The following is a 140275-nucleotide window of genomic DNA, read 5'->3' on the forward strand; positions in this document are numbered from 1 at the left end:
TTTTTGGGTTCAGGATTATGCAGACTTTAAGATAAAAATCTGGGTTCACCTCACCTTAAACTAGACAGTTTGAGGTTGTTTTTAGGTTTATTTTTTTGGATGATACTAATAAAATACTGTGCATTAATGATTTTTAAAGCTCTTAAAGTTTGACCTTATTTTTTTTTTCAGATTGGCTTTAGTCCTCTGTTACATGATACCAGAGGTTTAGAACATAAACTAAAATAAACTACAGTCCACATCATTGAAACAGAGGCTGAGACTGTGTTTTGTTGGAAAAAAGCATACAGAACACTGTACAAATACAAACATTTGAAACACAATCAAATATTTTTGTCCAAATATTTCATGATTTGTGAGATTTTCATACATTCTCATGAGTGTCTGAAAATATCTCCCATTACAGTAAACGGCTCATGAGGTAAATAGGTTTGGCATTTCTTTGGAATCATCGAACTATATATTAATTTTAAATAAATATCAGTACACTAAATACATTTCACATTGTGTAGGGCCTTTCTGTGGTTTAAAGATGAACTTTTAAACGTAAGAATGCTGCTGTTTATTTAACACACCGATGGTTGTGTATATGAGGTAGATTTGTGTCTTTATTATTCAATCAAAAAAAAAAAATCACTTCAATCAAAAAAAAGTTTGCTTCAATCAAAAAAAAATTATTTCAACCAAAAAAAAAAAAATTCTTCAAATTAAAAAAAAAAAAAAAAAAAAATATTTGAGAACCAAATGACTGCATTTGAACACTTTTTTTCTTTGATTGAAAAGTTGTTTCTCTGTTGGCCTGCATAAACACAAGTGACCACTAGAGGGCAGCTGCTTCTCATCGCTCCACCAGTTTGATGCCTCTGGTTCAGTTTAAAAATAAATACACTAATTTAAAAACACGTTATAAAGTCACAATTTATTTTTTTACAAGTACATTTCGATTTGTATTTATTCATTATTAATCGAATCACTTCTGAATGAATAATGAACCAAAAAAATAATGATCTAAATAGAGACATGGTGAATACACTGTGCATTTCAGAAAGATGTCAAAGATTTTGAGTTATTATTATTATTATACATCAATTTTATGGGTACTCAAAGTCGCTTTACAATGAAAGGAGCAGTTTTGTGGTTTTGTGCCTTGCTCAAGGGCACCTGGGCAGTGCTCAAGAAGTGCCCTGGCACCTCTCCAGCTACCAGAACAACTTCTGTTTTTTTTGGTCCACGCCGGGACTTGAACCGGCGACCCTTCGGTTCCCATCAAAAGATGGATTTACAAATGCTATTATAAAATATTGCAGTGAATTACCTCCAAAATAAAGATGAACATTACGTTTTTCATGTTGAAAATGGGATTGAATTTGAAATTTGAAATGTTTTGTGAAAAAGACAGCTCTCAATCTGTTAGATTAGCATAGCCAGTCACAAATCGCTCGCTAAAGTTGTATATATATATATTAGTTGTAAACAAAGCTGACCAAATATGTCAGCTAATCAGTTGTTCCCAAAACACAAGAGGAAATATTTAAAAAGTCGAGGCACCCATGTTTGTGACTTACCAGTGATTATTATACATGCTTACATTATATATGTTTTGTTTTTTTTAAAAAATTTTATCACTAGTGCCGTACAGCAAACAAAGAAAATCAACAAACGTAACCTATATCATCAAAAACATATAAACGATGGGATGTCTTTGTAGATTTCCTGTTTTGATCAGCGAGTGATTCATGTTGATGATGTCTCGGTCATGCTGGGACATCACAATCACAATGTCTGTGTTGGCTTTATTGCCCTCTGTGGGTGGAAAATTCATTTTACTACAGCCTCATTGCCGCCCACAGTCAAATCATCACTTTCCAGCCCTGCATTTCTCCCTGCTATGCAAACATGGAGAAACCAATTGATTATGGACGCAGAAAATCACAAGGACTTTTCCAATGTCACTAAACCACATGAAGCGTTTGTTCAAAAGCCAGATTGTTTCCCTGATAGTGAAGAGCCTTCAATAAATCAATGTAAAAATGTAACCGTGGAGTCTTGATTATCATTATTTGTTGAATGGAATATTTGTATTCAGCGTTACGGTAAAATCTCAAATGATAAGATGAGAGATGATTGTGTTGTGTAATTAAACCTGAATTAACTTTTATCTTTCTTGTGTTACCAATGAGATGGGATGAGTGATGAGAAAGTATATTGATAAGTTGAGACGCTTAAGTTGCAACATGAAATACATAAAGGCAGTCGTTCCTGGACAGGGATAAGTAGGTATGTGATTTTATTTCTTTGTTTGTGAAACATGTACTGGTGCTGCAGTTAAGTTAAAAAAAATAGGAATTTTGTTTGCTATTACAAATATGGAATTATCCATGAAATTCCCACTAGAATCCTACTTTCTTTATTTGTTTCCTTCAGTCTCTTCTTTTTCTTGCAGCTCCTTCTCTCTATACTCTCGTTTTTTCTCTTTGGTCGCTTCCTTCTCTTCTTTCTGCTGTTCTTTCTTCATCCTGCAACCTTTCTTTTGTCCGTCTTTAGGAAGAGCTTCTGGGGTTGGTAGTTCTTTTGGATTTCCATCCCTTGGACAAGTTAAAAAATAGCAATTTTGTTTGCTATTAGAAATATGGAATTCTCCATGGAATTCCCACTAGAATCCTACTTTCTTTCTTTGTTTCCTTCAGTCTCTTCTTTCTCTTGCTGTTCCTTCTCTCTTTGCACTTGTTTCTTTCTCTCTGATGCTTCTTCCTCTGCTTTCTTCATCACGGCCTTCCCTTTGTTTATCTTTAGAATGAGCTTCTAGGGTTGGTAGTTCTTTTGTTCTTTCCAACTCTTGGACTTGGTCATTGTTTTGAAGTTGACTTTTACAGAACTGACTTAAAGTCAAACCGCAGACTTTGTGACCTAAAGAGTTGATGCATAAGAGTCATTTTAAATGATTCTTCAGGCCAATAAACAGCGCTTGACAGTATCAATTCTCCGAGTGGGGCTGCCCTCTTAAAATACCGCCCATGTAAGTTTGGGGACGACAGACCGTCGTTGGCCAGGTCATGTGACCTGGATAATGCCTGGTGAACGCTTCACTTTATGGCAGTCACAAGACCACATGCTCTGACATACTCATGGAGCTAAGGCTTTTGCTACTGTTTTTCACTAAGTGGTGCTTTTTGGTCACTCCATCACTTTATCGCTCCACTGACGCGATGACCAGAGAACAGTGTGTCTGTGTTTGGGTGTGTGTGTGTGTGTGTGTGTGTAGAAGTGGTGACAGAGGAGAGAGGTCTGATAACTTCTTTTCCTTCTTCTCCGGCCGTATGTTTACAGCACTTATCATAGACAGCGCCGCTTTTATGGTTTAAATGATCAACTTATGGAGTTACTAAAGGATGAGAATATAGTGTTTGCTCCGATAAATTGAGGAAGTGTAGTACAGCCCTCTGCTGCAGCCGTCTGCACTGTAGCGGGAGGGAGCAGGAAGGGGCTGCTGCCTCGGCCCTACAGACAGTGAAGGACAGAAGAGTTGTCACTTTAAGTAGCTTAAGAAGTTCAAATTTTTCGATTTTGAGTGACGAGGTCGCGCTTGACCTAGTCGCTCAAATCACGCAAGTCACGTCGCTTGAGGGGGGATGACTTGAGGTCAAGTCATCTACATTGATTTGAATGTAATCTAATTGCTTCAGTCACTTCAGTGTGAACGCACCTTCAGGCATTTCACGCAAGCGACAAATTCCTACTTACATAACACTAACTTTACTTTTCTTTAATAGTGAGTCGATGATCTCTCTTCAACCAACAGGTCAACTACTGTCTGTATACACAATCAAAAGACAAGGGAGGCTGGCCCTGATTTTTGCGATAGTGCTACAGACATGAAAGTTACAGGTCTAGCGCCCCCTAGTGGCCAAAAGTTACACTGTGTTGCTTTAAGTTTCAAGGCTAAAGTCTTTGACATGTTCTCAGTGCTTTTGTGGGTCAGGGCGACTCTTCCTCCTTTAAATTGCAGAATTTCCTCTGAAAGTACGCAGACGCATCCTTTACTGGTGTTCCTCCTGTAGGGCATTCATTGAAGTCTGCATCGCTCCCACACTTGTGAGCTAAAGTTGCTCATTATTGTACTTGTTCTGAGTGTTTCTCTCACCGTCACCTGCTCCTGCTGTTTGAGAGTAATGTGTTTCTCCCATTCAGCATTTTTTCAGCTAAATGACATCAAGACTTTACTTTAGTCTACTAAATCTGTTATAGATTTTGTCGACTAAAATATAAAGCATTAGAGTTTATGTATTTAATGCTTCAATTACCATTTATCAGCCTGATATGAGATATTATTAAGGCTTGTTCCACTTTCCTTATAACAAAGTAGTTTTGATTGGATGCCTTCCAAATAAAAAAAAACCTTAGTTCTGATTGGATTTCATCACATGTGGACATTATTAATTCGTTTTTATTAGTCGACAAAAAATGGAGTTTTTGTTCACATGTATTTTTTTTAAATTAGTCATAGTCTAGTTATTGTCACTTTAAAAAAAAAAATTAAAAAAAAACCCCACAGCCGTTTGTAAACCATGATGAAAATTTTTAGCCAAGAAAATTAACACTATCTTTCCCTAGGGAACGTATATCCTGGAATTGAATTGTGGTTTTATCTTTTTATTTTCCTTGTCCGAAATAGAAAATAAAGAAAGAATTAATTAAATTCAAAATTAACATTAAATAGAGTTTGGGGTTGGGGTCGGTGGCGGAGTGCGCTGGGTTCTCAACTCCTTGGGGCTTTCTCGGGGGTGTATGTGGGGGGGTGGTGGCTGCCTCTCGGCTTGGGTTCTCGGGGCGTCTGGGGAGATGCTCGGTTGTGTGGGGTGGCCTGGGGCTCCTTGGCCCCCACTCTTTCTGCTGGCCTGGTTGCATCTTAGCGCTTGGGTTTGCAGAAGCGGTTCTTGCACAAACATTGGTCATGGATGCACTGGCACGCCTTGGGTTGTGGGATAAACTCGTACTGGGCTTAACCTTAGACACGTTGATCCCAAATACCAGTTTTAGGTATAACCACTCACTCCTTCCCTCTGTTCACGGCCACCGTCATTATACTTAAGCTCCACACTTGTCACCAGACTGGCTGAACTGATTACACAACACAATAAGCACAATATGCACAATTATAAAATCACATCTCACTCTCACTATAAAGCAGTTAACTCTTCCCCACCCTTTCCATTTCCTACCCTGACTCCGTCTTCCCTGTTCCCTTCCCACCCACCTAGATGTAACACTGCCCATTTTCCTACCCTGACTCCCTGATCCCTGTTCCCTTCCCCCTCACCCAGGTCTAACACTGCCCTCTTTTTACATCCTCCCCATAATAAAGCGTTTCTTACCCTTCCTTAGGGAGGGCTGGTGATGGTCACAATTATGCAATAAAATATAGTCATAACAAAGCATGCATTGCTGTCTTTAGTGTTGACCTTTGACAGCATGTGCTGACAAAGTGGAAAAATTAAGAAAAAATAAATAAAAAATAACAATAATGAAAATAAACAATTATTATTATAAATAAATAAATAAATAATGAATATAAAATTATAAACAATTATTAATATAAATAAATAAATAATGAATATAAAAATATAAAAAATTAAAAATAAAATAAAATAAGTAAAAATACATTAAAATAAAATAATAAAATAAATATTAATAATCATAAAAATAAATAAACAAATAATAATGAATATGAAAATATATATATATAAATACATTGAAATAAAAAATAATAATAAAAAATTAAATTCAGTTTGTATTAAAATTTAAAACAAATAAATAAATAAATAATTAATTTTATATTTATCATCATCCCCGTTGAAAAAAAGTTAGTTTGTACACTTTGTTGTGCTCAAATGTCTATGTTTAATTACAGTAGGGTGGAGAGAGAGAGAGAGAGAGAGAGAGAGAGAGAGAGAGAGAGAGAGAGAGAGAGAGAGAGAGAGAGAGAGAGTTTCCTCGCTTCCGGTTTCATCCACTCTGACAAACAGCGCTTTACTACGAGCTCAGAGGAGCAGAACTGCTCATGACAACGCCAAGCTTTCCCAGCAGTCTTTACCCTCACTGGAGCCTCGGAGGAGCTCACTGCAAACTCTCTGAAGTCTTCCTCCCACAAACAGCCTCATGTCCCGGGCTCCAGCTCTTTTTACTTCACGTGAAACGGAGGAGTTTCGGTGAAAAGACGTTGAGAAGAATATCCAGAGGAAACCCAGACTGAATTGGAGAAGAAGTAGTTTCGCTGCACAAAGGGCTGCTGTCCTCCATCCTCACCGGTATCTGCCACCGACAGCAGGGACGGGCTGAGGTGAAACATCTGCTCATATTAACACTACATTTTAACACTAGTGGATCAGCTGGCATAGGTAAAAGTTCTATGGATCAGACAGGCTTAATGAAATAACTATGGTTCTGTGGTGAGCTGAGTCATGATTTACAACTGTGTAACTAACCCTGCAGCTTTCTGCTCATTTCTGTTATTCCATAAAAAGATGATCAATACATGTTTTGTGTTGCTACAAACATTCTGTTCAACAGCTGTTATAAACAGCTGTGCCTAAACTGTAACTACATGATCATTTATTTTATCTTCCTATACTGATCAAATATAATATGCAATATTTGTTGCATATTCTACATTTCAGGTATATACACTTAAAAAAAAAAAAAAAAAATACAAAAAAATGTATGAAAAACCACATCTGAAGAAAAGTCAATCTTACATAACTATATTTGTAAGTGAATCCATAATAAACACATCATCATTAGTTGATCAATTTGTGTACAGGTTAATTAAAGTGTTATAGCAACCTCATGATCTGATTCGCAGTGTAATAAAACCATCTCATAATCAGTTTTGTTTGCCAAGTACAGTTAAAAAAATTTTTACAAGGAATTTAGCTTGGTGGATGGTGCAAAGAACAAAAAATTAAAAACAAAAACAGAAACACTATAATAATAATAGTAAATATGACGGATAAAGGATGGATATATACATATATACAATATCTCAAGGTGTGTTCTAGTATTTAGCTTAAGATTTAAGGACATCTGAGCATTGTGATGGTAGTGAATAATGTGGATTTAAGCTCATGTTGGTAATAAAATTATGTTTTTTTTTTTTTAAAGCATTTACAAATATGTTTTTATTAGCATTACCTCATCCGGTGCATTAAATGTGAAGATCTAAAATGTAATATCACTTTTATTGGTTGTGCGTTAACCACTCTAAACACACAGAAACAAAAAGAAAATCAAATATTGCCAATGTGACGAGGCGCTCGTTCAGCATACAGGTGTATGTCAGCCTCACTATGAGAATCAGCCATCCATCCATCCGCCCGTCCTTTTAACACCTGCCTGTTCCATCCCAGTTCCAAGCATCACCAACAACAGCCTCTCTGCCTTTCTATGGACTGTGTTTGATTTTGTTGTTTACTTGTGTGGGCAGGTGGACAGTTTGACTGTTGGCGGCTCGAGTCCCACGCAGAATCCACTCTCTGAAGATGTTTGCGTGCAGAACCATTGCAGTAGTAGTGATACACCAGTTTGAAAATGTGATCATAGCAGAGATGGTTTACGTCGCTACATGTGCATTTAGCATTTATTTGCAACGAATACTCATTAGAAACAGGTTCGGCTATTGATTTAGCATTTTAATGTTCTCAGTGAACATGTTTTAGGAGGAGACGGGTTACATAAAATTAGGATTTTTTTCCTGAAACCTAACCAATATAACACAAATATTGTGTCTAAAGGGAAGTAATTTATTTTTGATGCTTCATAACAACGTAGAGTTTTGTATTGCAAAGAAAATAATGCTAGGTTTGCATGCAGTGTGAAAGTGTTGACCGAGGCTACACCACAAAAAGTAAACACAACTTTTGCATGAAAGATTAAGAGTGGGCAGCAGAGCTAAAGCAGCCTGTATATTTATTTATCTCCTTCTTTTTTTTTTTTTTTTGACCCAGCACTCCTAAAGCTTTCCAAACCCTTGCGTCATTAATGGAAAACCTCTGCTAATAGTGTCTGATGATTATGCAATGCGGAAAAAAAAAAAGATCGTTCTGGTTAAAGTAACAAAGTGTTCAGTTTGCTTTTTTTTTTTTTGCTCAGTTTTACGTCATTCACTAAAAAGGAAATCCCATGTTTGCCTCGTGGTTCACAGCCTTGTGTCCTCCTAACTTATCTAGAATCAAACAAGGTATTTTCTGGCAGTGGAGCACACGTTGAGAATACTATTTCACCACTGAAGTTAAACTACAGGATAGAAATAGTTGACTTAGGACGGTCGAGGGAGTATTCTTCTTCATCTTTAGGGTAATTGCTTAGAAATGCCATAACGTGATGTAAAACTTCAGTTGCGTGTTTAGTCAAGTCGGATTTTTCCAACATTTCATAACAGAAATATTTAGCTTCCTTGGAACGCTTTTATCATCTCTCACATGCCTTGTTGGCAATAATCAAATAACCTCTTATTATACAGTAGGTAATGTGAAGTGCAAATAATCTGCTGGGTTACACGCTGTAAACCCCAACATTCAAATTAATTAAATAGAATAAGTAGTTTATACTCGGGAATAAGCGGGTATGAAGATGGATGGATGGAAGTAGTTTATACTCAAAGTTATAGAAAAAGTTCTACTAACTTAATAATATCAAGTTGGTGTAACATGTTCTCCCTTTTTTGATTAACTTTAAATAATACATTTCGAGTAACTGGAACTACATTTGTACACTTTAATATGATTAAGTAATTACATGTTAAAAAAATAAACTTCATTCATATAACACTTTAATGTAACTGTTATACAAATGTACAAGTAGCCATTCAACCTTTTAAGTTCTGGAAAATTCTGACTTTTAAGTTAATCAACTCAATTTTTTTGAGTTCTGGTAACGTATTTGGGTTTACAGTGTTATAGGATGTTGTAAAAGTGATCGCAACATTCTAAACCTTTATCGTCTTCATTTTATCTAAAGTATATGGTTTTAAACACAAATCCGAATACGCCCTCAATTTAGAACAAATTGAAATTGGGAAAATACTGAGCATCCACATTGACATTAAAAATAGACGGATGGATTAGAAGCTTTTTGATTATTTTGAAGCCTGGAATGGACAGGAAGATACAATCTTAGCTAATGTTAAGCCATTCCATTCATTTATAATGACGGGAAAAATTCAAAAGGCTCTTAAATCCACTCATTGGGCTTTTTTTTGGGGAGTGGTCGGATCAGTTTCTGTGCGTTGCGTTCTGCCTTGACTTGACGTCCCAGTTCAGTCAATTTGCATCATCTTCATTCACACAGAATAAGGAGCAGAACATTCACATTTTGCTTCATTTTCTTAATACTCATATTTTAAATCTTGTTGCTTGTTTCCTTTCCTTCGTCCCACAATTCTCTCCGCCACCCTTTTTCCTCCCCCTTATCTTTTCTTTTCCCCTTCATCTCTCTCTCCTTTACTTTTCCACGGTACTCCCTCGTTTTCCCTCTGGAAGAATGTTACCTTTCTGTTATGATTTGATATTTTTAGAGCTGAGGTAGTTTCAAACAAACAGCGAGGGGCTAGTGAAGGGTCAGGCAGATTAAGAGATTGTGAGCATTTGATGTGGCTGAACTTTAACCATCACAACAAACAAAATGGACTTTAAACTTTTAATAAGATTTCATCACCCAGATGAAGGATTTTGTTTTTGTAAAAGGCACATATGGGGACACAAATGTATTTATTAATAGAAACTAACAAGGATTTTAAGACTTAATCGACTGCCATGCTTTTTCATAATTATTTTAATTTACACTTAAACAAAAATGTCTTTCCAGAAATTCTGTATCATTATTTTTTGTTGTTGTAAGTAATCTTTTCATTTTAGTTGACAGTCACAATGTTAAACATGATTTTTATTCCATATTTTAGTGGCAAATTCAAATTGGGAAGGATTACGAAGCTGCAACTTTGGACAAAGAAATCTGTGTAGGCCGTTCTCCAGACTTCACTGGAGCATCAAGGGAGATTGTCAGATGTGTACCCAGCACCCAAAAGCTTTTTTCCAGCCACAGGGATGGCAGCATCTGCCCTGAACGCTCTCCGAGTTATGAACAGGTTTGTTTTTAGTTTTTCTTTACATCTGCTCTCCCTCCTTTTGTTTTAAGACTGTTTTCCAGCAAACTATTAGATAAGGAAATGCATACCTCAAACATGTTTGGTTACTAGAGCTTAATGCATCCCAGCAGCTGTTAGACCCGACTGACTAGATTGTAGTTTTTGTGTATGTAACTACTGGAAAGAATTTTTTAATCATGTTTATTACACCTACAGTGGTGAATTAGCTCCTGTTATTATTCTTTTGAAATGAAGGACATCATTGCTATGATGCAACGTGCAGGTCTGTGCACAAAAAGAAAAAAAATCAATTCGGTGATATATCTTGATATTTCACTGCGTGATGATCATATTGAGCCAAAAAAAAATGTCCAAATAGTTTTTGTTTTTTAACGAAATAACAAAAACATGCATAGCTAACGCTAGGCGTAGGTGTCGGTGAACCATGTAAGACCTGGTTAAACGACCTCACTCCTCAATGCATTTTAGCTTGGAAGATGAGTCCACTTTTTTTCATAAAACATACTGGGCACTTTTATAGATGTATGTGGTTACTTTATTTTTTAAAATAATTTAAGAACTTTTGTTGAAGCAAAAGACACTTTTTTTGAAGAATGTAATTTCACAGTTTAATAAACAAACCACATGTTTTTGATGTTGGTACTTCAATTACAGTTAGTTACCATTTTGTATTTTGTACAGGTGAAATTTTTCATTTTTGATATCGCTATATATATATATATATCGTATTGTAGGGTTGGGGTCAATTCTAATAATGATAATAATAATAACTGCATAATTGTTGATTACAATTATGTCGTAATTATAATCGTACTTTTAAAAATCTTTTGCCGTTGTAATCATAATGTAATTGTAATTAAGTTCAGATAATTAACTTTGTAATTGTAATTGTAATAAAAACTGTCAATTACAATTTAAATAAACACAAAACAGGTCTATGGCTTACACATATATAGTGAACAATTATTAAAATACGATTCATATCCATTTTTCCCTCTATCGAGAAGAGTTAGGGGTTAGGGTTGGAATATAATATATATATATATTTTAATATGGACGATACAATTTTACAGAGTAGCAATAGTATGAATGTAACTGATGTTTTGTATAAAGAGTTTATAGCTATGTATGGCTAAATTCTAACTTTTGTCCCTAGTTGGAATTTGACATAAAGATATGATAATAAATGCACTAAAATATAAATGTAAAGATGCTAAAACAACAACATACACAGATGTAAAACCGAATACAGTCAATACAACGCTACATGAAGAAAAATTTGTAAAATTGTAATTGAACTTTAGTAATTGAGAACGTAATTGTAATAAATTTTCAGGGGAAAAATAATAATTATAATTCATTTGTAATTGAAAAAAATGTTGCTTATCGTAATCATGACTGATTTGTGATTGAACATGGTTAATTGAAGACGTAATTGTAATTGACCCCAACCATGTTGTATTGCTTAGTATTGGGATATATATCGTATCGTCATGGCAATGCACACCCCTACACAAAACTTATTTAGATTTTATTGAAAATCCATGATCAGATCCACTTTTCATTTCTTCAGCCATTGGGGAAATAACAATTTCTACTTAAGCCTTGAAATGCATTGATAGAATATCAATCAGCTCTTTTCTTTTCCACCACAGTAACCAGTTTCAAACCCAGCCAGGCCCCTCAAGTACTGCATCTCGATCCAGAGCCAGCCCAGTCGCCCGGCCTGTGCTGCCAGTTCCTGAACGGAGCACCTACTGTCAGCTACTGGGAGGGGGGCCACTGGCCGGAGGTCTTCACAGCCCAACGAGTCCCAAGGTAGCTCAGTCAGAACTGTCTTTAACCCTTTTCATTTACATACAAACTCATAAAAGTGCAATAAAAATGTACTTACATGATTTTTTTTTTTTGTACTTCCATCGCATCAGATCATTTAAACTACATCAGACCGACCATGGATATCACATTTATTATCATTTTCAAAACCTTTTTATGTTTTTATGGACTTTTTATTATGAGAACCTCTAATTTTTCAGCAGCAATAACACTACCGGTAAATATATAATGCAATATTTCAAAAAATGAGGGCCAAAGTGAAACATTTTTGATGAAAATATTACAGCCTTGACCGTGTCATTAGTCGATAGCAGAATTTAATTTAATGCATTATTATTTTTGGCACAAGGATAGTTTTAAAGAAAAAAATACACTTGTACACCTTGTATTTTTTTTTTTAAATAAAATAATAAATCCAGGCCTTCACTGAAATTTCCCTAAAACTTTATACAATGGTCTGTGGTTGGTAGTGAGTCATTACTCCTAAAACATACTGTGTTTTCTCTTTATTTTGAAGGTAGAGGCTTTGATCTATTAGGATTATGATATGTCATGATTACGGTATATAAAAAATGTGTGGTTACAATGGGAGTCAATGTGGCAAATTTGGTCATGAGGTTACTACGTGTCAGTAAGATGCATATCTCCATTTCTATACACTTCCAATACACAGGACTTTGAAATTAAGCAAATAAAAAAAAACAATAGTGGCAAAATTTCATACAACTAGACCGGAATATTGAGAGCTGAACAAATAAAAACACCCAAAATGTCACTTTTGGTCACAAAGATGCTCCAAGGGTTAAATATAGGTTTTTCACTTCTTCTTCTTCTTCTTCTTCTTCTTTAGAAGTTCATCATCAAAATATAACTGACTACATGTTCAGGAGAAGATGCTCCCAATATTCTTCTAATCCCACTTTGTTTTATCGTCTTCTAGACAAGCCCAAGATCTCCGGGTGAAACCTTTGTTTTCCCTCCTTTGTCTCCGCTTTCCCCAATCTCCACCACGTCTCGCCCTTGGCCTCCGTCTCCACGAAGCCCAGAGCTCCTCGGAGTCAATGTCGGTCAGCGCATCCGACGCCTGAGCTCTCCCGGCAGTGAGGACGGGGAGGAAGGTGGCAGGCGGGAGGAAAGGGGAGGAGAAGCAGGAGGAGGAGAGAGGCGAGAGGAGAAAAAACGCCAGGCACAGCTGCTGCAGATTCACAGGGAGCTGCAAAACGTGGAGGTGATGACTCTTCAGTGGCTTATTTTCAGCTTGAAAAAACTTTTGGAGGGGTTGAGCTTTTTAACTGTTTTATTTCATTTTGGAATAAAGTCCATCTTTTCTCTGGTTTTTCTTTTTAGGTCAGGGGGAAAGTGGGCATTTTCGAAGCTCACATATCAGGGATTCGTGCCCAGGTGCTAAACAGTGAACTCCAGCGCAGCCCACGCTCTCCTCGACGAACAACTTGTCAAACGTCTTCTCATCTCAACCAAGGAGGAAACACAGTTCTTGAATGCTCAATGACCCACCCACTGCAGCCCAAAGTTCCCGCTGTTGTCCAAAACGGGAGAGGAAAAGAGGAGGAAACGGTGGACATTAATAGAAAGAGCGAGGCTGAGAGGGACAGCAGTGACACTGAGAGCCACACACTGATCAAACAGAATGACTGCCACTCACTATCAGCAACGCAAACTCAGTGTTTAGAAGGACGGCCTGTCCAGGACTCACCTGGAACAACGGAAAAGGATGCTACGATGGATGGAGGAGAGGAAACCGAAGGAGAAGCAAAGAGAGCAAAAAGGGGAGAAAAAGAGGAAGTGGAAAGCAACCCAACAGTTAAATGTGAATGGACTGCCGTTCCTCCTGCTATTCCTGCCGTCATCGTCACAGAACACGGCGTCACGGAGTCTCCAATCGGTTCACACTTCTGCAATCAACCTCTCAGGAAGCTTTCCTCTTCCTCTACCTCCTCGGCTGGCTTCTCTTCCTCCTGGGAAGAGTCTGAGGAGGATATCTCCAGCGACACAGAGAAAGAAGAACAGCTCCTGAGCCCTGTGGCCCTAAGCTCCCAACAAAGAGCAGTAAGTGCCTCATTAGCATATTTATCACTCACACACAACTAAATCAGTGATTTATTTTACTTTTATGTTCGATCTAATCCAGTGCTTGTGCATGAAAACCTTTACTGATATTTCATAACTTTTGCCATCAGCGTTGCTATTTTGAAATGAACTTTTCTCAAATCCCGCTGGCTCATTAATTTCATATGTTAAGGTTTTCGTTTATTCAGACTTTTTCAGGTTTTTCAGGAAATTTTGTCTCCTGACGTGTTTCGACTGTCAACTGCCAGTCTTCCTCAGAGGTGATATGACTGTTGAAACATGTCAGGAGATCAAATTTCCTGAAAAACCTTGCCTGAATAAACAAAACCTTAACATATATTTAAAAAAAGAAGACAAAATGAACTTACCGGGCTCATTAATTTCAGTTTATTTTTGTTTGCCGTCAAAATCTGTTTCTTAGAAAGTAAGTGCATTGATTATATACTGTATCTAATGTGTTTTTGTTTTGGTTTTTTGACTTTCCTTTCATCGAAATTCAAACTTCAATTGTATTAAGACATATTTTACTAAAAGAAAGTAAAGAGGAAGGTAATAGAAATTAATTTAAACCAAAAAAGCATTAAAAATGATTTTTGTCTATCAGCGCATGCGCAACGTAAAAGATCTTGGATGAAACGATTAAATTAAAGTTTTATGAAAAAAAATAAATTAACGAAAGTTAGCATCATACAGAAACTTGTGCATTTACCAGTGACTGTGAGAAGAGTTAATAATAAAATCAGCAAAGATATTGTACACTAGATTATAGCTTTACATCTAGACATTTATATTTAAATTACATATTTCTCAACAGAAAGATTATTAAGAAGCTGTAATAATTTCAGAATCTGGTGCGTTTATTACATGTTTATAACAATGGCAATTAGACAATAAGGGAAAGATAGATTGTTCCTCCTCCCTTTGTGAGTGTTGGTATTTATTTTTTTATGTTTTCTAATCTTAGTATAGTGAGATGGAAACATTCCTGAGGAAAACTCTGGATGAACCTGAATATCAGCTTCTGGAGTTTAAGCAGAATATATAAAGTCTATATAAAGTCATAAAAAGCATAGTAGAAGCTGTGATGTGTAAACAACAGTCTAAACCGATGAGGGAAACAGGAGTCGTAAAATTGAAGAAATGCATCGAGCACTTGTGTCGCCTCAGGCTAAGTGGGTTGATTTAAGTTACCTCTCATTAGATAGCTTAGCGTGCCAATGAATGTGTCTGCACATGTTTCTGAGTGCTTCAGTGTGAAAATGGTCTCATTCCCAAAAGCCTGAATACACCCACAGTTAGCTCCTGACTTTGAACTATATGTGTGGGTCTGTGTGTGTGTATGTGTGTGCGCGCGCGTGTGTGTGTGTCTGTGCTCAAAAGAGGTGTGAAAAGCAAAGTGAGAGAAAAAAAATGCACACAGTAAGAGAAAAAAATAGGAATGGAGAGAATTTACCGTGTGTGTGTGTGTGTGTGTCTGTACAACTGAAATAACGTGACTGTATCTTCTCTGTGCAAACACTTTCAATGAAATTATTAGTTATTTGCTTTTAAATATACTTTTTTAGCTGATCAAACACCCCTCCTTATATCAATATCCCAGCTCTTTTAAGTGTCCCGCATCTCAAATGATTTGTTAAAAATATTTGGTTAAGAATTTAAATAATGCTTTTTGCATATTTCCGCTCGTTCTTTTTCATTTAAAATAGGCAGCCACTAATGCTTAGCATTTTAAGGTGTTGTGGCATTAATTTCTTCCTATAGCTGGCTCTTTTCAACTATTTTGTATATATATATATATATATATATATATATATATATATATATATATATATATATATATATATTTAATTAACTTCTGCCATCCTGCTTTGCTGCTGTAACACTGTAAATTTCCCCATTGCGAGATGAAAAAAGGATTATCTTATCTTGTAATAATATGAATAATACAAATGTGTGTAATTTCGTGTAGTTTGCTATAGGTGTTTGAAATGTACTTATAAAAGCAGTAGAAACAGCAAAGACATACATGCAGAGACACATAAAGCATGCTTGCCTTGTGTGGGAGGTATGTAGGAGAGTGGCGAGAGATGGAGAAGTGGATGGATACAGAGAGAAAACAGAGCTTGTGAGAGCAACTGGCTGTGACAGACAAGAAAGGACACAACTAGGAGAGATGGAATGTGTGCCAAACAATGACAGCACAAAACTGACTGTGAAACTGAGCAAAGCGCATTAAATGATCGCATGAATATGTGAAAAACAGATGCACGCATACAAGCGCAGGTGTAGGTTTTATCTTAAGTGTCGATTTTGCTTAAAATTCTAACCCCATGCATTTCATTTTTTTTTTTTTTTTGGTTGCCTATTGGTGCTGATATCACCAATAATAATAATTAAAAAAAACCTGTGAAACCTTTTGAATAATTCAAGAAACATTCATTTCTTAGACAAATATCCAACTACAGCATGATACAACTTGTTCTTCTGGAAAAACAGCGACACAATTCCTTTTCTCTAAGCCGCCTATAAAGGTAAAAGCAGGTAAAACTGCGCTTTGTGTACGGGTCAAATTGATACAGTAGCACACCCATTTGCTAACTTGATGACGAGTGTTTCCAGACTAAACTGAGAATTTCCTGTCGTTAAACTGCCTAACCTAGTTTTAAGTGTATGAACTAAATGCTTAACCCACGGTACTTGTTGCCTACAAGACAGGAAACCACCCCATTTTCCAACATCATCCAGGACTCTAACCTAATCCAATAGTAGCCTCCCACATTACATTGAGTAAACATTTTAATTTGCTCTTCCTTAAATTGTGTAATACATATTTTTACTTCACAAAAAACTACGCACATCCAACCCATCGTCTCTCTTTTTAGGAGATTTAGTAACAATAGCCTGGGGATAAAAACAACAGCATCGTAACTGATTTCACGGGTTTATCAGATGACAGAGAGATGATTAATTTGTTTCACATTTTGGGTTTGCATAAATTTCATTCTGAAAGAATTAAAACATCTGGGCCCCGGTTTCTGTCATCTAAAGTACAGCTATGCGCTACACTTTTCTTTCTCAAATTAGCGTTTTGCTCCCTGGACTGTTGCGGGCAATTCCTACAAATCAGGTGTTGCAGCGCGTTGTAAGAAATTACAACAGTGACAATTATTTATAGCAAGAATTTATATAGATTTTCTAGAGCAACATAAACTATAGAAAAGTTAAGTTATTTATTTTATTGTTGAATTTGCAAAAGTGAAAAGTGTTGCACTTTGGAGACGGTCCCTGCCCACTCTGCTCTTGCTTCACAGCTCATTGATATCATTGTCAAAATGATGAAAACAGCTCTGAACGATGTTGTGTTACACCAAGAGATTGTGCTTGTGCCACCATTTGATCAAGATATATCAATGCAAGGAAGTGGAATCTGTGAACATCTTTATAACTTAGTGTAACTCTGGTGCACAACGTGGTACCAAATGGTCCACGGTACTGGTCCGGGGCACGGTGGTTGTCCTTGCGAGATGCTGAATGAGCTCTTACTGAGGACAGCTGCAGGCACCCTTTCCGCCTCTCCCTTCGGGCAGGTTTACCTTACTGAGCCACACCCGTGAATAATGACAGCTTGCAGCTGATGTATGATCGTGCTCCGCCTTTCTTTCAGGGAAGACACACCTTCTGTTCACACCTCAAATAATTGACAATTATAATAGACTCGGCATTTAGGTGCGCTGTGTGTGCTGCCCTGCTCTAAATAGGGGCTCAGGTTACACTTGCTATCTCCTGCAAGTCAGCCTTTATTTAAAATGATTGTTTTCTATTAAAATCTGTAAATATGTAAGTTAACACTACACTTATACTGCTGTAATTGTACAACGTAGCTGCAGTTTTACTAATGTGTGCATATCTGTGCGCATACAACACTTCTGTTGATGGAAAGTTGCACTGCGTGTAACCCTGTAGTTTCAGAAAGTGTAACACGGACATCTCGACTCACATCCTTTTGAAAGTGCATGCACGCACTGACCCGAAATTTAATTGTTCGCATTTCATCCCACTGTAATCCACCAGTGGGTCTGAGCTCAGCTCTAATACTACAAATAACCCACGCTCATTTCTACGTTCACGAATGCGCCTCAAGTGAATTGACATAAAATAAAAGTAGACATGTTGAAGCGTGCACGTGACCACAGATACACACACACACACACACACACACACACACACACACACACACACACACACACACACGCACACACACACACAAACCCAAACTCTGTTTGCACTGCAGTGGAAAATGTTCACTACCGCGGCAGCAAGTATCCTAGCAACTCTGTGACGTCAAAACGAGTTTCCCTCTCACAGCTGTGTGTGTGTGTGTGTGTGTGCGTGCGTGTGTGTCTTAATGGGTGTGTGTTAAACTTCTGTGTGCATGCAGTGCACTCGCTTAGTTGACAGTGAGATGGGGAAACACCAGTAGTCAGTTCTTAAATTGGTGTTTTTGTGTGAGACAGCATACGTGTGCGAGTGTGTGTGTGCGTGTGTGGAAGTAGAAGACATGCCTGCTTGCTGTTAAAACTGCCATTTATTCTGAAAGAGCATTGTGTCAGTGTGTGATCCACTCATTGGGGAAACCCTGCTGTAGACACTATTTAGTAAACACAGAAGAAACCTATTAAAAATACACTTGACCAAATGTTTTATGGGATTGTAAACAGGATTTTTTTTTAAAAAACACTGAAGTTTGTCAGTTTGTTTACTTTAGCTTTAGTTTTAAGAGACAAGCTTAGATCAAAAGTCAGACAAACACCTTTTTGTTCTGTTGTAGCATAAATGTGGAAAGCAGTTCTACTACTGAACTGTACGACTATATCACTATTATTTTTCAACTTTTCTTCCTCTTAGCTACTTAGCCCTTCTCTTCTCGTGTCTTTCTTTCTATGGGCCAATCTCTGCCTTGGTTGCTAAGAGTTCTATCAGACAACCTCCCAGCTTGCTGTAGCCTAAATTACACTCCCTGCACTTTAATTGAGTCTGAGTGCTAGATTGTTGTCGGCCTGTGTGCGATTATGTGTTTTCTCACTCAGTCTAAACGTTGGCCGTCTCAGACGGTAGAAGGAGAGGCTTTTTGTAACAGTGATGGCACTGTGTGGTGAGCATTAAGCTCATTGTTTCCTCTGTGCTGTCGCTTTCAAAAACACTAACATGCGTCAGTTCCCCCTCACATTTACATGACCTCTTGCACAGTTTTAGGGACAGTAATTGTCCAAACCCTTTTCCTTAGTACTCCTTTTCTTTGTTTTCTCTGTGCTTTGCCTGTTGTTTACACAGGGCAAGGTCTTTTTTTTTTTTTCAGCCCATCTGCATTGTTTGTAGTCAGCGGCGGATGTGGAAAATACTGTAGCTGAGACAAGCAGCACCCCCCCCCTTCCACTTCTTGTCTGTAAGAAGTTCCTTTGCTTAGCATTTCCTCTCTCTCTCTCTCTCTCTCTCTCTCTCTCTCTCAGTGGAAACTTTGCTGTTGATCCTGCTCTCCTCTTGTCATCCAGCTCGTCTGGTGATAGAGATAGCAGATGAAATAATAATATGAGACACAGTAAAAAAAGAGAGAAACATAGTTAATAGAAGCATATATACCGTCTGTAGTTTAAACCATGTTTATATTTGATACAGAAAAGGGGACTAATTATTATAGTTAGTTGGTATAGTTTCAAAAACATTCCCATTTGGAGGAATTTGGAGGAAGAAGAGAGACAAAGTTTGCTTAGTGCAAAACAATTTACAATAGGATAAAGGAGAAGCTAAGACACCATTAGCACAAAATGATAAGCAGTGTTTCACAAATGGGGGTATGTGTACCCCTCTCGGTACGCAATGGCACTACAGGAGGTACTTTAGATAAATAAAAGCATTAAAAATATAGTGTTTTAATAATGTGCATTTTTGGTTTAAAATGATCATCGATCCATCTATCTATCTATCTATCTATCTATCTATCTATCTATCTATCTATCTATCCATCCATCCATCCATCCATCCATCTACAGTATCTATGCAAGAAAGGTCTGCATGTGTGTGTTTGTAGAGCGAATTTCTCCTCGACAACTACAATGGCAACAAAAACAATAATAATTAAAAAAAATGCACAAAAAGACAACTGAAAGATAGAAAAATACACATAATGACTCCAAATAACATACATTACAGAAAAATACACCAAACGAAAAAAAATATAAAAATGAGTAAAAAAAAAACAAACACCGTTGTTATGCGCATGTCACGTAGAATTAAACCAGGGAAATTGCACACGCTATTTTACTTTGCACCCGCAAATATACCCCTTTATAACACTACAGAGTACAGAGTATGTACACCTCTTTGTACATCCAACCTTCAAACACATACTCATTTAGCCATAATTGACAACTCTACTTCCGACGGGCACTGTACTAGTAATAATAAACATGACGAAAATGATCTTGATTAGAACACACTGGTCAATTTTGGTCCCACACCAGGAGGGAGATGACATGAAATGATTAAAAACTACAAATAAATCTATTAAGGAGGCACTAAATACTGTTTCATTTCACTTATTTGCAAAGTTAGCTTCTTGAAAATGTCTGTTATCACTCATTCATTCCATCATTATGCTCTATAGTTGTTTTTTTTATCGTACTCAAAGGGACTTGGATTCTGAAATAAGACAACGGGGTACTTGAGCCAAACAAGTTTGAGAACCAGTGATGTAAATGAATGACTTAAGTAAAAGAGCAAAGATAGGAGTCAATACAAGGAGACTTTATTATTCTATAAGTGCTTACAGGAGTTTGAATATGTTATTACTGCAAGTATTACATTGGATTTCCATCGTCCATGTGTCTGCATGGGATAGGCTTCCCTTGTTCCCCTGAATGAGAGAACCTTTTTACACTAATGGCCAACAAAATTTTGATATGAGAAAGAAAAGGAAGTGTGGAATAAAGCTTTTTTTTATTTCCACAATACCCGTGTACCCAATAATACCTTTGCATCTTCAAAATCCAGCACTCATGTACATTAATTTTCTCTGACTAAAACCTTTCGAAACGTAATCGTATGCACTTACTTTAGTCTGTGTGGTTCAAAAGTTCTGACCTGTGATGGTATTTGCATGTCCAGATTGTGTTTTCCCCTCTGTTTTGCCAATCAAATGACCCACGATTGTCAGTCTATGTACAGCGAAAGGCAGAGAAAGAGGAGAATCCAACTCAGAGTTTGGGTGCATCGCAGGACAGCTGGACAGATTACCGTAGTTTAGCCTGGTCCAATTCATCGCTCATTATGTGGTCTGCATGGCTTTGTTCGGTTTGGAGTGTTGTTGTGTCAGTTGGAGCTATCTTTGTCATTACCATCATCCATCTCAGCAGCAGTCAACCTCAGGTACTGTCCCCTGTGCAAACGGTTACACTTTATATCAATTAATGCCATCAATTTGGATTCCCTGCTCTTCTAATGCATTATTAATCCTCTTCATGGAGATATTTGACAGGGGATCTGCTTGAATTTCAATGATGTTGCACAAAAGCGATAGATATTTAGCTTGATCTCTTTTAACAGCTCTTAAATATAATTTTTTTTGCTATTACTCACACTTTCTCCATGTTTTTCTATTTTCCCACTTTCTTGCCCTTCTCAGCTCACACCACAGCTGTCAGTGGGCAGTGTGGTATAATGAGTGTGTACCCTGGCTGCTCACCAAGCTGTAGCCTAATTCTCTTGCTCTCTTGCTAAACGCTAAAGTACAGTAAAATAGGAATTATCTCTCAGCTCAACATCTCGGTGGTCTTTCTCATAATATACGGAATATTGTATAATGTCACTGTGTCTCCCCGAAGTCAATGATATGATAATCATATCCATCATCTGACAGTTGATCGTAGCTGTTTACTCATAATCATTTGTAATATCATAGCTGATTGCTTCTGTTGGCTGGTTTTTCAATTCCTCATGCCTCGAAATATAGCATGAATACTGTTTAAAAAAAGCCTTTTATTTCCTTTAAAAGTGCAAACATATCATATTGCTCTTATTTTAGCCTTTTAAATACTACGGAAGATATGAAGAGGTAAGAGTTGTACCTGTAGAGCACCAGTCCACTCTGTGCCCGCTAAACAATAATAATCCGTAATGTAATGTATTTTATTTTATTTTATTTTATTTTATTTTATTTTATTTTATTTTATTTTATTTTATTTCAATTCAATTCAATTCAATTCAATTCAGTTTAATTTAATTTAATTTAATTTAATTTATTTGAATTTAATTTAATTTTGATTTATTCATCAAATCAAAATAAACAAAACAAAACTTTTGTTTTAAAAACTAAAACCCTCCAAACGCAGAGCGTCTACCTGCTGATCATGAGGCTCACTTCAGCTGACCAAACTTTTTGTTAGTTTCCACCATGTGATCGACACATTTGTTACTAGTGGTCGGTTTGGTGGAGGGGGGTTATTTTTTTTTCCATCAAGCTTCCACTGAAGCAAAGAAAATCCCCTCATGTGACTCTTCACTGCTTCGCACAGGGAAAGGTGTATCTTCAAATGCGCGCGTGCATGTGTGTGTGTGTGCATGTGTGTGCATGTGTGCGTGCATGTGTGTGTGCGTGCATGTGTGCATGTGTGTGTGTGTGTGTGTGTGTGTGTGTGTGCGTGCGTGCATGTGAGTGTGTTTGCATGTAACCATAGATAGTCATGCAATCTTCTGATGAATTTTCATCAGGTCCAGATTATGTGACATGGGCTATACGTCTCCTTCTATGGTGCTCTTTGTTCTTATCTTCCACGTTCTCTCTTTTCATCTCCTTCTTCTTCTTCTACACTTATTTGTTGACATAATATTATGTCTCCAAGTGTCCACGGAACAAAGGAAATCTTTAGTGTATGAGACATTTTAACCCTTAGTGCACCTATTCACGGACAGCTGTGGCCTCCTAATAAGATGTGGATTTTCCATTTTGTATCCACTGGCAACGGGTGAAACCAGGTTTTGTTTAAACCCATGGAACAAGAAGTGGAAGTTTTCCATCTGATGTAATGCAGCAGGAATAAAAAGCATTGGAGGCTTTAACATGTTACCACGGTGACGTCTTGCAACAGTGAGATGCATGCGGTGATAGCTTTTTTACGCTTCAAATATCCTATGTTAGGTTATTTTGAGGCTTAATGCAAATTGCTAAACTTTAGGTTTGTTTGTCTTGGCTATGCCGTAAACTCAAATATGTGTCTTTGACAAATGTCTATCGCAAACAAAGAAGCCACTGAAGTGAAATGATGGAGAGAGAAGAAGAAAACATGTTTTCACTGACGCAAACAGTGAGCAGGGAGAGCTTTTAGATAAGTGACGTGGTTCTCCTGCCTGCCTGTGTGTGTGTGTGTGTGTGTGTGTGTTAAAGACCTTGGCCAGGGAAACCCTTACCCTTCCCTCCCCCAGCTAAGGGCTCCAGAGTTCACTTACATGTTATAAAACAACCCAAAAAAGAAAGTGTGAGTGCTTTGGGAGCTCCTGTTGGCCTCAGGGAGACCCCACCATGTATTTGTGTGTGTAAATGTGTGTATGTTAATGTTCCGTGTGTGTGTTTGCGTGCATGCGTGTGAAAGAGCTGAACGTTACATCTATAAAACCCAATTTATCCCCAAACCCAGGGAACTGGCGGCTCAGGGGCCACAACAAGTAAATGTACAAAATGACAGAAAAATACAAAACAAGAACAAGAATACTTAAAAAAAACAAAGAATTACAAAATTTCAGGAAAATACAGTTATTGTTTATTGTTCTTATTTGTTTTATTGTTTTTTAATTGGTTTGAACTCTACTTATTATTTTAATCTGTTTTAGTTCTATTTATTATTTTAAACCATTTTATTCTTATTTGTTGTTTTTAATGTGTTTTTATGTCTATTTATTGTTTTAGTGGTGGAGCTCATTTGTATTGTTTTGGCTTTATTGTTTTTATGATCTCATGTGCAGCACTTTGGGAACACTATGTTGTTTAAATGTGCTATATAAATAAAGTGGATTAGATTGGAAAACGACTACAAAAATGAACAATACACTAAATGACTCAGAAAAATATACAAAATTACAGAAAATGACAACAAAAGTATCCAAAAAGACGAGAAAAACACAAAAAAATGACTCAGCAAACCCGCATTACTAACAAACAAGCCAAATTGCAGCACAAATACACAATATGACTCCAAAAAACATGTATTTTTCACGAAAAATACACAAAAGGACAACAGAAATGCACAAAATGCCTTACAACGAGCAAATACAACAAACATACATAGAATGACAGAAAAAATTAGTATAAAAACGCTTTGTTTTTTCCTGTATTAATGCTCAGGTGGCTCATTATTCTAAATGCTGACATGAATGTTGATCATGTGACCTTCCTTTCAAACAAGCACATTTTTGTGGCCCCACTGTGATAATAGCTGCCTACCTCTGCACTAACCCAATGGCTCTCAAACTTTATTAGCTCAAGTTCCTCCTTTGTCCGACTACAACATTTTCCTTATAGAAAACTACTTAAAAACAACTATAGAACATAATAATGGAATGAACGAGTGATAACACACGTTTTAAAGAATCTCATTTTGTAAATAAGTGGAAAAAAACATTATTGTGATGTGGTTCCCAACCTTTTTGGATCGTGACCCCATTTTGATATCAAGAATTTCTGGCGACCCCAAAAATATTTTTTTCTAGAATTAGTTTTTGACCATGTTTGAGCTCAGATACATTTTTTTTAACTGTATTTCAGTTGAACTAGCTTTATATTTCCCAACGCAAAAGTATAGAAAAACTGTTGTCTAAGATTGTGTTGTTTGCATTTAAAAAAATAAATAAATAAAATTTCAAAAATCTATTTTAATTTTTCAGAAATTTCAGGCGACCCCACATGGGGTCCTGACCCTAAGGTTGAAAAACACTGATTTAGTGGCTCCTAATTTTTTATGATTTGGACTGACACTTTATTTGTTAATTTTACACTCTCTCTTTCTCTCTCATGTACCCCCTGCAGTACCATTGCGTACCCCTAGGGGTACATGTAGCCCTATTTGAGAAACACTGCCCTAACCTATTGTGTAATGGTTTCAATTTGAATTCTAGCAGCATGACTTAAAAAGCCTATTTAGAATATATAACGTATAACCACTGCCTGTGTTTTGTAGCACAAGTCTTGGAAGAAGATTAAAAACATGGTCCACTCGTGGTCGCCGTTTGTCATGTCCTTTAAGAAAAAATATCCATGGATCCAACTGGCTGGACACGCAGGTAGGAGACATACAGTCATGGATTGGTCTCATGATGCTTCCTGTGACTGCATCACAGTAAACTGTATCAAAGTAAAAGTGTGTCTTATGCTGTCTTTTGTTAAGGGGATGTATTTGTCATCCCATTTAAACATCTTTCTTTACAACAGCTATGTAATTAAAATGAGACTTTATTTCGTTTTAACAGGAAGTTTCAAGGCAGGTGCTAATGGACGCATATTAAAAGTAAGACCCTCTTCACCATTTTTCTCTATTTTTATTCTAAGTGAAAAGTAAAACATTTTCTACGGTTTCGTCGTCTCAGAAACACTGTGACTGTGAGCAACGCTGTTTGTCCCTCCTGATGAAAGACATCCTTCGTCCGTATGTCCCCGGTTACCATGGAGACATCGAAAAGGACGGCCAGAGGTACAACCAGATGGAGGATCTGCTGGCTGAGTTTGACTTCCCATGCGTGATGGACTGTAAGATGGGTGTAAGGTGAGAAAACATCACATTTGTTTGATTTGTTCTGTTACTGCTAAAAAGAAAGAAAAAAAGGAAAGAAAATAAATGATATAATAGAAACAAACATGACGCTAAATGCTCAATTCTCCTTAAACATTGTCAAGTGTATTTGAATAGATGTAAGTTTTAAATAGTGAAAACATGCAAATTCCACACAGAAATGTCCTTAACTCCACTCTGGGAATCAAACTCAGAGCCAAGACAAATAAACATAAAACATAAAATCTTCCATTTTGAATAAAAGGAAGAAAATGAAGAATAATAATAACAAAATCTGCCCCATTTCAACAAAATATTGATTAAAAATTCAAACATTCAAAGTACGAAATCAAAGTACAGCAAACAAGCTGCACGCCCAAATATAGGCTTACATCCTGCTACTATGATTAATTAAAATAAATTCATGAAATAAAATTAATAACTAATAATAATAATAATATATTTTTGCCACATTGGAGAAATCCAATCAGTACTCATGTGATCATGTGATGTTGCCAATTGATCACATCAAATCTGTCTGTGTGAATTTACAAACATTATTACCATCCAATATCAGGTTGATAAATGGTAATTGAATCATTAAAAATGTTCTAAATGTCATTTTAGTTGATTAAAACTAAATTATAACTGAAATAGTCGTGAGGAGTACCGGTCCATTTTTAGTAAAACTAAGAAGTTAGGTCAAAAGACTATAACTAAAGCTAAATCAAATGTTTATTAAATCAAATTAACACTGATTTTTACAAACATTGTGTTTTCTAAAACTGGATTGTATTTTAAATAGTCCTGATGACTACATTTTGACTAAAACTAAGTTGAATTTTAGTCAAATGACCAGAGGTGTAAAGAGTACTGATATATCCTACTCAAGTACAAGTAAGTCATACATAAAATAATCAAGTACAAGTAAAAAGTAGCTCAATTAAACATTACTCAAACTAAAAGTTAATAGTTACTTTCACCCCCCACGTTTATTTTTGGTAATAAATCTTACTACAGTTCCCTTCCATACAGTAAACATCTCATCTATGAACTTAAAAAGGAAGAGACAAAATCTTCCACAGTTGGAATGTCATCTAATTTATTTTTCCCAAAGGCATCTGTATAAAATTTTAATTTTGTCAAAATGTGCAATTCTTTTTAAAATAAAATAACACCAATTAATTCAAAAGTACAGCTACATTTATGAACTCTAAAACTGAGAAAATAACCAGCATTCAATGCTGTTTTGGTTTAATCTGATTGGTCGGCTATGATGCGATGCATTTAAATGTTGTCTGGTCATTTCATTTTTTGTAGTTTCACAATATCCTTTGATCATTTTAAAACAAAAAATAATCATTTACTCAGTAACGGTTGCGTGTAGAAATGTAACAAACTACTTTACTTCTTTTAAAATGTACAAGTAAAATGACTGATTAAGAAAGTACCCATAAAAGCAACTAAATTACAGTAACGTGACTACTTGTAATCCATTACTTTCACCTCTGCAAATTACTAATAACTAAAACTAAATCAAAATTTTCTGTCAAAATGATGAAGCTACGAACACCAAACTTTTGACGTTATTGTTTCGTTGTCTGACCCTTTTCTTCTTTTCCTCACTTTCCAGGACATACCTCGAGGAGGAGCTGACCAAGGCTCGTAAGAAGCCCACTCCCCGACCTGATATGTACCAGAAAATGATCGAGGTGGAACCAGACGCGCCAACGCCCGAGGAAAACGAGCAGAAGGCGGTGACCAAGCCTCGGTACATGCAGTGGAGAGAGACCATAAGCTCAACAGCCACCTTGGGTTTTAGGATAGAAGGAGTCAAGGTAAGACTCACACACACACACACCCACGGAGTGTGCTTGTGTGTGTTTCCTTCCCTCCTTTCTTTACCCATTTTGTTTGTCTCTGTGTTACGTGGTGTGTGTGTGTGTGTGTGTGTGCCTCCTTCAGGGGTTATGATTTAACTTCCTGTTTGGTGAGAAACTTCTTCTCAAGTATACGACACGTGCACGAGAACCTTTGTCATACATGAGTCCTGTCTGTAGCAGCTGTATTATCCATGGCATCTGGCACTGACGCACACACAACGCACACACACGCACACACAAATCTCCTTGTCACTTTGAGGGTCGTAGCTTTATAAGGATATTTTGCAGCCTCCTTCTGGTCTGTTGCCATGACACCAAGGGTTATCCCCAGCACAACAGTGTGCGAATGTGTGCGTGTGTGTCTGTTTTGCACATGTGAATACTGTGTGCAGCATGTCTATGTACGTGTGCGTGTGTGTGTGCATGTAGTAATCAGGTAAAGTGTATATTTGTGTGTCAAGTGTGAGACCAACAGAAAAAAAATCCTCTCCCGTATTTTGAACGAAAAAGGGAGAAATAGTCTTGCCTGTAAATAGCTCCTTGTTGCTGGGCATCCCACAGAGTAAGAACAGCTCCTTTTATTCCACTGTGAACAACCAGCTGACTGAACGCTTTTCTTTCGCTCTTCTATCACAACATTAATCAAATCCTCTTGAAAGGCAGTCAAATCTGCTTTTCAAATCTGAAAAATTGACATTTTTAGTCAATTTTCTTCAGGATGTTTTGTTAAAAGCAATCGTCTTATTTGGATTTGCGGTGAGAAAAGTTAAATCTGAACTAATGCTCTGCTGCTTTTGGGCAGGAGTTCAACTTCTGACAAAAGACATGAACAGACGTCTTGGTAATCTACATCAGGAGTGTCAAACTCACTTTACTTCAGGGGCCAAATACAGAGCAGTTTGATCTCAAGTGGGAAAACAAGTCATTTCACTATTACTGTGCCCTAGTTTGCACTTCTACGTATATATAAATATAAAATATGTAAGAAACCGACAATATCCAAGCAATAAGTGACATATGTCAACAAGGTTTCACTTTATATTTCCTTGATTTTGAGACAGATTTTTATTTATTTATGGAAAATGTTACATAATAATTTAATTTAAAAAATTTGTACGAATTCCGAATTTTTCCTCAACATTTTAACTTATTTAACAAATGACTGCAATCATGCTTTATAAGCACTGGGAAAACTATGAGCCCCTGCAAATATTGTTGAGTTTCCATGTTTTCTCTGTCGTTTTTATTTTCTCCTGCGGGCCGAATTGGATGCACCAAAAGACTGGATTTAGCCCCCGGGCCTCGAGTTTGACAGATGTGATCGAGATTATTAACTGTGTTGTTTCTACTTGTTCTTCTTTGAAATATAACACAGAGTAACTCTTCTCCAATTGGAATCGCCTAAAGAAACATGTTGATTCAAACATATATTGCATCCTGCGTGGGATCTACTGTATTTGATCATTATTGCTTGTATTTGGCCTGTGATCCTCATCATATACTTCTACAAAGTTTGTTTCTTTAAGTATAGGGCTGTATGACAAACATTTATGTGAAAATAGTCCAGCTGTCATGAAAACATGTTAAATGCAGAGGTGTAGAGTACTGATATATCCTACTCAAGTAGAAGTACTGTTACTTGATTGAAATTGTACAAGTACAAGTAAGTCATACATAACATACTCAAGTACAAATCAAAAGTAGCTCAATTAAATAGTACTCAAACTAAAAGTTACTAGTTACTTTCACCGCTTACGTTTATTTTTGGTAAAAAATCTTGCCACGGTTCCCTTGCACACAGTAAACATCTCATGTATAAACTTAAAAAGGAAGAGACCAAATCTACCACAATTAATTGGAACTTAATTTATTTTCCACAAAGTCATCTGTATAAAGTAAAAGGTTTGCTAAATGTATAATTTTGTTTAAAAATAAAATAACACCAATGAATTAAAACAGAAATAAGTAACTTTTACACTTTAATGAATCCTTCTCGTAGTCCCTGTGAGGGTAATACAAGTGTTTATGGGGTGATTGGGGGGTCTTTCATCTCCCCCTGCTGTCTTTGGCCAGAAAACCGCACTTACAACTTTCCCTGTCTCTAACCCGGTGGCAAGACGTACTGCTTTAAGGTAGCCTAATACAAACTAATGCTAGATTATGACCAGCCCCGTGGCTGCACACGGTTGTCTACAAATTCACTTTTGTCAAACTTATATCATGGCGGAGCCAGCAAAAAAAGGCAGAGAAGACCTTTGTCTGAGTAACGGAGCAACTCCATGCAGTGACAGCTCTCAGCAGCACGCGACGACGACAGTGTGTGTGATTGCGCAACAGGCATGCATACACACTTGCAACCCAGTGCTCCATTGGGCAACACACACACAAATATCCATCTATCTACCTATCTATCTATCTATCTATCTATCTATCTATCTATCTATCTATCTATCTATCTATCTATCTATCTATCTATCTATCTATCTATCTATCTATCCATCCATCCATCCATCCATCCATCCATCCATCCATCCATCTATCCATCCATCCAACCATCCATTTTCAGAGCCGCTTTGTCAGCACACAAACACATCACACACATTTCCACACTCCCTTCTGTATTACTCCCACATCATTCATTTATTTTGTCTCTCTTCCTCATACTGTTCACATGTTCACATGGCATTATATGTGTGAAAGCATCTTTAGTGTCACTGTTTTATTAGGATTTTTCAGTGATTGGTTGCTACCGTCTTGGGAGAGCAAAGGTGCGCATGTAGCTGTGGGGTGGGGCAGGCGGCGTGGGGTGTGGAGTGTTTACGACAGTGACATAACCAATAAGGGACCTTTAGGGGGAGCGACAAGCGCAAGTTACTTACTTCAAGAAAATAAATTCTTAGCTTCTAAGTATAGCTACATTTATGAACTCTAAAACTGAGAAAATAACCAGCATTCAATGCTGTTTTGGTGCCGTGCATTATGTTTAATCTGATTGGTCGGCTATGATGTGATGCATTTGATTGTTGTCTGGTAATTTCATGTTTTTGTAGTTTCACAATGTCCGTTGATCATTTTAAAACAAAAAATAATCATTTACTCAGTAACGGTTGGGTGTGGAAATGTAACGAAATGTACTTAAGCACAAGTAAAATGACTGATTTAGAAATATACTCAAAAAAAGTACAAGTACTGATAAAAGCAACTCAATTACAGTAACGTGAGTACTCGTAATCTGTTACTTTCACCTCTAGTTAAATGTGAGACGAGGACTCTTTCGGTCACTGATGGAATGACAAAGACCCTTCCTATGACTCCAAACCCGATGCTTTATAAATATCTTTCCTTCCTTTCTGTCTTTCCTGGATTCATTGTTGGTTTTTCCTTTCCTGCCAATGTCCTCCTTCCTCCTTCTCTTCTCTGTCTGCTTTATGATGACTTTATGAGGGCTTGCAGTTTATGAGGAAGGAAAGAAATACACACCAACAGAAAATGTAATTCCAGTCCTCCTACTACTTTAACTAGTTCACTGAGAAACTGCAAAGTATACAAACAGCCAACATCTCGTTTCATTATGTAAAACACAATAATGTCTACCCTCTTCTTTATTCCTTGATAGAAGGAGGATGGGACGGTGAACAGAGATTTTAAAAAGACAAAGACGAGAGAACAACTCACTGCTGCTTTTGAAGACTTTGTAAAAGGAAACAAGGACGTGCTGGTGAGTTTTTATTTATACTTTCTCTCTGTGTTTACCTCAACCTTTGAATAAATAACATCCTAGAAACAAAGTCCTTTTGTATAAACTGGTGGCAAACACTTTATAGCACAAAGCACCTAGGTTACATTGCTTTGCAGGCGTTTCGTGGAGATGTTTCCTAAATCTCACTGTATCTAGTTTTGTGACCTCACAGCTAACAGAACCCACTTCTGTAAATAATGGAGCAAGCAGTTACTTCAGAGAAGTGTATTTTTCTTCATGTATGTGTGCTTGTGTTTGTGTGTGTCTCCCAGAGATGTTATCTGGAAAGGCTGAAAGAAATCAAAGACACCCTGGAAATCTCTACATTTTTCAAGACTCACGAGGTGATGACACTTGACCCTGATACATGAAAAGATACGGTTCAGATTGGATTCAGTACTACATATTAAAAGTAGTATTGATAGGGATATGGCCATGCATTTTGTAATATGTTTCACAAACCATACATATTACGATGTAATAAGGCATGTCAGGAATTACTCTACATACTTCTTAAAAAGTAAATTAGTGTTTCCCAAGCCAATGTCTGTTTTTATTCCCATTAATCCAACTTGTTTTAAAGAACATTTTAAAAACCATCTCACACAAAGACTATGGCTGTTTTAAAAATCCATACTATACACTACATATTCAATGAGTATATACTGTCTACTATATAGTATAAGTATGATTATTATGGTGACTGTTCCCACTGAAATATACTTCCAAGTTTCCCAAGATACATTTTGAACCTCCAGTGACAAAAACCTGAGGCACACTTAAGGCTCAAATATACTCGGGATGACCCGGCGCACAACGGACTAAGCACATACTGCCCGCACTCCTCAGAGCTGACATACTTGGACGCATTGCTTCATGTCCCATGATTCTTAGCACTTCTAAGTAGTCTTTGTACTCCTGGCACATGTGTTAAAGGTGTCTCTGCTGCCGTAGCTCGTCTGCCAGTCTCTCCTCTAAGCTTGTGTTCATCTCTCCTGCTCTGTTTCACCAGGAGGGTGAAATATAGGACAGTGTTACATTTAATGCAGGACGATACAATGCTGAGCAGTGTTTATTGTGAAACCATGTACGCGGAGGAGTCAGTTTGTAAAATCTGAGTTTTGCATTTAATTGACCTGGAGGACTCCTCCGGACTCCGTTGTGCGTGTGTCTCCCCGAGTATGTTTGAGCCTTGAGGCTAAATATCTCTGTTGAATTTCCACCTTTGAAAGTTGGGTGGGATCTGATGCGTGATTACGCATTGTTTTGTTTTCGGGATGCATGTTTATTTAATTTTTATTAATTTTAAGGTTTCTTCTTGCGTCTAGTGCCTACTTTTCTTCTTAGCGCCCGCCACGTTGAAAACAAAGTGAGCGAATGTTGCGCAATACACAACACAATCATATCCGGGAGATGTCCGTAAAATTTCAGCAAAATCTCAGGCTTCGGTTATCCCGTGCGAATGCGCCACATAAAAAGCAGACGTTGGGGGGTGATTTATTTATTACATGTGGTCCGCAGATAATACTTATCCCGTGCGAATGGGGCTTTAGTATGAGTAGTAGCCTACATTAGTGTGCACCAAGACTGAACATAATCAACTTCCTGTTGCTAAACTCTTAAAGTGAAGGAATACTGTTACTGCTTCCTGTTTGCTGATTCCTTCCATTGTCTCCCTGTGTGTCCAAGCAGGTGATTGGCAGCTCCCTGTTATTTGTTCACGACAGTAAGGGAAGAGCCAAGGTCTGGATGATCGATTTTGGTAAAACCACAGCCCTTCCCGATGGAGAAGAACTGGACCACCGAGCATTGTGGGTAGAGGGAAACAGAGAGGACGGCTACCTTTATGGACTTGATAGTTTAGTGGACATCATTACCTGCATGCTGAACGCTGAGACTTGAAGTCTGAGTGAACATTGGGATTGACAGCCTAATTCATTCTTGATTCTTCTTGGAAATTCTTTGATCTTCAGGAAGGACACTTGTGGTGGAAAACCACAATATACAAAAGCCCCGCACAACTCTATCCATTCACATCCTGTTTATAGATCAGTTTTTTTTTTAGCCATTCACAAGCATCTTCTCAACACTTTAAGAGTGCGAGTGGAAAAAGTGGAACTCAAACTGTTAACAACAACAACTCAGTTCCCCATAAATGAGCCTCATAAACCAGCAGGTTCAAAAGGGTTAATGTTATTATGAGTCACATCTGTGTTTTTACTGCCAACATGTCCGCAGTGACTTTAGAATGTCTAAAAATACAATTTTAGAAATGTTTATTTTAAAGGCTAAATTAAACATTCTTTAACACTTAAAGTATGTGAGGAATGTTAGACATAAGGGCTTTTTAAAGCAAAAAATACATACATTCATTTAGAAACTGGGCTCCAGTTCTGGTCAGCCACAGATGGCAGTTTGTTTCACAGTCTTGCAATTCGAGATATTCTGGTATTTTTGTCTGATTGTTTCATCACATATATATCAATGACTACATTTATCAAATCATTGGAGGTACAACAAATCCAAAACACATCTACATTATTCACTTCATTAGTATCCCTGCCAATAAATCCTACGACAGATGACGTCATTGTTAGCTTATTTATCAGTATAACTGTTTAAAATTCACTGCCAACACAGTTTATTTTATTTTATTTTTTTGTCTTATTCAAGTTCCTGCTGTTGTAGCTGCAATTTGAAGTTTCCAAGTATTCTACTGTCCAAATGTGTCAAGCTGTTATAATATAATTGAATATAATTTGAAGCAAGATCCCTTTCACACAATATTATGAAATAAGATTATACATCACTGTACACTTTTAAATCAATACAGTGTACAGTGATGTGATCATCCATTCTGTCACTGTGTGTAAGGCTTAGCAGATGATTTGTGGTTAGATGCAAACCAGTGTTTTGGCCTTGTCTCCCATTCTTTCGTTCTTTGTTTTTCTTCTTTTGTTTTTTTCCATTTTTTTTTATTTTTTCACAATTTTTTCTTTTCACCCATCTTTTTCTTTTTCTTCCATTTTCCCCCCACATTTTGTTCTCTTTTCACCCTTTTTTTTTTTTTTCTATTTTTTGCTTTTTCTCATGCCTTTTTTTTTTTTTTTGTTTTAACTACGTCTCCATTTTAACACTGCTGCTAAATTCCCCTTTATCAACACATTAGATTCATACACCAGTGGCCGTCGCATGTCTTGGCTCGTCAAATTGCAGTTACATACATCGCCATTGAGAGATTTAAAATGGAAACGATGTAGCAAAGACAACTGTGCGTAGATTATTGGTTGGGTTTGCTTCACTACAGTCTGGCAATGGCTTTAAGTTGATCCATCTAATACATCTCCATGCCTGCTGTCACACAGTGCATTTATCCACCTGTACCATTTTTTTTTTTTTTTTGCAGCCATCATAATTTTTGTAATATTTCTGTAACCAAACACTCAAACTTTTTACTCTCTCTTTCTTCTGGAATTAGTCCCGAATGTACAGCAATATCTGCTTGGTTTGTTGTCGTTTACTGTATTAGCTGTGTTTTAAAGCTATTTCAGTCAAATCCTATTTAACACTTACATCCATGAACAATTCTATTTACTACCTAGTGCCTTTATCTTACAAACTGAAAAAAAAAACAACCATGTTCTTAATCTGTAATGTTCTCCATGGATTTCTTTACTGTTTCTTTTATTGGTGCATGTTTATTAGCATCCTAACTAGTTTGCTTTTAGTTTTATTTAAAGCAAGGTATTCTATTGTTTTAGTTCACTGGATACTGTGACATTTAAAGTTTTTAGACTGTTAAGTTGCTAGGGTTATTTAAGCATGTGTTCATTCTAGAGTGGATTCTCATACTGTAGAATAGGATTATGACATTTTGGTTTTGGACAGTTCATAATCAAATATTCAGGGAAGATATGGACAATATTTGGAAAAGGAAAAGTTCAGTTCACTGGGGAAAAACTCTTAAAAAAAAGTCTTAATGCAACATGTTTCTGATGAATAGTATGAGTTAAAAAGACTGCATGTGTTTATTTAGCCGAGTATTTAAGATGTAATGATAAATAACAGGTGGGCAAAGACACTGATCAGCTTTTTCAACAGTGCCTTCTTAAATAACTAACGTGTAAAAAATGTATCAGGTGTCTGTGGCCCTAAATGCACACTGATGCTATTGAAAGCAGTTAGTGTTGAAGTCTTGCCAGCTTGTGTATTTATTTGGATTGTTCTGTTTAAAATGTATATTTCTGAAGCAATTGTGTCTCTGCCTGATTTATCATCTATCTATTGAGTGACTTTTGGAGTTTTCATACATTTATTATCTAAAGAGGCAAAGATAGGGAGATGAAAATGCCTGTTTTTTTTTACTCACAAGGACACACACTTTTGTCCTTACTTGATAAATCCCACACATGCCCCAAATTTGCACCCCACACCTTTGCTATCTTTGCATGCTTAAGCAATGATCTTTTTCCATTCAAATTACAGCTGTCCACAAAAGCAGAAGCTACATCCGGAAATACAGAATTAGGATGACTATGGCTTGAGAACAAAAAGAAGAGAAACTATTGAACTATTTTTTTTTTTATATTAGGGTCAATGACAATGACATTTCATAAAATAGGCATATTTGGAACAAGTTTGCACAAATTTGAAATTATATACAAAACTACAAAACACAGGAAATAATGCCAAATAGCAACCTAATTATTTTCTACTTAACCTAAATATTAGCACGGTAGTCATAGTAAGGAGTGCTGTTTATTAATGGTGTAGTTCTATATTTTTGTTGAAATGAATTCTGAGAAAATAAGATGAATATATTACTATATTTAAAAAAAAAAAAGTTTATGACCTGCTTGGATATTAAAGGCAGCTCACTGGCGCACCCTGCTGTTGATCTTGTGGCAGTACAGTTTGTTTCCTCCAGTCCTCACACGTCATAAACCCAAGAAAAAGTATTGATTAAAAGATGATTATCGTGTAAATTCATAACTAGCACTATTTGAAGTGCTAAGCTGCACTAGGGCTGTTTATTATATAATAAAATGGCTCCTAATGTTGACAGAGGACCTTGTTCACGTAAAAAAAAAAAAATAATAAGTATTCCATGTAACACAGCTTCAGTGCAGTGCAGTATTGATCACACATAGTTGATGTGATTTCACATAATTGATTTCACACTGAGTGCGTCACGTTTTGGTGGAATATGTTGTTTCCCAAGTGAGTGCTGCGATTTTAAAAACCACAGGTAACCACGTAGACATCAACGGTAATGAAAATATTGCATGTATTTTATTTTTTATTTTTTTAAAGGTTTAATTTAAAAAGCTTCGCAATATCGTTTACTTTTTTTGGACAAAATTTCAATCAGGCACTCTCACAGAGTACTAAAGCCAGCCATGGGTCGAGCTTTGTTTTTCTTTTGCGATCAACCAATCAGAAGGTGCGTCCGAGGCCAACTCCTGTCAACAGACGCTATGCACCAATAGAAAAGAAGCAGGGGCGGGACTATTAAAAATTATCCAGCGTTGTACATAAACAAAGTTCAACAAACAGTCATATGAACGTTTAACTCGCTTAATACAGGACAGGGATTTAAAACAGTGTAATACAGTTTTGGATTAGCATACTTTGGCTAATTATAGCTAATAATAATAAACCTAGGAGGAGGGACTGGGAGCTTGGTGGTCGTTCGTTGGTAGCACGTGAGTGGGTTGAGCCAACGCGATAGCAGCGAGGTTGGTAAATACGTGTTGACCTCGTGTTGGAGAGACAGACAGACTGACAGACAGGCTGGATTAAATACTACAGACAGCAGAAGGAGAGGAGAGCTATTAGCGAGAGATCTGCGTCTCCTGCTGCTCGTTAAACTTCGACTAAAGGACTTCCACTCAAACTATTGATTTTGTTACACGAACTAAAGCGTGACTGCAGAGACGGAGTCTGACCAGTGCTGGAGAAAGGTAGTCTGCACCACAGCTGCTGGTGAGTACTTGATCTTTGGTCCTACTGGTGATTTTGTATTAGCTGTAAAACGGGCGCATGTGCCTGCAGCTCGCCCTTTGCACAACCTCGGTTTCACCTCAGGCTAGTCCAGACATTGGCAACTGGAGGCCCGGGGCCCACATGTCGCCCTCGGTCTAATTTTGTGCGGCTCCCAAAACAAATCTCCAAAAAATTGTATTTCAATAAGTTGGAAGGAATATAATTAACTAAATAACTCTCAAAACGCACAAATCGACAGCAACATGCACAAAGTACACAACATTTTCTAAAAATGCAAAAAACTACTCATAAAACACAAAATAAAAAAAAGATAAGAAACAACAACCACTTAAAATGACTACAAAAACACACGCACAAAACAACACATTACAGAATAGCTCCAAAGACACACAAACTGTCAACAAAATTACAGGAAAATACAGAAAGTGACCCACAAAAGGCACAAATGGACCACAAAAATGCATAAAATGACAGAAAAATTCACATAATTATAACAAAAACACACATAATGGCACCAAAAACACACAAATGTACTTAAAACTGACAAAACAAGAACACCACACAGACGCAACCTGGGGATGCGTTTACAGGATGAGACTCAGGAGCAGTGGAAGCTGTCATCATATTTTGTGTAGAAGATGTGAATGAGAAGGGGGAGGAGCCCAACCATGTCCCACCATCACCACCAGGGCTGAGATGCACATTTCAGCAGACTCCAGCACCGTAGCAAAGGTAACCAGGACCCAAAGCGCCCCCGGCTCCCTTCGCCCATTTCACCCCCTGTTGTCACCAGACCGTACTCAGTGGCTACCATGGCGACCATGGCTGAGCCAACATGGGATTGGCCACCATTTAGGGAGACTGAAACAGCCACTACTGTTCAAATTCACTCCATCCAACCCAAACAGTTTCACCAAAACTCCAGAGGACCCCACTGCCCCTCCCTCTGGGTGAACTCATCAACACAAAATCAAAATCATCTCGTTGAGATATGTTTTGTTGTTGGTTGATAAAATCTGAATGAAGGATATTTTATTTTTATTTATTTTTTCAGTTCCCCTAACCCTTTTATTATCTGTTTAGTACTAAATAGGAAAATTTATTTTAAGATACAAATTGATGTTTTAAAATGCTTTTCTAGTATTTTATTTCAGCCACATGTAAGATACTTGGATAGCTTATACTATCTTAGGCTACTAGTTTAACACAAATACATATCTTGATTTGATGCACCAATACTGTTGCTCATTTTGTTCCACCTCTATATTTAGTACTGTATTCCTGTAGGCTGTGTGCGTCTGATAACACACACACAGACACACACACACACACACACACACACACACACAAACACCTAGTGTATCATGCTTGCTTAGATACATAAAACATTCCTAACATTTAGTTCATGATCTGAGGCCAAGAACGACATCTCTGGAACGTTGGGAAGAAATGAGTTGTGCTGAACATCGGTCAGACACTGTCAAACACAGCCTGGTTATTTTCATCATAACAGGCCAACAGCTGAGGCTTACAATGTGTATTTGCAATCACCACACAATACCACAAGGAGACATACTTCGAGTGTTGTTCCAGAAAAAATAACCTTTGTCGTCTAAAATTGGCCAAATGCAACCACCTTGCAGATGCTTTTAAACGTATGGATTAGGGATGTAACGATTAATCGTAAGGCAGTTAAAAATCGATTCATAGGTATCACGGTTCATATCGATACTCTGAAAATTGAATCGCAGTACTTTTGTTAATCTATTTATCCTGCTCTTGTCCAGAAGCGTAGGCGGCGGGTGAAATCTCCTACTCTTAAACATGTTCATAAATGATTCCTTACCCCTTTAGCACCGAAAGAATATCTGTAAAAGTCAGGTTTTTCTATTAGCACTGTCTGCTAGCATAGCATCTCTTCTACACTGCAAGAATATCTGCATGCCAACCGACCACTGGGTTACCAGTGCTCTCTGCTGGTCCAAACAAATATCTGATGTAAATATTTTTTTTAAAGTCCAATTGTTAAGGCACTAAATACATTTTCAGTTGCACTTTTAAAAAGAAAAAGAACTATTATGCAGTTTTGCATTGTTTACTGTAGAACTAGAATTTAAATTAATAGGCTTTTTCTTCATTTGTATTATTCCTTTATTTATTTAATTCAATATTTATTTTAAGTTAAATTGCATTGTTTTGAATAGTTTATCAAGGGATTCTTTTGATAATGAAAAATAAAAGGAAGATAGTAACAGTATTTTCTAGTTTTTTCCCGAAAAAATAAAGGAATATTTTTCAGTCATCAATTGTCTACAGTCCCATTTTGTAAAATAAATCGTGAGAGAATCGTATTGTAAACCCAGTATCGTGAATCGAATCATATCGGGAGTTGAGTGAATCATTACATCCCTAGTATTAATGCATTTAAAAGCATTATTTTATGATATACAGCCACGTGTAGAATACGGCGGATGTTATGCTTGGGTTCTTGTTGTTTACCTTGCTAGCGGCTTAGCTCTGCACACGACTACAGCAGCAGGCCTCAGGTGTCAAAATTGTTTACATACTTTTGTCTTAATTCCAAGCTAAGCAGAGAACCTGTCAACGTTGCCTCGCAAGCTGTTTTCAACTTGCGAGGCAACGTTGTCATAGAATGAATGCAAAGTATGAAAAGCTGTTTGATGTTGAGATTATTTCCATTTCGTTATCTTCATCCATAATGAGTTTACTTCTATAACTCCATATTGTATATCTTAGCACTTCCTCTTTTTGTCCTGAAAAGCACAGAGAAGCCCTGAAAGAGGAAGATTATTTACTCAAAACACTCACGCTGACAAACGCTAATATTGCTTAAACACTTTCACAACAGTCTTTTTTTTTTTTTTTTTTTTTTTTTTTAATTCCAGCTGAGTTGTTGAAGCATGTTGACACACCCACACACACACACAAACGGCAGCACTTGTAACAAACACAATAGAGGCACACATAGAGAGGTGTGTTCCAACGCACATGGAATTATGTGCTGTGCTCTGTTGTTCACATAAAACTTGTTTTCAAATGTACACACACACACAGATGTTGTCAATGATCACACACCAGCTGGATTCTAAGAAAGAAGACGTTACATTTGCAAACGGTCTCTTTTTAGGAAGCAGCAGTGGAGAGGAGTGAAGGGTAAAGTGTGTTTGAACCAATTGTGTTCCCCCTCCCGTTCTCGCCCACGCTCAGAAATAGCTGGAACGCGTAGCCTGGCGGTTTCCTTTTTCAGATCCAGTTTACGTGCGTGTTCACAGGTTCCAATGCACAGCACTGGCCTTGCGTTTCTCGTGCCAACGCGCTACGTGTGTGTGCCCAAACACAGGTGGCAGGTCACAAGTATTTATAGACAAAGTGTTAAAGTCATTCCCAAGATGTGACTTCGGTGACGACACGGTTTATTTCTTTCCATTTGCCCTCATGTCCGTCACTCCATCTTAGTGTCTGAGTCATTTTAATTTTTCCAGGCAACTCCACACTTCCCAGCAATATCACAGACTTATTAATATACACTAGGGTCTATTAGATAGTGTCAACATCAATCTCTTTAACATTCTCCTATTTTACATTTCTCCTTGTTGCTGTCGTTTTCTCTTTCTGTTCCTAGTCCATGATGGCAGGTGATATGATGCTACTGATGCGAGGACTCGCCAAGTTGAGTCAGGCAGTCGCTGAGACTCAGACTAACGCCCTGAGCAGTGGGACAGGTCAGTTGACGTTTTACTCATGTGTTTTTCTCCTATTAACAAAGTTGATAAACTATTGCATTTAAAAGGAATCATTAAGCGTTAGAGGACGGAGTTACTAGTAAGAAAAGAAAAAAAAAGATGTATGATGCCACTGTTGGAAAAAAGTCAGAAATGGGTGGATTGTGGATTACTGTGGTTTTCACATGTTGGAACAAGATTTCTATTTGCGAACATGTTAAAACGGTGAGAATAAAGAACAACAACCATAAGTTACTTTTACAAATCAGAATCTTTGCCATCTCAAAATAATAAACAGTTTTATATATTTATGCCAAAATTCTGAGTGAGTACTAATCTTTTGTAAATGGTAAATGCATTCTGTGATTTTAAAGAAAACTATTGATACATTAACTATATTTCATCATGCTTACTTTCAATCTCCTAACTTTGCATTTCACTGCATACCGTTATTTAAAAAAAAAAATCTTTATTTAAAAATTGTTTGGTCGATTTGTAATCAATCTGGGAATAATTGGTGAAAATATGCAATATTAATTCATTTTAGCAAAACTACATAATCTATAACTTGAATGTTAGAAGAAAAACAGGGTTTACAGGAAAATGCTTCAATATGCAAAAGTTGTTAAGCTGCAAGATGCACAAATAAGTGTTAGTTTTGAAAACTATTTCATATATATATTCTTGTGAAATCTGCTGTTAGAACAGAAACAAAAGAGATTGAAGTAGAAAAAATGCTTACAGAAACACTACAATCTTGATCTCCCAGGTGAGCACTCACTTCCTTTAAAAACACAGGGCGTGTTATGTAACAACATCTCAACATGTTTGCTTTTAGTGAGGCTTGTGTGGTTGAATGGCTGCTTTACTTCTACGTTCTTCTTTCTTTAACAGGATTTGATTTGATCAGTCTTATAGGTTTGCTCTTTAATGAGGTTCACTTGTACGACAAAAAAACTCAACAAGTGAAGTCGGCATACAGCCAAAGTCTATTCGATACAATATTAGTTCAAGTGAAATAATGCGTTAAAATCAAGTGAGTGGAGAAAAGGAACTCTCAAGAATAATGTATCATCTTCTAAATGCACTGTGGGAAAATGCATCTTATTTTAGGCTGCTGCTGTTATAAATATATATGCCATAAAATCTAATGTTCATAACATTCATGGGGGTGGTTATGGTAAAGTGTTGACGGCTCAGTTCCTGCCTGTCGTTGTGTTGAAGTGTTCTTGGCAAAGATGCTTAACCCTAATTTAATCTCAATAAAGGGCTTTAGTGCTTTACGTCACGTCTCTCATTGCATCCACATGGAGGTGTGTGTATATACATACACATATATATATATATATATATCTATATATATATATATGTAGCATGGTAAAGCTCCTCGTAGACTGTGAGGTTGGTAAATAAAAAAGCAATAAAAGGAAGAGGGATATTTAAGTTTGACTTTGACTCATTTTTTATGTTTATGTATCGATTTGAAATAAATACATTCATTAATTGAAGTACTTTGTTAAAAGAAATTAAAACCTAATGTTTTTCCTCCTTGTTGACAATAAAAACCCGAGTTGGGGTCAATTATAAATGTAATTGGTAGTTAATTATAATTACGAGGTAATTGTAACTGTAATCATAATTGAAAATATCACTTGCTGATGTAATCATAATTGAATTGTAATTGAGATTCAGATAATTGACATTGTAATTGATATGTCAATTCTATGGTAAATGGACTTGATTTTATATAGCGCTTTATCACCACACTGAAGCAGTCTCAAAGCGCTTTACATATCAGCTCATTCACCCAATCACTCTCACATTCTCACACCAGTGGGACAGGACTGCCATGCAAGGCACTAGTCGACCACTGTAATTAAAAATGGATAATTTAAGACGTTAATTCAATTCAACTTTATGTATATTGTGCAAACTACAACGTCATCTCAAAGTGCTTAACAAAATATAGAGTCCATTTTAAGAAAGAAAAAACCCAACAAGATCCAAATGAACAAAAATTTAGTGACAGTTATTGTAATTGAAAAATGTAATTGACCACAACCCTGATTTAAAAACTGTCAATTGGTCTTTTTTGTGATCAGTTCCATCAGTAAAAACCTAAAACTTCTTTCTCCAAACTCAGGAATCCCAGTGGTTGGCGCTGCCGTCCAAAGTGTTCAATCCGCTGCGGAACAAGGTTTTTCTCTAGCTATGATGAAAATGCAGGTCAGTGTGAAGAGATGACACTGTTGTGTATTTTTCCACTGTAGTTTAAAGGTGTGTGTGTGTGTACAGGAGCTGTCTGGTCAGCAGCAGACCTCTTCATCAGAGGCGGACTTTGACTTTCCTCAGGATGACGCTGCATTTACAGCTTCAGAGTTCAGAGAGGAAGGAACCGACTTCCCCGACAATCATTTTGAAGGTAGTGAGGCGGCGGCTGCTGCTGGAGCCAAGCACGCCAGTGGGAAACACACTTTGTTTGAGGGCTACAAAGATCCCAGCAGACAGTTTGGTGGACAAACGAGATCTTACCACAGAGACGCCAGGTAGGAACAAGCTTTGGATGACTTAATAATGTTTTTTTCTACTGTTTTTACAAGTTTAATGGTGATTTTATTCTTTCTGTGTGGCAGGCATTTCATTGGAAACCATCGAATCTACAACCATCACCTAAACAGGCATTTGTGGAGGCAGCTTTATAATGAGCATCCGGCCAGTCAGCTCAGGAGCTACCATCAGGACCCCTCCACAGTGCAAGGACTCACAGCTGAAGACATCGACAAGGCTAGACAGGGAAAGAGGGCAGAAAACAAACCCCACAAACAGATGGTAATTGCTGTTATTTCTAGATGCGTTCAACACTATGTTTTTGTTGGAGAAATTAATCAAAAATGTCCTTTCACATCATTTTTTTTTTTTTAGCTCAGTGAGAGAGCCAGAGAGAGGAAAGTGCCTGTGACCAGACTGGGCAGACTGGCCAATTTTGGAGGTAAACCATCCAAACTCAATGAAACTGTGTGTGATGTATGGCAGTGTTTCTCAATCTTTATTGTCCCGTGGATCCCTTAGCCTTTATTTCTTATCACAAATACCCCCATAGCTCAAGTTATAGATTATTTGTGTCTGCAGGCTCGTCTAAACTCTTTCCTGTGTCTCGTCCAACATTAACCTTGAATTCAGGCCTTTTTTATTCATTTTTTTCTGATGTTTTGCTTATTTCAGAATTTGATCTTCACCTTTTGGTGTATTTTAAAGAGTTGTGCCAAAAAGTATTATTGATAGATGAGAAAAAAGTCTGTGTGCATGTAAAAAATAAATAAACTGACAAATGTTTCTGTGTACCTCCTGAGAGGTGTTCAAGTACCCCTAGGGATACACGTACCCCTGTTTGGGAACCACTGATGTATGGTAACTCTTCAATGAACTGTAAATATTTTCTTTATTGTGCTCCTTACAATCCTGGTTGTGTGATATCATCTGAGGTATAATTTCAAGTGTGTGTTGTAAATAAATTAGATACTCGTACTTTGGTTTGACCCTTTCTTGAATAGAGTTTCCCAATAGTCTTTGGAAGGCTGTGTTTGAATCTGTGTCGATGAATCAATGAAACATCTCATTGACCTTCTCTATTGTCACAAGCTAAATCCTTATTCACATCCAGTAACCTGAGTGCTCAGTCTGTCCTCGTAACATGACACAAAACTGTGCATATGAAATTCTTCTCGGCCGAGCCCATTTATCTTCTATCTGACAACATCCTCCCAATTTGGCTTTAAAGCTAAGGTCAACAGGTTGAGCACAGTTGCTATAGTTACGTTAGTGTTCAACCTTGCCCTTGATGACGGACCAGACTGAAGGTGTATGCAGGTGACTTGGATTTAAATGTTAAATTTGGTTTGATCTCCTTTACCTACGGTAAATTGGTGGTCGTGTGTTTGTCTGAATAAAACATCTGTAAACTGAGAAAGTACGACTTTGACAGGCGGCACATTGGTTGTTTTATTCACATTGGTGTTATTCAAGTCTAATGAACTCTGATGTGATCTGATGTGGTTTGGTTCTGCATGAATGTGAGCTTTTATCTCCCTGTTAATAATTCGCTGTTAATGTAAATTTGTTAAAGCCACGTCCATCCCCATTACCCAACAATCATAATCCAATTATTGTAGAACTATAATAGAACTGCTCTATTTTAGTGCCATTCCTTTATTGATCATGTGCTGTATGAGTCCGTAGGATTGGACAGGAATGAGGTGTTCCAGGTTTGCAGGTAGATGTGAAATAGAAATACAATGCCATGTTTGTTTAGTGTGCTGCTGCCTATCTTAACCCGCAAACACTTGCAAAAGAGATTATTATTATTATCCTGAATGTGGTTCACCTGGTATGGTGCGGCTAGATTATGATACAATACCAATATTGCAGCCTTTGCTATTGGCCAATATCAATCCAATACGTTATCAGCACAGAGGCTACATACTTTTATTACTCATTTTTATTAGTGTGAAATATTGGGGGGTAAAAATGCTTGCTCAAGAGAACAATAGTCAACAACAGTAGGTGTGAGGGGAAAACTGATTCATTTATTATCAACCAATGGGTTACATAATTTATAACTTTAAATATAAGAATATTCTGCAATTGAATGACATCAATAAAATTAGAGGAATAGCATCAATAAATCCAATAAAAGTGCTAAATAGCAAGTAGTCTAACCTAAATATAAGAATATTCTACAAATGAATAGAATAAATTAAAAAAATGAATTAGAAGACCCTAAATAATACCTAAAAACTAATACAACCAATTATACTTTTAAAGTGCAAAATTAACAATTCATGTTCACTGTCAGTTTTTAGTTGTCAGTTGCTGGATAGAAGATAAAGTCCTGCTTGTATCGAAGTCTTTAGATGCAGGCTAATATAATCTGATCTAGTTTTTTAATTATCTTTTTTTTTTTTTTTGCTGATATAGGACCGATTTTCAATATCAATATTGGATATCAATATGGAACTTATCTCCTGCTAAAATAAAGGTTATAGTAAATTCAGTAACTGTTTTATCTTTGTTCACCTCTTAGATTAGAGGTAAATTATCTTTAATCAAAACTTTAAGCAACTCCAGTTGCCCTAACTAAGCAATACCCTCACCAGACTAAGAACCTTTGATGACACAAAGAACCTCAAAGTCAAATCTTGTAATGTTGTGGTCCTCTGACCTGACAAATTGACACTAGTTTATACTGCTTCATGTTCCTTAAAAACTTGCAATAGACTATGTAAATAAACTCTGTTGGTGACCGAGATGGATAAAAATGCTTGAAGCTGAATTTCAATCACAGAAATGTGCCCTGGTATAAACCATTACTAGTGATGATCTGTCTGTAAGCTTCATACGTCACTATTTAAGCGGCTATTGTGATTGTGAGTCAGACAAACACTGTTTCAGGGTGTATAAACGCGGCAGCAGCAGCGGAGTCAATCAGCTAAGTCAGCTGCTTCACACACTCACCGCTGCTGCTACGTCGCTTTATTGTCATCCTCTCCACTACTTATTACAGGAATAGTCCATTCAAAGTGATAGTCCACTGTTATGTCCGACTGCTGCTTTGCATTGGGTCACAAATGCATCAGAGCAATGCAAAGGACATACGAGGCGATATAACAGATACTACAAATGGAACTGCACCGGGTCCTACTCCGTGGCAGGCCATTGGTCCTCTGGGAGGGGTTAAATGCAGAGAACACATTTTGTGTTTGTAGCTTTACATATATGACAATAAAGTATAATATATATTCTATATTAAACCACAGTGTTTGTTTTAGCTGTGAGGGACAGTTTGAGAGGGAGGAGTTCACATTCTTGTAGGGTAGGAGGAGCCAGCATTGTCAGGAGGAGGAGTTTCCACTAGGTGACATCAAGTAGCGAGAAAAAACCAACTCGCTCGTTTGGAGCTGACTTTTTAAAAAATGTGGAATAACGAGGGGAGGGAGGAAAGAGAACTTTTCAACTTTGGCCCTCTGAATAAGGCTAAAGGGATGTATGTCACTGTAGCAAAACCATTATAGAGGGATTTTTTTCCTAATACTGCCCCTTTAAAGCTAGTGCAGGTGGAGCTGGGATGATTCAGCATGTTGACAGTGGTAACATTTAGAAGGTGTTCAAAAGAGGAGGGGAGGGGGCTGGACAGCAGCATGGCCTCCGTCTGTCCTTCACTATTCGTAAACGCGTGCCCGCTAAGCTTTGCAGAACTTGAGCAGTTCACTTTGTAAACAAGCTCTGAAGTTATTCCAAAGTCATAAATCTCTTGACCTGTTGCCTGAGTACTGTAATTCTAGCAGTTGTGATCAGGTTGTCTTCTTGCTGTTGCCATGTGTGCTTCTGCTTTTAAAGGATTTGCAAGGTATAAAGATACAAAACCTGGTGGGATAGTCGCCCTGAATCGGCTCATCCTATTGTGTTGCATTCACATGTAAGTTTAGAAACAAGTTGCTCTTTTGGAGGGCTAATAATGGACAGGATTCTGACCATCCATCAGTCAGAGGTGCTGAGAGAATGGTGATGTTTCACCCTGACATTGTACAATAATAATTCAAAGGCACAGGAGTCTCACTAAAGTCTCTTTTAGTTTGTTTTGTGTGTCTGAGGTGCTGACTAAGATCCTGAAGCACACCGCGTCCCAAATTTTCTCATGCTCCACTGTTTATGAGATGTGCCGCTTCGCCCAGAACACTGACGAGCTGATTATGTAATACTCTGTTATGTAAGGTGGAAGCTCGGGCTTCAAGCAGGAACTTGGTCATAAATGAAAACAAACATGTGCAGTCAAGGATTTTTGCTTCATATGCCAACATTGAACTGGTTTGAATGTTTAAAAGTGCAACCATTCACTTTTATGTCACACGCTGACATTGACTTCTTCTGCATGGTGATAGTGAATGGTCCCTGTCACCTAAAAATCTATAAATATACTCAAAGGCTCCAAGGACTGAGAAATATCCAACTTCCACTGTTGTTTTACTCAGTGTTCATCACCAAAATGACCGAAAATTCAATTGTTAACATTTCTTACTTAACGTTTAGATCACGTGTCAAACTCAAATCCGGCCCTTTAGAGCATCTAATTTGGCCCGCAGGAGAAAGTAAAAATGACAGTGAAAACATGAATCATTGTGTAAATTAAATTTTGCAGGAATTCATAGTGTATCACACAATTGCAGTAATTTTTAATGTTAAAACATCTAAATTTGTACAAAATCCATAAATTTTCCTCAAATTATCACATATTTCCCCTAATTAAATCTAGGCATTTCAAAGTGAAGATATCTATCACTTATTGCTTGGATATGGTCTGTTTCTTACATATTTTGTATTTTATGTATACGTAGAAGTACAAATTAGGGCGCAATAATGTTGAAATTAATCTGTGGCCCACTTGAGATCAAACTGCTCTGTATTTGGCCCCCAAACTAAAATGAGTTTGACACCCCTGGTTTAGGTGCTATAGGTGATTATGATTGACAAATAGGAAAACTGTCTGATTAATTTGTCTCTCTGCTCCAGGTTTGGCTGTGGGTTTGGGGTTTGGAGCTCTGGCAGAAGTTGCCAAGAAGACGATCGGGATCAATGGTGCAGCAGGTAATGCAAAAAAACACTCTTATTTATCCTAAAAATGAATGCATTACCATTTTTAACTATAACAGCCATCATTTGTTATCAGTCCACTTCTTATTGGGGTGACCATGCTCATTATTTAGCAGCCCAAACCACAGCATGTCACCACATTTTACGGTTTATTGACGCACCAAACAACAACAAACGTGCATCCCTGATCCACTTATGAACCCAATAATCCCAGGCACACACTAAGCCAAGGTGTAAACGTGTTAATCTCTCACTTTGTTTATGCTTCCGTTTGTGTGCATTTGTTTATAATCTGAGCATCATTACACTTAGATGGATGTCTGCATGTGTTTAGTTTTTTGTTTGTTTTTTCTGCATATCTGCATTAATGGGTTTCTTGCTTCCTTAGGAGAAAGTAAGAAATCCGTGCTGGACTCCAGCCCCTTTCTATCAGAGGCCAATGCTGAACGCATTGTGAGAACTTTATGCAAAGTCAGAGGAGCTGCACTGAAACTGGGCCAAATGCTCAGTATTCAAGGTGGGACCACCACTCATTAATTCATGCTGTACTTTTATAAATCAGTCACATTGAGGATAACATACCTGTGATATCGGCCTTTATTGTTCATTATGTCTCTGAGCTTGGTGGATGTTTATTTTTACAAACTTACAGGGCACACGTATCACTTTAAAAGCCAGAGCTCAGAATTAATGACACCAGATCAGGTGTCAGCAGTAAATACATCATCACGCTTTAGTTTATCATAGTTGTCTCACTGCCCGACCTTGCAGGATGACCTTATCGTTTGGCTTTATGTGCTTCGGTACTGTTTTTTTGTTTTTTTTTTTTTAACTTAAAGTCAAAAACACAGTCGTACGAAGGGAAGATGTGTGGCTAACCTCAGTTTGCTAATCAGGATTGACCTTGTGGGCCTGGATGTAGGTCACTGGGGGAGCGAGCTCAGCTTTACTTGATCTGCAGTGACGACAGGTTTTCCTCAACAGAGGTTACTGTAGTTTGTCTGTAGCTACAAACACTCCCCTCACTGCTTAATCAACAGGGAGGAAACTAAATATACTAGTAAACAAGCCTAATGATAAAAGTGCCTAGTGTCAATATCAAAACGTTATTTTAAGAATGATTTATTCTAAAACTGATTTCAATAAATCCACATAAAAAGGCCTCCAAGAGAAATTTGTTTTTTTTAACCAGTTGTTGAGCCTCAAGTCTTTGTAATTTTAATCTGATTCTGACTAAATAAGCTCATTAATCATGCTTGAAGGGATTAATAATAAAACATTTTTTTTATTGATTTGTCCCTAGCGTTGTTTCCCAGTGTAAACAACTAAATGAGTTGCACTGATTGCTCTAGTAAGACTTTCACTCAAAGCACTAAGGCAAACATTTTCTTTGGGATCACAAACAAATCTCATGTGTGTGTTGTATAGATTATTGTCAAACTAAGGTGTGTGTGTGTGTGTGTGCGTCTCTTCTATTTTTTTTATTTCATGTGTTGTAATGTTTTCAGACGATGCATTCATTAATCCTCAACTTGCGAAGATCTTTGACCGTGTGAGACAAAGTGCTGACTTCATGCCAATCAAACAAATGACGGTAGCTGTCTTCTTTAAAAAAACATCGTACACACTGTGCTTGGTACAAGCTGTAAACATGTTATTAATGCGTGTGCGCACAGAAAGCACTCAACAGTGACCTTGGCCCTAACTGGAAGGACAAGCTGGAGTCGTTTGAAGAGCGGCCGTTTGCAGCGGCGTCTATCGGCCAAGTTCATCTGGCCAGGATGAAGGATGGCAGGGAGGTGGCCATGAAAATACAGGTGGGACTGGGGAGGGAAATGTGCATGTGTACATGCTATACATGCTTGTTGTTGGTGTAAACTCTGCAACTAGTGTGTGCTTCTGTCCCAAAGTCACATGCAGACACACCGTTTGCTTTGTATTGAAATACATATTTGTGATTTTTTTGGGTTTTTTTCGTTATATAAAGCCATTTTAATGCTTCTCGTTGAATGATATAGAATCTCAGCTCATAATATTGATGTTAAACAGTAAAATGTATCAGATTTCAAATATTCTTTCGTTTTCTCTTCAGTACCCAGGTGTAGCTCAGAGTATCAACAGTGATGTCAACAACCTGATGACGGTGCTGAATATGAGTAATGCCCTGCCTGAAGGTATGCTCATAGTTACATTTTTTTAAAAAAAACATGCGTGATTGCTTTTATTATGTAGTTTCCCACCCCAACTTTTGATTTTCCTGTGTCTCCAGGTCTGTTTCCGGAGCATTTGATTGACGTGATGAGACGAGAGCTAGCTTTGGAGTGTGACTACATCAGAGAAGCCCAGTGCGCAAATAAGTTCAGGTATTATAAAGTTATCTGCATGTTTTCTTTTAATCAGTCATATAAATGGATTTAAAACATTTCAATTTCATTGAAAGTAAAGAAAGGCAAGGTAAATGTATTTTTATAGCGCATTTCATACACATGACAATTCAATGTGCTTTACATGATTTAAAAAGTGCAACGGAACATTAAAATCAGCAGTAAAAACATGATTAAAATTCTAAGAAAGTATCACGTATTTTGCACTAATAATGATGTGAATATAATACAGTAGAGCTTTGCATGAGACCCTAAAGTGGGTCGCAAACATATGTTCAGAGATTCCAGGGAATTTGCCTCAGCAATGAAAAGAGAAAGATCCTCTGTTTTTTGCTTAAAAATGTATTTTAAAAAAAGAAAAGAAATTTGTCACAAAGCACAATATTTTACAATATTTTCCTCCTGATAATCAGAAGAAAAGTTCATTTTTCCATACTTTTATCTAAGACGTTTTCATTTAGATAAACATTAGCTACAGATAAAAGTTAGTAGTTTTAAAAAAAAAAAAAAAAAACTAAACTCCTATTGTGTTATTTCCTTTTAATGATGTAATTAAAAACAACCAAAGCATGTCAGTGTTTGTATCCAGTGGCTTGTTTGTTTCCTCATGTCAGAGGTTGAACATCTAGACCTTTGAGCAGCAAATCTCAGTCTGGCAGCCTCTCATATAACACATGGAGCGACAGGGTGTTGAATGCTCTCATGTTACAAACACGGTTCACAGATATAGCTTAGCTGGCTTTTTCTAGCTACTGTTGCACCTTTCAGGTTCAAGGACAGGACAACAGCAAACTGGACCTGATAAATAACTATTGAGTAACCAACTGATTTGGTTTTTTGTTTGGATTCGTGTGCAAATCAGGGAGTTGTTGAAGGACCATCCATTCTTCTACGTCCCAGAGGTGATCCAGGAGCTGAGCAGCAGCCATGTGCTCACCACTGAACTGGTACCAGGGTTTCCACTGGACCAGGCCGTCAACCTCTCACAGGAGCTCAAGAACGAGGTAAACGCAGAGAAAAGCACACTTGGAGAAAGACGCCGAGTGCTTGATTCTCACTAAACACAAGTGAATATTGCTTCATGTTAATTTAACCCACAGCCACAGAAAACAGTATTTAATTATTTCTGTTTCAGATTTGTCACAACATCTTGATGTTGTGCCTCCGGGAGCTGTTTGAGTTCAGATACATGCAGACGGATCCAAACTGGTCCAACTTCTTCTACGATCCTCAGACACACAGAGTGAATCTCACACACACACACACAGGCTTTGTTTGAAATTGCATACTAACGTTCTACACACTACAAACTCAATGAGTACATACTATATACTATTTGTATGATTGGGATGATGGCTGTTCCCTCTGAAGTATACTTCCAAGTTTCCCAAAATGCATTTGGAACCAACGACAAACACCAGAAGCACACTAAACATCTCTATTGATTCTCCACCTTTGAAAGTTCTAAAAGCATTTTAAGTGAGAAAGTTGACCAAGTAGAATATCAACATTTGCTCATTTGATCCATTAAACTCACGGGAACACATTTAATGGCGACATTTCAGAGATTTTCAGAGACCTGCCATTGTGCTACTGACAAAACTTCTGGGTAACTTCAAAACAAGAGCCCTATTTACAAAAGGGTAAAAAACTTTTTTCAAAACTTATTTTGAAAAAGGGATGTAATATGCTTGAAGCAGGATGATTTTTCCATTCCGCTTGCAATGCATCAGTTGAGTATGACTAGTATGCCCATTGTGCATACTTAATAAAATATATAGTATATCGGAACATTTTTTGAGTACGTACGTCTTTCAATACTATCTAATTGGAACGCACTACTCATTTTGATGTGAGACTTAGTATGAGTAGTATGCGATTTCGAACACAGCCACAGCCTTAGACTGTGATTGTGAATCTAACAGCACATAATGTGATCATTTCATTGGTCCGTCTATAGGTGGCGCTGCTGGACTTTGGAGCCACTCGTGGATTTGACCAAAGTTTTACAGATGTGTACATAGAGGTGAGAAATTCCTGCTTTACTATTTTCTAATAAATTAAAGGCTTCTGTGATTGTAACATGAACGATGTGTATGTTTGCAGGTAATCCGTTCAGCTGCTGATGGCGACAGAGAGGGAGTGATGAAGAAATCCATACAGATGAAATTCCTGACTGGATACGAGTCCAAGGTAATTCTACCTCTGTGTCTGTGTCTTAGCTCTGCAAAGTAAATCATAGCATCAGGATATTATCAGGAAATCTGATGTGCGTTTGTGGATTGGCCGAAGTGTGCATTTATTATTTGAGACAAACGCAACGCAGTTTTGCTAAGATTCACACACACAAAGGTCCTGATCCACACGTGTGTGTGTATTGAAGTCTACAAAAACAGATGCTACAAGAATGTCTTAGTGGGTTTAGGACACATTTGTAAAAACAGTGGAGGATCCCTTTAAGGAAGCGAGCTTGTAATTGGAGGGTCGCTGGATCGAATCTCTCCTGGGCCAACACTGTGGGATGTTGAGCAAGTCCCTTAACTCTAACTGCTCCCCGGGCGCTACACCGTGGCTGCCCACTGCTCCTCAGAGATGGGTTAAATGCAGAGATTGAATTGACTTGTTTCCTGCTGATCATACTATCGCTCTTGGTTTAATTTGTATGGATTTTTATTAATAATTCAATTCAATAACTTCACTCCAATGTACTGTAGACAAATGAAACAATCCAACCATGAAAGGGGTTCTGTTAATCATGCTACAACACTTTTTTTTTTTTTGCAAAAAAATCCTTTTTTCATAATTTAATTTGCTACAGAAGGGATTAAAACGCATTTTGTGTTGCTTTCTTTCTTTTTTGTGCCAGGCAATGATTAACGCACACGTGGACGCAGTGATGATCCTCGGCGAGGCGTTTGCTTCCTCCGATGGTTTCGACTTCGGTTCCCAGTCGACCACGGAGCGGATCCACAACCTCATCCCAGTGATGCTCAAACATCGACTGACTCCGCCCCCAGAGGAAACATACTCTTTGCACCGCAAAATGGGCGGCTCCTTCCTCATCTGCTCTCGGCTGAATGCAAATTTAGTTTGTAACAATATGTTCAAAACGGCGTATGAGAAATATTGGGAGGGTCGCACCCCACCTTCCGACTTAGCCTGAGCTAATCAGAGCGCGTCCACGGACTGGTCCTGGGGCCAATCGCGAAGTGGCTGAAGTTGAGGCCATGTTTTTCTGCCCTACAGTGGTCATCATGCACCGGTGTGTCTTTGCCAGTTTGGGCAACCAAAAACAGCGAATTGTTGATATTACCTGTCACAGTGGGTTCATTCCTCTGTGAGAAAGAGGAATTTAAGGCCAAATTTATCATTTTACAGCTTTAAAATCATAAAGAGATGGTGATTTATCTCCCCTCATCCTTTCAAAGTTTTTTAGGCTTATATTTGCTGTGAATTATTTGGGGAGAAATTTACTGTCCATCATAATTGTCTAATTTTACAGCACATCATTGATTTTAGTGAATAACACGGTTAAGAAAAAGAGCTGAATTTGTGGGTGTAAAATGTATCAAAAAAGTTAACCAAACTAAGCAGTTTGGAGACTGGTAGGCTGTTGACCATTTATGATTTTGAGAAAAAAAATAATAATGGAATTCTTTTGTCAGAAAATTGTCAAAACTAACCTTTGTGTGCAAGTCAAACTGTCATTTCAATACTTCTAAATTCAGCCCTCCTGCCTCGGTACTGGAGGGCTGCTGTCTTGCATGTTTTCCACGACTCATCAATGCTGTCGATAGCTTTTTTTTTTTTTTTTTTAAAGGAAATTAGTTTGATTAACATTAAGTCAAACTAGCTTCCATGAGCTGTGTGAGTATCTGGTAATTATTGCCTTTTTCAGCCTCTGCTGCTGCTGTTTGTAGTTTTTTGTTGTCACGTGGAGCTCTTCGCACTTCTAATCAGGGTTTGTCTGCTTCACTGTCATTCAGTCGACTCAAACATGAACAGATAGGCACTTATTTAAGCATCGCTGCAATGTTCAGCTGCTGGTGGGAGATTGTGAAAACAGGACAAAAATGAAACTACGTGTGAGTTATTTGGAGACGATCAGGTCCAACGTTATCAGACTAACGCGGTGGAAGGAGAAGAGATCATCCTGGAAACGCACCGAGCTTCCAGCAGACTAATAATAATCTCTCCTCCAAACATTATCAGGATTAAAGTCGTCCGTCACCTATAGCTAGTTTGAGTGGGAAAAGCTCTCAGAGCTGCGCTGTGTGAAAAGCTTTGATATCTGGTGTGGGGGGAAGAAAGGTGTCTGTGGTTTTAAGCAGCCGTGCAGCTTTTAGCAAGAAAAGCTGACTTTATATTTCATATCAGAAAGAAATGGTTTAAATTTTATAACGAAAGTCATTCTTAACTGAAAGTTGTAATAAACTGTTGAATGAAAAGAGTGAATTGATCTGTTTCAGCAAAAGCAACTCCTCAGTATTCAGTGTCACATCGACACACATGCATTCTCTGTAAATTCCTTTTTTTGATTTTTTTTTTGGCTTTTTAGTAATTTACTAAAACTAAACATTCTGGCAGGGTTGAGTTTTAGTCTGTCCACCAAGTCGCGCTACAGTGTTCTACAGTTTTTTCACTGCCACGTAAATTAGAGATCAGTTAGTGCAGTGTTTTTCAACCTTGGGGTCGCCTGAAAGTTCTAGGAATTGGTGTGTATGTATATATATATATATATATATATACTGATTAAAAGGTATTTTTTAAATTAACATCACACAAATATTAAACTGTATTATATACTTACTCAAATATAAATGTAGTTCAAATATAATGGTGAATAGCAAATACCTTGTCACTTTGTGCACTAATTCTGGCTACAATGTATTTGTAATACACTTTAATAAACATGATCAAAAACTAATTCTTGAGAAAAAGAAAAAAGGAGGTCACGACCCGAAAATAGGATGAGTTAGAATTCAAAAGAATAAACACACAGGACGGAACGAAGAGTGTGTGCGTGTGTGTTGTACGCACAACAGGATCTGCTAAAAAGCCACAAACACTGCACGACAGGCTTTATTACACTAAGCATTTAGTTCATATGACTTATGCATAAATAACTGATTTATAATCTGCTATGTAGTCTATGAGGCTGGGTTGTTGTTCAGAGTTAAACTGCAGAGAATAAAGACTCCATTAAGGATGTGTTTACATGTCTGAGAAGATGATGAGATCCTTATTTGGTGAAAGAGGGCAGTGGAGGTCAACTCTAAGGCAAACACACTGGAATTCTGCTCCATTTTTAGATCTACACAAAAACTGCCCTAAAACCTGGATTAGTGTATAGTGTATCCACTACTACACACACTAATAGCATTCAAAGAATATAACTTATATTCATATAGTTGTTTTTGGATGGTTTAAAAAGTCTAGTTAGGCTCTGATGTTGGCAAAAGTTTCAACACTTGACTCAGTTCCGTATATTTACATGTAGTATAGAAATAGTATAGAATAGAAAAATAGCGTTAACATTTTTACTCTAAAGCTTAGGATTTAGGCTGCATTAGTTAGAGTGGAGGTGGTGCCTTTATTCCATCTACGCATCCTGACCTTTTGGCCTTTCCAGGGATTAGATCTGAAACCCTCCTGACCATAAGTTTTAGCTTTAAACCATCGAGGGTAAATCGTCACCTTTGATGGCTTTCAAAATAAGCCTTTGTAAGACTATAACACAAAAAAGATGAATGTCTTTAGTGTTGGATCCAGTGTTGGATATTTTTGGGGTAATGAAGTGAAACAACGCCTTTCACCTCTACATGTACAAAATGGTATGAAATACAATTTATTTTATTGTTTTTAAAGTTCTGACAACAAGAAAATGGTAACTGTAATCCAAGTACCAATATTAAAAACAAGAGTTTTCTTAAACTTCCTAAAATTATTTAAAAAAAAAAAAAAAAGAAAACTACATGCATCTATAAGAGTGGCCATTATGTTTTATGAAAATAAAGAGTAATCAACTTCCAAGCTAAAATGCATTGAGGTAGTTTGACAAGGTCTGATGTGGTTCACTAACACCTAGGGACCGGATGTTTAAGTTCTATGCATTGTATGTATTTGGAAATTTTTTAGATTGATACGATAATCGCGCGTTGAAATATCGCCGAATAGATTTTTTCTTACACCCTTAATAGGAACGCAGACACACTCCAGGACATCCCTCATCCCTAGTGAGATGAGTAAATTGGCAGAGCCACTGGATGTCACCATGAACTGAACGTTGAAAAACAACCTTCAGGAGTCTAAAAGCGACACCTTTGTCTTAATAAATTAGACCAATACAAACACAGTCGTCTCTGAATCTCTGAATATTGGGACATTATTCCCAGTAGTTTGGGTCTGATTCCAAACACAAGTTTGGCATATCCTTTCTTTTTTTTTACTTCATCTGCACATGCTGTCAAAGGTCAACACTACATGTAGTGCAAAAAGACATATGCATGTTTTATTATTGCAATGAAATAAAAATAAAGAAATACCCTCCCCTAAGTAAGGGTAAGAAAAACTTTATTAAAGGGAGAATATAAAAAGAGAGGACAGTGTTACACCTAGGTGGGGGGGGTAAGGGAACTGGGAAGAGGGAGTCAGGGTAGGACAATAGAAGGGGTGGGTAAGAGTCGACTGTTGTACTATTGAAGAAATGTCAAACCCCATTGCCATATTTAGCCCAAACTACAAGGAAACATTAACAAATGGTTCAATCAATGCTATTACAGTTGCTACAGATCCACCAACAATTTATGGGTACTAATTACAAACACTAAAAGCTACTTAAAGCCAACTTTATTTTTGCTATTTGAGAAGTTTTGGTAAAGGAGAGGAACCAACCATTAGATTAAAGTGTAAACATTTGTAGTATAATATAATTTTAGCTACAGTCATCCTTAGCTTTGTTCCAAGTGGGATAAAACTCCAAAGTGCAAAGTTACAGAATGACTTTAGATGCAGAAAAAAAGGAAATATCAAATGTAGCACAATATAAGAAACGTATAACGGCAGCTGCTTGTAAAACGGTCGGGTTTTACAGTTTTTAATATTTTGGTTCCTTTGGATCGTTTAATCAGTAACATCTTATGAGTTTTTAATACAAACGCACTACCCAATAATGATTTCACATGATTTATGAACAAATCAACTTTTATTTACAACATCTTCAGTTACTTCAATGAATTCAATTGAAACACACACATTAAAAAAAAGCTTTTCAAAATAAGAGTCAACTTAGTATCCAAGTGTGTGTATGTACTGTATGTGTCTGAACCGTCATCTGACACACAAAAAAATACTCATGCAGAAAATTAGAAGAGCACTGAATACTTTCCAACACTTCTGCTCCCTGACGCCTCCATGAAGGATTCTGATTGGCTGTAACACGAACATTATCACTTCCACCCAACTTTAGGGCGAGACACTGAGAATAGAAGATTAGTCACGAGTATGGCAAGATATTACACTGTCACTAATACAAACATCATCATCATCATCATCATCAAACACCATACAACTTTTTGCGACAGTCATTGGTTTTTGTCCATTCAAATATAGGAACTTTTAATAAAGGGCGTTAGACTAAAATAACAATAGATTTAAAGTACAGTATGTCAGCTTGTTCCTTTGATATATATTGTGAAACTCGGCTCTTCCTATCATTGTGAAGCAGAATTCACCAAGCGTTGGATTGTTCACCCACTAATAGGGAACGTGAGCTGGGATTAGACCGTCGTGAGACAGGTTAGTTTTACCCTACTGATAATGTGTTGTTGCAATAGAAAACACATTTGATTAGACCTTGCTGTGCAGCGACCATTCAACAATTGTTAAGTGTTTTTCTGCTTAAGGCTCATTGACTTGCGTCAACATTGACTGTTTACGATGGAAAAAATTATTTGAAGTGATTCATTCACAGCAATAATTGAAAACATGGTCACAGGACGGAGTTAGTAAACCTTGTGACTGATTTACACATTAATAAAAGTGTTTTTAACAAAGCTGTGTGAGATCACAATTGTTTTAGAGCGCAGAGGGTGATTCATTTTCTGATGTAACTACAGAAAAACAAGAGTACACTACTAAGAGTTCAACACTAACCATTAATGTTCTTCATTCTTGCATATTGGAGTGTTGTAACCAACCAATAATGTTTGTCTGAGTTCATTTAAAAGGAAGACAGGGCAAATTTATGTTTAATCCTCATGTTGTAGAAAAATTAAAGGTATATAATTAAACAAAGAGTTAGCGACAAAGTCAGTTAGCGACTTGACTTTTTTTTTTTTTACTTCAGACCTGAAATGGAATGTCTACCAAAAATAACTCTAAGGTTATAGTTAGCCTCTGAGGCAACATTTAGGCCATGTGATGAAAAAACAACCCTGGAGAAAACCAGTGACATCTCACCCTGAACCTAATGGAGTGGCAGCTGTGCTCCATTAAACCAACACCATTTACAAAAAAAAAATGTGAGAAATTAACTTTTCAGACTCATGCAAATCGATTTCCTCCCACTTTACTTCATTTTTTCATGACAAGAATTGACACTTTTAACGAATGTAATCACTCAACAAAATACAAACACTGGTTTTTCTCACCAATATCCAATCACGGTCTCTTTTCCCATCATGCAGCTCTGCACAGGTACAAGTGCGCACTGATCAGATCATCATCATCAGACCATCACAAATTACTGTAACCATTTGTGATCAGTGTGCTGTAGGCTGCAGGTGCTACAGAGGTGGACGTGGTTTTTCAGGCTCGAGGGCGGAACTGGAGGTCAAACTAGTCACGTGATGTCAGCATACATCAGAGATGCTGCTTTCAGACGTCCTGAGGGACTCCCTGATCTCTGCAGCCTAAAAAAGGGCATCAATGTTATTTATATATTATGCTGGAAGAAAAATAAGCCAGCTATGATGATAGGTTTTCAGTAGCAGTCTGCAATTAGAAAGCATTGATTTGAGACCTTTGACAGTAGTAACTATTCCCATCTGTGTAATGCAAACACTTTAGTATGTGTTGTTGAAGACAGGATGATTGTTTCATTGATTAAAATGAGTCACTGAAGGAAGCCATGTGATAGAGAGGGAATGAGCAACATTTATCACAACAGGGAGCACAAAAATGTGATGTGAATCTGATTCAAAAAACATGTTATTGGCATTTATGTCAGTAAGTATTCAGAATATTGGCCAATCTGAGCATCAATACAGGAGAGAACAAAGGGTTTTGTGTGTTTTTAATGTCTTTTTGTATTTTTTTGAGTCATTGTGTGCAATTTTGTTGTTCGTACATTATTTTTCATTTCGTGTTTTTGTTGTTTTTGTGTGTTTATTTAATAATTTTGTGTACGTTTTTCTTTTGTACATTTTATTATTTTGTGTGTTTCTGTTCTTATTTGGCTGCTTTTGGTTATTTTGTATATTTTTGTCATCTTGTGTATAGTTTGAGTACTTTTGTTGTCCTTTTTTAAGATGTTTCTGTCATTTTGCATGTTTTCATTAGAGTCATTTTGTTCATTTACTTTGGGAGCTGCACAAAGTTAGTTTGAGGGCCACATGTGGCCCCCGGCCCACCTGTTGTCCATGCCTGTGATATAGCCGAAAAATAATTACTGGACAATATTTAAGAAATAAGAAATCTGAATGGGATTCTGATATTAAAAGATCATCTCCTGAGTTTAAGTATTATTAGTACCGGTACATTATTACATCATGTTTCACAATCTTAGACTGGGAATGTGCTGGTAATGGTAAGGAAGGAAAAAACCAGCACCTACCATCAGAAACTTGTGTGAAGATGAAGACCAGCGAGGGAGAAAAGAGAAAGTAAAAGCATTAATGATCAATTGTTGCTCCTGGTGAAGCAGCTGCATTGATTTATCACAAAGTTGATGTTTAACTGATGTTCCTCATCATAGCTGAAGGCCAACATGCACTGACCTCACATTTCAAACGGCATGATTACAGTCAAATAAGTCTGGCCTGCACGATCGATTGAACATGAGAGGAAAATGGAAACCAGGGGAGACGACACCATTAGAAATAAAAGACGGGGCAAAGACCGAGGGACATGGTGAACCAGTAAAGAGTGGGAGGAATAATGTGATACAGAGGGAAGTGGAAGGAAGGGTATGGTGGGATCAAACAGGAACCATCATTAGATCCAGAAAGGGGCAGATGGAGGACGATCAGTAGGAGGGAGATAATGTCACAATCATTAGATGGAAGGAAAATGAGAAAAGGAAAAGAGTCGTGTTTGTGCGAAGGCAGCCCTGGAAAAGAAAAGGAAACATTGATCAAAAGCAAAAACATTTATTGCATGAATGAAAGAACAAGCAGCTGAATGTTGCTAAAAGCGCTTCTTATTCATTATAAAGCCTAGTCAACATGCTCCCCTTGTAGCTTTGTAGAATAGTTGAAAAAGACACGTATACACCCAGAGGTCTGGAGGAAGAAGAAGAAAACACAGCAGGGAGCAGCGAACAAAAACACACCAGAGAGGCTGTTTTTACTCCCACACACACACAGATTAGCTCACAGCAATCCACGCACAGCCATGCACACACACTCACACACTGTTTGAAAGGTAATTCATATACATGCGGAGCAGAGGAGGCCTGCATCCATCCATATACGCATCCATTCAGCCATGCATAATGCAATTTATCAGATCTTCCATTAAAAATTTAAACAAAACAGAAAACAAAAACAGTAATTCAACAATGCTGCAATATTTGAAGGGGTTTACAAGAATTTCCTGCAATTTCTTGAGGCTGAGGTTAGCTGTTGTATCGTCACTACCTTCATACAAACACAATACGTTTTCTATGCAAAGATACCTTTTCCATCCTAAAAATGTAGGGCTACCTTTTGCTACAATGTTGATTGATTATTATTGATTGATTAACTCATTTTCAGAATTTCTACCCCCCTCAGTGCCAGCCGTTTTAGAGCATTTTGACTCTCTCAATGACTTTGAAGCAATTTTTTTTTTTTTTTTGATTTATTGAAAATTATAACATCTAAATATTGGCACTGAGTGTTAATATGGGAAATCCCATGCACTTCGGTCTCAAAAAATTCTGAAATTATTAATTGTTTCTTAATAATTCAATTGGCACACTTTACATTTTTAGTTCCAATATCTCAAAAACTACCCAACATAGGAAACTGAAATTTGGTATAGTAATACAGCTCCACCTACTTTCTCAGAATATACAAAAAGATCTGTTATACATCCTATCTGATGGACATGCCAGCCCCTCAAAATTGGTTTCTTGCGGTTTCAGGCTTTAACATATTTGGGTCTTGATCAATAAACAACTCAGCTCCCTGTAGTTTGATCAGCTTTGAGCTATGTATATAGACTGTTCAAATCATTAATGATTAGTCACATATATGCATTGGTTCTTTGGTGACACTCTCTTGAAATCCAAAAAAAATACTTTTTTTTTTTACTATTTTCATTGGCCCATAACTGCATGTGGGAATGAAAAAAAAATCTGATATCTGCTTTCATTTATAGTATAAAGATTTTTCTTTCTTGGGATATAAAATATTTTTTCTTTATGCAACTTATCCATTTTTATTTTGGACTCCAATTTTGGGGTATTTCACCACTTACCGATATTGAAAATCCTTTACATGAGACCATTGTAGCTGGCCTCTGTGTCTCACTCATTTATTGTTAGTTTTTCACATGGAATGACCCCTGTCTCTGTGAGTAGCCTGTACCCTAAAGCATCCATTGATTTCCAATCATGTTTACTCTTAAATTATACAACTACTAAATGGACCATTCAAATGCAAATTGAAAGAAAGGAAAAAAAAGATGCAAAAAGAGAAATCGATGCTAAGTACTGACTTGCGAGGATGACCATGTCCATTCCCCAGAAGATGCTCATGATCCACCCCACCATGATGACGGCGGTCAGGATCTGAATGAGAGCCGCTGCCACGTTGAGCCAGAACACACAGCACACACCTCGCTCTGAGATCAGATCACAGTGAGCTCCACACAGAACAGAGAAGGCTGAGATGAAGGTACCTGTGGGACAAACAAAAACATACTTATACTCTCATTAAGGTTATTTATTTTTGGTATTTATTTATTTCAAATGAACAAATAAAAAATGGAAAATGAAAAAACAAATCTCAACAAACTTAGTTTAATTGTTTCATCAAGATCGTTCCACAAAACCACAAAAATGGAAATGTACATACTTTTTAAATTAGCATTAGGGTTAGCATCACACATCATTAGCGTAAACCAAAGAAAAAGTCTAAAAAAAAAAAATGAGGAAGCAGCGCATAGTTCCTATATATTTACAGTAAATGCTGATGCATGGTGGCTGACAACAGCAGTTTGAGTCGTGATAGCTTTTACTTATTGACTTCATTATTTATTTCAATAAATAAAACAAATAAAAGCAGATGTTCTAGGAAATCGATGTAAGTAATGAACTCATATTTGTATCTGTATCTGATTTCACAGTCAGCATCGGCATCATTGGGTTGATAATATCCAACTTTAACCAAAAATGGTCCAACGATTAAAAGTCACATATTTATGACATTTTAAATAACATTTCCATACAAATACGTTGACAAGATTTATGGTAAACCTATCAGACCTATGAATCCATGACAAAAGTATGTTATTAATCAAAAGCAAATTACAACGTTGCTTTTAATATGAATTATGAAAACCTTAAAATGAAGCTGCATGTGACATGTGAAAATGTTCTGCATGTCTCACAGCATCCTTTTGTTAATAATGCTGTACTAGACACTCATACAGTGAGTGATATTGACCTGTTGCTGCAGTTCTGAGGACGCTCCTTCTGCCTGAAGAATGTCCAACATCCCTCCTGACAATTAATCTGAAGTACGGCCTGTTTTACCGTAAATGCTCATGTGAGCAGGTCTAACTGCAGCCATATTGCAGCTAGGTTATATGCAATATAATACTGGTACCCTTTTATGATGGCAGGTCCTCAAAGTTCTGAATTTATCATTTGTATGGGTTTTACCATTGCACCCCTAATGGGACCTAATTAGACTAAAGTCTACTTTCAGGATTTCTAGAGATTGTTGTAAAATGGTTCTGGATTTTGTGCAGAAATTGAATAATTGATGTTGAATACATGCATGTTTCTTTTTCACTGAGTTGCTGGATGGATCCTTGTTGGTGTAAATTAGGGCTGCACGATTATGGCCAAAAATAATAATTATGATGATTTTGATCAATATCTTAATCACGATTATTCGTCCTGTTAGGGAAAACATCTGTATTTTTTTACAGATTGAACTACTTTTTAACAAACAATATGTAAACAAAGAAACATTTTAAACAAGTAAAGCAAAGGATTTGTAAATATTTGTAAAATGTCATTTCAGGGTCTTACAGTGTGGTCTTCATCATTGTCTTGTACGTATGTTGCAAAGTCAAATACAATATATAAAAAAAAAACAAAAACAAAAAAAAGATATGCAGCAGGGCCTGTATGTTAAATGTAAAAACCACTAACAATCAGGTTCATTTACTGTAATTGTGCGGCCTTAGTGTAAATAACCTTTAATATAAATAAATAGTTATAATAATTAGTTTACAAGTTCTCCCAGAACATGTGCAATTCTTTTCACCGTTTCCAGTCCAAAACACATGATAGAATAATGGGGGCTTGTCCAGTAGGGATGAACAGATGTAGCACATTGATAGTTATGAAGATACAGATGCTTTGGCTACAGGCTTGATGTAACCTTTGAAGGTAAAGCTGCAGCGTGAACTTAATGTGACACTAGTCTAGATGCCTGGTAGGCGTTGGGGGCCATGGCCCTTCTTCTTCTGCTCCATTTCTTCTCACATTAACAGAAGTTGAACAAGAGGGTGAACCGAACAGGTGGAGAAAGGGGAGGAGATTAGAGGGAGAGGTGACGGTGCTGCCATCTACATCATGTGTCTTAGAGAAAGCTAAAGCGGACTCGGTTACATTATGAGCTCCGATCAAGTCTTATCCCCACTTATCCTTCATTGTTTTTCTCTTCGTTATGAATGCCAAGTTTCTAATCTCACTGTCTGATTAATGACCTCATGTTCTGCTCAGAACAGCTTTAAAAAAAAAAAAAGTTAGCCCAATGTTCTACAGGCCACATATAGGCAAAACTAGCAGATTCCATTGAAAATCTAAATATTTGCTTTTACATGGCCTGCTTCGGCTTTATCTAAAAAAGGGATTAAAAACATTCCAGCACCAGGAAAGTGGTCAGTTTAGACTAGAAGAAACATAAGCAAACAGAAAGCAAAGATTTATCTTCTGTTTATTTATACATTTTTTTCCAATGCAATGTAATTCAATGTCCTCTTTCCACACACTTTTCACTACACTTTTAAGGTATAATAAAGCCAAAAACAGAGGTGTAAAGAGTACTAATATATCCTACTCGAGTAGAAGTACTGTTACTTGATTGAAATTGTACTCAAGTACATAAAGTATTTAAGTACAAGTAAAAAGTAGCTCAATTAAATATTACTCAAAGTAAAAGTTACTAGTTACTTTCACCCCCATTTTTATTTTTGGTAAGAAATCTTGCCACGATTCCCTTGTATACAGTAAATATCTCATGTATATAAAAAGAGACAAAATCTTGCACAATTGAACCTTAATGTATTTTCAACAAAGATATCTGTATAAAATAAATTTTTAAAATAAAATAACACCAATTAATTCAATGCAAAACTAAAAAAAAAAATTATCAGGCTCTAAGTATATCGAAATTTATTAACTCTAAAAATGAGAAAATAACCTCCATTCAATGTTGTTTTGGCACCGTGCATTACGTTTAATCTGATTGGTTGGCTATGATGTGATACATTTGATTGTCGTTTGGTCATTTCATTTTTTGTAGTTTCACAATATCCGATGATCATTTAAAAAAAAAAATAATAATAATTTAGTCAGTAGCGGTTGAGTGTAGAAATGTAATGAATTACTTTACTTCTTTTAAAATGTACTTACGTACAAGTAAAATGAATGATTAAGAAATATACTCAAAAAAGTACAAGTGCCCATAAAAGTAACTCAATTACAGTAACGTGAGTACTTGTAATCTATTACTTTCACCTCTGGTTAAAAGTAACCAGAGAAAATAGAGGCTACATAAAAACTTCTAATTATCTATCGTTGAATAAATGAGTGAAAAAAAATAAAAATACTTATTCTACAGTGTGAGCGACAGCAGGATAAAATGTGACCATACTGGGAGACAACATGATCAAATCAGTCTGAGGAGTTTTCAGGTTGCTGGGTCTGCGCCCACCAGCAGATGCTCTGGCTGCTGGTGGAGTTCCCTCCTCCACATCTGAGCCATGACGGACAGTAAACTCATCACAGGATGTTACTCATGCTTCTCATCTCAGGCTCCAGCATGTTCATTAGTTCATATAGCCTCGTCAGTCACATGTTTCACTGAAGTTTGTGTTTACAGTGACGAATAATGTGAAGTTTGAGGCTGTTAACAGCATTAATGGTCCTAGTCATTGATTATCTACACAATAATGTGCTCAGGAGAATTTCCTCTAATGCAGTTTCTCAACCTTTTCAGCCTGTAGCCCCCAAAATAAAGGTGCCCCCCACTGTACCTGAAGGTGGTTGAACACAGACATGAACATTGAAGAACAGTCATGTGGTGACAGAGCCATCTATAAGGGGGAATAAAGAGGAGAGATTTTTGGGGCCCATCCATTAAGTCAGCAAAATTATTTTATATTGTTCTGTGATAACCAATTATTTATTTCTCTGAATAATTTCCACTGTTGTTCAGGAAGTTTATTATTATTTGCGCCATAGAATATAGTAATCTTAAAGATGTAAATACTTGTTTTAATCAGAAATAAAAGAGGTTAAAAGTGACCAAAAAGGTGGTGAAATGGGATTTTAAAAACCACAGAAATTAGTTAAAAGTTGCAATTTAGAGTGGTCAAAGGGTTCAAAGTGCCAATAAACATTTTTAGGAGTCAATATTGAAACAATTAGTTTAAACGGGCAAATAATGGGCTTGACAAATCATGAATGTGGTGAAATTGGTAAAAATAAGAATGATACAGTATATGGTGAAAAGAGGTTAAAAGTGGCAATAATGGGTCAACATGTGAGTGCAGAAAAGGGGTGTATATATATATTTTTTTTTTCTTTTCTGATATTTAATCAATATTTTTCTTATTGTATGTCAGGGCAAAATTGTTAGTTATGTTTATTAACATATTTACTCATAGACTATTCTTTTTAAGGCTTTAAGTTGAGACTTTTCATTTCTGCTGTCTCATGTTTTCTGCTCTCTTCTCGAGGTCAGCTTCCCCAAACACATCTTGTCCCTCAGACACAGAGGCATGACACACTCACATGCCTACACACACTCACATAGTCACACATACACACCCAATACACATCCATTCATACACACAAACACCATACACGCACACACACCCAATACACATCCATTCATACACACAAACACCATACACGCACACACCTCCAACACTCACGACAATCAGGAGATACCAGAGAACTGGTTGTTTTGACCTAAAGAAGAAACTGTCTCTTTTCACCCTCTTCTTTCACCTCCACCCTGTCCTCTTTATCTCCTGGCGGGAGGAGGGAGGGGGACTGAGGGGGAATATACGTGATGAGTTAGAACTGTGCCACTCTGTCATCGGACGTCCGCCCGGGGCGGTCACTAATTTGGTCCATCTTTGTACTCCTTTTTATTTAGTTTTATAATAAACCTTTTTTATAAAATCATCAATGCCTCGCCTGGACTCCATCATTCAACCAGAGCAATAAATCATGTCTCCAAATGAGGTCAACCGCAAATTTGCCGTGACATGTATTTTTCACATTTTCGTGGACGTGTGTTTTCTACTGCTGGAGACATTGCACAGGCATTTTATTTTCATATGATCTGTTCAGATCAGTGTTTAAACTGACACAATCGGAGAAATGATCTTTTCTTATTTTTGTGCATTGTCAGTAACTCAGGATGGTTTATCCTTAATGTTCACACTTACAGTTGTGACAACGCCGTCATTACGTTGTAACGTAATTTTTTTAACATGTAATTTTCAATGAACACAAGCAATAAATCAATCTGTTTCATAATAAACGATTTCAGATTTATTTAAACTTTAAATAAATATAAAATATTAATTTTAAAGCACAGATTACAACAATAAAGCAAACAAATCTGTGGCTTTACCTCGTCAACATATCTAACTAACGTCACGTTTTAAACACTCTGAACGTAACAGGACAAGAAAAAATGAAAATAAAAATTGCAGCCTTTGCAATTAGAAAATCGCGTTTTATGATATTGCAATAATATTGCAAATGCAATTAATTGTTCATCTTACTTTTCTTTATGCGTATTTTATGTTGATTGGAGCCTCTTAAAATGTAAGAGCTAAAGTGTGTGACCCTGTGATGAATGTACGAGGGCGTATCCTGACTATACCCGCTGCTCTGAAGCCTCATGACTTTCATCAGGATAAGTGGGTATAAAAAAATGAAGGGTGTTAAGACAGAACAAAGCCAGTGATTTAGAAATTAACTTGGCTTGTATTAAATTGTGCAGTTGGAAATAAGCCTTTGGATGCTGTAATACAGTTTTAATTTATTTTCTATGCCCTATGAAAGCAATCTATTCCAACAGTCCTCTGTGTGCAAAGAGCTCTTCCATTCTTTTGTATGTCGCATTTGTAACATTGCGTCTGTGTGCCTGTATGCGCGTCTTGATATTACCCTGGCTAATTACTATAATTGCACAAAGAACTCTACAAAGCACCCACTGCTAGTGTGGGAGGTTAATGATAGAGTGTGAGAGTGTTGCAGGCAGAAAGAGAAAAAGGCATAAAAGGAGAGACACTAAAAAGGAAGACAAAAAACATTTTTTAAAAAGAGGAAAATAAAGAAGACTGTGTACCCTGCTGCACATTCTCGCCAGTTTAACTGTGTGAGGCCTGTCTTACAAGGATCCAGATGGATGAAAAATACCAGTTTATAAACCCAGTTAGCCATTCAAAGAACAACAATGGTGTTGATGTTTCTGTGTTGATGAATGTAATAAATGTAATAAAAGTCAAGAAAAAATAGACAAATTTTATTTCTCAAAGAAAATGCATGTGAAGATGCATAGGCTGAACCCCTCGGAGTCAGTATAACCCTCAGAGTCAGAATTACTACTCAGAGTCAGTATAACCCCTCAGTGTCAAAATTCCCCATCGGAGTCAGTATGACTCCTCGGATTCAGAATTACCCCTCGGATTCAGAATTACCCCTCAGAGTCATTATTACCCTCTAAATCACTATATCACTATTCCAAGTTCCAGGTTTGAATGGGTTATTTATCAAGTTATTTTTGAGAATTAATCAATAACCGTTAAACTTAAGAAAACTCCAGATATATACATACATATGATTAGTATTATTTACACTGGTCGGTCAAATTGGACTAAGTGTGGAAGATGAATTAACTGCCAAAAATCTACGGGATGATAAAAATTAAGTGCACTGAAAATAATAGTTAGGATGTTACACATGTTATACAATCTCACTAATGGCAGAATTAATATCAGAGAAGTCAGTTTGATGCATGAAGAATATGCATCTCGGGGAAAAAAAAAAAGTCACTCACACAACTACACGTTTCAAGCTTTTTACATGCACGCACAGGAAGATGGAACATATCAAAATGAGACATTAAGCTAACACGGCTTTCCCAGTGAATCCTTCCAGCAGCAGCACTATCACTCACGTGCACACGCAGCACATGCTCTCAGTTTGGAGGTTCACACTTTCCAATCCTCTTAAGGGAAATTTTGTACATGACGTGTGAAATGTCATTATTTTCAACTCTGTTTTAAATTGCATCTGATGACAGCTTCTGGTGCGACTCTCTCCACCACATGTTTACACCTGAACCGACATCGTGAGGTTATGACTGCATTACATCAGACACTTCTGATGATGACTGAAAGCATGGAGCAAAGTAGGGATCTGAGTACGGTACTTAAACCAGGAGAGGAAAAGTCACATCTTGAATACTAAACACTAACGAAGCCATGTTTTCTTTAATTTAAGGAAGCTTTTTCAATCTTGTCAATTGCTGGCAAATAGCTCACATAAACACTTTCACACAAGTTTTTTGTTGGTCTTAGCCAGCGTTGTCATGGCAACAAGCTGCCGCTATTCAATGAAATGTCATGGCATTCAGGCACACATACACAATCTTGATTTTTGCCATTTTTTTTTTTGTCAATTTCAGCAAAACATTTTGTGAATGTACGAATAACTAATGGTGAAGCTGATCGATAACATTTTAATAAATCCTCTATTTTAAATGTATCATTAAATAAACATCCATTTTTACATTTTGATTAATTTCCTCATTAATTATTGGATTTTTCTTTGGAGTTTAGATTCTAGCCAAAATCTGACAAACACATTTTCTAAACTGCTAGTCCTGTGCAGAGTTATGTGGTTAGGAGAACATGCAAACCCTGCTGCACAGACAATTTAAAAATCCCTATCATTGGCAAAATGTAAGTAATTCATATCTCGGTTCGTAACTGAATGACCTTTATGAAATTCGACTAAGCTATGTGAGGTTGGTTCTTCAATAACTTCATTGAGTTTTAACTGTGTCCGATTAGATTGCATATTTCATCCCAATTTTTTCAAAAAATGGTGCTGCCCATACATTTGGACCTACTGTATCATTATTAATGAGGATACCATTTTTAATTTTTCATTTAAAAAAGGTGTGAATGATGATGGTAAAGAAGACATTTAGCACTTGGTGGAGGTTTGCGCACTCTGAGGGCTCTTGTTTATAATTATTGTTACCCACCTTAGTCCCGCTAGCTCTACTGTAGATGGATTTAGTGGCTCAACTCCCTGTATGATAGCAAATGGTAGCCATTAGCAAGTGGCTTATCTGTAATAATCTCAAATTGTTCGTAAAATTGTAATTTATTTTGGGTGTTCAATGGATCAGGGTTGCATATTCTCCAGGTGATCTCCAGGTTTTGTTTACGCACATGTTGCTTTCCTCATTGTTAGGTCTTTTGGAGTTTTTGTCTCATGTCATTTTTAACGCAAGCAAAGAAACATACAAGTGTGATTACACACTTACCCAGTCCAGGTATGAAGGTGTTCAGGAAAAGACAGATAACCGCCAGAGGGAATGGCATTGTGGGTATTGCCGCTCGTAGAGGACCCTTCTTCTCCCGCACCTCCACCACCACACCTCCACCTGCCGTGGGGGCTCCAACCATGGCTTTAGCCCCAAGGCTGTCATCTGTTTTTACACGGCCCTGCTCGGCTGCTCCCTCCTTCTGTGCCATCTCTCTTTGTCCTTCTGCCTCCCTCACTCTCCTGTCTCTGGGCTAAAAATAGCTCCTAATAATCTGGTAGGCTGCCTGGAAATTAATTTGTGTTTTTTTTTCCTCTGGACTCTGCAAATTTAGTAATAGTCAAACATAATCAATGTTAAATCCCCTGTAATCTGCACTTCATGTCAACAGTTGGCTCCTTATTCACTGGCTTTGACACATGCAGGATATTTATATTCCAAACATATAGATTATATTCTGCTCCTTTTTTCCATGAACTGCTGCTAAGATGCTGAAACTCTCAAAGAATGAACAAAAAACTGAGAGGAGGAAGAGGAGTCAGAAGAAGCAAGCACTATTTCCCTCAGACCACAAATATGTTAATATGTGGTCATATCAGGGGTCAGCGATATCTGCCATTTGGTCCCATGTCCAAATCCTTCTTCAATTAGTTTAAAAATCTTTAGGAAAATCCTTTAAAGAAGAGCAACATCTCTTTTTCTTTTATGCTAAAGTCCCTCCACCCCTCACTTCTATGTGAGAGTAGATCCAGAGAGCTCTGCAGCCCCCCTTTTACTATCAAGTCTCCTCTCTGTTTCACTCTCATTTCTCCCTCTCTCTCCTCTTCTTCCGCTATTTAAAGGAGCAGTGCACCAGTCTGATGTTACGTTTCAGAGAGATCACCTTCAATGAGGTGCAGTTCAACAGAAAGGATCTTAAGATTTTCAATCTAAAGAAAAAGATAAGTATAATTGAATTGGCTCACAGGATTCTCTGCTTCTAAAAATATGGAAAAATTTTATTTTAAAAGCCCGTGGATGCCAATAAAACATAAGGTAATAAGTAGGGATGCACCGAATATTCGGCCACTAAATATATTCGGCCGAATATATATTCGGTTTAGTGAGTTAAAAGCAAGGCCGAATAGTAGCGTGTGACGCAATGACGCAATCAAATCACTTGAGTCAAGTGTGAGTGCAAGCAGCAGCTCCTCCTCTCCGTTCTCTCCATCACTGCATAAAAGTTGGAAGCCGTCCAAATCCACAACAAAGTCGGTTGTTAGCGCTGTGAGCTACGAATCCATAAACATCCTCATTGTTTCCTCCTCAGTTCACAAGCGATGTCGGGTCTCGCTGCATAGGCTAATGTAGCATTAGCACGGAGTGCTAACAGCTGATGTGTGTAAACAATGGGTCCGTGGCTCCATGCAGTCCCAACACAATCAGCAGCAGAAAAAGTTGTGCAGTTTTGGCATCCAGTAGTGCAGTTTGCATTCACATATATGGCAATAAAGTATAATATATATTCTATATTAAAGCACAGTGTTTGTTTATGGTTGGAGAGGGAGGAGCTCACATTCTAGGAGGCGTGTTAGGTGACGTCACCTGCCAACGTGGGCAAAATCCAACTCGCCCGTTTGGAGGGAGGGAGGGAGAAAACAGACCTTTGTCCCTCTGAATGAGGCTAAAGGGATGTATATCACTGCAGCAAAATCATTATAAAGTGTTTTTTTCATCATACCTCCCCTTTAATGCACTATTTATTTCTTTTAATGCATGTTTTGTTTTATGTGAAGGGCTAATATAAATGAAAAACTTTGTTGTGCTTTTTTTGAAAAGCAAAGGCTACTGGAATATTCAAAAAATGTCAGAATATTCAATAAACATTTACTTTCTTTAAAAAACATGTCTAAAAATGTATTCTAGGCTATTTATGCACTATTAAAAAATAGTGAAAAACGTAACCGTATTAGATATTCGGTATTAGGCCAAGCGTTTATATTTTATTCGGCTTCGGCCACAAATTTTCATTTCGGTGCATACCTAGCAATAATAATAACCTAAAGTTCCTCATAGGTTAATCAAACATTGTCTAACAATAGTGCAAAAAAAAACAAAAACACTTCAGCTAACAATGGACGCAGATCTGCACATGTCAAACTCAAGGCCCGTGTGCCCGTGTGGAAGATTAAATTCAGCCCGCAGGATAAAGTCTAAATTACAGAACACGAGTCATTATGTAAAAATACAGTAATTCAGTTGTAGATATCTCAGCTCTTCCAAATACATAAATTCAATGAATATCCACAATATTTGCCAGGGAATTTTGTGATTTTTTCATTTTATGTGTTTTTGTTGAAATTATGTGTATTTTTTTTTCTTTTATGTTGTTTTGTATGTTTTTACTTTGATATGTTGTACATTTGTCTCTCATTTTGTGAGTTTGTGTGTTTTTGTCGTTTGTCAATTTAGTATATTTGTCTTAATCTTTTTGTGTTTTTGGTGTGATTTTTGCTGTTTTTGGTTTTTGGGGTTTTTTTTGTTGTTTTTTGTTATTTCGCATATTTTCTTGTTTTGTGTATTTTTGTTGTCAACTGTCAGCACACGCTTTTATCATGTGATGGCAGAAAAATAAACCTTCTAAAAATCTTTTCCAAAATCCTGCAATTTTTAAAAAAATAGTCCACAATTTTTCCCCAAAATGAATACAAAAATTGGTCACAAACTCAAAGAAATGAATATATTGGATATTGTCTAACTTCCACTACCTTATGAATATGTATAGGGAAGAACAATGTTGGAATTGCTCATTTTCAACCTGCTTTGTATTTGGCCCCTGAACTAAAATGAGTTGACACCCATGGGTACACGCTGTGCATTGCCGTCAGGAGTCGTCGAGGTAATCAGGAAATTAGGCACACCTGTGTGACCCATAAACAAATCCTATCAATTCTTTATTTTACTCACAAACATACAGACAGTGACAAGCAGTGTTAATTTTGATTTAGTTTTAGTCAGTTTTTTGACTAAAATTAAACTTAGATCTGGTCATCAGGACTATTTTAGTTCCAGTTTTAGTGATCTCAATGACAACAAAAGAGTTTATGCATTTTTAAAAAAAATTCAAATAGCATTTATCAACCTGATAATGGTTGGCATTAAGGTTTGTAAATACACACGGGCTGTACTACATCTGAAAACACAATTAGCTTATACTTCCTATTGGATTTCATGGCTTTTTGCGCCTTCCACGCAATAAAAGTAGTTTTGATTGGATTTCGTCCCATGTGAACTAGGGGTGAGTATTGGCAAGGATGTTGCAATAAGGTACATATCACGATACTTGGGTCACGATATGATATTGTCACAATATCACGATATATTACAATATTCTACCCAGTTAATATCAAAATTTAACGTAGAGATGAAAAATCAAGTTGCTGTATATGTTCATCAGAAGCTATTGATCATTCAGACGATAAATCGAGTCAAAACTATTTGCTTCAAAACATCCCATTTATTATTTATTTATTATTAGTGTTTTTGCACATTTACACTGAAAAAAAAATGCAGTGTTAAACACTGCCATCATAAAATAAAGTGCAACAAGTTTATTTTCACTGAGGCTACTGTGTAGAAGTCTCAAAGTAACCATTACAACATAATGACGGCATTGTAACCACTGTAAGTGAGAAAATTAAATAAAAAAATCGATTTAAAATCTGCACCCAAAAAAATCGCGATATATCTTGAAATATTTTTTTTTTTTTTTTTACACACCTAAGGTGAACATTATAGTTTAATTTTAATTAGTTAACAAAAGTATCAATAGAATTTTATATAGTTTTTGTTCATAAGTATTTTTTTAAATTAGTCAGTCTAGTTATTGTCACTTATAAAATGCAGCTGACGAAAACTATGACAAAATTTTGTAGACAACAAAAAATAATACTGGTGACAATCCTGGAGGTGTGATAAGAACCAAGCAATCCATTACCCACAGACAAAGAGGGAACCTAAACAATAAAAACCCTCAAACTAAATTAAACACAAGAGATTAAAAGGGAAACCCAAGTACAAACCCATAACCTTCATTTTACAAGACTGACTCCTTATCAATTGCTGAACTTTAACAAGTGATCTCTTTATTTTTCATCAGTGCGCAGGAATTCCTCCCAAACACAAGTGGTCAGGACACAATATAAGCAGAGATCTATTAAAAACCAATCTCACCCTGCGTCTCATCTTCTCTTTTTCTCATCCTCGGTTTCCTAGCAACCCAGAAAGCTGTATGTAATTAAACAAGAGACATCCATCTCTAGTACAGAGTCCCATCTTTATTCGTTCTTCTTATAGCGACTGAACTTAGTAATCATTGGATTATTTTCAGCCTAAGGCAGCTACTATATGTTCTGATGCTTATTGCCATGGCAACATAATGGAAAATCGAATACATTGTCTTAAGGTGGAATGTTTATACTGTAGTTTATATGTTTTCTCCAGGGCTCATTGTACGTTGAGTCCCTCTGACAGGAAAAGCTGACCACACACGCTGGTTATTTATACACACGTGTGCGTTTGTGAGCGAGTGTGTGTTCCTCACCTCTGACTGGATCAGAACAGTGAGAAAACGTTGACACACTACAGTTCTCACGTCTTTTCTTCAGCCTTTTATGCTTTTGCTGTTTTTTTTTTGTCCTCATTACAACACAGATATGACTGCGTAATTCACATGCTTGTACACTAAGGGACAGCGGTGCAAGTTTATATTAAAGATCAAGTGTTTGCGACACCCACACATTCATCATCAACACATCTTTGCACAAGATGAGGCGAGAACCAATGCCATCTGCCTTCTATTTTACACTTTAAAAATATTAATCACATTTGTAAACATAAAAATGTTTTTTTTTCTTTTCATCTTCAGTTTCTAAAGGTTCACACACATTAGTGTGACCTACAGTGACATGATTTCTTCTTGTCATTCAAATATTTTTTTCTTATTTTTATCTAAGATGTAATTTCATCAATTGTTTTTAATTTTGTGGTTGCAACAACAGGTTGTCATTTCAATAACAAATGATTAAAATTGCATCACCAAGTCTCACTTATTGAAAACTGAGCTACAAAGGCATGTGAAAATGTGTATTCATGCTCACATACAGTAAAAATTAAGTATTTCCTCTAGCACAGCGATTCTCAACTGGTGGGTTGGGACCCAAAAGTGGGTCGCGGACCTGTACCGGGTGGGTTGCGGACAGTCAAAAATGAATACTTAAAGTCTCTCAGTCTCTTTTGACAGGCATGCTATGAAATGCATGTTGCACAGGGAAATCTTTAGATTCACGTTTTAAAAAAGATTTTATATATATATAGATAATTGTTTTCAACAGCTATTTTTGGGGAACTAAATGTAGCTGGTTAAATTCTGAAAAGAAAAAAGTGGGTTGCAATTCAATGACCGAGGGCAAAATGTAGATCCAAGGTGAGACCACGGTATGTATCCAAGTATGCTTTTTGTAAATGGAATAAATAAATTATATAATAAAGCATAGTAAAACAGTAAGAATGTAATACAAATATAATGGTTATATATTTTTAATACTCTATGAACAGGTTTTACTTGTTATACAAAAAAGTACACTTACATTTGATTAATTTAGCATATATTAGTAGATTGTCATATACACAAAATACACTTTCAGTTGAACTTTTTTACAATTCAATTACAATTAAAATATATTTAGTACGAAATCAGTTGTTCCAAAATAGCATGCTTTAGTTTAGGTTAACTAATAGACAAATTTGGAGTATATTGATGATTAGTGTGGCTTCAAGTACACAAAACACGTTTATTTTTCACATGAGCAGTTGAGAACCCCTGCTCTAACAATCCTAATATCTTTTTTTTTAAAAAACATGGTAAAATAGGCTGTAATCACGGGGAAACCAATCGTCCTCGTCACCTTCTTGTTCGTCTCTCATCACAATGTAAATGTATTCAACAAGGCCCATCATTTCTACCTAATAATCAGAGCCTCTTTTCACACATCACACAGGATGATATGGTGAATATTTAACAGAGTTATTTTAAGAGGAGTCGGACGGTGAATTCATTTATTGTATCCTTTAGAGAGGCTGATAAATATCCAGGTCAGTTCTTTCTGAAGCATCCACACCAGTCTGGTGGGAGTCTGGCTTGGCATCCAGCAGCTGTTGGTTTTCACTGGCTTTTCTATTTTTGACGACTGATGCTTTCTATTCTTTTGCCCGAAGGCTGCACTGGAGAAGTAGCTGGGTTTGAACTTTATGGTTTCATATGATGATACTCACCATTCACAGATTAGCTCTTTTAATCCCTAATGATGTAATCCCACTCAGGGCAAAGAATAGGCCCTGTATGTCAGACTCTAAAAAGGGTTCATATTAAACTGCAAGAGAGAAGAGCGCCTCCTGCTGGTCATATATGTTATACTGGTGGAGGAAGGAGTGTTCTACAGATACTCCATAAGGCAGAGGTGGGTCACCACCCTTTCTGAAATTATGAGCTACTTCATAGTGTGTAATCTGAAGCACTACCAGTTAAAAAGCACTGCTTAAAAACCAAATGATCACAGTTTCACTTTAATTAAAGGGTAAGATAAGTATAAAATGTTCCAGTTTTAACATGAAACACTTAATTTCTCCTAATTTATACAATTGTTTATTTCCATAAAGAATCATCTTCCTATTTTACTAGCTACTAAGTTTTAACTCATTGTAAAACAAGTAACATTTGTAAAATTGGAACAATTGTCATATGTTAGTCATTCGGTCCAGGGATTGCAGATGAAAAATAGCCTTTTGGCTAATTATGGTATGTTTTCCATATTGATATTAATGTACACCACCCCTGTTAAATAAAGCAATAAATTAAAAATAATAATAATCCACTTAGCATTTAAAAAAAAAGCTGTATCATATATAATATACTACAACAAATACGCCAAATCTGCAACAATGTTTCAGTGAAAACATTTAAAGATGGTTAATTTGATACAAAAAAAGTTATCACATGCAGCAGTATTTAACTTTACTAAGTATTAACTACATCTCTCATCTGTATTTATCTTTGAGTTTGAAACATGGAAAGTAATTCTGATTTTAGATGGAGCTCATTGGTGACATGTGGGTTACCTGGGGCCTGCAGGCATCATGTTGGTGACCCCTGCTATAAGAGGTGTCAAACTCAATGTAGTTCAAGGGCCACATACGACCCAGTTTGACCTCAAATGGGTCAGACTTGGAGAAAAAAAAAAAAAAAAAAAAAAAAAAAAAAAAATCATGTTTTTGTGACGGAAAAAACCCACAAATTCAATAGTAATAATGGCTTGATTTATGTTTTTTTTAAAAAAAAAAATAAAAAAAAGGAGACGCAAAAGTGCGTACAGAAACCATTATTCATTCACACTAGTGGTGGTAAGCTACAATATAGCCACACCATTTCAGGCCTACTGCCCCTCTGACCACCACCAACATTCATGCAAGACAATGGGGGTAAAGCGCCTTGACCAAGGACACAATGACTTGGATAGAGCGGCATTAAAACCCCCAACCTTTCGGTTAAAGGACCACGCACTCTATCATGGGATATAATGCCAGAATTTTCCAGCTTTTTTTTTTATTTTTTAAATGCCACTAAATATGGCAAACACCCATTATACTTGATATGGAAAATGACAAAAAGTAATGCTTTTCCCATAATTTCTACTTCGAACAAAATCTTCCTGCACCCCGAGTTTGACTTGTGCTTTATGAGAAAATAAGGTTTGACATAAAATCACACATTATTGTATAATGTTTATTGATTTTTAGATTTGTATATTTTATTTCAAAAGAAAAACCATTATAAAATTAGTTTGCCAGTTTTTTTACTCCTTAAGTTTTTTTAAAAGAAAAATTGTAATATTTTTAGAAAAAATGTTTTGATCACACATTGTTGTACAAGACATTTAGATCTTCATCTACTTCATCTTGCCTATGGCATCATCGGCTTTTCCTCAATGATTTTCTTCACCCACTTCATTGAAGGGTCAACACAGATTTCAGCGCCATTCCTCATTTTGACACTGGAACAGGAGAAAGATAAAATATGCTTTTTAAATTAAGAGTTTTGTCACTTCTGACCACATTATTATTAAAAAAATAAAGTGGAGACACTTACAGCACACCATCCATTGAGCACAGGCTGCTGGTGTATGTGTAGCTTATCACATTGGCCTTCTTCAGTGGACCATTTTTGAAGAAAAAGCAGCAGGTCGATGGACCAAAGCTGTCTGAAGGAACAATAGAGTTATTCACAAAGGATACAAACCAACAAAGCTCAATACAAACTTTTTTTGGTTTTTATTTATACAAAAACTGCAATGACATTGTGTTGTGACTGCAAAATAATACCTATAAGTGCTTTTTTTTAATAAACTATTTTTATTCATTCTTAAATAACAATGGTGAAAAAAAAATAGTAACAAAGAACATATAATATAATGAATTAAATATATCATTAGTTGCAAATACATACATGTGCATATAAAAATGATTCCGGTTTGGGAGCCTTACCTTGAGAGAATATTCTTAAACAAATGTGGGAACATATTTTCAAACTACGAACCAATTTTTTTTCTAAATAAAATGTTATTCCAATTCTTCTTGATGTTTTTAATCATCTTTAAGAAATAAAAAAAAAAATAAAAGAATCAGTTAAAGCAAAACAGTAAATTTTAAAAAGTTTCATATTTGGATTTTTTTCCCCATTGAATGTGATTTAATTCTTTATCATTTTTAAAAGGAAATAAAATATGTCGTGCAGTGATTTTTTGTGAACCACTGCTAAAAATACCTATACATTGTCAAACTTAGCACAACTGGCCTCATTAGGATTAATTTAGACTATTCGTGTCATTTTTTTTCAACATCTATCGACTATAAGATGAGCAGCAGCATCTATATTAAATCAAGCATTTCAACATTTATTCAGATAGTATGGGTTCTATAGAATGGTTAATATCAAACAAACATTCTTATAGAAACAACATGAAAGGCTTACTTTGTGCCAGTACAGTGTTGGATGAGAATGCCAACAGGAAAGCTAGCACGATGACAAGGGTCTTCATCTCAGGTTTCGGTTCAGTATCTCTTTGCCTGTTGGCTGCCCCGCTGCTCTGTTTTTATAATGCTGGAAATGTGCGTGTGGGTGTGGTGGTAGAAAGTTGTTTTGCGTAACACACCACAACCTAAATAACTTTGCAACATGCATACAAACTGCGACCAGTATCTGTAAATGTGGTTGGAAGAGTTTAAGTGGGTGAAAAAAGTACAGAGGAAGCTGTGTGTGGGCCAATTCTTAGAAATAATGACCATGTATTGATATTGTATCATGTATAGATATTATGTAGATATTCCTTGTCCATGCCTGTGTGTACATTAGTCCAAACATGGAGGAAAGTGCGCATTTAAAAAAAAAAAAAATACATCAAATGAACAAAAAATAATTTACACCACTATTTAATATTTATTGATGCACTATTACATTTCCTGCGCGTTCAATCTGTAAATGTCAAAAGGTACATGTTTTTAATGTATTACTTTGTAACTTAAGTTAGTAAAACCATACCATTATTTTAACACATTCTCACAAGAGTTATGCTTACATACCTTTATTTTCATTTAAAAAAACTAAAAACAATTATAATTGGGTTCATCCACCGATATTTTCTACTCGACATTGGGGATCAGAAGGCAAAGTGGGTCCTGACCCTTCCACATTTTTTTAAGGCAAAATAATTTCAAAGAATGTAATATTTGACGGACATTATTACAAAATATGTGGATGATTTGGTTCTAGTTTTTAGTTTGTGTTTTGTTCTTTTAAAGTTATTTGCTATAGTGTTCACATTTTTATTGTAGAACCTAAAGAAAGATGAATTTAAAATCATTCCTTTATTTTTTCCTTTTAGTTTCAGAATAATATCCATTTACTAAATTCATGTTTGAAATTCTTTCATGGTTAGAATAAAGTGGAACACAAATTTCCCCTTTTGCAGTATACATTTCAGGTGACCCAAAAAAACATGGCAACCGGAAAGCTGCATTTCCCCACAACTCAAACCAAAACCTGAAATTTAGTCGTGTGAATATCACATACACTTTTAAAAAAAATCTAACTACAGGATAAACCATCTCGTTTTCAAGGAAGTCCTCAGTAGTGTTCAAAAGAGATGCACAAGAGAATACAAACAATAATACATAGAGGTAAACATTACAGTACATTATATTCCTCACAGGACTTTCAACTGTCGAAGGTCATAAGTTTTAACATCTAAGAAATAAACTAACAAATATAAGGTATGAGCAAGAAGACTCAAAAACTGTTACATACATTTTGAAGGTATTGCACAAGAGCATTTTTATACATATTAAGGGAGGTTATAGAGCAGATAAAGGTAGGAAGATCACTCCAATCAAAGGGGGCTTTATTATTAAATGAAAGGAATTTTTAAAAATGTATTCACATTACGTTGGCATTATAAGTCATTCATCTACTTTGTTGAAGAGGTGAAGCACTGATTATAAGCGTGGGTTTGACTCCATAAACCAAAAGCTATCATGTATAGATTAGCATGAGTCATCAGAAGCGCTTGGTAGTATTTAAACCAACGCTCAAATTACCAACACAACAACCTGGTTGATGTCATGGAGGAAGGAATTAAACAAGTTAAGTTACGCATCGGAACAATGCAAAAAGGACCCACGCTATACATTCAAGCAATTCAAAAAGACAAAGGAAAAAGGTTATATCAGTAGAAAAAGAAAAAAAAAGACTTGTGTTGTATATCGGACACAGTTGCAAAGAAGACCTGGTTATGAATCAGAACAAGGAAAAACAACCCAAGTTAGTCCTTGGAACAATGCAAAAAGGACCTCGGTTAAGTCTTCAGAACAATACAAAAGGGACACAAGTTACACATTCAGGCTAGTCAACAAGAACTTGAATTAAACATCAGAACAATGCAAGACAGGAGAGACTGATGGCAAAGGTTGTCCAAGACCTATTTCATGTGACCCACATGTAGAGCCAGTCATGTTTGAGTCGTAGGGTTTGGGGCTGTGCACTTTTTTTTCTACTCAAGCCGTTACCACTTTTGTAAGGGATGGCCTTGGGGTCAAAAAGGGATAGAAGATCTTTATTTTAGACCAGCATAGTCAGCATGGCCAACATTTAAGTCCCAAAGCAAGACAAAGCACACAAGCAAAGAGAAAACTTTACTGTAAATGCAGTATTTAACCTTAGCTGGACTACATTGTAACATTTAGCCAGCGCAAATTCAATATTTAACATAGCTAAAACAGATTGGTACATTAGATCGCAACATTGATTTAATACAATAAAACTTTTGCACAATAGATGAATCCACATCTCATGTGATAAAGGTCCTGGAATCAAGCCTGGGTTCTTCTCAGGCTGCAGGTGAGTCTTATTAAAGTCTTTGTCGATGTGGGTGTTAGCTCCCCGTCACATCTGGATGCTGTAATGGCATTTTCATTTTTCTTAGATATCCTTAGTCAAATTTGTAATCTTCCTATACGTTTTTTTTTTTTTTTTTTTTAAAGTGTTTCTTTTGACAATTTGAAGTTTTTCTGAAAACTACCTCGCTAGTAAACACGCAATAAAAAATTTGTCACGTTTTGGTGGTTAAATTTGTCAACATACTCTAAACCAAGAACTAAAAAAATTTTATGGAGTTTTATAACTATGACAATGTTTGGGTTTGATTTGCAGCTCAAATTTTAACCCAGCAACAACACAAGCATTAAACCACTACAGGAACACAAGCCTTACACACATTACAGCAACACAGGTGTTCAAACAATGACAGCAAAAATCCAGAAACCATGACACAGCAAAAATATAAATGTTCAAACAATTACAGAGCAAAAAATGCTGCAGCGAAACCATGACAGCAAAAATGCAGACGCAAAACCACGGAAGCGAAAACCATGGCACAGCGAAGTACAGATGTTCAAACAATCACAGCAAAAACACAGCAGAAACACTTGGGTGGGCTGTGGTGCGTGAACCACAACTCAGCAGTTATAGTTGAGCAATGTTGCCAAGCCATAGTTTAAACAAAGCATGACCCCACAACTATTCTGTGTTAGTGAAACCGTGAGGTTGTGTACAAACCATGACTCTTTGCTAATGAGTGGCTAAGCTAAACCATGACTTAGCAGTATGTGGCTAAATTGGGGTGTATGAACTAATGGGGTCGTAGCAGGGTGCAGCTTCAAACAGCTAAACCAAGAGTGTCGAACATTTGGCAGAAAACATAAATATGAATTTAGGTTTTCTATGTATGTTGTAATAAGTCTATAAACATAAACACTTTAATGTGTCTATACTGTGCATTAGAAAAGATAAATGTTTATTTACAGATGCGAAATAGGTTCGACACCGCTGATTTGTTAATTTTATTTTTTTTAAAGATTGTCCTACTATGAGACGACTTGAGTCGAGCGCCGTGTAGCGTTGATCGACGAGCAGCGGCCGTTGGAGCTCAGAAACAATGATCAACTGCGCAGCGCCATCTTAAATAAATCAGACCAATCAAGGTAATAAGCTTCACCTGTGACTCTCTCTCATGCTGCGTTCCAGGACCCTCGGAATTCTGCCTTGCGGTTTGACACTCCGGCTTCAAAGTGTTGCAGACGCGGCACGTCAAAAAATATCTCACAAACATGGACGATAGGGATAATATTTACAATAAAGTCAATACTACTTATGTGTTTAAAACTGTGGTTATTCAGAATAGTCGTTTTCTTTATGTGCCCAACAAACCAAGGCCACAACATGTAGCACATATAGTGATTCAACTGAGGCATTAAAACAGTTATTTTAAAACTTGGGGTCACCTGGAGTTTAAATGGGGTCATCTAAAATGTCTAGTGATTCATAAAAAATAAATTAAAAAAAGTTACTTATTAAAAATAATGCATTTTTTATTTATTTATTTTTTAGCCACCCTATCCTGTTGCGCCCTGAACATAAAGAACGGATGATTTTCACTTGGTAAATGAATCCAATGTCATTGAATTTAATCCATTATGAGGAAATAAATGTTTTTTGTTTGAATGTTTTAATAAAGGCTGTCAGTAGCATAAAGTGTAATAATTTGGTTCGCCTGTAGGTGCCGCTTCAGGCCTGTTGTTGCCGTGTAATGGTCGTCATTCCACACAGATTCTTATTATCTGTCCTTCATTAATATCATATGTAAAGTTTGTCCACACATCTGCTCTTCTTTCGTTCCCTGTAGTTCGTAGTTTATAAAAAAAAAAATTGTAATTGTAGTGGGTTTTGGTGAACATTAGTTTTGTTTGTATTTGTTAACTAAAATATCAATACATTTTGATATACTTTTTGTTCACGTGTGCATTATATTTTTGCTGCATTTCTTGCTGACAGTGTCTACAGAAGGAAGCAGAGCTCTTTTATTTATTTGCTAATTAATATTTAATTCATTTCATATTTATTTTTGTATTGTTTTCCACTTTTATTGATTAATTATTATTACATTTTCGAATTTGTTTTTTACATTTTTTTTTTCAAATTTATTTACATTTTTGGTTTTTAATTCTGGCAGGTTTGGTGGTGAAAGTTTAGCACTCGCATCTAAAAAAATAAAATAAAAGGATGTGACCACCAGGGGGAAGCAGAGAGTACTTAAAAAGAGATGATCCTATTTTATTCAGCTGGAAATGTGTGCAAATTTAACAAACAAAAAAAAAGGCAGATTAAAGTAAGGAAGCTGAAAATTAATTCTGGATTAATTTGAGGGCTATTAAATCAATAATTATTTTGATATACATATATAAATATATATTTTTTAATTAAAACAAATTAATGGGGAATCATTGTTCGAAATGTATGGGATGAAGGCCTTATGTACATTCTTATGATTGTGCTTTCTTATCCAACACGCTGATGTCTGAAGATTTTCTGGAAATACATCCTGTTTGCGTATGAATCGTGTAACAAACAGTGTCCACCCTCTCCTTTTAGCTTTAGCACATCCTCTGATTTCCTTGTCCTTGGTCGGTTCAGATAACAGATGCTCATTCATCAAATGACACTGTATCTTCTGTTTGCAGGGTGGAGGCTTCAGGAACCGGTAAATCATGGATACATCAGTTTATAGGTGTCTCAAATTAGAGCAAAGCTAAAAAAAAGACACTTTTTTGATGCATAATTCAAGACAAGTGATCCATAATTTTTTTAAAAAACACACACAAAACAAAATCCTAGCTCTCTATGAAAATCCTTTTTTATTTTCTTGTTTGTTGTTTGCAGGAGAACATGCAAACTCCTCTTATTTCAAGTTTTCTCTTGTCTCCAGGTACATTTTCTGCTTCCGTGTTCAGCCTCACTGGGAGTTTACTGTCAAAGGCTGAATTAATGAGACTAGTTGTCAGCAGCTGAATGCATCTGGTGCCTGTTTTCCTTACAAATACAGCATAACCTGATAACATATCACACTATTAATCATTCTGACAACAATTATGTAACTATAATTACATTTTTTTTTTTGTTGCTTTGTTTCTGCATTGGTTCCTTCAACACACACATGCAGAAACACGTGTTTGATAAAGCAGGCATGATCATTCCATTCATGAAATGTTAAAATATTATACTGCCACTAAATCAATATATTATTGTGTAATTTGCATGGAATTATATCATGGCAATAATAAGAATTGTTCCAAGAATGCATATTTTTTTTTTAACAAAAACTCTCATTTTACATTTTATATTTAAGTTTGCATGATTATGTGTGTGTTCTTTTTTTCTTCTTCTCAGGAAGTGAAGCTTGTCCGTGCCCTATGTTTTAGAAAGGGGAGCAGTTCAAGGAATGGTCACAATGGATTTGGGAATATTTTTAACGCAAACTTTGACACAACAGCAGGCAGGATACAAACATGACAGACATGGATGATGGGAAAAGTCATCTGGACTTGACCTTTTGATGTTAAAGGATGTTTTGGGACAATTATGGGTGAAGATAGCGCTAAAGCCATTTTTCTTCATTCCCATCTCATAGCGCGCATCACAAAATATAGAGTTAGGGTGAAAAAAACTGACATTTCAGCATTGTATTTCTATTTAAAGTATTTTAAATCACACTGATCTCTCACTTTCACTGTGTGGGAGCAAAGGCGGGAGGCCAGTTAGCGTCAGGGTGTCACCCTCATGACTGCTCCACCTTCAAACACACAAACAGTTAAGTTGAAGTGTCGTTTATTCAGACAAGGTTTTTCAGTAATTTTTTTTATCTCCCGACATGTTTTGACTGTCAACTGCCAGTCTTCATCATAGGAGTTCTGATAATCGCCTTTGATGGTTCCTTTGAAGTTAACTTGACTTCCATGTAATAGTTTCAGTGAGTTTTATTTTGTTTTCTTTATGAACAGAATGTTAAGTTGAGGTTTTGTTTATTCAGATAAGGTTTTTCAGGACATTTTTTATCTCCCAACACGTTTTGACTGTCAACTGCCAGTCTTCGTCAGAGGAGTTCTGATAATCGCCTTTGATGGTTCCTTTGAAGTTAACTTGACTTTCATGTAATAGTTTCAGTGAGTTTTATTTTGTCTTCTTTATGAACAGAATGTGAAGTTAAGGTTTCGTTTATTCAGACAAGGTTTTTCAGGACATTTTTATCTCCCTATCACATGGAAGTTGTCAAGTCAAGGAATGCAATTATTCTAGTTTCTACTTGCCCCGAGGTGATTAAAGTATGCCTTATTCTGATTTATTATTTATTTTCTGAAATTTTGTATTAAAACTAGATGATAATGAGTACCGAAAAATATGTACTTGCTAGATGTTTTGCTTTAATTATATAAACTTATTTTTAATGTGCCACAGTGATATAACTCCTAGTATCAGTAAAAACCTTTCAAATAATTAAATGAAAATGAAATCAAGGCAAACTTTTCCTAATTTTTGGTTGTGGATGATATCAGGGCTGGATGGTAGACCCAAAAGCTACACCAGTAGAGGACTACAGACCTAGATACCCATGGGCAACAATGGAGAAGTCTATTATGGGTTTCTTTACAACAGCTTTATTTTGAAACAGGAAGTGCCTCTTCCCACTCTTACCTAAATTAAGCTTAACGACCCCAGGATAGACATGATTCATTTTTGTCTTCTTGTTTAAAGTTCACACGGGAAGCTGTAATTCAAAGAGAATTTACGAGTACTTTCATCAGTTATTTCTACGTAGCTATTATTTTTGTTTTACTTTGAGGTAGTGTTTTTAAACTCTAGCTTTGAAAGACGTTTGCTTCAACCATCCCACTGACATTGTGCGTCTGTGTGTTATTTCTGATGTATAGCTTCCTTTGTACCAAACATGCACATTAATCATGATCTTTGACACACTCTTGCATCATGTTTTACAGATCTCCTACATTCACTGTACTTCACATCATTTTACAAATGACAGGAGTCACAGAAGCATCATACCAAAAAAAAAAAAAAAAAAGGTTTAATTTTAACTGTATGTTCAACATTACTGCTCCAGTTTTACTTGTTGGGTTATTGTAAATGTATTTAGTTAGCAGGTTGAAAGATGAATAAAAAATGGAAAAAAAAATAAAATAAAGTTGACAGTTGAGCATATTTTTTTTTTTCTTTATTATACTTGGTATGTTACAAATGTATGCAATGCAATACTATCAGATAAACAGAAGAAAAATAACATATAGCCAGTGTTTATTTGCTCACAACTACACATTATGAGAATCAGATAGAGGTTGTATTCACACTACAGCGCATGATTGGATTTTCCCATTGTTGGGTAAAGGAGTTGATAATAAAATACAATTATTTCCTGTAAAAGCTATTAAAAAGGCTTTAAATGTTTTATGCTTGGGTAAAATCTGCCTTCCAACTGTATGAATACTGTCAAAACCCCCTAAAATATATAGGCTCAGAATTTCATAGCATAAGCCAAGCAAACGCTATTATACTCCAAAGGAATAAACTCAGATACTGGCATGTCATAACAGTAAAGTCTATGAAACGTAAGACTATTGAAAATGAAATTGATTTTTACATTTTTGCATCTTATAGACAGGACATGGAAAGCGAGGACAACCTTCAAACACACAAACATATCAGTGTCACCGCAAATTAATTTGAATTAACTCGATTTAGCGTTAAGTCCAGTTTTAGTGTTAGATTTGAGTAGATTAAGAGGAAACTGGTTGAATTTATTTTATTAATCTGCTGAAATCCTCCCAAAATCAGTAGGTACGACACAAAATAACTGATACATGCGGTCCAACGTCTCATTACAACAGTCAGGATTTTCTCATGGAATAAAGTGATGATCAAGACATTTAACATTCAAACAGATACATTTATGATCGTGTCCCAACAATGTCCAGAGAACAAGTGTTAGTACTGTCACAGTATCAGTACATGTTCATTAGATCAAGATTTAATTAGGAATCAGTCGAGGGATAAATGATCACCTTGGAATTCTCAGTTTTTTTTTAATTTTATTCATTAAATGTACTAAAAGAGTGCCCAAAACAATGTTACATGCTTGGGTGAAATATAATCCAGTTATTTTCTTGCTGACGGCGAGACTTTCTCTGCCTTTGTTTTGTCTTCATTTGTTTGTGTACAGTTTTTCCAGTGTTTATAGTCATCAAACCAGTTAGATTGAGCAATCAGACCAACGCAAAACTGATGTATGAGCTCTTCCAACACTAATTACTTTTTTAAGGTGTACTTCATAGTAATAAGTTATCCTCCTCCTGGTAATAAACTGGAATTATGGAAGTAATTCCCAACCTTTTTTGGGTCGTGATACCACAAATTTCTATAATTAGTTTTTGAATAATATGTTAAAGTTTCATTTATTCAGAGAACTGTTTTTGAGGAAATTTAATATGATCTCCTGATATGTTTTGACTGTCAACTGCCAGTCTTCTGCAGAGGTGTCTGCAGATTGCTTTGATGTTTCCTTGACTTCCGCATAATAATTCCAGCAAGTTGTTTTTGAATAATGTGTTAAGTTTTAAATGTACAATTAAAAAAAAGACAAAAAAAAACTGGAATTATTACGTGGAAGTCAAGGAAACATTAAAGCGATCAGCAGACGCCTCTGAAAAAGACTGGCAGTTGAGAGTCGAACATATCAGGAGATCAAAGTGGATTTCCTTAAGAACAGTTGTCAGAATAAATCAAAATTTAACACATTATTAAAAAAAAAAAAAAAAAAGATTAAAAGAATCTTGCTGGAATTATTACGCGGAAGTCAAGGAAACTTCAAAGGAAACATCAAAGTGATCAGCAGACTCCTCTAAAGACTGCAAGTTGCCAGTCGAAATATGTCAGGAGATCAAAATAATTTTCCTGAAAACAGTTAATAACATATTATTCAAAAAGAAGACAAAAAATAACTTGCAGCAATTAGTTTTTTTTATCTTGTTTGTTAACACTGTGTTACGAGAAGCCAGGATTAGTGTACAAAGTGTAAAGATGCTTCAGCTCAGACATTTTAACTAGATTTATATTTGAGAAAATGAAAGTATAGAATACAATTGTTTGAGATTGTGTGTGGTGTTTTAATTTGAAAAAAGAATAAACTTAAAAATGTAATTTTAATCAAATTTTTTTTATCATTTACTAGACATTTCAGACGACCCCATTTAAATTCCAGGCAACCCCACATGGAATTACAACCCCAAGGTTGAAAAATACTGAATTATATTTTTTTTATTACCTTATTTTACCTATTTAAGTTTGCTACTTGAGTTCAATCGCAGGTATCATAACAACATTTAGTATCAGAATCATTTACCGGTAGCTGGAATAATCATCACTATTTATGAGATGCTACATGATGCTTACTTCTTTTAAAATAGGACAAGCCAGTGTGAACATCAATATTTATTCAGCTATTTTCCTTTTTGAAGGAGGCACCAGGTGTGCAGGCAGCTCTGATGGGAGTTCATGTCCCTCCAGTTTGACTTTGATCAGGTGGTTAGCCAGCGCAAACTCCTCGTCATCCAACATCCCATCCTTATCGATGTCTGCTAGCTTCCAGACTTTTCCCAACACAGTGTTGGGCAATTTGGATTTGACCATTTCCCTCTTGGCGTTGGCTCCCGTCACCTTACCGTTGACGGGGGACAGCGTGTAGAAGATCTCGTCATAAGCAGGTTTGTCACGCGCTACCACCCAATCGGCTTCGTCGATGCCTTCGCCGGCCCCTTCGCCGTAGCCGTGATTAAACGGGCCGCTTATAGTGCCGTCGAAGGCGCCGCCTTTAACCACTGGGTTTGGCTTCTGCGTTTCCTCCTGTCTCACCAGGACCATTAAGCTAGCAATGTCATTGGCTAGCATGTCATCGACTGCCTCTAAGAGTTTGCTTTTAAGAGGCTGAAACTTGGTCAGATCCTGAGACTGGAGCATCCCCTGAAAGTCAGAAAACACATATTTAGAAACAATGTCAGAAAATCTTTGCTTTTCAGAAAATCTTTAGCAATTTACCTGCATTTTCTTCAAATTGGGAAAATCTCCAGGAGATATATGATGCTCTCTTTGAATGCGTATGTAGATATCTTCTAGACTGTTGATCAGCTCCTTCTTCTTGTTCTCCTTCCCAAACACTGCTGGCATTTCTTTCTTCAGCGAGCTGATGATGTAGGCATGGACCTGCAAATACATAGTCAAAGATATTCATTAGGACACAGGCTGCTTGATTTAATCTTAGACATGTACTTTGTGTTGTGTTAGTCCTAAAATATGTTGGTTATCAAGAGGAAGCAGAAAAATGCAAACTCATTATTTGCTATAATGTAAAAGGTTTTATAGTATTTTATTTTTTTTTCCACACACAATTTTGGAGTTTTAAAAAAATCTAAGCAAGAAAAAAAAAAAAAAAAAATCTAAATTCTGTCCTACCCCGACTCCCTCTTCCCTGTTTCTGTCCCCCTCACTAAGGTGAAACACTGCCCTCTCTTTTTATATTCTCCCTTTAGTAAAGTTTTTCACCCTTCCTTTGGAAGGGCTGGTGATAATCACATTTATGCAATAAAATAAATGTATTTATAAGGGCTGTCAAGATTAATTAATTACAGGAAAAAATAACGCGCTAATTAATCACTTCTCTTTTTTGCACCACAAAGAGTGCAGAACCTTTCACATTGCACGCGTTTCCGGTATACCCATAGTACTGATGCACCGGAAACAACGGTAGAACCTGAGGAGAAGTCTTTGTGGGTGTTCATTTCAGTTAATAAAAACACACCGGATGGAAAACTAAAGCCCAGTTGTGTGAAAATTGTGCAAGAAAGAGTTCCAGCAGAGCTTTTCCACATGCTAACTATGTAGCAGCCAAAACCTCAAAGCCAACTGGCCAGCACCAAATTGACACCACGAGTATTTATTTGATTGCAATATATAATTTTTTTTAAATAATAAAACAATAATAAATTCTGTCCCTGCATGTAAACCTTTACAGATTTTAGGTGATACTTTTACACAGCTTTTAAATGCATTTATCATGTCAATGGTGAAGCTAAAAAACTAAATAAAAAATCTCACAGGCAATGTAAAGAATGTGGATGAAAATGCTTGATTTCCTTCATAGCTCATTATGCATATGACATTTTTTCCACGTGTTTCGTACCTTAGCGAGCCTGGCCCTCTTGATCAGATCGTTGAGTTTTCGAAGTGCTGCGTTTCTCGGCAGAGACTGAATATCTTTAAAAAGGTCTTGCTCCTCGGCTTCAAACAGCTTTCTGTTGTCAGGAATCAAGAGTGGGTGGGACCAGAATGAACCAATGTAGACACGGATCACCTGTCAGTGAAAGGGAAGCACTGGCTGTTAAACACCCAGTTTAAACACACACACTAGATTCAACTTCATAAAATCCTTGACTGAACTACAATAAAACATTAAACCCATGTAGCAGTCAGTTTTGAAGACGCAGTACAATAAAATATTGTTGCCGAGTCTCGGAAACGTAAGTTCTATTAAATGGGAAACATCTTGTTCTACTTTGTAATTTAAGAAATAAAGTTTGTGACTAAGTTTTAAATTAACTGGATTATATTAGCTTTTGCAAAAACGTAATAACTGCACAAATTAATGAGGGACATAAGTCGTCTGTGCAACATGAACAACATCATTGGTTACACAAAAAGTGAGTTATTAGGGGAAAAAAGTCATAAAAATCTATGGGTTAATTGTTTTGAAATATAAACTTTAGTATCAAAATAATGTTTTTTTTTTAATTGTACCTCAGGGGTGTTTACGATTTTCCCCAGCGACCACATCAGTGCTCCGTACACTCTCATCAGCTGCTGCGTCTCGATTTGATCAGCCTTGTTCAGCACCACCCTGAAGATCATCACAAATGGTTAAGTTCAATGTCATGCAAGTACATTATTTCTGGAAATCTTCCAGTACCTGATTTTGTCTTCGTGATTCTTCAGTGCCCGTATCACCTCTGAGAACTCGTCTGAGATGTCCAGTTTGTGGGCGTCGAACAGTAAAATGATTCTGTCTACGCGCTCCGCAAACCACTCGAGTACTGCTGCGAAGTCGTAGCCTGAGACGTAGAGAGGGAAAAAAATCGGGGAAGAACAAACGAGTATATGGAGAAAATGATAAACAGTAGGATGAATACAGTAACTTCATTTTGTCTTCTTTTTTGAAAAACATGTTGAGGTTTCATTTATTCAGACATCTTTTCGGTAAATTCACTTTGATCTCCTGACATGTTTCGACTGCCAACTGTCAGTCTACCTCAGCAGCATCTGTTGACCACTTTGATGAATTTTAAAACATTTTTAAATTGTGATTTATGTTTGAAGATTTCTGTTAGACTGAAACAAATAAACTCAACCAAATTGATGTGTCCTAATGAGTTCTCTATAAGTTATTTCTGGGCCTGGCTAACGAGAGAGGCGTCTAAATTTTTATTTTAACAAATTTTCTAAATTGTGATAATGCTTGAAGATTTTTGTTAGACCGAAACAAATACACTGAACTGTTGTGTCCTTATTAGTTTTTTATGAGTTCTCGTTGGCCGCGCCCAGAAAGGACACATCAAAGCAATCAGCAGAAGATCAAAGTAAATTTCCTTTTCCTGAAAAAAGTTGTCTGAATAAATGAAACCTAAACAAATTAAACAGTAGGACTACTCCCTGGATGCCAACGTCCTTTACCTTGTTCACCAAATGAAAATAAAAACTTTTTATGAGAATTTATTTAGTGTCACATTACCAAGACTAAGTCAAAAGTGAAGGTTGTAGGTGAGGATTAAAGGTTTGAATCAATACTTTTAAATGTTGTGAGAAAAAGTAACCTCTTACAAGCTAATCCAAAGCAGACAAAGTCAAAACAGAAATTAAACAACGGGGCCTTTCTGTGTTTGTATTGCATGCCTTATCAGAATGTGTGCTGCACAGGTAACGTGTCATCATGCCATTTTGAGTAAACAATGGAGCTCCTTGAGTGAGGTTATGCATGCGCATACCATAAACTGTAGTTAATAATAATGAATGAGTGAAAGAGTGTGTCAGCAGGGGTGCACCACTGACTCCTTTGACTTCCCAGCGTTGTCAAGGACAAACCCAGACTCTTACCAGTAACATAATTCTCAGAACGAAAGAACAAGGGATTAGCATCTTTTCCGCTACTGCTAAAAAACACACGAAGCAAAGCAAGTCAGCTGGGAATGAGTTTAGGTGAAAGTATTATACAGGTTGGAAAAAAGCAGCCGTTTGTAGATCTTTATAATATTTTAGTTGTTAAACATTCTCAGAATCAATCCTAACCTATCAGTAAAATAATTTAACAGTCCATAGAAGCTTTGCAATGTTAAATGCCATTTTTGTATAAAAAATGTAATGTTCCCATGCATCAAAAGAAGTTTATTCACACTGATGCATAGGTAGTATTTCCTCTCAAAGTCTGTGACCAAACCTCAAGCAATAAAAGCAACAAGCTAGCTTTGAGCTGAACCTGCACAGACGGAGCTGAGAGGGGACAGATGAGACTCTCTGCTGTAGATACCTTGATGTTTTAAATGTTCTTCACCGAGTACCACGCTCACATGCTGTGAGGGAAGCAATCATTTAGCTCTCTATCGCAGGCTTGTATCGATTGAATCAGGTGAGGAAAATAAACTATAAGTATATGAAAAATTTATTTCTCCTTGCAAATAATGCATTTTCCTAAAATAACTAATCCTTTTAATCACAAATCAAATGAAATAAACATTTCTGGCCACTTTTTTAAAGCCATGGAATCAAAATCCAGGTGAAAAAGTAGCAAAGGATTTGTTTGGATAATAACTCAATTTGACAGTGTAAACTTCCTTCAGTAAATCTGATTTATCATTCATCCACATTGGAATCAGACGTATTTAATCCCAACAGCCATGTGAAAGGATTGGTGAAGAACACATTGTTTTTGGCAAAGTCAAGATATCACTGTTTAGTCTGTTTATTTGGAAGCTAAACTTAGACCCATGTTTATTGTCTACAATACCTCCAAAAAGACATCTATGTAGACAGCTATAGCCTGACACCGCCTCCTCTGGACAAACAAACATCAACATTGACAGAAAGCATGGAGCAAAACATGTGATAACCATAAATTATACAGAAGATAATGATTGAAAAGATATGTGCAGTGGTCCATTGGAGGGTGTTTAGCTTGTAATTACAGGGCTTTACTTCTGTGTAGGGTTTATTTGATTAAATGACACTTTACCTTTAGATCTTGAGAAAATAAATGTATTTGATTCGAACTACAATGAAGAAAAACAAATAGTTTAGCCAATCTGAAGTAGTTTTCTGGGGCTGGGACACAGAGAATGGGATTATTTCTTTTAAATTGCCTGAAATGTCCTTAATTTGGCTCCTGTGCAAAAGTACGACTGATAACCAAGCTGTCATTTATTGGTAAAGCAATATTTCTAGCAATGTTTTTATTTTACTTCTATGCAATGTCACCAACTCAAATCAAACATCTCTACCAAAGTGACCAACACATTTCTCGTGACCTTAATTTGTGGCAAAAATATTTGCGGATGTTTATTTTGGGTCTGAACCCAGCTGAAATTGAATGTCTCGTAGAGTGAGGTGATATAACAGCGAAATACTGGGAAAAAACTACAAGAAAAATGGAGTCAGGTGAATCACTGTCCTCTTTGTCTGGTAAAGAAACACAAGAAATCACAATAAGAATGAAGTAAAAACACTGCTATGTATCCGTTTACGAGACTCCACATCCCACAATGCAATGCACAAAACTTTTGCGACGTCAATAAACTAAATAATAATAATATAAATAAGAGCGTTTACAGTGGAGATCAAATGTATTTTGAGCAGCAATTTCAATCCTTTTTTTTGAGAAAACGTCCTTCACCTTATTAATTTAGGAGAACTACACTATTCCTTAATCTGATTTTTTTTTAAAAAGAAGAAAAAGTCTCTTTATCTTGGGGAACATTCTGATCCATACTTGCTTTTTCAGACACAGGAAAACAAGGAAGTAAAAGAGAAAAACAAAGCAGGCAAAAACAGTATACGAAGGGTAAACGATGCGTGTCGTAAATCATTGCGTCTCTTTTGTTACAGTTAGTGGTTGGTATGGCGATGCCACTGCTGGACTTTGGGAATGCCAACCCTGCCAGACACGGCTCGTGAAAAACACTCCCACTCCCCGCATTCCTGCCCCTGCCGTTCGGTTCACACCATCACTTTGGCTATTGGCTGATCTTAATCGTTTCATTATTTCACCATTCAACCATTTTTCTACAGCGAGTGGAACCAAACTAAGAACAGAACTTAAAGCTACTCCTATAGATAAGCAGATTTTGGATATTTGTGCAAACAGACGTGAGGAGATACAGTCGATGTGAGTGTTTTAAATGGTTATAAAACATTAGTACTACAATAATACTGTTAATAGTATCTGTGTATTCACAGAGTTTACATTGTGACGAGAGGCGTGTTTTACATTTTAGTCCTCGATCATTTGCATCTTTAACACAATAAAAAAGACGAATTTGAATTTAGTTAAAAAAAATTTTTTAAAAAGTAGGAGCTGATACATTTAGGTAGTGTTACAGTTGTTCCTGTTCCAGCTCTTTGCAATGAATGACCTATAATCCTCCTGATAGAAAAAGCTAAAATAAACACACTCTCACAACCCTGAATGTTAAAAGGAAATGCTGACATTGTAGTTAACATGGATTTCGGGGAAGCGGCTGAAAGGATCCACGAGGGAGGGAATACACAAAAACACACACACACATACACACAAGTATAAACAGGGCACAGTGAAAGTGTTGTGTGTCTCACCTCGGCTGATTCTCTGTTTCTCTCCAGAGAGAATCCCAGGAGTGTCGATCACGCTGATGCTCTCCAGGACGGGGTTAGGAAGCTGAGCGCACACAAATCTACACGTAGGAGAGAAATCATCAGTTCAGACGTGTGAAGAAGGCTTCACCAACAAACCTTACACACTTTCCCTGCTGCTCTCCACAGAGATCTGCAGCTGCAATAATAAATATTTAGTGCTCATGCCAACCACTGACAGTTAGCATTTGGTCTGTCTTCTTTCAGTGCTACATCTTCAAAATAGAGAACAGCAAGGAGGTTTTTTTGTTGTTGACAGATTTCTTGCTTTGGAAGGTAGAGTGGGCGACTGTTGCAGACATGTACATGCAGCCATTAGCAGTGCAGGCCTGACCAGGGAGCAGAGGGAAATTCAATCACTCAGGAATGTCGAGCTCTGCTGTGGATTCTCACTTGTCTGTCCTCCTGCATTTCCCCCTCTGATTGTACTCAGAGTCAAAATATAAACATAACGTGCTCGCACTTGAAAACCCTCAGCCTGACATTTGAAAAATCATCACAAAAAATAATTTACATTGATTTATTGTGACCAAGCTAAGCACTTGAGTGAATTTATGGTTGGAAATGGTTCATCCATTACATTTATAATACCAGTAGGGGAATAAAACATTATTAAATATGATTACTCACCCTCAGAAATTTATAACGTAGTAGTTTCTGTGACAAACACAAAGATAAAAAATGTTGCCACTAATCAAGAGCCCTGAGTGAATGTCACCTTACAGCAAGCTATCAATGGTCCACCTCCTTTCCTTCTTTAAAATCAGTCCACAACAAAGTTTTTTTCAAAATCCTCAAAAATGCTGTTTTTTCGCCATAACTCGACCGACCGGAATTTTTTTTTTTTATTGCCTGGACTCTCTTATTAGTACCAATGTTTTGATGTGAGAATGGTTTTTGCGTATTGCATTAAAAGACCTACACCACTCCAGACGGACGACGAACTGATGACAATACTCTTGGGCCGAGGCTAACAGGCATTTGCTACCGCGCGATAAGAAGTGTGCATGTTTCTGAGCATCTACAGTACAGTCTGTACCTGTTGAGGAAGGCGTTTCCAAACGCGTTCAGCTTCCTAAAAGGCTTCTTAGGATCAACCACCAAGGCGTTCCCAGGAATCACTCCTTCTGTGTCGTCGTGCATCACTGCGATGAAGCAATCGGTGGTGGGCTCGGGGCCGATCCGCATGCCTGGAAAATCCTGCTCCAGCAGGTAGCTGTGGGTGTAATAGGGGGAAAAATGCATTAACCAAATAAGAATAAAAGTTTTTGTTCAATTTCAACATTCTTTACATCTATAAAGCACTTGTTTAAAATGCTACTATTATCTAATCATGGAGTGGTTTTGTGTGTTTTTACACTACAAAGACTCGATTCAACATTTCTTGTCTTCAACACAACAACATGTTGACTCTGTTAGAGCTGATAATAACGGAAAATGTAATAAATAAGGACCAAAATAATTCATATTGATCCAAAAGAAAACCCAAACTGTCCATTCTGGCAAGGATGAATACACGGCAGTACATTGACCAGTCATCATGATAAAAAAAAAAAAAACAGCTGGAAAAGGCTTGTGGGCAGGAACATTCCATTTAATGTATTGAGAATAACTTTAATATGGATTATTTTACAGCGATTTTTTTTTTTTTTTATAGCTGTGGCACTCCAGCTGTCTCATGTCTAAAATCATAGCTGATAACAGAGCTTTACATTCCCCACAACGTCAAACAAGAATGTAAAACTACATTTCAGCACAAGATTTACAGCTAAAAGGGCCATAACTGTCAAAGCATGTGTGGGGTGTTTTAACTGCGACCACATGTAAGGATGGACTCCTAAACATCATCTGCACAAACATATGTACACGTCGGATGGAGAAGCTCGCCGTGCCTGGTGGAGCCATCTCTATCTATGAACGCGTGTGTGTGCGCGTGTGTGCAATGTGAGCCCTCTTATTTGGCAAGAGGTTGAGCAAGACCTTTTTTTTTAGCAATCAACTGACAGATAACGTCGTAGTTTTTTCACAGTTTGCGCAGTTTTCCAGGCGTGTTTTTTTTTTTCAATACATGTTCTGATCAGCTTTAAACTGAAGCAGCCTAAATATCTTACATCGTGTAAAAATGCAGAAAAATAAACCAAGGTGGTTAATTTTTCTTCTTTTTAAAATGAAAAATTCTGAAGAGCACGACCAAAAATTTCATTTCTGCCATTAAACTTTATACAAGTGTCATCTTCACCTTTTTTTCAATAAAACTCTCTGATTTTACAAGTATTGCGATTCCACAGTGACGATTATCACGATTTTATAATATTGTCCTTATCCAAACATGAGTTGAATCCTACACGCCTAGAAATACGTCACACTTCCAAAAGAAAAACAATGCACGTCACATTCAGTCATTCACTGATTTCTTATTATTCTAGCTGAAATAACATGCTTCTAATTCAATTTTTAGTAATCCTTTTTTGTGTGTGTTAAACTAATAAACTAAAACTAAACGAAGGTTTGAAATGACTGTGCAAGTTGCAGCTCCGACCTGAGGTTGCTCAGCAGTTAGTACATTCTGCATCTTACTGTTACAATGTTGGAGCTGTGGGATCAAGCTGCTAACTGGGAGTGTTGTCATCAGTGTGAGCATGAGTCAGTGAGAGAGAGAGAGTGAGAGAGAGAAAGATAAAGAGAGAGCACATCAAAGTGACTCAGATCACAGAGGAGAGAACGAGGAGGTCTGTGAGCTCATGTCTTTTTGCAGGAAGTCACTAACAGCATCCTCTCTCTGGCTTTCAAACACTTAACTAACCAAATACTGCTAATAATCGTCTCTATCAAAACACTAAAACATCATTTTTTTACATTAAATTGAATCCTCCATCGTTTTTACAAGTTTAGCCTAAAATATTTGAAATGTGCTTATTAGTAGGGGTGTCCCAATCCTATATTGATATCAGGTATGGGTCCAGCCAGAAAACTAAAATCTAAACTCTCCGATATAAGCGTTCTGATAAGTTTTTGTTGTTTTTTCCCCGTCCTCAGTTGTTCCCACAATATACTGACAAAAAAAACAAACTGAAGTGAACTTGAAATGTTGACTATTGTTCTCTGAGTAACATCGCTTGATCAAGCCTTTTCTATCATTCCACACTACAAAGTAAGTCATAAAAGTATGTATGATTCATGCTGATATCGCATCGAATTGATGCCGGCCAATACTCAAGGTTGCAATATCGGTATAGTATCGGAAGTGAAAAAGTTGTATCAAGACATCCCTACTTATTAGAATATCTATGCCTAACAAAATGCATTATTATGCACAATATTAATTTAATTTCCTTTTCAAACTGGGACTACTTTACAGTTTTAGAGCCTGTGTTCCGCCATCTTGAAATCACCTGATTTATGACATCACATGGCCCCACTGCCTGTAAACATCCCATTGTTTTCTATTAATGTAAAGCTTTCAGCCTGCTTTTTAGATCATTTAGCAGCTTTTTCAGGAAAAATACCAAATTGTGCTGCTTGTGGTTGCTCTAAATAATCCGGAAAAGTTAAAGATGTCAACGTAATGCAGTTCCAACTGTGCGGTTTCATAGTAGACAAGGAAGCAGAGAAGGAGAGCTCTCCTAAGGGATTTTTACTTCCCCTTAAACAGTACACAGCTAACACTCGGATGGCTAATGTTGAAGGACTCCCATTCAAATATACTTCTATTCTCAGGGTATGTGTGTCTTCAATGGTTTGTGATTACTCGCTAACTTCAGCCACCAGAGCGTGTCCACACACTGTTTAAGGGAGAGTAAAGGCCCCTTAGGAGATCCCTATGAGGTACCACCTTTCCTTTTTCCCCTCTAGTCGGCAATATTTAAAATGAAATTTGACAGTAATCTTTTAAAAATTATTATTATTTACCCAAAAGAGAAATTGAATGCTCATTAAGCACACTTATTCAATTCAAGAGCCATTTTAATCACAACGCAAGTATCAGTCTTTAATACTATGCTTAATGGTGGACTAACACCTGAGGCAAAATATGACATTTGTAAAAGAACAATACGTTTCTATTTTGTGTAAAATAAAGGTGAGGATTTGACCAGCACCAGACTTCATGTTTTTGGTAAAACAAAGTCGCTATAAGAGTTTACATAATGACAGGAAAAAAAAGGATTAGTCAAAGGCTGGTTAAACAAACTAAAATTAATTAGTTTCAAAATGACAAAAGAACATCCAAAGAAACTCTTTGCTCTCTAAACCTCCTCAAAAACTGCTTGGCGCTCTTCCAAAGCGACACACCTCACATTTGAAAAACTTTGGCCTCAGTCAGTTTGACTCCTGGATCCACTAAATAAAAGCATGTGCCGCTGACCGTTTTTCATAGACACTTAAAACTCGACGAGTTCCTAAATTCTGTCCCGAGTAAAGTTATACAGTTACTTCAACCGCACCCTGCGAGTTAATAATCCTCATAGTGTCAGTTTGATAGATACTACCCGACCATCATTAGAGAGGACTGTGGACTGTGCCATGCAGCGATGCCTCTGTGTGCAACAGTTTGCATGTGTGGTAATGGGTGCGATGGAACCAAACTTTTATGGAGACAATAAAACTGGCTCACCCCTTTTTTCAGTCAGCAGCAGATCTTTTTCTAAATTTGGATTTGTTTTTCCATTTAGGCTTTTTTTTTTTTTTCAAGTTGTTGTTTTGAATGGAATTTGTGTTTTGCAGCAGTTTTGTTAGGTTAAGCTAATTGAATGCAAACACACCCCTTGAGCTCAGCACGACTGTCAAATTACTGGAGATCTGTGTTGGGTGTGTCTCTCTGTCTGTCTATCTATCTGATGGCCTCAGCCCTGTATCTATGTGTGCATGTAGAACACTTGTGTTGTGTATGTTCTCCTCACCGTATGAAGCTGGTCTTTCCAGTGGAGTACTGTCCCACCAGGAGAATCATAGGCTTGTTGTCAAAGTCAGCATCCTCCAGGGCTGGAGAGTGGAACTCATGGAATTTGTAGTTCTCCTCCAGAGGATGAAGTTTGGTTTTGTAGAGCTTTTTCAGTCCATCGCTGACCGTCTGAAACATTTCAGGCTCCTTCTTCCTCCTGTCATCGGTTCCCAGCCAGCTGAACATTGTTGTTGTGGAACGACCTCGGATAGGTCAAAGTGTTCAGACGAGATGGTTCTTTGATTCACTTGCTTCAGCTTTTGGTTCCCGTTGAGAATCACCGTATGTATATATATATATATATATATATATATATATATATATAAAGGTGAAGGTCAAAAATATAGAAAATAGAAAAAATATAGAAATATAGAAAAAATATAGAAAAAAGAAAAATGAGTGAGTAAATCTGATTAAAAAAAATTGGAACAGTTAAAAAAAAAAGGGTAACAGCTTTAAATGCTTATAAACAATTTTAGATCAAATATAATTACATGACATTAAAAGGAAAACACACAAATATGCTTATAAAATACACAAAGTGACTAGTTTCTATTCCAGCAGATGTCTATTGTATATTCAATTACAGTCCGAGCCTAATTTAACCTAAATTCACTAGTATTTATGTAGAATTAAAAGAAAAGTCACAATTAAAACAGGTGTTTTTGTCTATTGTCCATTAATTATGATCTCATTACCAAGTATGTCGCTGTCCTTTCTCTCCAGGCCAACCCTTGACACACTGTTAAACACTGCGTTAGCTAACGGTGTGTTTATGTCTACCTGTCGTTGGTTAATTAACAGACACAGGGAGGAAAAGCCTGAATCATTGTGCCCGGGTTACCGCTCTCCGGTCTCCAGCAGAGGAATGTCAAAGCTGATGCACCGAGCCGCTGCTGTCACAGTGCAGCCCCGCTTTGTGCTGCAGTTGCTGCCGCTGCCTCTTCGTCTAAACCCGTCCCTCTGTCCGCTTCCAGCAGGGTAATGGGAGCTTGTGTTATTTGGAAAGTTCGGGAATAATTTATTTCACCCTACAGTTGAGCTCAAGCGGTTCTTATTTAAATGCCGAGAAATGGGCTGTGATCTCAATCTTGCAACTACTCTCTTAGTCTGACGTCACGCGAGGGAACCCGAGCTACGCCGGAAGTGCCCAACTACTGGCAGCCCGACCCACCGACGCCCCGCCCTGTGATGGAGCCGAGGATGGATGAAGGCCTGGGTGAAGCCAGCCAGGAGGACGCCATGTTGGATGTGGGGGACAAGTGGACAAGTTTCCAATCGCAATACGCCACCTAACGTTCATCATCATTTCTTCCTCTTCTCCACCTGCTTGCTTCCTACTCTTACTACAGTAGATCAGGTGTTCTCAACCTTGGGGTCAGGATCCCTTTTTGGGGTCGGAAGACACTAGGAGGGGGTCGGCAGATGCCTTCAAGAAACTAAGAATATTTTTTTTAATTATATGAGCCCAATTTTGCTTATTTTTACAAATGTTCTGCAACTACAACAAACTTGCTGTATTTTAACTCATTTGTCATCACTTTTTATTGCCATATGTTTGCTCCTTTTAAAGGCAGGGTAGGTAATTTTTGAAAACCAGCATGATTTTGAAAGTAGCATCCTCTTTTACCCGCCCCTCACTCACATGCACGAGCGCTGGTGCTCCAAAAACTGGACCTCAGTTCATCGATTGTATTGTGTAGAAACTATGTCGTCTCATGTCTCATTCAGCGGTAAGTGCACACTAAACGTTAGCATTATATATGTTGAAAAAACGTGACTAAAAACTCAGTTTTAACTCTGTCACCGGTGATGCACTTTGAGTGTTGGTTCGTGCACGCAAGGGGTCGAGAACAAGCAGGGAGACGTGATTGGTTAATAAAAAACAAACCGTCTTTTTTCATTGGTTGAAGATTTTACAGGCTTACTGCTGCTACAGATGACGGATTTTCTTCGTTCCTTTTTCAGAGCACATAAGATCTTAACTTCTGTCAGGACATAAAGACAATTTCAACCAAAAACATAATAAGTGTATGTGGAGGAAATTACCTACCCTGCCTAGCATTTTTGTTACGTTATTCTCATTTCTGCCACTTCTCCATCAAATTTCAATGCCTTTTCTGCACATTTTTTCCACTTTCAAGACATTTCCAGCACTTACAAACCCTTTCCACCATTTTCCCACCTAATGTTGCATATGTTGACCCATTGTTATCACTTTTAACCTCTTTTCACCATATTTCATATTTATTTTTTACCAATTTAACCACATTCACGATTTTTGATGCCCATCATTTGCAAGTTTAAAGTAATTGTTCCTACTTTTGAAATTACATGACTGTTCTTGAATGTTCATGTCTATGTTCAACCACCATTAGGTACAGTGGGGTCCCCGCCGGTTTCTTGCACCTTTATTTTGGGGGTTAGCGACTGAGAAGTTTGAGAACCACTGCGGTAGATGATTTACATGACTTTTTTAATTTGACAACCCTTTATTATTTCAGCGATATCACACAAGATGGGGTGTTGTTGTGCTGAAATATCAGCAGTGGTGTGATTCAGTCGTAGATAATAATCAATATTTATTTATTGATCTATCCATCTGGACTGCAAAAATAGGCAATTCTGACTAAATAGTAATTGTTAAAATGGACTAAATATAAGCAGCACTTTTATGACAAAGTAGTTCCAAAGCGCTTTACAATATCAGCTCATTTACACAGGATTATCACTGAATAAGTAACGACATTTACAATATTACATGGATTCTTAAGTGTTATAAGACAAACTAACATCAACTACTGAACAAAAATAAGCATGACAACAGTATAATGTACACTATAGTCTATTATTTTCCTTTTTATTAAGTCTTAACTTAAGTACGTAGTCATAGTGACAGTGCACACAGAATAAAATTAACCAAAAGTAGAATTTTTAAGTGCACAAAGTGCAAAGATGGCATAAGGTTAAACGACACAAACAAAATAATAGAAATAAGTGCTTACTGCCTAATTTGTCATCATCTTATAATAATAATTAAAAAATAAATTCTAGTGTACTTCCTAAAAACATCAACAATTTCTGTAGGTCAGTGTAAAATAAATGCTGCAGCTATGATCAAAAGTCAAAGAATAAACTGATTAGTCATTTTACCAAAATTACACAAAACATATATTTTTTTTGACGCTTCAACTCAAAAATCTTTATCCACATTATTCCTTTGACCACTACTTTCTTGTTATTTGTGCAATTTACTTTGTAAAAAACAAATACTGTGTATCATATCAATGTCAATTTAGAGCATTAACATCTGCTGTAAGATTTAAAAAAAACAACAAGAGCCATTGAATAGCAGCCTATATACATCCAGTTAATACATACTGTAACTATACAAGATGAAAAAACCCTAAAGACAATGGATTACATACTGTGAAATACATACAAAAATCAACAACAGCTAAGAAACAATTCCTTCATTGGATAGTATTTTTCAAGTTGATTATGGGGAAAAGACTTATTGCACACATGGAACCACCAGTTAGTGATAGTGGTAGTAAATACTAGAGATCTGACCCGGATTTAACACAACACTACAAATAATGATCTAAAATATCAATCATATTTCTAAACACACTTTCTTTCAGATTGGATTAGGGTGTTGGTGTTTGTCTTGTTATGACATCATCAAAGAAAACATAACCCCTCCTTCTAAACCAAAATCTTCATAGATGTTGAGATGATCTCGTACTATTTTTAGCTTGAAAAAAGCAGAATTCTTTTAAAAATATGATAATCATACCTTCTATTGTATTTCATGACAGCTGGCTAAACATGTCGATGAACGTCACCTACTCATTGTCAGCGATCACTAATTGCCATTTCTTCAAAACATTTTCAACCTCGCAACCGGTTTCTCTACTTCTGTCTAGCTCTCTCTGTGTTTCTGCCTCTTCTTCAGACTGTTGTCTGACAAACACATTCTCCAGCCTTAACCCACCATGATTCATATGCAGTGGGTTTCCCCCTGAGAGCCCATCTCCTCTATTGGTTTCTAATCCTCCAATAACACCGGATCCCATCTCCAGCATTGGTACCATGAATTTTCCAGTCTCAGGATCCCAATCAACACATGTTGTTCCTTCCTCCTCGTCATCAAAATCCTCCTCATGAGTAGCATGAGGTATTAGAAGACCGTACTCATTGGGTAGGACTTCGGAGTTGGAGCGATGTTGGATTTGGGAGGCGTAAGCACAGAGGAGAGGTGCATTCTCAAACTCTCCGTCTCCATTTTCTCGTTCATCGTGGTTTACATCTTTCTCCCTCACACAAGTCTTTTCTCCCATCTCTATCTTCTTCTTTGCCTGATTACCATTGAAAGGATCCGTTTGTAGAGATTCTTTGTTTTCTCTCATGCTTTCTGCAGTTTGCTGAAAAGGCTCCAATTGTGACTGACTTAGAGTTGGAGTGTCTGTATTCAGAACTGACCACCCACATGCCTGCCAAAGAGGGCTAGACATGATCTGTGTACCTGTAGGCATTGCATGGCATGAGGTTTGTGTGAGGTAAGACGCGCCCTGATCAGATGCACTGCGATCATTTCCGACTCCCCCATCTTCCCTTGGGAATCTGTTGCCTTTGCCGAGCCTTTTATCTTCTTCCTTCTCTCCATCAGAGGAGCGTTTACATGGTTGGCTGACAAATCCATAATCAATTTCATCGACAAGTTCGCCTGGGTTTAGGGGCGATCCAAAAATCTGAGGAGAATAGCTCGGTGGAGGGCCTTCAATGCGCCGCTGCCCTTGGAGCCTCAAATGGTCGGATGGCGAGACATCTTTTGGATGGATTTGGATATGATTCATGGTGTCTGGATTTTTCGTGATGGGGGGTGAGTGGAATAAGGGTGGTTTCTGAAAGAAATAGCACAGAGAAAATTGGATTGAAAAAAATAATAATTGAGCAGTAGCTGTAAAAAAATATATTTATATTTTTAAATTTTGGTTGTTTGTTGAGGAAAATTTTAAGGTGACAAAGAGTGTATGGATTGTTCCTAATTTATGATGTCATAAACTGAACAAACAGTCAGACTTGCATTGATCTAGGGCTGGGTGACAGGGACCACAATTCATTTTGTCCCAAAATGGAAATATACTATATAAATGTCAATATTTTTTAACTCAATAAAGTCTTACAAGGAACACAATTCTGGGTTAAAATTTGCTGATTAAAAAAAATGCCTCACAGGCACAATTATTAACAAACAGCTGCACAATATGTTCCACTTTTGACTTTTTCTCCTGTCAGGGACAGCATGTGTGAGTGAGTTCTGTAGTGTGGCTTTTTTAGGGGTAGGTCTGGGTAAGGACGAACTCAACAATCCATCTAACTGTGCTTTTTATGCTGTTCTGAGATATAGCAAAAGCAGTGACTCCTAAAATGAGTATTTTAATACAAAATAAGCTATAAAATAGAAACATATTGATATAAGCCATATTGTACTTTTTTAAATTGCCAAAATAGCTTTAAACAAAACACACATTTTTAAGAGTAAACCTATATTGTGTAACATAGAAGCCTTTTAATCTCTAACAGATTTTTTATTTAAATCTCTGTAAATAACCATGTACTATAAAGCACATCGCTACAAAATATTTTAAGAACATTTTAAAGTTGCGAACTGATTAGTGTGCAGAGATGGCAAGTAACAAAGTACATATACTTTGTTTCTACTTAAGTAGATTTTTCAGGTACTTTGTACTTTTAGAAGTATTTATTTCTCTGTCGACTTTTTACTTTTACTCTGTTACATTTTCATCATAAATATCGGTACTTTCTACTCCTTACATTTCCCAAAAAGGCTCGTTACTTTATGTATAGCGCCTATAGGCCTATATTTTGAATTTTTTTGGCTTGTCAAATGTTTTGACCCAGCGGCTCACTCAGCCAGAATCAGACAGAAGCTGAAAGTAAGGTGAGGGGGAGGGCTTACACGGACATAGAAGTAATGATAAAGGTAGAGGGAAATTCCATGGTAAGCCAATCATTGACAGAGTTTTGGTAAGTGGGCGTTGCTACCAAGCTTGTGGTGACAGTGAGAGGACAGTATTTTAGTTCTACTCAAGTAAGGAATGTGGGTACTTTGTCCATCTCTGCCAGTGTGTACGGGCTCTTTTGTCCATTTCCGGTCAGGTACTGGTAGAGAATGTAGCAAACCACCACAATGACACAGAGAAACAGGGCTGGAACAGCAATCCCCACAATGACCTTCTTTAGATGTTCAACTACAGGGTCTGTAGAAAGAAAGAAGTAAGAATGAATTAGTCATTCCTTTCTAGCCTTTAAGAGAGAGAAACATTATAGTAAAAACATCTATACCAGTAAATCCAAAAGCTTAAATCAGAGCCATTTGAAATGTCTCCCTATCTTTATCAAGCTAGCTGCCAGAATGAAGTAAATAGATGATTCATCACATTAATCTTAATTAAAAAATACCTTCCTCTATGCGTCATTGAATATCATGACACAAAGAATGTCCATCCATCCATCTTCATACCCGCTTATTCCCATTTAACAGGGTCGCGGGGGTCTGCCGGTGCCAATCTCCGGCTCTCATAGGGCGCTGGGTGGGGGTACACCCTGGACAGGGCGCCAGTCCATCACAGGGCAACACAGACACAGACAACCATTCACTCCTATGGGCAATTTAGAGACTCCAATCAACCTTACAGTCATGTTTTTGGATTGTGGGAGGAAGCCGGAGTACACGGAGGAAACCCACGCAGCACGGGGAGAACATGCAAAACACAGAAAGTCCACCTCAGGGCTTAAACCCAGGACCTTCTTGCTGTGAGGCGGACGTGCTAACCACTAAGCCATCGTGCGCCCCACAGAGAATGTATTGTCCTATTTTGTTTTTTACAGTCGTGTGACACAATTAAAGCATTATCTCATCAAACACATAAGCAGCATTGTTTTGTCCTTTAAGCAGCATTTCTTTGGATGAATAATGACACGCTAAAATGCAACGGTTTTCCATGCATTTACATATTTTAGGTTCATTTTTGAATTTATGTGTGCAATGCAGTTGATCTTTAAAAAAAGAAGAAGAAAAAAAAAATATATATATATATATAATATTTAACAGGTTGGCCAAAAGTCAGATGACAAATTATCACACTATTGAATTCTCATGTTTTTTGTGACCTAATAATTAACATTTTGAACCCAGAATAAAACTATTCACCATTAAAAGTAACAAACAATCAAACAAAAAAAGGACCTACCGGTAGATAGAAAAGGTGTAAACATTTTATTAAATTAAGAAAATTTAAAAAAAAACCCAAAATTGTCTATACAACAGTCAAACCTGTTGGAGATATTTTTGTCCCCAAAAGAAATGCAAAAAAGGGGCAAAATTCAGGAAAAGTGTATAGTTACACAAGATCCACGGTTTAGGGGAAAGTCAAAAGATGTGAGGTCATTATTTTCCCCACCTGAGGGATTCTTTTACTAGTAAAAGTCTACTTTATTGCAAATTCTGCTGTAAGATATACAAAGGAATTATAATTGGGTCTTGCTTTGGCCCCTACGGCAAAAGAAATTACAATATTTTTAAAATAAATATAGAACCTACTACATATAAAGTATCTAAGTGTACAACATACAAGACATGATTTTTTTTTTTTTTTAATATTTAAATTGTACATAATTGTACAGATGAGCAGTGGCATTGATGGAAAGGGAATTTTTCTGCCTTTAATCTGACCTAGATTTAAGTAGTGTAAATTACCTAGGATTCTGATGTTGTTGTTAGACTTAACAAAGACTATTATGTCTGAAAATCAATCCCATTTAGTCACAAATAGGCCCATTGTTAGGGATTTGCCACTTTTAGGGCAAATAATCAGAGAAGGACGGCAGGTGTAAAAACAGTTTTTACTTTTGCTTCCTAATCACGTTTCGTCACATTCCTTTAACCGGTCAAACCAGGTGCAGCAGGTTAGCGTTTCACAGTTGCAGTCAAGTTTTACCTGGAGGTGTGGTTATGCATTGCCATGCTGAGGAATGGCATTCAACTGGCATGTTGAGAAATTTGGATCGAGCTGAAAAACAGTATTGGGTACTGTGGTCCGTCAGGTGGTATTTGAAAGGACTGGAAACCACTAGGAAATGATGCTGCAAACAAACACACACACACAGATGTATTTGTGTCAAACATTCAGTGGAACCTGGAGCTAGTCGGTGTTAAGCGTACGTACCATCTGGTTTCGGTTGGTGTTGTTGATGGACAGGTTGTAAGTCATTTGGGGGTAGATGGTTTGCATAGAAAGAAGAGTGGTGTTTTTTGTTGGAAGATGCCGCATAGGTCCAGTCATTGTGATGATGGCACTGTTGTTTTTTATCTCCACAGTAACCAGGGGGGGACCAAAGCTAGCTGCATGAATAAGAAGGGAACATTTGATCAACATCTGGTCTGGTAGGAAACAACTAAATCTGATAGAAGTTGGCTTCAAGTTGCCCAAAACAAGGCTGCACGCCTTGTTTTGGGGTGTCCCTACTACACATATGCACTGCACCTTATCATGGCCCCTCATTGAAACTAAAATACATTATAATTTACTAATATTTATAAAGAAGATAATTTGAACTGGCCAACTGAGATTATTTCAAGAAAAGATCAAACACTCCCATCATATCCACTCGTACAATACTCGATTTGCTTCAAAATCCAACTTAATCACCAATCGTCCTATAAAAACAACTATTTACAAATGTCTGTCTTTTTTAGAGCTTTTACCTTATGGAACAAATTGCCTATGGATCTGTAAGACATGTCAACTCTACGCATATTGAAAAAAAAATATCTATGAAATCATATTTTTTACCAATCTTAATGTATATATCATGTATGTTTTTATGTATTTGTTGGTGTAATGAAAATGTGTATTGATGTACCTTTTTATGTGATGTTTCTGTATATTGTTTTATCTGTCTTTAGTTTTTCTGTTTATATATGTACTAGAATCTTTTTTTTTTTATGGACTGCAGGAAGATTAGCAACCACCATGGAGGAAGCAAATGGGGATCTAGTGAACAAATAAACAAATAAACAAATGTGTGTGATTTTTTTTTTCCTTACTCTCTGACTTTGGATCAAATCTTCTTTGTGTCAGAGTCCATTTAGAAAAGGTTTTCCTGTGCACAGAACGAACTCTGGCGTAATACCCCTGCTCCTCGTCCTCTGTTTCTTTACTCAGGTCACACCAGGTTTGCACAATTTTCGTACACTGTGGCACCGGCCTCCAGTGCACTCGTCTTCCTTTGTTTCCCTCTGTGCTGTCGCCGTAGCTAAGGAAGTAAGGCCCACATGATCAAATATTAACCATGGGAATTATTAATAGGCTGGCACAAATAGAATAGAAGAAGTTACCATCCTAGAAACTATTGCAACTGATCTTGTTGAGATTTCTCATTCATATGATGACAAAACAGCATTTTTATGAAAAATTCTGTGTATTGACACATATTAAGAAATAAAAGGAAGTCTTACATTGCATATTCCACAATAAAATGTGTGTCTTCGGAGCTGTCATTTCCTTGGACCCAGTGAAGCACATTCCTTAGATTAACTGATGAGAAAAATACATTGATGGGCTTTGGAGGTGAGGCAATTACTGGAAATAAAAAAAAATTAAAAAAAACAGTCAGTTTAAATCAGAATACATATTTCATATGAACGCTAGTGAGGTTCGCGTTTTAGAACATATACTCGGTAGTAAACAGCACTTTTTAAAGTGAAAAACGATCTCCTCCTCGCCGCTGACTCAGGTTCCTAATCCATCCTCCTCCTCCTCGACCTCTCCGCTGCACCTGACACAATAGACCATACTGTTCTCCTCCACCGTCTACAATCAATCGGCATCTCCGGCACAGCACTCCTTTGGTTCACTTCCTACCTCTCCGACCATCAACAACTGCAACTCCCAGACTTCTCCCGTCACCCACGGTGTCCCCCAAGGTTCAGTGCTCGGCCCCCTCCTCTTTATCATCTACATGCTTCCCCTCGGTCAGATAATTCGCCACCATGGACTCCACGTCCACTGCTATGCTGATGATACCCAACTCTACATCTCCACCAAATCCATCACCCCAGTTATCCTCTCCAACGTCACTAACTGCATCTCCAATATCAAAACCTGGATGGACAATAACTTTCTCAAACTCAACAGCAACAAAACAGAATTCCTCATCACCGGCCCCAAATCTCTCCTCCCCTCTGTCCAGAACTTTATCCTCCTCTTCGATGGTCACAATGTCACATTGAACTAGACATTGTTTTCCTTTTTATAGGAATATACTCCTATATTTAAACCCCTCAGCTATACAAATGCTTTGTTGCTAATTCGGTAATTTTGTCATACTTACAGTATATGAATGATTGCCATTTGAATAAAGACATCACTCATTTGTTTGCATGGGCTATTTGCATTGGGATTACACTAATTCTTATGAATAACAGAAACCCATTGTGTTCAAAGTAGCTATGACAGGCTTTTGACTTTGAGCAAACAAAGTATTTCCTATAGTCAATGGACTATAGGAAATACTTTATTTACTAAGCAAACAAGTTTTATTGGTTCAAGTGTTTTTTTGTTTTTACCATGAAACTAAAGTCAAATATGTACTTTTTATTAGCATTTTTTCAGGTGTAGCAAAAGGAAAATTATGATCAATTTTAAGGAAATATTGAATGTATCTGTTTAAAGCTACTTAGCACAAATAAGTCAAAAGTCACTTTAAGATAAAAACAATGGTATAAACAATGATCAGTCATACCTGAGCAGTGCAAAGCCCACAGGCTTAGAATAACAGTGACGGTCAACATTTCCGAATGAAGCGGTCATGATTCCATTGGATTCCTGTTTGTTGGACTCCTCCTGACCAGCTCTATGCCACAGTCTGAGAAAATGTGCTCCAAAGCAAAATGAAAGTGTAAAAAAAGAAAGGTTCAAGCTCAAAGTCCTTTTCACAGCGGAGTTGGTTTCCGTGTTTGAGGTTGGAATGTGAACACACCTGTGGGTGCACATTACACCTGAGCAGGTAAGTGTGTGTAAGTGCGTCCAAGTGTGTGTGTGCAAGTGCAAGCATACACTACTAAGTTTCAATAGATTCAGAAGAAAAAAAGGCCCTGGAGAGGTTCTTTATATCCCATGTAAACAATAGCTGTGTGAACTCAAGTATTCAGTTTCAATGCAGCTACATGTGACTTGGTAGAATTATGAGATCAAATACATACACACAAAATGTATTTCACAAATAAATGTAATTTTATTATTATTATTATTATTATTAATAATAATAATAATAATAATAATAATAATAATAATGCATTGGATTTTATGTAGCCATTTATCATAGCACTTTACAGAATTAAGGCATTACACTCACTCACTCACTCACTCACTCACTCACTCACTCACTCACTCACTCACTCACTCACACATTACATTCATACTATGCAATGTGGGTGAAGTGCCTTGCCCAAGGACACAATGACAGACACCACTGGGGTGACTGCCAAACCACTGTGGCACCTGGAATTGTCAATGGTCTCCCATCCATCTACTAACCAGGCCCACATACAGATTTGTATTTTATTTTTATTTATTTATTTATTTTATTTTTTACAAATTTTCAACTTATTTTACAAATACTAAATATTTTTTTCACATACACTGATTGTTTTTTACACACACAAAATATTTATGACCCTAATTTGATCCCATACAATTTTAATCCAAGAACAGAATTTTTGTGTGAGAAAAACACGTTATGATAGATAGGAAGAAAGGTTACACTAACTGACCCTCAAAGCTACATAACTTCAGAAAACTAATAATAATAACACAGATGGATACTAGCTGTTTAGCTATAATCTGGTGTGGAACATCTGTGTCTTTTATGAACTTAATGTCTCTATGCATTGTCCCTTCAAATAAATACATAATAATAATAATAATAATAATAATAATAATAATAATAATAATAAGCTATAATCTGGTGTAGAACATCTCTGTCTTTTATGGGCTTCATGTCTCTAACCCTAACCATTATTATTATTATTATTATTATTATTATTATTATTATTTGAATTAAACTATATGTGATTTATTATTTTCTGAATAAAATGTTTGGAAATAGAACCAGCATAGTTTGAAAAAAAAAAATGTTTTATATCAATTGTTGATATTATAACTCATTTGAGACAGTCTAATATTAAAACTATCATTTAATGCAATTATTGTGAGAGGTGAAACCATTCAAACTGTAAAAAATGTGGAACCTTTATAGGAACATTTATGGTTCACGGTTGTTTCTTCAGTCCGGATTGTTTTGACTGTTGCACTCCTTCGATGCATGTTGAAGCTGTTAGCATGTTGCTAACTCAGGCCATTGTTCCTGTTATTCCAGCCGTGAAATAAGAGTAAAACTACAGCTATTCGTGTCCAGAATGGCGCTGTCAATGGAAACGCAGCTGCAAAGCATCTTTGAGGATGTTGTGGTAATTTGCACTTAATGTAATTTATTTTACAGCAGAGCTAAAAGAAATGATAGCCACTCACACTGTTAGCCTTTTCTGTTGTGTTTGCAGCGGCCAAAACGAAACACAACCCTTTATTAAATCATTTTAATGTCAAACTGTATGAGCAAATGTGTTGTTTTGAGAGAAGTAACGCGTTCAGTTAATTGTAAATAAGTTTTCAATTTTGTGTAAATTAAATTGTAATATTATGAAAATTATAAGAAGAATACCCATCGGTAAAACTTCGGGAACCTGTGATTTACAGTTTGGCTTTACGTTACAAACAGAAGCTACTGAATTATCCTTACATTTTGTCTGTTTATAAAAAATAAAAAAAAAATGTCATTATTGTTGTTGTGTTATCTAAGTTTTTTTTTTTTTTTTTTTGTAAATTGACAAGTTTGCAAATCACATCCTCTGTTTTTCTTTCTTTTCTCCTCAGAAAACTGAAATAATTGAAGAAGCGTTCGCTGGGTAGGTTTCTTCCAACTTCATTATGATGTCACATGTAAAATGTTATTGTTTCAGCATCTTGCTGAGTGTGATGCACGTTTTGTGTTGAAATTATCTAGAGATACTTAAACGTCAAATTCCACCTTTAAAAATACATATTTGACAAAAAATAAACATTTTAGGATATTTCCTGGGTTAGGGATAGGGCTATGGAGTGCATAAAAGTGGGGTAGTTAATAATAAATGCAAGCTAAAATACAACTGACGGAACTTTAAGTCACGTAGTGCACCTATCACGTGACCTAAACTGGCCAATGGGTATGCATAAAGTGGCAGGCTATGGATGTATCCATAGCCACGTAACACGTATCAACATACCGGAATTCTATCCGTACGCAACGGCCATCATTGGGCAGTTTAGGTCACGTGATAGGTGCACCGCGTGACCTAAACTGGCCAATGAGACGCTACGCCTTTGTACTTCCATTTGTATTAATACGTCAACTAAGTTACAGATTAACTAACCCTAACCTACGTTACGGACTAACCCTAATCGTAACCCTAACCCTAAACTATTCTACGGACTAACGAACCCTAACCGCACAAATGGTCACGTGACTTCGTACAGATAGAATACCGATATATGGATACGTATTACGTACTACGAGACACTTCCTTTGTGTTTTCAGGATGTTTTTAGACGCCCCAGAAGATGAACGAACAAAGCTGATCAGTTGTCTCGGAGCCTTTCGGCAGTACTGGGGAACACTACCACAGGTTTCTACACCAACACACGTCCCGACATAGAGACAGAGAAATAAAAGTGCCTTTAAAAGGTTGATACTTCTTTCTCTTTTTTACCTTTTTTTTTTGTGTGCAGGAGTCTCATGAACAGTGTGTGCAGTGGATCGTGCGCTTCATTCATAGTCAGCACAGTCCAAAAAGGATTTCCTTCCTTTACGACTGTCTTGCCATGGCTGTGGAGACGAGTGTCTTACCACCAAGGTGCGTACAGTTGCCGTCAGGTGCTGAGATCTGAACACTACTTTAGCAACAGTTACTAATGTGATATCACTGTTTTTAGGATGGTGTGTGGAGCACTGTTAAACTCAGAGAGCTTGGAGTGGGAGAGGACTCAGCTGTGGGCATTAACTTTCAGACTGATTCGCAAGATCATTGGAGGGGTGGACTATAAGGTACACGCACACAGTGATATTATATAAGAATAGTTTTCATTTAGATTGTGTTATAAGTAAAACAAATGAATTGCATATGTCTATTATGGGTTTGGATTGCCATTAATCTGACAATACGATACGATGTATCCCGATATATCACGGCTTTAAATAATACGATATATCACATTATCAATAATGACACATTTCACCTTTACAAGTACAAAAAGGTATGCAATACATTGTATTTCATTTTTTTAAATTTGCGGGAACAAGTATCTTGTAGGAATGTCCCGATAAAACTTTTTCACTTCCATTACAGTGCCGATATTGCAGCTTTGAGTAATGGCCGATACCGATATCGATCCGATATATCAGCATGAATCATACTTATTTTGTAGTGTGGAATGTTAGAAAAGGCTTGATCAAGTGATGTTACTCAAGCAGAGAACAATAGTCAGCAACAGTAGGTATGATAAAAACTGACCCATTTATTATTAACCAATTGGTGACATACATTTTAATAATAATATCTACAGTATTCTACAATTGAATAAATATAATATAATATATATTGGAGATTGTAGATGCAGTCCGATAAAATCCGATATTTGTTTTCTGGCTGATTTCGGACCGATATTAATTTTGGATCGGCACACCCCTAGTAACTAGTAGGTAACTAACTATAATAAGTACCAATATTAAAATAAGTGGTAATAATCAAATGGTCAAATTTAATTTTTCAAAAGAGTTTCACTTTTTGAAAGCTTCTGATTCTGTTAAGTTCTTAGAAAAAATAACCACATACATATACAAAAGTGCCCAGTGTGTTTTTTGAAAAATAAAGTGCTGTCGACTTACAAGCTAATATACGATGAGGTGGTTTAACAAGGTCTGACATGATTCACTGACACCTAGTGACTGGGCGTTTATGCTATGTATATGTTAGCGCAATTAAATGTTTTTTTTTTTTTCAATAAAAAACATGACTAAAAAAAGTCGATTTGGACATTTTTTTTTGGATCGGTACGATAATCGCGCGGTGAAATATTGCGATAGAATCTTTTTTTTTTTTTTCTCACACCCTTAGTTGCTATGTTGCTATTTGGTATAAACCTTAAATGTGATAACATTTTGTTGTACTGTGTATTGCAGGGTGTGCGTGACCTTTTGAAAGGTGTTCTGGATAAAATTCAAACTGTTCCCACAACGTTCAGCTCGGCTATTCTACAGCAGCTTCTGGCTGCCAGAGAGGTACGTACTATTCTTTATTTTATTTTAATCTGAGACGTTATTTCTAAAAGAAACGTAAGCAAGTTTTTTTTTTTTTTTTTTTTGTGGTTTTTTTTTTTTCATTTCTCTGTTTCTGTCTAAGGTGGTGGAATACATCCTGGACAGAAACGCGTGTCTTCTACCAGCCTACCTCGCTGTCACAGAAATCAGAAAAATGTACCCAGAGGGACAGCTGTCACATTGGGTGTGTGTGTGTGTTTGTGTAGTAACTTCTGTGTGTGATTTACTCTTTTTGAGTGTATGTGTGTGTCTCTCTCTTGTTGCAGCTTTTAGGTAATTTGATTTCAGAATTTGTGGACAGTTTCAGACCCACAGCCAGAATCAACTCCATCTGTGGTGAGCTTACATGACAATTAAGATTGATATTTAAGGATTATCAGTCGCTTCCTGTTAGGGCTGGGCAAAAAAATAGATTTCGAATTTGTAGATAAAAACCCTTTCCCTTCTTTTTTCCCCTACCACAGTTTTTTTAGACTTTTTTGCATTCCGTCCTTGTGGGTTACCGTAGCGCAATGTGAGCTCACCCCCTCTTTGTTTACCCTTTGAGTAGGCTATATGTGTGCTGCAGGCAAGTTTAATTTTTTATTCACACTATGCTGAGATGCTAAGGGAATAGTTTATTTTTTAATTGTAATGTTATATGTTATAAATAATGTAGTTATCTGATTTGTTAATTAGAAAATTTAAGCTACTGTGAAGTTACTGTTGCACTTTTGCTTAAATTTGGATTAAAACTTGATCTTGTTGAATGTCAGAGCCTCATTTACTTTTTATTTTGGGATTGTTTTATGCATTTTAACTCTTGAAGACAATCACAGCAATAACGTTACACTTTTCTAATATATCTGATGTCTGCAGTCATTAATAAGTGCATTGGGAAAAAAAATCGAGAATCGAAACTCAAAGTTGCTCAGCCCTATTTCTTGTTAATTAATTAATTTGTGAACAATATTTGAGAGAAATTGTCATTTTGTGTGTATAGAAGTCTTGGATCTGTGAGTTCAGCCCATGACAAATAGTGGTAAAAGTGTTTTGTTTATATTTTGTTCAGTGTAAGTATTGTTGTCAATAATATACATATATTTTTCGGATTAGGACTCTACACCACAATCTATTACACTGCAATGATTAAAAATGCAATACAAGGGATTTAGAAAAATAAAATGAATGTATATATATTCAGACACAGTTCCATGTTTTTAATTGAAAATATAAATGTATTCCTATAAAGGGTGATTATCAATCAATTTTCATTTATAAAAAAAAGCGCTTTTCATACATAAAATGCAGCTCAGTTATTTTACAATTATAGTTAATAACTATTAAATTCCTATCTGATAATGGCTTTGTGACATTTTAGCTCCAACAATGAATTGAGTGCCTGTGGCGTGTCTCTCTACAGGCCGCTGCAGTTTGTTACCAGTCGTGAACAACAGTGGCGCCATTTGTAACTCCTGGAAGTTGGATCCCACGACTCTTCATTTCCCTCTGAAGGGAATGCTGCCTTTTGACAAAGTAACACACAAAGTTCAGGCACAGAAAAAAGCAACAAACTTGCATCATTTTTAAAGATCATTCTATGATTTGTCGTTTTTTCGAAGGACCTTTTCGAGCCACAGACAGGCTTGCTACGCTACGTGCTCGAGCAGCCGTACTCCAGAGAAATGGTGTGCAACATGCTCGGGCTTAACAAACAGGTAAAGAAATATTTCCTTTTTTTCATTTTTTCTTTGTTGTTGTCATACCAGGCTTGCCACCTGACCCTTGCCCACCCACTGCCTTCAGCTCCAGTATCCAATGATCCAAATTTCCTTTTTAAGTGTCTCCGTCCTTTGCCTGCTTTTTTTTTTTCACCTTTTTTCCTGTAGAATTTCCTTAGTTATTAAACATCCAACCATTTTTTTTTTTTATCTTCAATTTTTATTTTGTTTTTTTTCCTCCCTTCAAACTCCTCTATTGACATCTGTGTTCCCCCCTCCCTCCCTCCCCTCCTTCTTCCCTCCCTTGTCATCCTATTAGCAGAGCTGTTAAGACCAGATAAAAAACAATGCTGTGAGTTTGATCCATAATGGACTGGTGTCAGTTTGCCCTGTTGGGCTCATGCTACATCATCACAGCGAGGCCAGATGCGATTGTTTTTAAAGTTTGGTGTGTTGAGTGAATTCATGTGGATGATGAACAAACAAAGAAAAAACAGGCCAGAGTCAGGTTGGTGCATCTGGTCAGGCTGAGCTGATGCTGGCTGTGCTGAACAGACAGTGAACTACCTCACTCCTTAGTCATCACTTTCTCTGTCTCTCCCTCCCCCCTTTCCCCCCCTCTCCCCCCTGATTCTTTCTTTCTTTGTTTCTCTCCCTTTTTTTCTCTCTTTTGCCCCCCCCTCCCTCCCCTTCCTGGTTGTGTGTTGTGTTCGTCTATCTCTCTGCCATGCGCTCTCTAGACTCTGAACATTTCCCAGGTATGTCGTTGTTCCAAATAATCAGCTCATTAAACACTTGGCTTTTTTTTAGGCACGTTCATGTCCTCCAAACTAGTCAAAATATGACGTAAAAGTGGGAACAAAAGACAAATGCTTCAGAGCTTGAGGTGGACACAGCGGGGCTTCATAGACGTATGATAACTAGAACGCGATCACAGCAGGTAAAACGTGGATGGAAAGACAGATTACGAATCATCATTTGAATTTCGTGTAGAATGCCAACTAAAAAGCATTTAGATGAGGCACTAATGGAGTGTTCTTTTAATATTTGGTGTATTTGCACAAAGTACAGTTGGATAATTTGTTAATGTTTCATTTATTCAGACAAGTTTTTTCAGGAAATTTACTCTGATCTAATGCTGTGATATGGATTTTTTCACAATATAGGTAGATTTCTATCCTGATAACAATATATATCCCGATATAGTATTTGTTCCTTAAAATGTGCAATATGTGAAGTCTTGGCTGATTTGTTGTTTGTAATCTTTTTCAATCTGACTCTGGGACATGCACAAGAATTCCATTGTACCTGTTCTTTTGAACTTGTACATATGGCAATAAACTCTATTCTAAATGACATGAAATAAATGGAAAATTGCTATTCATTATATATTTTATTATATATAAAAAAAACAAGCAAAAAAATGTGTATATCCCAAAATAAATGGTACTTCTCCTTTAAGAACCTTCTCAATGAAGGAATATTTGTGACTTTTAGCGACATTTACAGTTGTCACATGTGTTCTGATTTGTAAAATTGTATGTGGAAATGCCACCAGGGGGTGCAAAAACCAACAATAATGGCCACAATTGTCATATTTGTGAGTACCGGTACATTTCCTGAAAAAAGTTGTCTGAATATTTGAAACCTTAACATATTATTAAAGAAATAAGACAAAATGAACTTGTTGGAATTAAAGTACAGTTAGATTTTGGTAAAGAAAACAACAACAAAATAGTTGTGCAGGCTTTTAAAGAAAAGACTAAAGAGTAAAATGAGTTGGCCACTTACGTTCCAGTTCAGACAGAGTTAGACCCGAGTTCTTTCTTTGTGTTTGTGTCTTTTTTGGACTTGCCTCCAGTTTTACAGAGCTTGTTTGACTCCTTTGTTATTTCTACAATTGGTTCACTCACTGATATTGTGACCAGGTTTGTGATTATAGACCCTGCTGTTGACATTTCAAGTCCTGCTGCACTGCATGTGTGGTTGTCGTCTGGTGCTTTCCTGTCATTAACAGGCTCGTCTTTGAAAGGCTTTTATCTGTTGTGCTGAACCCAGATAATCCTCATCCGCTCCGTCTAATCTATGGTCAAAACTCAGACAGGGATATTTTGTGATTTTTTATTTGTATTTTTTTATCCTCTCACTCGAAACCTCAATAAATGACCTTGTCCGAGTCTTGTAGCAGTTATCCAGGACTCGGTGCTTGTGTAGCTAGTGGGAGACCTGCAGATTTAGTTAATTGCATGTACAATTTGTTCATTTTACTGCAATTTTTAAACAACATGATAGAACGGTTTAAACAGCATCAATTAAGACCAGCTTGGGTACCACAAATGAAGAACCCGTTATATTAAAAAGCCAAGGTTTCCACTATGAAAGGACAGAAAAAGAGAGAGCATAGAGAGGAGAAACTTAAAGAAAACTAAGGTTCAGAAAACATGACTCATCAAAAAAGACCATTATTGGAGTGAAGAGTGCAAGCCTCATGAATATGCCTTGGTAATATATTGAGGTTGAAGATATAATCGAGATTTCTTTTTTGTCGACATATACAGGTACACAACAAACCTTCCCCTAAACAAGCCACACTAAAAAACTCACTCACACATGCTGTTCTTTATAGGGGGGAAAAGCTAAAAGTGGCACATATTGTGCAGCAGTTTTGTTAATAAATAGGCCTGTGTGGCATTTTACATCAGCAAATTCAACCCTGAATTGTCTTTCTGCTAAGTATTAGTTAAAAATATCAAGACTCATATCAAATATCGCCTTATTGGTAAATATCGCCGAACGCTAATCCTAACCTAAAACTAGGAGCTGGTTTCACAAGCCATGCTGCTTTTAGAAACTCTACATACGTCCATTAGGCTGTGACCTGAGATAAAATTGCTCTGATCGGAAAGTGTCACACTATCATGGTTCAAGTGATCATTAATTGTTTTTCAAAGTAAAAAAAAAAGAATATGTAAATACATTTTTAGATTTGACATAAAGCCAGTAAGGAGTCCAATAATTGTTTAAAATATTTAAAATTAAATTGGGCAACCAGATAATGTATATACCTTTTTACAGTTTTGATGTTTTGATCATTTCAAATTAGTATGTTTATGCATTTTCAGATCCCACAGTATTTCTGACTGGATTACACAGTAACACTACAAAGACTTTAAACTTGTCTTAAGCAGACAGTATTGAAGTGGAATACATTTTAAATTACTTTTTAGTTTTATTGAGCGTTATGGTTAAAGGTTGGATTTTGCTGAGTAAGCGTATTTCATTGTGAGCAGGAGCTTTCTCTGTGGAGCTTTCGCTTCTTTTCTCTCTGTCTTAGTCCTTTGTTGGCTTTCTCTATTTCTCTCTTGTGAGCATGTGTGTGTGTGTGTGTGCGTGCGCGTGTGTGTGTGTGCGCGCGCGCATGCATGTGTGTTTGGGTGCTGTCGAGGGGAGGCTGTGTTGAAGATCAGAGCAAAGAAAGGAACGCAAAAGCGAGAGTCGGCCTCACAGCTTCTCTTCTTTGCACCCAAACATCCACCTACCCCACCTTCACCAACCTGTTTGTCTGCATGCAATGTCCCGCTGTTCAGTGCTGTGCTGTCCAACGCTGTGGAAAATGCTCTGAGATCGGACTTTGTTGACTGTTTAATAAGACATAAAATGAAGTTGAAAGTACATTAAAATTAAAAAAATAAATGTACTTGGTATTGTAAAAAAGAGGAGGTAAACAAAGGTTTTTTTTTTAAGGACTGTTTCAGTTTGTAGCCAATATTATCCTCTGTCATTTGGGCTTTAATAAATTCATGCCACATTTAGGCGTGGGCTTTTACTGCACTTTATCACCGTGGTTCTCAAACTTTTTAGCCCGCGCCCCCCAAAATGAAGGTGCCAGAAACTGGGGACCCCAACTGTAGCTGAAGGTGTTTGAACTCAGACATAAGGGAGGAGTAAGAGCAGAAAAAAGTTGTCACAATTAGTTTAAAACATAGACTATCCTCCATAGTTCCCACTCAACATTCTTGAAGCAAAACTACATCACTTAGGGGTGCAGCCATCTCGCAAATTTAACGTCATTTGGAGCCAGAGTCTGCATAGTAGGGTCCTGCGGGAGGAGCCCTGGTAACACGCCCCACCCATTTAGGGCACAGCCCAATCTTCCGCTGTCAATCATCGTCTAATATGACGTCAAATCTCGTATTTCAACCTCAAATAACTTATTTAAAACAAACTTCACAGAAAAATGAGCACTTGAACACAATGTAGGGTGATGATAACTAATGATCACAGCAGAGTTTAGGTTTGGGAAAATAATTATGTGACGAGTATTTTAACTTTACAGTTTGACCCAAATCCCATCCGTTAACATTGAGGAGGCGTGGTTTATGACCTAAACTGCAGCCAGTCAGCAGGGGGAGCTCTAAAAAAAGCTTCACTTTTGGAGAAGCTTGTTTGTCTATTCTTTTTACAGTCTAGGGTTTAAACTGGCAAAAATAAGCATGAAATATGGTGAAAAGTGACACTAATGGTCAACATATGCGACATTGGGTGGAAAAAGTGGTGGGAAGGGTTTATAAGTGCCAAAAATGTCTTGAAAGTGGAAAAAATGTGCAGAAAAGGCATTTAAATTTTATAAAGAAGTGGCAGAAATGGGCAGTAATGTAGCAAAAATGCACTAAAAAGTGCAAAAATATGGTGAGAAAAAGTAATGAAAATAGGTTGAAATATGGAGAGTTTGGTGTAGTTGCTTAAAAAGGGTACAAATAAGCAAAAATTGGCTCAAATTTTTTAAAAAGATCCCAAGGTTGAGAACCCTCGTCTCAGACTCTGCAGTCAATCACTCAGCGATTGTTTTTAAAACAGCTTTTCTAATCTCGTGACTTAACGCCTCCCTGTTTTTCCCACTAACCTCTTCCTTACCTCGTTCCTCTCACCAGTTTATCTTGCTTTCCCTCCGCCCTTTTCTATTCTCTGGTTTTTATACCTTAATACTAAAATGTCTTTACTGTTTGTGAAGTTGTTGGCGCCCTCTGCTGAGGAACCACGACCTTTCCCAATATGCCGATGTTATCTTTTCCTGACCATTATTGTTAATTCTTAAGTTTCTCATATTGAATAGTGCAGTAAAATAACTTTATGTGATGAGTTAACTTTCTTCATCAGGGAGTCCTGAATCTCTGCAAAACAAGTAGGAAGTGTGATTCAAAGACTTAAAGTTTATACATAAAAATAGGATCTTAATTTGAATAATTAGGTTGCCTCTAGTTTGCCCCACACAGTTGATAATAAAAAAACAAATGTCAGTCCAATGAAGAACACATTTAAAAGACACAAAAGGAGAAATAAAATCAGTGATTGAAACTTAAAAAATGCGCAAAAAATGCATTTAAATGACAATAAAAACACATTTAAATCATGCTATAAAACATGATAGAATAAAAAAAATACATGGTTAACAGGGCAGTCTTCAAATATATCAACGGTATTGTTATTTAATAGATGATAAAGCACCAAATGAGAAACAAAAAGCTTTACATTTTTTTTATATAAAAACTTTGCAGTATCACCGAGTTTTTGTGAAGTTATCATTTGTTTAAATCTGTCCTGTATCCTGTTCTAAACAATATCCTTGCTTTTATGGCAACATCAAAGAAGAGTTGCAGTAATAAAAAAAAAATTAAGGAAAAAAATTGATGTTTGCGTGTAAATGAGGAGGTTATTTCTTCTCTAATTCTCCTTTCCTCACCACACCCAGCAAAAGCAGCGCTGTCCGGTGCTGGAGGAGCAGCTGGTGGACCTGGTGGTGTACGCCATGGAGCGCTCTGAGACAGAGGAACACTTTGATACTGACATCGGAGGGACGAGCCAGCTGCTGTGGGAACACCTCTCCTCCCAGCTCATCTTCTTTGTCCTGTTCCAGTTTGCCAGCTTTCCTCACATGGTGCTGTCTTTGCACCAGAAGGTAAGGAGAGCAACGCACGTGATGTAATATACAAGCATCAAATCTGTATCTCTGTTCTTACGTTGAATACGCTTAGAACTAGAATATTTGCATTTCCTGAAGAAAATGCAAGTACTGGTCGGTGTCATCGAACATTGCATTAGCTTTAGCCTAGCATTAGCTTAGCATTAGCATTAACTAACATCAACCTTAGCTTAGCGTTAACATTAAAATTAGCTAGCATTAATCTAACATTAACACTTGTTAGCATTAGCAAACATTAGCCATTAGCATTTACCTAACACAGCTAGCATTAGCTCAGCATTAGGACTCGCTAGCAATAGCTTTGCATTAGCAAACAATAATATTAACCTAACATTAGCATTAGCCTAGCATTAACCTAGCAACAGCATTAGCTAGCATTAGCCTAGCATCAACCGAGCAATAGCATTAGCTAACATTAACCTAGCATTAGCATTGGCCTAGCATTAACATTAGCATTAGCTAACATTAACGTTTACTAGCACTAGTATTAGCCTTGCATTAACACTCGCTAGCATTAGCATTAATTTAATAACACAAGAACCCCTGTGCTTAATTTATGACAGGTTTTGATTTCTTATTTGTCAAAATCAGTCAAACGCTGAAGGAGTTGAAACGCGGCAAAATTCTGTGACGAAAGAAAAAAACGGATAACGATAGTGAGGAAGCCTCCCGCATCTCCACTAATGAATTAAAAATAATAATAATTCAAACAAATTAAAGGTAAACTGTTTGTTTTTGTTTTTTTTACCACTTTTCCTTACTAGCTTGCTAGTCGAGGTCTGATCAAAGGCAGAGATCACTTGATGTGGGTCCTGCTCCAGTTCATATCAGGGAGCATTCAGAAGAACGCCTTGGCTGATTTCCTGCCTGTCATGAAGCTTTTTGACCTGCTTTATCCAGAAAAAGAGGTACATGCTCAACACTCATGTTGTGAAACCATAAAAGTGGCACAATTTGGTCAAAAAAACATTTGGTTATTGGATAGATTAATGCTTAAACCAAGGTTTTCTGTTTGCTTTCAGTGCATTCCTGTTCCTGACATCAACAAGCCACAGTCGACCCATTCGTTTGCCATGACCTGCATCTGGATCCACCTGAACCGCAAAGCTCAGAGTGACAACTCCAAACTGCAGATACCCATTCCACACTCTCTGAAACTTCACCATGAGTATGTAGCTTTGCCGTGTTATTTGTTGTACACCAGTGGTTCTCAACCTTTCCAGCCTGCAACCCCCAAAATATCGGGACCAGGGACCCCCACTTTACCTGAAGGTGGTTGAACACGGACATGAACATTGAAGAACAGTCATGGAGACAGGACCATCTAAAAGGGGGAATAAAGGGGAGAGCTTTTTGGGACCCATCCATAAAGTCAGTAAAGTGATGGTTCATTGTTCTATGAATCTGTGATAACCACATTTATTTATTTATCTGAATAATATCCATATCCAGGAAGGTTATTATTATTTACATCATAGTATATAGTCATCTTAAAGATGTAAATCCTTGTTTTAATCAGAAATAAATTGGGTTAAAAAGTGACTAAAAATGGTGGAAAATGTGGTGAAATGGGATTTTAAGAAACACAGAAATTGGTTAAAAGTTGCAAATTGGAGTGGTCAAAAACGGACAGAAAAAGTGTTCAAAATATCAATATTGGCTTAAAAGTGGCAGAAATGGGGGTATTGTGGAGTGGAGCAAATTGTTTAAACCGGCAAATAATGTGCATGAAAAATCGAGAATGTGGTTAAATTGGCAAAAATAAACATGAAATATGGCGAAAAGAGGTTAAAAGTGACAATAATGGGTCAACATATTAGGTGGGGAAAGTGGTGGAAAGGATTAACAAGTGCCGAAAATGTCTTGAAAGTGGAAAAAATGTGCAGAAAAGGCATTTAAATTGATCAATTGGCAGTAATGGAAGTAATGTAGCAAAAATGCACTAAAAGGAGCAAAAATATGGCAAGAAAAAGTGTTGAGAACAGGTTAAAATATGGCAATTTTAGTGCAGTTGCAGAAAAAGTGTAAAAATAAGCAAAAATTGGCTCAAATAGTTTTCCTTGTTTCTTGAAGGCATCTGGCGACCCGCTTTCAGTGTCTTGCAACCCCAAATGGGGTCCTGACCCCAAGGTTGAGAACCCCTGATGTTCAGCACTATATGTCGGTAGAGGACGGGAGGAACAACAAATCTTCTTTACTGACCTCTACCTCCCACATCTTTTCTTTACCTCAGGTTTTTGCAGCAGTCGCTGCGTAACAAGACGCTGGGCATGTCCGACTACAAGATCGCGCTGTTGTGCAACGCGTACAGCACCAACTCTGACTGCTTCTCTCTGCCAATGGGCGTGCTTGTGGAAACCATCTGTGGAAACGGTTCTATGAGGATCAACCTTCCCGGCACCAACTGCATGGCATCAGGAACGGTCACCCCGCTACCCATGAACCTGCTGGATTCACTGTCCGTACATGCAAAGATGAGGTGGGGAAATAGAAATTTCTGTGCATAAGTAGATAATAAAGAAGACAGAACGCCTTTAACAGTTTTGTATGTGTTGTGCTCAGTCTGATCCACAGCATCGCCACACGTGTCATTAAGCTGGCTCATTCCAAGTCCTCCAATGCCCTGGCCCCTGCACTGGTGGAAACGTACAGCAGACTGTTGGTCTACATGGAAATCGAATCACTGGGCATCAAAGGGTTTATCAGTCAGTGCATTTGAACTTTATTTAATACGTTCCAGCAAGTTCTTTTTGTCATCTTTTTTGAAATGATATGTTAAGGTTTAATTTATTCAAACCACTTTTTACAGGAAATTTACTTGGAAATTGACTTTGATCTCCTGACATGTTTCGAATGCCTACTGTCACTCTTCCTCAGAGGCATCTACTGATTGCTTTGATGTATCCAGGGTTGGGGTCAATTACCATGTTCAGTTGCAACTCAATTACAATTACGGTGACCGACAATTTTTCCAATTACAATTAAAATCATGATTATTATTTTTCCTCTGTAAGTCAATTATAATTACGTTCTCAATTACTAAAGGTCAAATACAATTAATCACAACTACTGAGCCTTAAATAAATAACCCCATAAAACACATCCTTCCACTTGTGTTAGCTTTCTGTTAGCATCTCCTATGATAGTGGGTCAGTTTTGTCCCATGTCTTAAGTCAGCTGTAAAATTCACTAAAAAGTATTATCTATCATCTAATTTGCTTTTAATTTCTTTGTTACCTTGTTAGGCTTCCTAATCACTGAACATATTGATATTAAAATTTTCGCACATTTTAATATCTGAACTCAATTACAGTTAAATTACGATTACAAAGTTATAATTGACCCCAACCCTGGATGTACCCCCACGAGTTCTTTCATAAGGAAAGCATCAAAGCGATCAGTTGATGCTTTCTTTATGAAAGAACGTGTAATTTCTTGGAAAAGATTGTCTGAATAAATGAAACCTTAACATATGATTTTACTGTCAGTGTTCAGAAGAAAGGTTCCTCCAGTTGATTAAATTTAGATCAAAGTGTTCTGAGTAAAACTAAATAACCACATCAAAGTCTATTTCTACTAATAGAAAAGCTTGTTATTATTAGTGTTTATAGATCAAAGCCTGATGTAAAAAGAAAAACTAACTAGGTTTAGTATACTTGTGTCGGTTTCAGGTCAGTTGTTGCCCAACGTCTTCAAGTGTCACGCATGGGGGATCCTGCACACGCTGCTGGAGATGTTCAGCTACAGGATGCACCACATCCAGCCACACTACAGAGTCCAGTTGCTGTTTCACCTCCACAGTCTGGCAGCTGTTCCCCAGACCAACCAGAACCAGCTGCACCTCTGGTACCATCAACACCCACACAGTCTTTATTCATCCTCACTACCCACTTCATCCTGTGTTGATGTTTTTCTCTCATCCTGTGTGTGTGTCTACAGTGTGGAGAGTACAGCTCTGAGACTGATCACAGCCCTGGGGAGTTCAGAGGTGCAGCCTCAGTTCACCCGCTTCCTAAACGACCCAAAGACGGTTCTATCTGCTGAGTCTGAGGAGCTGAACCGAGCTCTGATCCTAACCCTGGCTAGAGCCACACACGTCACCGGTAAACCCTCAACTAGGCCTGGGCAATATATCGAGATTGAAGATATATCGAGTTTTCTATTTTGGCGATATAGAAAAATACAACATTGCCTGTATCGATATATATTTTTATTTCATAACTAATTTTGTATTAAAACACGTGTTTTAGGTGTCGCTGCAATCACTACTGAAACAGAACAGGAGAAAAAAGGCAAACGTGGCTCATATTGTGCAGCTGTTTGTTAATAAATGTCCCAGTGCCATTGTGTATTTTTTTTCCTTCTTTTGTGTATTTTGTTTTCCTGTGTATTTTTTTGAAGTCTTTATGAGTCGTTTTGTTAGTCTTTTTGGTATGTATGTTGTTTTTGTATTTTTGTTCTCCAATTGTACATTTTCTTTTCTCCTTATTGTGTCCTTTTTTGCATTTTTGTTGTCCCATTGTGCATTTTTTTTCTCCTTTTCTGTGTATTATGTTGTCCTATTAAGTATCTGTGTTGTTCTTATTGTAGTGATTTTGTGTTTTTTTTTTCTGTCATTTTGTGCATTCACTTTTGGGGCTGCTTGTTTCCCATGTTTGTGATACAAGCACAAGTTTGTTTGTTTTTTTTTTAAAGCACCGTGATGTTATTTTAGCCTGTGTGGCTTTTTGCATCAATTTTAACCCTGAATTATCTTTCTAGTTAAACTTTATTTGAATTAAAATGATCAAGATTTATATCGCATATTGCCATTTTGAGAAAAAATATCTAAATATGAATTTTGGTCCATATGGCCCAGCCCTACTTTCAACATTCTTTTATTATTTGTGTGAGATGTATCCACTGTTGGTTTATTTTCCCAGGCTTATATTCAGTCCATTCATGTGTCTCTCTCTCTGTGTGTGTATAGATTTTTTTACAGGCTCTGACTCCATTCAAGGCACTTGGTGCAAAGACATCCTCCAAACCATCATGAACTTCACACCTCACAACTGGGCGTCACACACTCTCTCCTGCTTCCCTGCTCCACTCCAGGTGCAAACAGCATCACAGTGACAAATGGAAACCAGGCGTCCCCTGCTCACACCTCTGTCTGTCTGTGTTCCAGGCGTTCTTCAAGCAGAACAACGTTCCCCAGGAGTCTCGTTTCAACCTGAAGAAAAACGTGGAGGAGGAGTACAGGAAGTGGAAGTCCATGGCCAATGAGAATGACATCATCACCCACTTCTCCATGCAGGGCTCCCCACCGCTGTTCCTCTGCCTGCTGTGGAAGATGCTGCTTGAGACGGACCACATAAACCAGATTGGCTTCAGGTCGGATCATTGAAAGTGATTGAACACAGACATGAACATTGAAGAAGAGTCAAAGGGGAGATATTTTTGAGGCCCATCTATAAAGTCATCAAAATGATGGTTAATTGTTCTATGAATCTGTAATAACCACATTTATTTATTTATCTGCATAATATCCACTCTTATCCAGGAAGTTTATTATTATTTGTGCCGTATGATATATAGTAATCTTAAAGATGTGAGTCCTTGTTTTAAGGGGTTAAAAGTTACCAAAAATGGTGGCAAAGTGGTGAAATGGGATTTTCAAAACCACAGAAATTGGTTAAAATGTGCAAATTGGGGGTAATGGAATTTTAAATTGAAGGGAAAATTAACTGGCAAATAATGAGCATTACAAATCTTGAATGTGGTTATATTGACAAATTAAACATAAAATGTGGTGAAAAGGTGTTAAAAGTGACAGTAATGGGTCAACATATGCAACGTTAGGTTGGAAAAGTGGTAGAAAGGGTTTATTGTAAGTGCCGAAAATGTCTTGGAAGTGGGGAAAAAATGTGCAGAAGAGGCATTGAAATTTGATGGAGAAGTGAAAGAAATGTGGGTTTTGTAGCAAAAATGCATTAAAAGGAGCAGAAATATGAAAGAAAAAGTGATGAAAATAGATTAAACGATGTCAAGTTTGGAGTAGTTGCAGAAAAAGCAAAAATGGGCTCCAATTGTTTAAATAATATTCTTAGTTGATTGAAGGCATCTGGCGACCTTCTTCCAGTGTCTCACAATGCCAAGGTTGAGAACCCCTGTCTTAAAACATGCGTTTCTTTGATCTTCAGGGTGTTGGAACGCATCGGAGCTCGGGCACTGGTGGCTCATGTACGCACATTCGCAGACTTCCTGGTCTATGAGTTTTCTACGTCTGCTGGAGGACAGCAGCTCAACAAGTGCATTGAAATCCTGAACGACATGGTGTGGAAATACAACATTGTCACGTTGGACAGGCTCATCCTCTGCTTGGTGAGTGCAAGGAGGTTCATGATGTCATAAGAGCGTGTTAGGGTTCTGTTTTGTACACTGATCTGAATCTAACCCAGTTTTTTTTTGTTTTTTTTTTTAATTTTGGTCTCGTGACCCTATATTGGGTCACCCGGGAAATCAAATGGGGTCATCTGAAATCTCGAGTAAATGATTTAAAATAATTCTGGTTAAAATTATATTTTTGTAATTTTTGAGAATATTATTCTTTTTATTAAAACAACTGTGTTCTATACTTTGACTTCCTCAAAAATAATTATATTTAAAAAAAAAAAAAAAAAGAATAATTAAATAGTTATTTAAATGATAAAATTTCAGTCACATTTTTGTAATTTTTCAGATCATTCTTTTTCAGATTAAAACACCACACGCAATCTCATACAGCTGTAGTCTATACTTTAATTTCCTCAAATGTGAATTTACTTAAAGAAAATAGTGTAAAAAAAAAAAAAAGAATTAGTTAATTAAATAATAAAAATGTAAATTAAATTGTTGTTTTTTTTAATTGTTATTAAAATGTCAAACAACCTTATTCTATACTTTCACTTTTTCAAGTTAAAATCTAGTTAAAGAAAACACAGTATAAAAATATCTGAGCTGGCGTGCTACTTGTAACACTATATCACAAACATGATCAAAAGAAAATATTTGTTTTAAAAGTCTCTGGAGTCAACAGAAATTTGTTGGGTCACGACCCCAAAAAAGTTGGGAACCACTATGTTAACCTCAGCAAAAACAACCATAAGTAACAATAGAGAAGGCCCTGGTTACCCTGATTGCTGGTCACTGGGTGTAAAACTGCTCTAGCTAACGATACATCAGGCTTTCCTGGACTCTAAACTTTTCACTCCTTCTAGGCAATGAGAAGCCATGAAGGAAATGAAGCACAGGTTTGCTACTTCATAATCCAGCTGCTGCTGCTAAAGCCCAGTGACTTCAGAAACCAAGTGAACGACTTTGTCAAAGAAAACGCTCCTGAGCACTGGCTGCAGAGCGACTGGCACAGCAAACACATGAACTACCACAAGGTATGGGATCCATTAGAAATGGAACCAGCAGTCGATTTCAGTTGACCTGGTCGAGTGAATTGAAATCGAAATCTTCATCTTGTAACAGAAATATCCTGAGAAGTTGTACTTCGAGGGTCTCGCAGACCAAGTGAGCCCCCCCATGCAGCTGCAGCCCCAGTACCTGCCCATCTACTTCGGCAACGTGTGTCTGCGCTTCCTGCCGGTGTTTGACATCGTGATCCACCGCTTCCTGGAGCTCCTGCCCGTCTCCAAGTCTCTGGAGACACTGCTGGACCACCTAGGAGGCCTGTACAAGTTCCACGGTAAGTAACAGCGCTAAAGGTTGATGAGATGAAGAGCCTCTGCAGGGGTTTGTGCTGATTTGTGTTTGTTGCTGAGCAGACCGTCCAGTGACCTACCTCTACAACACACTCCACTACTATGAACGACATCTGAGAGACAGAACCAACTTGAAGAGGAAACTGGTGCACGCCATCATGTCCTCACTGAAAGTAAGCAAAAAAAGGCATTATTTTTTTTATCTGACACTAATATGTAAACAGACTGCTTTGATCTCCTGACAACTACCAGTCTTCGTCAGAGGCGTTTGCTGATTGCTTTGATGTTTCCATTGAAGTTTCCTTGACTTCAGCGTAGTAATTCTAGTGAGATTGTTTCAGTCTTACTTTTGGATAATGTGTTATGGTTTCATTTATTCAGACAACTGTTCTTAGGAAGATTCTTTTTGTCTTCTTTTTAATATTAATACTATCCGGAAGTCAAGGAAACATCAAAGCGATCAGCAGTCGCCTCTGACATAGTTGTCAGCCCCCCCCCCATTTGACATCTATATTTCAAAATACAATATTAATTAATAGAGCAAAATAATATACATATATACATATAAAATATTAATTGATTATCAAAGCAAAAGAATATACACGTATGTACATACATACATGCATAGATATTCTTGATACTGACATACAGAACATTGTTTCAGGGAGAAAAAAACCCAAAAATATTTAAAGAAAAAAATTAAAAAAAAGAATCTTGCTGGAATTATGTAAGCACACCATCCGGTTGACCATCCATTGTTTTCTTTTGTAGGAAAACCGCACCCCAGGCTGGTGTCTCAGTGAGACCTACATGAAGTTCGGCATGAACGCCCGAGAAGACAACGTGTGGATCCCTGATGACACATACTACTGCAAGCTGATTGGACGGCTGGTGGACAATATCCTTTATTCTTCCCATCATTTGCCGGTGTTGCACTTTGGCTTTTCAGGAAGTTTTAATTGTATATTTATTACCTGGGTCCTGCTTATGACCTGTAAATATGTAGCAGGTTAAATAATGGCTTGTTTGCTATTGTTTTTGTAATGGTAAAATATGAATTTAACTGGTATTAATACAGTGAGGTCAATTAAATTGTGTTTCCACATTTTTAATTCCTTAATTCTCCCTCACCTATGGCGGGAAAGTCACCTGGTCCTTTCCCCAACTGTGACTGGAGGTTCAATGAGTTTCCCAACCCTGCAGCTCATGCGCTGCACGTCACCTGCGTGGAGCTCATGGCGCTGGCTTTGCCTGGGAAAGATGTCGGCAACGCGCTGCTCAACGTCGTTTTGAAAAGGTCTAACCGGGTGGCATGTAGATTTAGAATTCTTTGAGATCCTGGTTGTCAAACATAAGGTTGGAGGCCCAAGATCAGCGGAATAGTTGCCACAAGTTCATTATTAGATTTCATTAATCTAATGTTTCTGACTTTTTTATTTCCTCCTCATTCCTTGGTCCACTACTTCCTTTTTATGCCCGGAACTTCCTGTTTGATCAATGGATTTAATCATGGACTGAAGGTCTTTAGAGGCTTCTCAAATACATTTAAAAACAAATATTGGACATAGAGCACCAACCTCCATTTGTAGCCTTTCAAAATAAGAGACTTTGTGAACATGGGCTACTTAAATATAAATGGCAGTTAATAGTTATATGTAAACCCTTAAATAATTTACAGATGATTCATTTGTATTTGGTAATGTATAAATACAACTAAATTGAGCTGAATTAAAAAGATAAGTGCTGTAATTCTTTTTTATTACGTTGCTGTTTTATAAAGTTAATGTATTTAATCAAACGTCTCTGAATACATACAATAGTTAATTCCTAGCTTGTAGCTTTTCTATTTTTTCAGGGAATATCTTGAAGTATTTCAGTAGTCATGTGGGATGGATTGTTGTTTGCAGTGAAAATAAAAATGAATGTTCTGGTTATTTCTTTTTCAGTCAGCCTCTGGTTCCCAGAGAGAACGTCACAGCCTGGATGAACGCTATTGGACTTGTTATCACTGCACTTCCAGTAAGATTATCCTCTCAGATCCTCCCCCTTTTTTACATGTCATGATACATGCTGACTGTAAATGTGCTCCTCTTTCAGGAACCCTACTGGATCGTTCTCCATGAGCGCATCATCTCCGTGATCAGCTCTCCAGTGCTGATGTCGGGAACAGAGTGGGCTGGTTATCCCTTTGCCCTGCTGGACTTCACCGCCTGCCACCAGAGCTACAGTGAAATGAACTGCAGCTACGTGCTGGCACTGGCACACGCAGTGTGGCACCACTCGTCCATCGGTCAGCTCTCTCTGATTCCAAAGTAAAGGACTAACTAAATGTGTCCTCTATCACCCTGTTCTGCTAGAAAGCTCATATTATTCACATTATTCTGTCTCCGTGTGTGTGTGTGTGTGTGTAGGTTCCTGTCAGAGACACTGAAGCCTATCGTCAAGACAGAGTTCCAGTTGCTGTACGTGTATCACTTGGTTGGTCCGTTCCTGCAGCGCTTCCAGCAGGAGAGGACGCGCTGCATGTTGGAGGTTAGCTGATAACCCATAACCAGTTGCTTTTTGTTACTGGACACTTTGGTTCTCATTTATCGACCGCTTGTACGTTCAGATCTGTGCGTATGACGGGCGAACGACGACATTCACGCAACCTTGGGTATTTATCAACTGTGATGTAAGCATATGCTACGATCAGATCTCACGTCAGGTCTGACCTCGTGTATGATAAGTGTGTGGATTTGTGGTTCAGCAGCAAAATTTGAGACTGAAAATAAAGTATTAAACAACCTCAGCTGTCATTTAAGCATCAGCACACACGCTCAGAACAGATCAAAACGGATTATTAAAACGAATTAAACAAAATAAAAGGAATTTCAAAAAAGCCCACATTATTACTGATACCACTTTTTTGGTTTTCCTGCTCAGAATACTGTATAAACCTGCTGGTAAACTCATAGATTCACCCAGTGCACATGCACAGGACGCAACGTTTATGTGAGAATGAGGTCTTATTTCCTCCGTACAACACATCACTGGGGGCTGTATATACATATAAATAAGACCTCGTTAATGCTTTTAAATGTAATTACTTCCTTAAACTTTAACTAATGCGCTGCAGTAATCAGTATAGTGATGAATTGTAGGTGAAAATGGCTGAAGGCGAAATAAACACAGACAAGGGACAACATTTAGTAATTTTCAAGGCTTTTTAAAACGTCTTGATTGTTAATTTTTCTTAATATGATGTTTTTTGCCGAAAGCGTGCACACTGAGTTTGATATAAATTAGGGATTTTTTTAGGGCCGATGCCGATTTTCCTTTCCATCAGCCATAGCCGATACGGACTGCCGATTTTCTTAAGCCGATACCTAACATTTATTGAAATTAACAAAGGTGAGGTATAACAACAAGAAGCGAATAATAGTCAACAAATATTTAAAACAGGTGATGTAGAACAAGAACAAGTAAAAAATATTTAATGAATATGAAATAATGCAGATCAGTGAACGCAGAAGCCCGGATGGCCCGATGCCGATACACGTAGAAACCGCAAAAATCGGCTGATATATCGGTCAATCATTAATATAAATGTTATATTTGTGTGTTTGTCCACAATCTCTGCTGTGAAGTTGCTCACAGCGCACACAGGGGGACAGACTTCACCTGCTCAGTAGCTGATTCTTTTCTACGGAGCATTTAAATGCGCTTCTTTAATTCCAGTTTTCACACCGTGAAAAAGCACATCTTTGTTTTGTTTCACCTCAGATGTAAGGATGCCGATTTTCATCTTGTAAATGTTTCTTTTCTTGTTTGAGCTCAGTGGGCGGGGCCTCCGAAGGTCTGTACTGTGGACTTCTATTGTTTTATTTCATCCTGTGTGTGTGCTTCAGATTGCTGTTGCCTTCTACGAGATGCTACACATGGTGGACCAGCACTGCAAACATCTCAACTACATGGACCCCATCTGTGATTTTCTTTATCACATTAAGTACATGTACACAGGAGACAGCGTGAAGGATCAGGTGAGAATTGGACTCTGATGGAGTTTTTAAATAGAATAATGTAAAAAATCTCTACAACAAGGAAAAAATAAGCAAGTTACTAACGGTACTGTTTTGTTTTTTCCCTCCAGGTGGAGAAAATCATCATGTCTCTGCGTCAGGCCATGAAGTTGCGGTTACGCTTCATCACACACAGCAGCTTAACAGACACTTCCTTCTCTGCTGCTGCAGCCGCCGCTGCTGCCCCTCCCTCTACCTCCACTGCATCTTCCTCATCCTCCTCCTCCTCCATCACCCCTCAACCCCCTCCCACCTCCCTCTCATCCACCACTGCTGTGGCCTCGCCCTCTTCATCCGCACAACACACACATGCACCCATGTAGGCTGTGATGTGGCTGCATATCATTAGGTTTTGTCTGATCTGTTAATTATGGTGTTGTTTTATGAACACCTATGGGAGCTGTGTGAGGAATCTGTATGAGATTTATAACCTAATGTATCTGAAGGCAATTTTTTAACTTCTAGCGTCTTTGTAAAACAGCAAGAGCAAAAAATATTTTTATATCTTTCATTTCTGAATCATGAAACCTGACAGTGTAAAATGGATGTTTTTGTGACAGTTTTTTTTTTTTAAAGCATCTTTATTTCGTTTTTTGACCATTTTTGTGTTGTACATGTTATTCATAGACAATAATAAACACTGTTTATATATATATATATATATATATATATATCAAGTCAGCTTCATTTCTGATCTTGTCAATGACAAAAAAAAATAAAAAAAATTCACAAACAATAAGTGATATTTATATCACATAGAGATTTATATCCAGGCCAGCAGGGGGCGTCAAATATTCAGAGTTAAATGTTGGCTCACTATTATATGTGTGGATTTTGTATTATTTAATAATAGTGCAAAAAGAGATTTGCACACTTGGATCAATCCAATCTAACTATTAAAAACAAGTCAAAATAATTACATTTCTCACCGAAAGCTTGGATTTTTTTTTTTAAACTATGTTTTAAGTTCTGGCACCTTGGCAGATTTGGATCTGAGTGAGGTGATTCTACTTTGTATTATCTAATAATAATAATAATAAAAAAAAGTTTCAAATAAGAAGTGTTTAAATAAAAACAAACATTTAAAACCCAAAAACTTACATTTAAGCACTTTTTTTTCTTTGGAAAAAGTTTTATGGAAATAATTTTTTTTAAATTAAAGTTCTTTTTTAATTGAAAATACTTTTTAGGATTGAATAAAAAAAAAAAAAAACATTTATCTACAATTTCGAAATCTACCTGAATTTAGGCTGTGATAACTCGTGAATTGTGTTTGTTGCTTGAATAATAACTTATAATAAAATAATTATTGTTCTGTTGAAATATTTCCCAATTGATAGAAAATATTAATTCGTACGTTTGACGATTGTATTTTTGTTCAGTGTATATGTTATGTCATAAAGAAAGCTAATTAATTAGAGAACAAGTGTTTTCCTGGTGTGAGACACACACACACACTTAGAGCAGCTGTTGTGCTTGTGCATGCTAATTAATGCTAAACTCACTCACAGAGGTAAGGGATCTGTGTGTGTGTGTGTGTGTAATGAAACTCAACATAAGCCATTAGTTTCATAAGCAGCTGTACTAGTTATACTAGTGAGTTAGTAGTAAAGTGAGTTCATTTATGTGATAGACTGACAAACCAAACCCAACAGGTGTCATTAATATGGGTGATGATTACTGTTCTCAGGTGATTTTTGCTGTTTCACTAATTAAGACACTGTTACCAACATTTCTGGTCAAATACGTCAGTAATTCTAAAGAGAGGAAAACTAGTAAGATTGATTTATTTATTTTGATCCCTAGACTAAAATGCTGTTTAAGGTTTAAATTAATGCTTTCAAAGTATAATATAACTAGCCTTAAATTTGTTCTTTCCACTCAAGTTTATGCTGAGCAGCAGTGGTGTCCCTGAATAAACACTATAGCAATAATTCATTTTTTTATTTTTTATTCTTTGCAGTTTACAAAAGCATAGTTTTAAGGACGTTTTTGTTATCAAAATTCTTTCTTCTATTTTTTTTTGGAAGGTTCAAGGTGTAATAATTACTTTTTTTTTTTTTTTTTTTTACTTGTCTGCACATGCTGTCAAGGTGCAATAGTTATTTAATGCTTGCAAAAAAAAATATATGTTCAAAACAAAGAAAAGCTTGTTCTGATTTTTTTTTTTTTTTTAAGCAGTATGTTCTCAACTCGTGGCTTGAGACCCAAAATTTGGTGAGAGACCTGTTTGTAGTCTCAAAATGATTCTGCCACTTTTTTTAAAAAAATTAATAAAAATGATAATAATAAAAAAACAGCCTGAAATTTAAAATGCTGAATAAAAAAAGATTGAAACAAACTACTTATATAGAAATATACAAAAAAATGTGCAAACTATACAACTGAAAACTACATTAAGATGTAAATACAATAAATAACACCAGTTGTGAAATAAAATACTCTCAACAGCAATAATGTTTTTATAGTATTTCAAAAGTAGATTAAAAAAAACCAAGAACAAAAAAGTGAAACAGAGGTAAAAAAAAAAAAAAAAAAAAAAACTTAGATTAAAATGCAGAAATCAGTTGAGAACCACATATTTATGATGTTTTCTATTGGCAAAATAGAATATCTTAATAATTCCTACCTGTGTCCCTTTTTTTCCCAGCACTTTGCCACAGTATTCCAGTTTTTCTTTCCTTCTACTGTCCTTTTGTCTTTAATCCATATTGTTTAACCGGCAGGTGTATGTGTCTTTGCTCGCAATACATCCAGTTACACCTTCCAATATTAAAAATCAGCTGAATAACCTGTTAATTTGTGCAGTGATGATACTAAAAAGTGCCTCTTTCCATTTTAGGCTTCTGTATATACAACCTTATGAGTGTATTTGGGATTGGAGCGTTGACTGTAGGTGGATAAAGGGTGAGTAACAAATGACTCTTGTGACTAATGACTAAAATGGCTTTTGTTTTCAACAACTAGCTTCCTTTAAAGAGCTCATGTGTGGTAATGAGGTCTTTTTATTTATGAAGATTTAATATTGTAGTGTTTAATTTCCTCACCTCATGGGATAATTAGTCTCTACACTCAGTAAATAGAGCCGGTGTTTGAGCAGAAAGGATTTCAAGCATCTGGTCTGAACTCACTGTCACTAACATTACACTGCAGTGGGTCAGCTGTAACTCAATTACCTCAACGTTATGCAAGCTCCTCCTTAATTACATTAGACTCTGGTCATTTCCGTCATTGATGGTGATGCAGCAGGATTAGCCCAGATTCATCCTCTACCAAAGAAACAACAATGACTTCTTATCCAGGGACAGACAGTGTCGTTTCAACATGTAATCCGTTACAGATTACATGCCCAGAAATG

The 140275-nt window shown here is 36.9% G+C and overlaps 7 protein-coding genes across 13 annotated transcripts; 3 read left to right on the forward strand and 4 right to left on the reverse strand.

Moving 5' to 3' along the window:
- The first annotated feature begins 6039 nt into the window (after positions 1-6039).
- On the forward strand, positions 6040-34546 carry LOC114457716 (inositol-trisphosphate 3-kinase B). Its single transcript, XM_028439744.1, has 12 exons — positions 6040-6337; positions 9953-10138; positions 11815-11977; positions 12936-13223; positions 13343-14062; positions 25306-25408; positions 25595-25632; positions 25712-25887; positions 27527-27731; positions 31393-31494; positions 31788-31859; positions 33208-34546. The coding sequence occupies exons 2-12, from the start codon at positions 10098-10100 to the stop codon at positions 33415-33417; spliced, it is 2118 nt and encodes a 705-aa protein (XP_028295545.1). The 5' UTR covers positions 6040-6337; positions 9953-10097; the 3' UTR covers positions 33418-34546.
- Positions 34547-37049: 2503 nt separating this feature from the next.
- On the forward strand, positions 37050-55740 carry LOC114457688 (atypical kinase COQ8A, mitochondrial-like). The gene is made up of 17 exons (XM_028439707.1): positions 37050-37500; positions 41165-41264; positions 43408-43490; positions 43560-43810; positions 43898-44093; positions 44187-44253; positions 48828-48902; positions 49297-49425; positions 50417-50502; positions 50585-50725; positions 51001-51082; positions 51178-51271; positions 52155-52296; positions 52428-52535; positions 53253-53318; positions 53399-53485; positions 54159-55740. The coding sequence occupies exons 2-17, from the start codon at positions 41168-41170 to the stop codon at positions 54453-54455; spliced, it is 2001 nt and encodes a 666-aa protein (XP_028295508.1). The 5' UTR covers positions 37050-37500; positions 41165-41167; the 3' UTR covers positions 54456-55740.
- Positions 55741-59845: 4105 nt separating this feature from the next.
- Positions 59846-72296, reverse strand: stum (stum, mechanosensory transduction mediator homolog). Of its 2 annotated transcripts, none has more exons than XM_028439129.1 (4): positions 71539-72296; positions 63215-63397; positions 61128-61136; positions 59846-60204 (listed from the first exon to the last, which is right to left on the reverse strand). In XM_028439129.1, exons 1-4 carry the CDS (start codon positions 71747-71749, stop codon positions 60170-60172), a joined length of 438 nt encoding a protein of 145 aa, XP_028294930.1. In that variant the 5' UTR covers positions 71750-72296; the 3' UTR covers positions 59846-60169. The 2 variants fall into 2 exon arrangements, with proteins under 2 accessions (XP_028294930.1, XP_028294932.1); XM_028439131.1 differs by having other exon boundaries at positions 61128-61155.
- A 7122-nt stretch (positions 72297-79418) lies between these two features.
- LOC114457982 (C-C motif chemokine 4-like) lies at positions 79419-80730 on the reverse strand. Its single transcript, XM_028440186.1, has 3 exons — positions 80603-80730; positions 79721-79832; positions 79419-79625 (listed from the first exon to the last, which is right to left on the reverse strand). Exons 1-3 carry the CDS (start codon positions 80667-80669, stop codon positions 79535-79537), a joined length of 270 nt encoding a protein of 89 aa, XP_028295987.1. The 5' UTR covers positions 80670-80730; the 3' UTR covers positions 79419-79534.
- Positions 80731-90501: 9771 nt separating this feature from the next.
- On the reverse strand, positions 90502-103124 carry ehd3 (EH-domain containing 3). 3 transcript variants are annotated; one of them, XM_028439828.1, is made up of 9 exons: positions 102729-103124; positions 101905-102202; positions 98046-98222; positions 96950-97047; positions 93042-93183; positions 92873-92972; positions 92259-92429; positions 91118-91282; positions 90502-91042 (listed from the first exon to the last, which is right to left on the reverse strand). In XM_028439828.1, the coding sequence occupies exons 2-9, from the start codon at positions 102129-102131 to the stop codon at positions 90515-90517; spliced, it is 1608 nt and encodes a 535-aa protein (XP_028295629.1). In that variant the 5' UTR covers positions 102132-102202; positions 102729-103124; the 3' UTR covers positions 90502-90514. The 3 variants fall into 3 exon arrangements, with proteins under 3 accessions (XP_028295629.1, XP_028295628.1, XP_028295627.1); XM_028439827.1 differs by having other exon boundaries at positions 102644-103124; XM_028439826.1 differs by having other exon boundaries at positions 101905-102225; positions 102644-103124.
- Positions 103125-104464: 1340 nt separating this feature from the next.
- il20ra (interleukin 20 receptor, alpha) lies at positions 104465-113029 on the reverse strand. 2 transcript variants are annotated; one of them, XM_028440335.1, is made up of 7 exons: positions 112779-113029; positions 111493-111571; positions 111082-111290; positions 110201-110376; positions 109973-110117; positions 108081-108232; positions 104465-106852 (listed from the first exon to the last, which is right to left on the reverse strand). In XM_028440335.1, exons 1-7 carry the CDS (start codon positions 112825-112827, stop codon positions 105794-105796), a joined length of 1869 nt encoding a protein of 622 aa, XP_028296136.1. In that variant the 5' UTR covers positions 112828-113029; the 3' UTR covers positions 104465-105793. The 2 variants fall into 2 exon arrangements, with proteins under 2 accessions (XP_028296136.1, XP_028296135.1); XM_028440334.1 differs by having other exon boundaries at positions 104466-106852; positions 111493-111616.
- A 1324-nt stretch (positions 113030-114353) lies between these two features.
- Positions 114354-137444, forward strand: med23 (mediator complex subunit 23). Of its 3 annotated transcripts, XM_028439665.1 has the most exons (31): positions 114354-114504; positions 114968-114999; positions 115668-115755; positions 115859-115983; positions 116063-116174; positions 117309-117407; positions 117529-117630; positions 117713-117782; positions 118849-118961; positions 119048-119143; positions 119887-119904; positions 124896-125102; positions 125891-126034; positions 126149-126294; positions 127360-127605; positions 127689-127831; positions 128798-128972; positions 129066-129229; positions 130096-130220; positions 130294-130499; positions 131309-131489; positions 132365-132535; positions 132624-132840; positions 132920-133029; positions 133628-133754; positions 133988-134153; positions 134803-134875; positions 134954-135168; positions 135268-135388; positions 136747-136878; positions 136989-137444. In XM_028439665.1, exons 1-31 carry the CDS (start codon positions 114454-114456, stop codon positions 137238-137240), a joined length of 4227 nt encoding a protein of 1408 aa, XP_028295466.1. In that variant the 5' UTR covers positions 114354-114453; the 3' UTR covers positions 137241-137444. The 3 variants fall into 3 exon arrangements, with proteins under 3 accessions (XP_028295466.1, XP_028295467.1, XP_028295468.1); XM_028439666.1 differs by lacking the exon at positions 119887-119904; XM_028439667.1 differs by lacking the exons at positions 134803-134875; positions 134954-135168; positions 135268-135388; positions 136747-136878; positions 136989-137444 and adding an exon at positions 134317-134426 and having other exon boundaries at positions 133988-134227.
- The last annotated feature ends 2831 nt before the right edge of the window (positions 137445-140275 follow it).

Source organism: Gouania willdenowi, chromosome 24, assembly GCF_900634775.1.
Source record: "Gouania willdenowi chromosome 24, fGouWil2.1, whole genome shotgun sequence".
Taxonomy (NCBI): domain Eukaryota; kingdom Metazoa; phylum Chordata; class Actinopteri; order Blenniiformes; family Gobiesocidae; genus Gouania; species Gouania willdenowi.

Excerpts from the sequence above, each read along its gene's own strand:
- LOC114457982 (XM_028440186.1), bottom strand. The coding sequence starts at position 80,669 with ATGAAGACCCTTGTCATCGTGCTAGCTTTCCTGTTGGCATTCTCATCC. Across the intron at positions 79,833-80,602 it reads CAACACTGTACTGGCACAAA|ACAGCTTTGGTCCATCGACC; the intron begins GTAAGCCTTTCA and ends TTGTTCCTTCAG. Across the intron at positions 79,626-79,720 it reads TGCTCAATGGATGGTGTGCT|TGTCAAAATGAGGAATGGCG; the intron begins GTAAGTGTCTCC and ends CTCCTGTTCCAG.
- il20ra (XM_028440334.1), bottom strand. The coding sequence starts at position 112,827 with ATGTTGACCGTCACTGTTATTCTAAGCCTGTGGGCTTTGCACTGCTCA. Across the intron at positions 110,118-110,200 it reads ACACCAACCGAAACCAGATG|CATCATTTCCTAGTGGTTTC; the intron begins GTACGTACGCTT and ends GTTTGTTTGCAG. Across the intron at positions 106,853-108,080 it reads CACTGGCAGAGATGGACAAA|AAACCACCCTTATTCCACTC; the intron begins GTACCCACATTC and ends TATTTCTTTCAG.
- LOC114457688 (XM_028439707.1), top strand. The coding sequence starts at position 41,168 with ATGATGGCAGGTGATATGATGCTACTGATGCGAGGACTCGCCAAGTTG. Across the intron at positions 49,426-50,416 it reads CCAAATGCTCAGTATTCAAG|ACGATGCATTCATTAATCCT; the intron begins GTGGGACCACCA and ends TAATGTTTTCAG. Across the intron at positions 50,726-51,000 it reads AGGTGGCCATGAAAATACAG|TACCCAGGTGTAGCTCAGAG; the intron begins GTGGGACTGGGG and ends TTTTCTCTTCAG.
- med23 (XM_028439665.1), top strand. The coding sequence starts at position 114,454 with ATGGCGCTGTCAATGGAAACGCAGCTGCAAAGCATCTTTGAGGATGTT. Across the intron at positions 129,230-130,095 it reads TAGAGCCACACACGTCACCG|ATTTTTTTACAGGCTCTGAC; the intron begins GTAAACCCTCAA and ends GTGTGTGTATAG. Across the intron at positions 135,169-135,267 it reads CAGCTCTCTCTGATTCCAAA|GTTCCTGTCAGAGACACTGA; the intron begins GTAAAGGACTAA and ends GTGTGTGTGTAG.
- LOC114457716 (XM_028439744.1), top strand. The coding sequence starts at position 10,098 with ATGGCAGCATCTGCCCTGAACGCTCTCCGAGTTATGAACAG. Across the intron at positions 10,139-11,814 it reads GCTCTCCGAGTTATGAACAG|TAACCAGTTTCAAACCCAGC; the intron begins GTTTGTTTTTAG and ends TTTCCACCACAG. Across the intron at positions 11,978-12,935 it reads ACAGCCCAACGAGTCCCAAG|ACAAGCCCAAGATCTCCGGG; the intron begins GTAGCTCAGTCA and ends ATCGTCTTCTAG.
- stum (XM_028439129.1), bottom strand. The coding sequence starts at position 71,749 with ATGGCACAGAAGGAGGGAGCAGCCGAGCAGGGCCGTGTAAAAACAGAT. Across the intron at positions 63,398-71,538 it reads CACCTTCATACCTGGACTGG|GTACCTTCATCTCAGCCTTC; the intron begins GTAAGTGTGTAA and ends TTTGTCCCACAG.
- ehd3 (XM_028439828.1), bottom strand. The coding sequence starts at position 102,131 with ATGTTCAGCTGGCTGGGAACCGATGACAGGAGGAAGAAGGAGCCTGAA. Across the intron at positions 93,184-96,949 it reads GAAACAGAGAATCAGCCGAG|GCTACGACTTCGCAGCAGTA; the intron begins GTGAGACACACA and ends TCTACGTCTCAG. Across the intron at positions 91,043-91,117 it reads CCAATTTGAAGAAAATGCAG|GGGATGCTCCAGTCTCAGGA; the intron begins GTAAATTGCTAA and ends TCTGACTTTCAG.